Genomic DNA, 129735 nt, shown 5'->3' with positions numbered 1-129735 from the left:
TACTTTTAGGAGTCAATGTCTGACAAGCTGAACTGGCAATAAATTGTCTAAGCAAATCAGAAAAGGGACGAAGAAGTCTTAAGGTATAAAAGCCAAAGTACAAATTCAGCTGAATTTACCCTCAGAAAATCCAAGAACTGTTTCATGAGTTGTTTCTGCCCCCACCCAGCAGGAAATGAATACCTTCTTTCATCGAGTTAGATGCACTTCATTTCCTTCTAGTAACTTCTGTGCCTTTTGCCACATAATAAAAAGCCAAAACGTTGCTTTCCTGGCTGGAAAAGCAGCACATCATCCCCTGGGCACGGTGGGGTTCAAATTCCTTGTTCCCATCAGGAAGGCAGAAGCCCAGGGAGGGAGAAGGCAGGGGCTGTGTGCCTCCTCCACTGAGCAGCACAGCCACAAACAACCAGCCCTAGAAGACCTTTCACCATTTTCATCCCATCCCACTGACCTTTGGCCCAGAGCTGCATTGCATCTGCATCACAGGCAGCAAAGTCACACAACCCTGCCCGGCATCACCCACCACAGGAAGGCAAGGAAGGGGTCCCTCTGCCTGGCTAGAAACCCAGATACTGCTTAAAATGCCTGCAAAGAACAGCATTTCTCAGCAGCTGCTCTCACTGCTCTCTTCCCAGCAAGTGTCCCTAGCTAGGAACTGCTTCCCAGCAAAGTTTGCTTTCGGTTACCTCCCAGGAAGGAGCAGCCCTGGGAGCATTCTATCCATTTGCAGGGGGGTGCTGCGGGTTTTGAGGGGTGTCTGGTAACTTATTTTTAGCACAGAGCAGAGAGGTCATGAGCAAAGTGCTCTCCCCATACAGTCTCCCCCACACAGACCTTGTTTACAGAATTACAGAATGGTAAGGGTTGGAAAGGACATCTGAAGATCATTGAGTCCCAACCTCCTGCCAGAGCAGGACCACCTAAACCAGCTCACACAGGGACACATCCAAGCCAGCCTTGACAGTCTCCAGAGACAAAGACTCCGCTGGTTTAAACCATGCCCAGCAGCGCTGCAGGAGCCAGCTCCAGAGAGACATTAAATGCACCGATGCTGGAGTTTTGGGGGGAGCAGGGATTTGGGGGTTGGGGTATTTAGCTAAGTTTTTTCCTCACCTTTTGGCAAATCCATCCACGAGGGAGGTAACCACACTGCTCAATTCTCCTCAGGAAGCACTGAGCTCCAGGTCTGTTTGTGCCACAGTCGGTGTGCTCCTAACCACACCCATGCTGGCAAGCTGCCCACTGCCCTGGCACCAGCTTCCTTGTAGGCAGCCCTGGGCAAACATAGTGAGTGTGGTCTCTTCTCTCTGTTATCAAGTGATGGGACAAGAGGAAATGGTGCCAAGTTGTGCCAGGGGTGGTTTAGGTTGGAGATTAGGACAAATCTCTTTCCTGCAAGAGTGGTCAGGCGTTGGAACAGGCTGCCCAGAGAAGTGGTGGAGTTACCATCTCTGGAAGCATTCAAAAAAGTTGTGGAAATGGACTTCAGGAGATGGTTTAAAGGCCATGCTGCTGCTAGGTTGATGATGGGACTCAGTGATCTTAGAGGTTTCTTCCAACCAAAACAATTGTATGACTGCCCAAGGGAGCCAGCCCTTCCTGACTGCCTGCAATGTGCATGCAGGAAATACATGAAGGAACCCAGGCCACCCAGTTTCCACCACTGCCCTGTCTTGTGGGATGAGCTCACCAGTATGCAGAGCCCACACAACCTCCCCAGCCACCTCCACCAAACCATGCCAGCTGCAAGATTCAGCTCACACTTGAAATGGATCTGGGATCACACCAGTGAATTCACACCTGGCTGTCCAGGGGGGGTTGATACATGCACAAACTGGGCACCTGCTTATGTGCATGGAGACATGGCTGGGTGCAAATACAAGGGTGTGAATGCAGAGAAGCTCACCTGGGTATACATGCAAAACATGTGTACCCAAATCCTTACCTATGCCTGCATTGCTTACTGATGCCTGCATGCTAGCTTTCACAAAAGCTCTGTCTGTCCAGGAGTCACCTTTGTCTGTCCAGGAATCACCTTTGCACCTAACTGCCACAGTGAGCAACCTGCTTTCCACAACATGCAGCCCATCCATGAGGTCTGGATGGAGTTTCATATAATTTGTGTTGCCACAGGAGACTTTTGTTTTCCCTCAGTTATGGTTTAGGTTTGTACCCAGTGCACAGGAGGCTAAGAGCACACAGAGTGAAGATTCACCTTCTAACCTTTAAGGCAGTTCTGTGCAGAAAGAGGTGCCAGGCAATGGTTGGACCCAGCACTCCTTTTAGTAGCTAGTAACAGGATGAGAGGAAATGGCATCAAGTTCCATCAGGAGAGGTTTAGAATGGAGGATAGGATAGGATAGGATAGGATAGGATAGGATAGGATAGGATAGGATAGGATAGGATAGGATAGGATAGGATAGGATAGGATAGGATAGGATAGGATAGGATAGGATAGGATAGGATGGACCAGGTTGGAAGAGACCTTTGAGATCATTGTGCCCAACCTATCATCCAACACTATCTAATCAACTAAACCATGGTACCAAGCATCCCATGAAGTCTTTTCCTAAGAAAGCTTCTTCACAAAAAGGGTTCTCCAAGGCTGGAACAGGCTCCCCTTGGGGGTGGTTGAATGCCCATCCCTGGAGGTGTTTAAAAAAGGCAGAGATGTGGTGCTGAGGGACATAGTTTAGCACCAGACTTGGCAGAGTTAGATAACGGTTGGACTCAATGATCTTAAAGGTCTCTCCCAACCAAAATGATTCTATGATTCTCTGGCTCAGAGGGGCTGTAGGCTTTACAGAGATTACAACAAAGGAAGAGTTACACAGATTTGTTCACTGGTCACCTTTTGGTTACATAACAGGTGCCCTTCAGTGCATGCTCTGATTAGCAGCTACTTCATTACACAAAGGCAGTCTAACATTAGCATGCAGGGTTGTCCTCCCAGGGATGGGAATTTTTCCGTGCTACTTAGTTTTGGCTTACCTTAGGTTACCTTCAGGTGATCCCACTTCCCCTTCTCCCATCCCAGCAGGTGATCCATCTTTTGCTGGCATTAGCTTATCCCTGTGTGACTTTGTTGTTATTCTTTACTAGGAGTACCACACAGCCTTGACACAATCCTCCAGGGACACAGACTGTGAAAACTCAAGGAATGATTTGGAATGACTCTCAAGATCCCATTTTAATTCACAGAGATCCGTTGAACTCAACACCTTCAAGCCCCACTTTGACCAGAGCTGGGCTTTGGCTGCCAGTGTTTAACTATCCATTTGCAGGCTGGAAAAAGAGACAAACAGGTAGGGCAGGGGCACATCACAGGCTCAGAACCAGCAATAAAGTCATCCAAAAAAAGGAGGAAAGTCAGCATTACAATCCCATGTCACTCAGCCACCCAAGAGCAAAAACCTTCTTCAGCTTCCTGATTTAATTAAAGTGGTTCATTATCTTACAGTGAGAAGATGAAAAACCCTAGGATAGTAGGAACCCCAACCCTAGGAAGATAGGAACCCTTACTCTTGGATGATAGGACCCCCAGCCCTAGAATTGTAGGAACCCCAATCCTAGGATGTTAAGAATGAAGTGTTTGCAACAGGCAAGTTGAAGTGGTAGAAGTGCCCTGTGCCTGTACCTCAGCAAAGAATGATTTGCTGGTCCCCCATCTCTCATCCCTGATCAAAGTTGCTTTCCATAGAGTCATCAGTTAAATATCTCTAGTCCCTGTGACATGCAGTTTATGTGGGAATAGAAGAGCCTCAAGGGTTTTCTAGAGCATGGGAGTCACAGAGGTCTTCTCCACAACCATTCCTGTAGCCTCTGGGCTATATATTTCCTCCTGTATTTGTGGTTCTGCAGAGTCCTTATTTGCCTCCACACACACAGAGACTCAGGAGATGAGCTGCTGAGACGCAGTCAGCAGGGAAATCAAGGATACAATTAGGCAAATCTCCTTTTTCCTCTATCCTGATGGACCTACAACCATTTTGGAGCCCTTCCCCTGAGATAACATCTCTGAGCATCCATGCCCCGGCCACCAGCCACAAATAAACATGAGCTAAAACATGGCAACAAAATCTGCCTGCTGAAGTCAAAATCACTTTTAAAGCAGCTATGAATAGCAGGATGCCTTTTTCCCCTTCATGTTCCCTGCACTTGCTTCCCTATTATCTTTCCAAATGGGAATATCCCAGGGTTTATATGCTTGGCCATGCTGGTGTGACTTTGAGTGCTGGAACACAGCCCTGGAAAATACTCCCCAGAAGGATGTATTTAAACCCTGACAGGTGATGCTCTCCACGCAGGATCATCGCCCACGTTTCACTTCACCACCGAGTATTTTTGCATTTGCCATCTGCATTTGCTACCTTTTTAGACTGCTGCTCAACCCTCATCACCACCACCAAAAAAAAAATAAAATTCAAATAATTAAAATAATAAAGAGCAGCACATCTGCCAGCAGAAGGGGGCTGGGAAGGAGCAGGGAGGGCAACAGAAAGGCAGGCAAGGGAGAGACCCCACCAAGCAACGCGCTGCATCCCAATCTCTGGGCAGAGAGCAGAGCAGGTCCAGTGAAAACATCCTGGATCAGCTAAAAGAGGTCAAACGAGACCCAGATTGAAGACCTGGCTCCTAATGCATTTCCCAGGCAGCAGTGGCAGTGCACAGAATCACTATAGTGGGAAAAGACCTTTTAAGTTCATCAAGGTCAACCATTACCTAGCTCTGCCAGGGCCACTATCACACCATGTCCTTGAGCACCATATCTAGATGGTTTTTAGAATAGAACAGAACAGTACAGAATAGAATAGAATAAAATAGAATTAACCAGGTTGGAAGAGACCTTCGAGAACATTGAGTCCAAGCTATCACCCAACACTATCTAATCGACTAAACCATGGCACCAAGCACCCCATCCAGTCTCCTCCTAAGCACCTCCAGTGATGGTGACTCCACCACCTCCCTGGGCAGCACATTCCAATGGCCAATCACTCTTTCTGTGAAGAACTTCTTCCTAACATCCAGCCTAAACCTCCCCTGGTGCAGCTTTTAAATACACCTAGGGATGGGGATTCAAACCCTCCACTGGGCAGCCTGTTCCAATCTTTGATAACACTTTAGCTATAGGAGTTTTCCCTCATGTCCACCCTAAACCTCCCTCAACATAACTTGAGGCTATTTCCTCTTGTCCTATCAGTTGTGACTTGAGAAGAGATCAACAACACCAGCTGGCTCCAACTTCCTTTCAGGTAGTTGTAGAGAGCAAGAATGTTTCCCCTCAGCCTCCTTTTGTTCAGCTGGAACAATCCTCAGCTGCTTCCCATAAGACTTGTTCTCAAGGCCCAGCAGTATTTCTCCAGCTGTTTCTCATCCCCAGCCTCCTGGGGAGGCGGTTGCAGTAAGTCAGAGCTGCACTCCAGCACCAGCAGCCCAATCCTGGGGAGGCAGGACAGCTTCAGAGCCTGGCATTGCCCTCAGTGTCAGAAAGCATGAATATTAGCATTGTTTTTTCATCAGTTCCCAAGGCACCTTGAAAGTCAGAATCCCTGCACACAGATGGACTGGGCTGGCAGCTTTGGCATTGAGCTGCACTTACTGAAAGAGGGACATGAGCCCTGTGGACTCATAGAACAGAATCCCAGTTCTGACTTTCTGGTTGGAAAAGACCTCAAGATCATCGAGTCCAACCATAATCCAACACAACAGTCAGACCATGTCCCTGAACACCTCATCCAAACATCTTTTATACACCTCCAGAGATGGTGACTCCCCCACTTCCCTGGGCAGCCTGTTCCAGGGTCCAATGACCCTTTTGGTCAAAGACATTTTTCCTAATATCCAACCTAAATCCTGGTGCAACCTGAGGCCATTTCCTCTCTTCCAGTCACTTGTTAGTGGGGAGAAGATGCCAACCCCCACCTCACTTCAGCCTCCCTTCAGGGAGTTGCAGAGAGCGATGAGGTCTTCCCCTCAGCCTCCCCCACTTCACTCAGCCTCTCCTCACACAGCTTGTGTTCGAGACCCTTCACCAGCTTCTTTGCCCCTCTCTGGACACACTCCAGCACTTCAGTGTCCTTCTTGGAGTGAGTGGCCCAAAACTGAACCCAGTACTCGAGGTGCAGCCTCACCAGTGCAGGGCACAGTGAGACAATCATTGCCCTGGTCCTGGAAACACATCACATGTGATCTCTGGCCCTTTATTCAAGTGAAAGCCACAGAGCATGAAGCAGTGCCATACACCTGCGCTCTCCCCACCAGCTGGCACAGGGGCTGGCAGAACACTGGGTAAGGGGGTAGTGGTGTTTGAAATGGCTCAGTGTATCCCCTTTGCTGGGCAGCTTCCTTCAAAAACATATTTAAGCAACAGTTTATGGCATTTATTTGCAGTCTGGCTTTAAAAGAAGTAAGTCAAGGATATACACACACAGACATGGATTTGCTTGAATATGTGTGCTGATATCACAGGCTGGTTTGGGTTGGACCTTTAAAGCTCATCTAGTCCAACCACCCTGCAGCATCCACACACCTACACATGCACATCCATCTGCCCAAATATGTGTCTTTCTGGGCTCACTCATGCCCTAAGGCCACCCTAAATGCTGCTTGCTCCTGCCAGAGTGGGGACCTCTGGCCACAGGAGGAGATGGGACAGCTGAGCAATGATGCCACCCCACTGAGCCACTGCTGGGAACATGCCGAGTTCCAGGGCAGAGGGAAAGGGGTGAGGTTATCCATCAAATAAATCCATCCTCTGTCCTGGCTCATGGAAACCTGGCCCAGGAGCAAGTATGCCTGATGGCCAGGAAGGGGGGCAAGCAACAGCCCCCACATTTGCTCCCCGGAGCTCAACTCTCTGCTGCTTCCAAATTCACAGCCTCCTTCCTGGGAAACTTCGGTTGTGGTTTACTGGAGGCGACCACAGCTGGCCATGCCCAAGGGCAGTCATGGGAAGCTTCAGCTCCTGTCTCAACAAGGTTTTGTGGATTGGCTTCCCCTCTCCCCCAGCCTCCCCCTCCCAAAAAAAAAAGAAAGGCTTTAAAGGGTTTGTTCTGTTAGCACTGGGGTTTGCCAGCAATTGCAGAGGTTTTGATGACCGAGTGTTCTCTTTGTGAAGCATCTCAGACTTGGAGAGATGAAGCTACCCTGTGAATGGGACACTGGTCTCAGTGGTGAAGGCTGAGCACCACCAGCTGGAGAAGAGGAGGCTCAGGGCAGACCTTATTGCTGTCTACAACTACCTGAAGGGAGGTTGTAGCCAGGAAGTGGCTGGTCTCTTCCCCCAGGCAACCAGCACCAGAACAAGAGGACACAGTCTCAAGCTGTGCCAGGGGAGGTTTAGGCTGGAGGTTAGGAAGAAGTTCTTCCCAGAAAGAGAGATTGGCCATTGGAATGGGCTGCCCAGGGAGGTGGTGGAGTCACCATCCCTGGAGGTGTTCAAGAGGAGATTGGACGTGGCACTTGGTGCCATGGTCTAGTCATAAGGACTGTGGAGACAGGTTGGACTCAATGATCCTCGAGGTCTCTTCCAACCTTAGTGATACTGTGATGATAGGTTGGACTCAATGATCTCAAAGGTCTTTTCCAAGCTGGTCTATCCTATCCTATCCTATCCTATCCTATCCTATCCTATCCTATCCTATCCTATCCTATCCTATCCTATCCTATCCATGCATGATGCATCAAGAATGGAAACAGCCCCAAATTTCCATCTAAAGAATACTCAGCAACATTTTCAACCTAGCTTTCTTCTTCTTGTTGTTGTGGGCCAATTTAAGTATTTTTTTAATGGAGAATCAATTTTAAATCCATTTCAAGGCTTGCAAGACAAAGTATTAATTTTATTATTGCTTTTTTTCAGATAGAAGCTGCAGTCAAAAAAAAATTCAATCATGAGGATTTTTTTCCTAGCTGCTTCCAGACTGTTTCACTGCATCCACCCCAGAGTAGATGCCCTATGCCTGGAAACCTTCCAGGGCAGATTGCACAGGGCTCTGAGCTGGCTGATCCAGTTGAAGATGTTCCTGCTCATGGACTAGATGAGCTTTCAAGTCTTTCTTGTCAATCCCTTGTTCAAGAGGGGATTGGACGTGGCACTTGGTGCCATGGTCTAGTAGGCATGAGGTCTTGGGTGGCAGGTTGGACTTGATGATCTTTGAGGTCTTTTCCAACCTTGTTGATTCTATGATTCTATTCTATATCACAGAATTGTTCAGGCTGGAAAAGCCCTCCAAAAACCATCAAGTCCAACTGTCAATCCAACACCACCCTGCCCATTAAACCTTGTCCTGAAGTGCCACGTCTGCATCGGTTTTGAATGCTCTTGGGGACAGAGACTCCACCACCCCTCTGGGCAGCCTGTTCCAATGTCTGACCACTCTTGCAGGGAAGAATTTTTTTCCTAATATCCAAGCTAATCCTCCTCTGGCACAACTTGAGGCCATTTCCTGTTGTCCTGTCAGATGCCCTGGACGCCCTTCAGTTCATTCCTTCCCCCTGACACACACAAAGCTCAGGTGTGCACGCAGGCTGCTGAGATTCTGAACTGTTTTGTAAGACATGGCCACGCTTAATGAAATAGTGAATAAAAGATGAAGTGAGGTTTAAACTCCTTTCCTCCAGCTAGGTGGGTGGGAGGAATGTTTCACCTCTAGGGAACAGGGATGGAGCGAAGTGGGTGTATTTTACAATGAACAATGATCTTTGGATTCTGCACGGCTGTGTTAGAAGAGATGTAAGATGTTGTTATAGACACAGTTAGCTTCTAAAAGGCTTTTCAGTGGCAGAGGCTGGCTTGTGCTAGCCCCTGGGGAGCTGAGTGCTCCTGAGCTGCAGTCACCTCTGATGCTAACTCCTCCTCAGCAGTCCACTCACTCTCCTCTGCTGACGCAGGCCAGCTGGTTTTGTCTTCCAAAACATGTAATACACAGAAAGAAGACAACTTACAAACATGCTTTGTTTGGGTTTTATTCAGAGCATTGGCATCTCTGAGCTACCCTTGGCTGCTGGTGCTGCAGGCAACCCTCCTATGGGCCCTGGGGGTACACACACACCACACACCCTCCACCTACCCTCCCAGAGCATCCCACAGGGACACAGGGGACTGCCCAGCCCTTGAAGATAGCATGTGCTGCAGAAGAGGTGGAGTGTTTTCTAGCAACCCTTCTAATACCAGATGCTTTCCCCCTTGTAGAAGAATTCAATCATCAGCTGAGCTGTTGATAAAAATCAAATATTATTGATAGCAGTGACCCAAAAGCAATTTTGACAAATGGCAGCCCTCACAACAGTGGCTAACCAAATAGATATTGGGAACTGCAGTCTTGTGATGTCCTCAGGAAATGGCAGGTGATGCAAACACCAGCCACCCTGATAGTGTTATTAAAAACTCATATCATAGAATCACAGACTGGTTTGGGTTGGAAGGAACCTTTAGAGGTCATCTAGTCCAACCCCCATGCAGACAGCAGGGGCATCTTCAACTAGAGCAGGTTGCTCAGAGCCCCATCCAACTTGACCTGAAACGTTTCCAGGTTATAAAGTTATACATTCAGAACTTCTGCTTTCATTCCTGCTGTGAACTGTTGAGTTCTCTTCAACAAGCCAGATCCCATGAAGAAGCTCTTCCCCACCCTTCACCCTTCCCCGTTCCCGATGCTGCCACTTTCCAAGCAGATGCCCCTCAGGCCATCCACCACTACCGGTTTGCTTTAGTGTGCTTTGCAGGTGACCCAAGTTGGAATGCTACAATGAATTGAAAGCCCAGAGTCAGAGAAAGCATGCTGTCATGGGAGTTTGCTCTTTGCATTTTATTTGGTAATGACAATATTACATTAGCCATGACAATGGACCGTTGTGCGTCATTCACTTCAGGAGCACGGCGGAGATGGTTCCAGTTGTAAAAATAAATAAGAGATAAGAAAACAACTAAAATCTCCCTGTAAACACAGCCAGGGCCCACTGAGGCTCAGAGGTACAACCAGGATGGGGAAGGTGGAAGAGGACTCAACACAGCATCCCCAAACTGGTCCTTGGTCCCTTGCTCTGTTCCAACAGCCATGAAAAGTCCAAGAAATCCTGTGCTCCAGCTGATGTTCAGGGAGGCAAAAGGTAGTTTTCTCAGCAAGTGCCAGCAAGAGGAGGGCCTCCAGGTTTGGTATTTAGGGGTAAATGGAAGCACATGTGGCAGCCCCAGGCTGTCTCAGGAGGGACTGGTGCTGATGGCACATTCCCCGTGTCCCAGCGCAGGACACCTGTGGGGTCCCCAACACCCACCCACACAACTGCTGGCACCATTGCTGCCAACCAGGATCCACATCTTTCCAGAGTGAATGCAGGACCCAGGCATGCCTGCTTCTTTTCTGAAGAGCTCATCCCACAAGTATGAGCTGATGAACTGTCCTGCTGCCCCCCGAGATGCTGAATTCCCAGCACGCATCCCTGTTTCACTCAGCTCCCTGGGTTTCTGCTAAAGTGCTGTGGCTGCAGACTGGGTTCACTGTCCAAGAGAACACCAGGCCAAATTCAAAACCAGGGGAAAGCCTCAGTTTTTCTCTCTTAAGTGTAAAATAAAAAGGGTTTTCAACAGGATCACTCAGCAAAGTGCTTGGTTTACATCGCTATTCTGTCTAGGACAAGCTGCTAGGCTATGGGATGCCATCCACATCCTCAAGGGGAGAAAGGAACTAGCATGGACCACAAAGCATCTTCTTACCATCACCAACACTCCACCAGGCTCATGGGAAACCTGCTGCCTTTGACCCCACTGGCAGCCCTTGCCAGGCTTCCACTCTTGCTGCTGCTGCTCACATACCTTGCTCCACAGTCACAATCCAGGTCTGTCTGCTCATCTCTCTGAAGCTATCCTACAGGAAAGGTGGGCAGCATGCCAAGTGCTACAACATCTAGAATAATTTAATGTACCAGCTTGTATGCTTTCAGCAGTGCTCTTCCAATAAATATTACACAACAATGAGGATGACCAAATAAATAACCATAACAGTAATAAAAAGTGATGCAGGTGACCTAAGAACGTGTGCCAGCTGAAGGTCACGTCACTTAAGCGAGGGATGGAAATGTCACTGCTAGGGGTGCACTGTGGAGGAAGAAGGCATTGAGCTTTGATGCAGAGCATGCGTAGGAAGCAGCAGAAGAAGGATCTTGGGATCAGGGGGAGGCAAGCACAGGGTTCCTCCAGCTGAAAATGCCATGGAGTCTTTTGGACTTGTGTTCTGGCCGTTCCCTGTAGGAAGAGCCCTGCGGGCAGGTCTGGGGTGGTTGCCCTGGGCACGGTGGGAGTTGCAGGCTGGCTCTGCAGTTCAGAGGCAGAGTCCTGAGAGCAGGCAGGGGCTCTCTGGTTAGGGATGCTCAGGGGAATCCAGTCTCTTTTTCCTGGGCTTGGAACTCCAATCCAATTACTCGCTGTCCCTGTGGTGGTGCAGGTTTCCAGCCATGCTGCAAGGGAAGGCAATGGCTTCCTACCCGCTCTGCTCCTCCAGAGAGGGAGGACCTCTCTTCCCAGCAGCTTGGTGAGAAGCAGGAAGCGCTTGAGGTCCTGAGGATCCTACTAAAATGCCAGGACTTCATCTGAAACCCCACCACATGGACCTCAGCCTTTGTAAACTGTCTCTCAGCCTCTGCCTGGTCCCCTGGCTTGTTCTCCCATGGTGGATTTGAGCTCGGGTCAGGTATGCGACCGCTTGCTGATGCCACGGCTGGTGGCCTGCTTGGTCATGTCCTGGTAGGAAGCAGACTTCAGGAACCGGGGGTAGGAGTCCTTCTCCATCAAAGTGCGTGTCTTGGCTTGGGCTTCATTGAAGCAAGTGGAGGTGGCACCTGAAAGGTTCTTCCTCGTGATCTCCCTGGTTTCGTGGTCGATATTCACCTACAAGGAAGCAGCGGCCACAAACATTAACTCAGCATTAACTCCTCTCCCACAGGAGGACACAAACTGTCTCCTCCATCTTCAAATGAAGGTGAAGATGCTCACAAGCTTTTGTACTCCTTTGTCTTGGTAGACCATGCAATGTGAGAAATTAAAGCTCTCGTGAGCAAGAGCACATCTTCCCACTGAGCTGAGAGCACTTGAATAAAACCCACCAGGACATTTTAATCCTTTCTCACCCTATCAGTGCCACAGGACAGAGGTAGAAAATGCTCTCACCTCCCTGGGTGCCTCATTTTGGACAAACTCCTCGAAGATCCTGTTGGCCTTGGAGGCCAGCTTGGTTTTCGACCGGGTCTTTTTGAAGTCCTCACAGGCCAGCCAGAAGTCCAGGTTCTCCTCACTGAACTCTGTTTTCAGAAAGGTGTGGAAGGCTGTCACCCCACCTGGGCAGGGGAGAGAAGAACAGTTAGCAGAATGGAGGAGAGGGGAGGAAGAGGAGAATGGCTGCCAAAAGTGGTGCTGCCTGCAAGCATCCTGTAAGCATCCCGCAAGCATCGCCCTGGGAGCTCAGAGTATGACATCTGCAGATTTCCTTTCCCTCCGGGCAAATTCCACCCTCTGAGATGCTGCTAATTGGCCCCTGGGCTCCAATAAAATCCTTTTCCCACAGACAAGCAATTCTCTGGTTTTATTTATTTGCCCTTTCTGTTACGAGGCTTCAGAGTATTTTCTTTACAGCTTCGGAAAAGAGCTAATTCTACCTAAGCAGAAATGCACTGACGTCTCGGTTCCCTGCAGGAGCCGAGCAGTGATGGCTTTGGGTTTATTTCTCAGCTGAGATCTGGGAAAAATGAGATGCTGAGCAGTATGGAAGAGTAATTGCAGTGCGGATTTCAGAGCCAGCCTGGGGGCTTGTGTTAAGCCACAAAGCTGGAGATGTCTGTTAGCCACCACAGCACGTGAGGAGACTGGCAAAGAAAAATGTCTAGCCCCAAACTAGCACGACAGAAGGACTCTCTGTGGCTCTGGAATAACTTTTAAGTTAGACAGCTGCTTTTGTATTCAAATTGAGCACTTCTGCCACTGTGTGCCTGCTGCAAAGGCCAGCACAAAGGAAGGATTACATATGGACTCAAAAAGAGCGTCAGGAGGTACTATCTGCATGGAGAGGCAGAGAGCACCTTATGGAAGCCCTGCTCCTCACCATACTCTTAGCAATTATCAGAGAAGGAAACCTTAGTATATCTCTGTAAAGCAGCTAAATCCCTTCCTCCTGTGGAAGAACCATCCCTGGAGGCACAGGACAGACAGAGGGCAGCAATGCAGTGTTTTGAGCAACAAAACCTGTGGGGAGGTGGCCGCTTTGCTGCGCAAAGCTGAGCATGGAGAGCAGACACCAAGAGCCTTCTCCAGAGTGTGGAGACAGGGCTGGTCTGGACAGCACACCGATTCTCCATGGTGGAGTGCTGCACTAGGGATGCCCAAGCTGATGCTCCTCTCCTGAGGCAGCAGCCAGGTGTTGCAAGACAGCATTTATGCCCCCCCAGAAAGCACCCAGCCAGAAGAAAAGGGCACAGCATGCTATGAGCCCCGTGCATCAACACCGTCACAGCAGCAAAAAGGCCTCTTTCTAAATCCTAAACCATCTCATCTGAGGAGCAGACAAGATTTCCTCACATACTGGCTGCAGCATCACTGTCCCCCCCTTGCTCACTGGAAACATGCTTGTCCCACACACGTTCACCAAGAGAAGAAAACAAGATCCTACTCACTTTTACTCTTCAGGAGCTGGTCGAAGGACTCCCTCCATTCAAGTGCCTCTTGTGAGGAGTCTCTGGAAAAGACAAAGGGTTGTAAGTCTTGCTGTCCTGCCAACAGCATTTCTCCTGCCCCACAGCAAAGGATGCAGGCACTTCAGTCAAGCAGTCCCATTATGGGAAACAGAACAAGAAGGGAGGGAGCAGCACTCGGTAGGAAAACACTGAGACCTCCAGCATCCATTACCTGTGGGCTCTCTTTCCTTTCTCCCTTTCTTTTACCTTCCCTGATGGCTCACCAGACCTCAGCTCCATAATGCAGCTTTGGTTAGGTAGCTTCTGTAATTTAGCAGAACCTCTTTACAGCTGGTACAAGCCCAGCAGAGCCTCCTCTGTGAGAGGACACCCTGCCTTCAGCAGCAGTAGCTAGTATTCTGTTTTAAATGCTGCCTGCGTTCCCTACAGGTCCCAAGCACTGGGCTGAGACACCACTGGGACTGCAGAAGCCCTCTGGGTTTCTCGCCTGTTGCTGTCGCCCTGCTCTCTTGTGCCTAATGCCAGAGCATCGGTTCCCCCATCTGATTTTATAACTGGTGGAGCTCCAAGTGATCCGCCTTCTCTGCCTGCCGGGGTGGGACCTCGGGGAGGGCGAGCTGCACTCTGTTCTCTCTGCTTTGCAGATGGGTAGGAGCATCCCCCAGGACAGCCGGGTCCACGGGCACCTGTCCCAGGCTGAACCTGGGACACGGCACCGCTTGGCTTACCTCCACCTGGAGCCCAGCTGCAGCTTGCTAGAGGTCCTGATCCTGTGTCCCAGCTCTGGTTTGTGAAGCAGAATCCCTAAGCGGCTCTTCAGATCCTTGGCTCTGGAAGGGAGGAAGGGGAGAGGTGGGTTTGTTGGACTGCTGCTGCCACCACACCATCCCTCCTGCCTCCAGGGGCTGCACCCCACACACCCGACACAGTTTGGAGGGGCAGCCCTCTCTCCTCAGCATCAGCTCCTTCTTTGCCTTCTGATGTATGAAATAAATGCATCTCCAATTGCTGTTTCTGCTCCCTGGCAACCGCACTCAGCAGTGCATTAAGCCCAGGAGATGCTTCCCTCCTGCTCCCTCCCCAGGTAGCATCGCACGCATTTATACAGCACGGTGAGCTTTTTCCTCGGGGGCAGGTAGCAGAGCAGCTGCTGAGAGCCCAACTAGAGTCCCCAGAGCCCCCTCCCCCCCCCCCCAGCTCCTTGAAGCCAGCCTGGCTTCTTTCCCCATCCTCATCTCCCAGCAGTGCCAATGGAAAAACACTGATTGCTTTTCTGCTCGGCAGAGGAGCATCTCCTCGCTGCAAAGCTCCTGCAGCAGGGCTGGTGGTCCCCTACTTTGTTTTTTGGGGTGCCCCTGAATCACCAGGAGCTTGCCATGGAGATGGTCACACTCCCCAGTGGTATCACCCACCTACCCCATGCCTTCGAGACTCAGTGAGCCCAGCGTCAGCACACGATGCTCCTGTGCCAGAACCCCTCTGCGAGAGCCGGGGATGCTACTGCCTGTCACCACAGCTCTGCGGTGGTGGCACCTCCCTGCCGGGAGGGTTCTGCAGCAATTCAACAGGAGCTGCTGCTAAATGGGCTCCTTTCCCCAGGGTCCCCCCCGCAGGCAGCTCACGGCCCCGCTGCTATTTGTGTGCTGGAGCTCGTTCCATCATCCCAAGGCACTCATATGAAAAACATTTAAGTGTTTAAATGTCAAGCCAGCACCGTGTAGCCATGTTTGGCAGGAGGAGCAACGTGTCACTTAACGTTTCGACCGTGTTGACAAAAACAGTCCTGTTGCTGCCAACTTGAACCAAGTTCTGCGGAGCTGGAGGAGCAGCCCTCGTGTTTGTACACCCAGCCACACGCAAGGAAGCCCTCTCCAGCCTCCTCTTCCTCTGCGTGTGTCACCTCCCTGCTCCCCTGCTGGGGAGCAGAACAGGCGCCGCCAAAACAAATCACTCGGGCAGCCCTTCACTGCCTGTTTCCTTGTGGTCTGCATCCCAGTTCCTACTGAGACACCACGGCCACAGCAGCAGCGGAGGCTGACCCAGCTTTTCGGAAGTTAGGTGCATCTTTTCCAGAGAACCCTCTGCATCCCAGACCTGCGGCGTGGCGAAGCCCCTTACCTTTCCAGGCAAGTGATGGGGAGCGCGGCTAAGCCCTGGCACATGCTGAGGGCTGGGCACCCAGGTACCCAGCAACTCATCGGGTCCTTAACGGTGGTGGTTGGGGTGTGCAACAGGCAGCTGTGGCAGCACCTGCGCCCACGGTTGCGCGCTGTCGGCTGGAGAAGCGGCAAGGAGCTGCGCTTTATATGGGGTGGGAGGCGGGAGAGCTGGGAGGGGGACCCAGCTTCGCTCCAGCCAACCAAAAGCTACTTTGGCAGAGCCTGGTGAAGATAACAGCTTAGGTAGGGTGTTGTTTGTTTTTTCTTTTGTGCTGGAAAAGGAGGGGGGAGTAGGAGGCCCGAGCTTGTCCTTGGGCATCACAGTCATAGCTGCTTCCTCGCTAACAGGAAAAAACAGGCTCGTTTCCACCGACGTGCTGAGTAACCGCGGGCAACGCACATGGGGAGAGCGAGAGGGACAGGACAGACGCCGTACACACCATAATTTGTCAGCTCAGTCCTGCTGCCCGAGGACTTCTGACCCTCCTGGCACTGCATCGCAGCAGAGGGTGGTGAAATACTGGCACAGGTTGCCCAGAGAAGTTGTGGATGCCCTCTGCCTGGAATTGTTTAAGGCCAATTTGGATGAGGCTGCAAGCAACCTGGTCTAGTGGAAGGTAGGGGCAGGTGTTTGGAACTGAATGATCTTTGAGGTCCTTTTCAACTAAAACCATTCTGTGATTCCTCAGGTGGTTTCAGCAGGGTATGCCAGTCCCCAGCAGACTCAGGCTGATTTGAAGCATCCCAGGGGCAGATCCAAACTCTGGGGGAAGGGGCTGCACTCCCCAGGGCAACACAATGCCCCCTCCTTTCACTGCAGGCAGAGCAGAAGGGTGTCATGTCTCCTCATCCCCCAGATCTCACTGACAATCCACTGCTAGAGTAAATAAGGCTTGGTGTCTGACCTCATGTGCTGGCAGAGGCTATGCATCATCATAAATTCTCTGCTGGATCTGTAGTGGGAGAAGAGAGGGGAGGAGATGCACATCAAAGGAAGTCTGAGCAAAGTGTGGAAAAGTATCTGACAAAAGGGGATCCTAATGGGAACTGAAGATGAAAAGAAGAGACTAAAAGCACGGAAGGTGTTGGCAGCTGGAGGGGAATGACAGAAGTAGCAAAATCAAAGGGTGAAGAGAAAAAGTGAAACCAGTGTCAGACACTGCGCACCAGCAAAGCTCACAAAGCAAAGCTCCAGGAGAAGCAATAGGTCCCACATGCCAAGGTCAGGCTCATGGAGGGCCCCTCAGAGCTGCTGTCCCTGCAGCTCCCCAGGTTGTGGCTCTGGGAGCTCACCACAGTGGAGGGAGCAACCTTTCACCCCCATGCTGGTGGCTATGCCAGGGCAAAGGCAAGAGCTGCCATCTTTACTCCTCATCCTTTTCTTTCCTCCCCACTTAGGCTCCACAGCCAGCACAGACATTTTTCCAGAGCTCAGGATGTCTTCTGCCCTTGCTTCCTGCATTAATCACATGCAAGACGTAGCCAGAGTGTCTTGCTTGTGAGAGATGAGCCATGCCAGGGAAGGTGGTGGCACACAGCCACCAGGAGCTGAGGAGAAAGGCTCCTCTCAGGAAGCCTTTGGGAGCAAGAGCATAGCAGGATAGGAGACTTTCAGAGGAGCTTCAGGCATCTCAGCTCCCATGAACTGCAACTGGGACTCCTGCCTTTCACCCACCATATAGAAAAAGCCCCTGAATTGCCTTGCCCATGGCTAGCCAGAAAAGATGCATCAGGATTAATGACCAAACATGTTTTTAGCTCATGTCTTGGCTTTAGTGACAAGACCAGCCCTTTTCCTAGCACCTCTGAGATTTTTCACTCAAGTAAACAGGTTTAAGGCTTGGTTAGCAGATATTCAGGTGCAGATAAATATCTGGAGCTACAGAAAGCTCTTGTTCATGTCTTCCCTGTGCTTCAGAACCATGATTAGAACTGTGAATTTAGGGAAAGAAGGAGATGAGTAAGGGTGGGAGGGCTGTAAGGTTGCCTTTGCCTGTACAGATGCTAAGGAGGTCTGTGTGTACCCACAGTGTGGAGCTAACATAGCTTTTGGAAGTGCTTGGCCACATCAGCCTGATGCTCCACACCATATCACTGCCATGTTGGGAACACCAGTGTTGCAGCAGCAGTGCCATGCTGATGTGGGTGTGGGCTCCTGGTACCCACAGGAGAAAGTCACACACAGGTATTTTGGCACTGACCACACACACACACACCCCCTTCACACTCACCTCCCAGCTGCAGCAGTCGGCAGCTCAATGGGCCTGGAGTGGTGACACCCCTTCTCCTCTGCCACCTGTATCTCAACCTCCTTCCTGGGTTTCCACACACAAGCAGTGCTCAGCAATGCCCTGACATTGTTTTGTCTCATCCTTTTGGGACATGCCTGGTGTCAAGCAGGACTTCTCTGTGACCTTTTTCCCTTTAAAGCTGTAGCCCATTCGACCCACAGATCTGCAACCACAGGACACGCCAGCGACTTGGTGTTTGAACTGTTCCCTAAGCACATTGTGCCTAGAAGAAAGCCTCCAGGAGCCTGGGCACGTGTAACAGACACACAGGATAGATGACTTCTGGCAGCAAGTCCATGGTCCCTGTGACAGTCACTGTGCTAGGAGCCACGTGCTGCTTGAAGTAGCCAGGGAAGTGTAACTGTATGGCAAAAACACAGCTGGGATGACAGTAACAGCCGAGGCCCATGGTGGAGGAGCATGGGTGATGTGAGCCAGAACAGAACAACTCTGCACACCCCTGCCTTGGTATTACAGCCTGCTGAGTTCTCCACTTTGCTTCAGTACCTGTCTCCCTGCTGCTTCACCCCATCAAAATAAAATGAGTTGAGCAAGTGCGTGTGTGGCGTTACCTTGTCCCCTTTGTAGCAGCTTTTGAAGCACATGACTCAGGTGAGTCAAAGCTCAGGAAAAGATGAAGTGAGGAAATGCCTGCAGTGGGAGCTTGGTCCCTATGGGAGAGGGAGAGCCCATGGGAGAGACAGGTCCCTATAAACCTCAGTGTGAGGGAAAGAATCAATCAGTTAATGGCTGGACTTGATATTAAAGGTCACTTCCAACCCTGATGATTCTATGACTCTGAAAAAGCTGTGTCTTCTTGGGTACCATATAGAATCATAGCATTGTTAGGGTTGGAAGAGACCTCAAGGGTCATCTAGTTCCAGTCCCCTGCCATGGGCAGGGACCCCTCACACTAGATTAGGTTGCTCAGAGCCACATCCAGCCTGGCCTTAAAAACCTCCAGGGATGAGGCTTCCACCACCTCCCTGGGCAACATGTCCCAGTGTCTCACCACCCTCATGGTGAAGAACTTCCTAACATCCAATCTGAATCTACCCATTTCTATTTTTGTTCCATTCCCCCTAGTCCTATCATTACCTGACACCCTAAAAAGTCCCTCCCCACCTTTCTTGTAGCCCCCTTAAGATACTGGAAGGCCACAATAAGGTCTCCTCAGAGTCTTCTCTTCTCCAGACCGAATAGCTCCAACTCCCTCAGTCTGTCCTTATAGGAGAGGTGCTCCAGCCCCTCAACCAGAAGTGGCATAAAGCTATAGGAAATGCCACACTCACATCAAAGTCCCACACTTGGGTGTTCAGACTGGTGCCCAGCTCTGGTAACACAGTGCAGTGCCAGTAGCACAGGTATGGGTCTGAGCTCAGGTGCAGGAATGGGTGTCAGGCTGCCCTGGCAGCATCCTCCCTTACCAAGTCCAGGACAGACCTTCTGCTCATTTTATCATAGCCTCCCTGTATAAACAACCAGCTGACAGCTCTACTCCCTTGGGGCAGCTCCTTTAACTCTCCCTTTTGATGACAGATCCTCACCCCGGGGAGATGCTGTCCGGGGGTGGGCAGCCAGCCAGCCTGGGATGTGGTAGATGCAATATTTCCTAACGCAGGGCTCTTCGGTAGGGTTATGCAATAGCCTCTGAGCCCAACGACAACTGTGTACTCAGATGTCTTCATGCTGCTCTATATCTAATTTAATTACGTGCTTCCTGTCTCATTTAGCTTAGCAGCCTCCCGCGGCTCCAGCTCGCTCGCCTGCATTATCAGCCCTTGTTTTGGAACACAAAAAGCTCATCTGTGTTGCAACGCCTGGGGCTGGGCTCCCTTCCCGTAATGGTGCTGCGGCTTTGCCGGCACAAAACCCATCTCCCATCCACGGGGACCGGCCCTCTTGGGGCTTTGTTTCCACCAGGGAGGTCCCAGAAACCTAGGCAGGGTGCATGGTGGGGGGTCTGCGTGCTTAGGCTGGGAGATGCCTGGACTGTGGAGGCACCTGTGGTGGAAGAGCTGCACCTGCATTTGGAGGGGTACAGCTACTGGCTTCCCCATCACAAGCAAACCAGAAAACCTCTCACCCCCAGGTATTGCTGCTGTTGTCGTTTCTGGCACTTCTGAAGTGCCAGAAAGCCTGGGAAATAGGAAAATAAAGTTTGCAGCCCCAGTACTACACAAATGAGGCAGGTAACATGGAATAAGAAAGGACTGGTGCTCTCTACAACTACCTGAATGGAGGCTGTCCTGAGGTGGACAGGTGGTCTCTAGAGATAGAAGAGGGAGTGGCCTCAAGCTGCACCAGAGGGGGGTTAGGCTAGACATTAGGAAAAGTTTTTTCACTGAAAGGATTGTCAGGCACTAGAATAGGCTGATGGAGTCACCATCCCTGGATGTGTTTAAAAGCCATATATAGATTGGGTGCTTGGGGATGTGGCTTAGTGGTGGACTCGGTAGAGCAAGGTCGATGGTCAGATTCGATGATCTTGAAGGTCTTTTCCAGCCTAAATGATTCTATGTGCCCCAAAGCACAACCAGGCTCTGAGAAGAGTTTCTGGTGCCAGGCATTTTTGCATTTTCATATGGTTTGAGTGGAAGGGGACAGCAGAGAGGAGGAGGAGAGGAAGAGTGTGAGGAGGGTGAGCTATGCTGCTGGGGTCTCACTGCATTGCAGATGTGGGCCAGGCAGGCTCACTGAGGAGCCTGACATCCGGTTTCTCTTAAACTGATGGAGGCTTACAGAGGTGGCAATGAGGAATGGTTAAACCCAAAGACAGCACCATGCACTCCCTGCATTGCTTCGGCAGAGACTGACAAAGTGCTAGGCATGAAATCAGGGAGATGTTGAATGCAAAGGAGTAGAAGAGAGAGACTTCAAGATACTGCTCACGTTGCACAGCCCTTTCCTCAAACAGCAAGCTCATCTGATTGTGTTTAAGGACAGATGTAGGCAAAGGAGACAGAGAAAGGGTGCTGGCAGCACATTGTCTGAGCCAAGAGGTTGCTACTGTGCAGGCAGGAGTGTGGCATCACTCAGAAGTGGCAATGGTACCCAGGAGGAATGGAGATGCCAGTGTGGCTGCAACAGCAATGGAGTGTTTGCAAGGGGTCTCCAAGAGTCCCATTGCAGCTGCAGAGGAGGAGCAGGGAGTCCTGCTACACAAGTTAACCACAAGCCAGCATGTAGCAAACAATGTTTCTAGCAGGTTGAGAGAGGTTCTACTACCCTTCTTCTCTGCCCTAGTGAGGCCACATCTGCAGTATTATGTCCAGCTCTGAGCTCTTCAGTTCAAGAGAAACAAGGAACTGCTTGAGAGAATGCAGCAGAGGCTATGAAGATGCTGAGGGAACTGGAGCATCTCTCCAATGAGGAAAAGCAAAGAGATATGGGGCTGTTTATCCTGGAGAAGACTGAAAGGGGATCTTATCAATGTTTATCAATATCTAAAGGGTAGAGGTCATGAGAATGGGGCAAGACCCTATTCAATGCTGCCCAGCAACAGGACAAGGGGAAAGAAACACAAGCTAGAACCCAGGAGGTTCCATGTGAAGATGAAATAAACCTTTCTTTCCTGTGAGGGTGCTGGAGCCCTGGATCAGACTGCCTGGAGAGGCTGGGGAGCCTCTTTCTCTATAGAGTTTTAAAACCCACCTGGATAAGAGCTTGGATGACCTGTTCTGGGTGACCCTGCTTTAGACTAGATGATCTCCAGAGGTCCTCTTCCAGCCCCCCACCATTCTGGAATAGTGTGGCCAGCAGGAGTAGGGAGGTCATTCTGCCCCTGTACGCTGCACTGGTTAGGCCACACCTGGAGATCTGTGTCCAGTTCTGGGCCCCTCAGTTTAGGAAAGATGTTGACTTGCTGGAAGGTCTCCAGAGAAGGGCAACAAAGCCGAGGAGGGGTTTGGAGCACAAGCCCTATGAGGAGAGACTGAGGGAGCTGGGGTTGCTTAGCCTGGAGAAGAGGAGGCTCAGGGGAGACCTTCTTGCTCTCTACAACTACTAGAAGGGAGGTTGTAGACAGGCAGGGGCTGGTCTCTTCTGCCAGGCAACCAGCACCAGAACAAGAGGTCACAGTCTCAAGCTGTGCCAGGGAAGGTTTAGGCTGGATGTTAGTTCTTCATAGAAAGAGTGATTGGCCATTGGAATGTGCTGCCCAGGGAGGTGGTGGAGTCACCATCCCTGGAGGTGTTTAGGAAGAGACCGGATGGGGTGCTCAGTGCCATGGTTTAGTTGATTAGGTAGTGTTGGATGATAGGTTGGACTCAATCATCTCAAAGGTCTTTTCCAGCCTATTCTATTCTACGGGTGCAGGTGAGCCTAGCTTCATCCATGCCCCCTTGCCCAGGATGACCCCCCCCTCACACACACACACACACTGCCTTGCAGGGGGCACAGCTGCCCACTCAGGCAGCAGCACTCATCCCTTCGCAGCTTCTGTGCACCACCAGGTCCTCACCCTAACCCATGGGGCATTTAATTGACTTCCCAAGCAAAGCCCACTCAGCGTTCCCCCGGAGCACGAGCGGAAATAGCTGCTCTGGAAACTCGCAGCAGTGCGGAAAGAGATCATGGAAATAAAATAATGAAATAATAATCACATTGAAAAATTCCCATAAAATAAAACTAAATTAGAATTCCAAATGAGCTCTTCAAGGGGCAGCTGTTACCCACTCTGCTCATGTGCTCGCTCTTGCACAGCACTGGAGCACATCTGCGTAGGGAGAGGTATCTGACAGCAGGTATTTTTAAACCTTAGCTTTCTGTTCCTGGCACCTGCTCTTTAAAGCCACTGAACAGCAAAATAATAAAAAGAAAGAAAGTAGGGGGAAAAAAAAAAATCCAACAAAAAAACCACCCAACAAAGATGAGGGCTAAATATATCCTAACTAAGAGGAGAGACAGAGCAGCACTAATGGCAGATCCTTCCCTGGATGCATGCAAATTGCTTTGGCTCAGCGACAGGCTTAGAGAGAAGAAGCAGCAGATGAAAAGGAGAAAAAAATATTAAAAGGGAAGGGAATTAGGGTTAAAAAAGGGGGATGGGAGAAAAAAAATTTCCACTGCAGCAATTTTGAGAGGAAAAACAACTTTGTTCCATTTTTGTCTTTAAATTCAACCCTGTGCTTACCGTGTAGCAAACACCTTCTGGCTGTGCATCAGGTGGGGAGCACCCTCGATGTGCCCAGGACCGAGAAGAATCCAGGTCACTGCCCTCCCTCACTTGCCAGACCTTCTCAGGAGGTGCTCTGCTTGGCCTCATCCCTTCCTCACTGAAGCTCTTTCTCCTCCCTCCCTTCCTCCCTTCTCCACACTCTGAGATCTCCCACCATGCAATTTCCCAATAATGCCTAAACAACCTCCCCACAGCTGCCCTCACTCTGGTCTCTCTCTCTGCCCCACTGATCCTTCCCTCTCCCCTTCCCCCTTTAGTACTCAGGATTGCCTTCAGCTGCTGCCCAACCCTTGCCTAACAAGCCTAGGCTCTTCCAGATTCCCTAAAATGGTCCCTGGGACTCACTGAGTCACGCTGACTCCTCCAGCTCTCACTGCTCATCTCTAGCTCATACATGCCCTGGTCCCAGAGGTGCTTTCTCTGCCTGCTGAGCCAGCCCTTGCCTTTCCTTCTCTTACTAGTTCACCCCCATCCCCACTGTCAGCCCTCACCCTGGGCTTTGCTGGTGAACTCCCCAGCTTGTTTCTCCCCAGGATGGGTCAAGGCCAGACCTCAATGCAAGATGCCTGATAGAGCCTGGGTTTGCATTTTGCAGATTGGAGAAAGCATCTATTTGCTTCTCACAGACTGATCATGTTTGATCCATCCACACTGCTGCCTTTGCTGGGGGACCCTGCTCATACCTCCTCCACTCCACTGCTGGTCTGGCTGCAGAGAGCAGACCTGGCACTTGCTTTCACACCTGGCATAATGGAAACGCTGCCAGAAGGGCAGGTGGGAGCTGTGCCACCTGCAGCACTGATGCGTGGGAAAGGCTGGAGCCCCAGCTGTGCCACCTTCATCGCAGCCACTTCTGGCTGCATTTCAGTGGGTTTAATGGGCTGGTAAAGAGCATTTTGTATGGAACCATCACTACTTCTCCCACAGGATGCATATGGAGGCAGCAAGGCTGGAGAGAGCCAAATGGCTGTCTCTGCAGCCCTGTGTCCCCACACCACACTGACAGGCAGTGAAGGGCTTGGTTTTCCACTTTTCCCCTGGAGCATGGCTGAACAAGCATTTACCTGCTACTGGCCTCTCCTCCAGGAAGGTGCTGCAGGTTTATGTGTGCTTCCACAAGGTACCTGGTTCAGCAGAGGAGATAATTTTTCTGCTCACATCACCCTTCTGCACTGACTGTCACCATTCTCAGTGCTGCCTGCCTACCTGGACTGAAGCCAGTTCTCCTGCTCTGCTCCAACTGCAGCTACTCCCTGGGCAGACACCATCAGCCCCTTGCCGTGAAGAAGCTTTGCTGTACTCTTTTACCCAGAACAACAGCTTCTGACATTGCTTGCACTCAGGTCCTTGGTTTTGGGATTTGAGGTGGGTAATCCACCACAGGCAGCAGCGGGGGGGTAGCCAGAAAAGGACAGCAATGCACTGGTGGTAAACTCTTCAGATTTACCTTCCTTGTAATCTCCTAGATACCAGCTGACAGTATTTCTGACTCATCTCCCCAAACTGTACCTCTAGGTAGAACAGATCTAAATTCCCTCAAGAGAGGAGACTGCTCAGAGTTAACACATCCCTTCATTGTCCCATCCAGCCTATTCGCACCAGTGAAACCAGCACGCAGAAGGATGAGGGCAGGATCCAAGAAGGTGCAAGCTTCTCCCATCCTTTTCCTCCTTAGTAATTCTCCTAGGAGATACCCCTCCATCCCCAGATCCACAGTTCTCACTTTCCACGTGGGAAAACACACTCAGCCCACCCTTTTTCAGACACTCAGGCAGAGAGCAAGTAGTCTCAGGCTGTTTATTACGTCCTTACGGTCTCTATACGGTACAGGTGAGTAGCACTTTACAATGGGGTGACACAGCTTGGGGGATATCATCACCAGTCGGACATCTGGTATGGCTGAGGAGCTTCTCCAGCCTCAGAAGGAAAGCAAACAAGCAGTTAATGTAGAGAGAAAGTCAAGCCAAACCCGAGCCCATGCCTTCCCCTGAATGGGAAGCAATCAGACCGAACAGCCCCTGCGGCACCAGCGGCACCCAGACCCTGCAGAGGCAGTCACAGCATCAGGATGTAATTTTAAAAAGAGCATGTCACAGAGAAGCTCTTAAAAGAGCTTCCCAGGTATCTGGTGGCTCGCTTCTGAGTTCATTCCATACATTAAAGCTCTCCTAAATCTCTTCTGAGCCACCCACAAGCATGTTCCCCAAGGGACAAGCCTTTTCCATGATTTAAGACAGCCTTATTCAGTGCTGGGGTTTGGAGCTGGATCCTCAAAGCCCCTTTCTGCAGCTGGGGCACTGCCATCCCACCAAAGATGGGGCTGCCAGAGAGCTTAACAGAAAATCTGCCTCTCTGATTTGGATTGCTTGTAGAGGAGGGGCAAAAGGATGAGAGGCTTTGACTGTGGTTTTTAAAGAAGGGGTCTCTACTCCAGGGAGCACTTGTACCCCGCTTTCTTCATTACCAGTAATCCCACAGGGGGCCACACCAATCAATACAAAGTCCCTCCTTCCCCTCACTGCTTTTTAGCTGGTGGCTGCAGGCACTGATAGAGCAGCATGAAGACATTTCTCTCAGGATAGTGCTGTTATCTGTAAATGCAAAGCTGAGCAGGTCCTCACCAGTCATGTTTTAGATCCAGCCTGGGGCACGCAGCACATGATGCAAACTGGGAGCTGTGGGGCTACAGGAGACAAGTGATTCACAGCGTGGCTGGTGCCCACAGCTCTCTTGTATGCCAGAAGCAGGCACTCCAGAAGCAGGCACTGCCTATTAGTGTGTGCCTTTTGGCCAGACATTTTGATTTGTTTATTTTTTTTTTCAGTAACAAGCTCATCCCCTTTTGCCACCTCCCTCCCATGGAGCTCCCTGAACTCCACTTGTGTTTACTGCGGTCTCACATTAGAGAGACATCCCTCCCGTTAAAACCAAGAGGAGGCACAGAGCAGAACAACTGACTTTACTGAGCAAATACACCACACACACACCCTTTATTTACACTCTATTTTTTTTTTCTTCTTTTTTATGTATCAGAAAGCCAGGAGGAAGCAGAGCTATGACCCTGCTGAAGCAGACACTGCCTCCGGCTAGCACGGCTGCCTTCTCAACTAGCCAGCCCCTGCCACAAGCGCAGCGCGTGGAGTGTGGATGGAAGACAACACAAGGCTGGGGACAAGATGAGCTTCTGCAAGCCCAAGGGCTGCATGGTAGAGAAAAGCTTTCTGGTCTAGCAGCAGAAGGTACTTGAATTCCAGTTCTGTGATATAATGCTTTGATGCCAGAGAAAACACAGTACCAAGGAAGTGGACAACCACAGCAGGCCAGGGAATGAAAGACAGCAGGAATTCTGTGAAGTGTTTTGTTCTTACATAACGGGCAAGGGAATAGCTGCTAGGAGTTTTATAGTGGCAGTAGGCAGTACATAAGAGATGGCAAGACCAGAAACAAGTGTCTGGGGAAGTAAAAGGCAAAGAAGAGGAGGAACAGATGAGAACGGGGATGCATCTGCAAACAGGAGGAGGTTATGTGACAGCCAGGCTTAGATATATGGGGACAAACAGTGATGGTGGAGAGGAGGGTTGGCATGGACAGGAGTGCTCCAGAGAGGAACCATAAGGAGGAGGAGGAAGACCACAAAGACAGGACTAAGGAGGAGAGAGGGGTTTGGAGGGAGAAGCAAGAGGCCCCCAGGGAGGGGAAAGCTTACACTGATGAGAGGCACTGCAGGACTGGCATGAGGTATGCTTTGCTATTGCTCTGAATGCTGTAAACATTTTGGTTTTGTGTCTATCAGTGAACATTCAGTTCAGTTTGATACATGTGCTCTTATGGGTAACTGGAAGCCTAGCAGAGTTGTACATCTCTTATTACTAGTCAAACAGTACACACGAGGCAAACACGACACTGGCTAAAAATCTCATTTTTATGTCATTTATGCCTAATTCTCCTATTTTAACATGCACATCTAGGTCTCAGGAAAGCTTCTCTAGTAGGAGACACTAAATAACATACACATGAAGTCTCATGCACGCTCAACCCACCCACACCCTCAGGCACACACACACACACCTATTCCCCTCCCCTGCTTAGCCCAGTGGGACTTTGCCCACCACGGCTTCCCAGCGCGGAGGACACGAACCCATCGGTACATCGGCAAGTCCAGTGAAAGTGATGGAAATCATCCCACAGCCAAGGCAGGAGAAAGAAACCCAAAGTAGCATCTGCTTCTGGAGTTCACAACATCTGAAGCTTACCCAAAAAAAAAAGGCAATTTGCAAACTCTTCCTCCTTTTCGCTGTCACAGGACTTGGGAGCTGACTGGATACTTGCCAGCAAACACACAGAATAGAAAGAGCTGAGCAAAACGGTTTCTTTTTCTTTGCCCTCTCTTCATGTGACAGCACACTCTGACGTTGCTTGAATTGGGAGGGAAGTTTTGGAGGTGTGTGCTTGTGGAGAGGGGAAATGGGGTTTGTAAGTTATGAATATCCTTTTCACATCAGTAAGAGATGAATCAAAGATAGGATATTTGTCCTTGACGGGGATTAGTCATCACTCAGTGCTTTCCGAAGCTTTGGCTCAGTCATTATTTCCTTCATCAGCCCCTGGTTTAAGGGGAAGAGCTATAAGCTGCCTATTTTAATTCACTTCAGACTGACATTTGGCATAAAAGAAGCAGCTGGTGCCAATTTCTTGTTTAAAAAGGAAAAAAAAAAAGAAAGAAAAAAAGAATTGCTTTAAATAACTGGTCTGCTTTCCTTCGAGACAAACTGTAAGAGCAGCAACAAAAATAACCATGAGAGACTCGTACGCCTCAGACAATGCTTTTGCTCCACTCTGTGCTCTAGGATGCTCCCCGTGGAGGATATTACCTGGCACCACTTGAACAGGCAAAACACTTCTCCTACATCAGCTGATGAGAAAACAGTTGCTGTCACCATCGCAGCAACGGCATCTCTGGAGGCGCCTGCACAGCACAATTCCCCAGGTCGATGGTGGAGAGAGGGGAGCTTAGTTGTAACAGGGTGTTGACTACTTGGAAGTTTTCTCCACGAGTTCTGATGCAAACTGAAAGGTTTGACAGCACCAATGCTGGAGGAGCTTGCCTAGACACGTTACCTCCCGGGCTTTCCACAGCCACATTCCGAACAGCCTTTGCAGCCATCAGGGAAGCCTGGGAATTGTCCTTGCTTCTGAGTTCCTGTCCATCATTCCTCAATACAAATGTCTTGTTTCTGCTGTTCCCTCATTGCCTGGTTGTCCCTGTGACCCTCACCACCACAGGTGACTGCAGGGCACTTGCTGAAGAGCCATGTTTGGCATGCATCAGAGGGTACTAGAGGGCAGCAGCATCCAAGCCCACCCAGACCGTTTATCGGTGGCTTTAAGAGAAGTGCTACAAGGCAGTTAACACAATATTTTGCCTTCTCCTTGAAAGCAATGCTGCATAAGCCTGCTGCTGCCATCTCTCACATCCAGAGCAGCACTGGGATGCTTTTCATATGAGCAGTCGAGAGGAAGCTGGAAGGAAGGCAGGCAGGGCCAGGCAAGGTGGCCTCCCTCCATCCCTCACAACACAGTGTGTTTGACACCGAAGCCCTAGGGAACTGAGCTGCCGCCTTGCTGCGGTTGGGTCACCAGCTGCTGTACCATTTGGTGGTCTCAGTGCCACTGGGTACACCTGGCATTGAACAGGTCCAACCATTTCAGCCAAAGAAACCTATGTCCTTGAGAGACCCCAGTCAAATCTGTAGGTGTAGTAGACATAGTGTTTCTTAAAGAGTTCTTCCAGCTCCTCCTCACAGTCAGTAGCTTTGCATTCTGCTTTGTGGGTCAAGCATTGAAGGTCTTTCACCACAGCATGGGGTGCTTTGCTGTCCTCCTTCCCTTTCACCTCTAACAGGAAGGGCTGTATAGGTGGTGTGACTCTGTTCCACATCCTATAGCCCAGCTACCTCCAGGGACAGCCACTGGATGCATGCATCTTTCACTTTGTCTTTGACTCCTCCCAAAGCATTGCACATTTCCCCAGACACCTGTCCCACTAGATCTTCTTTGCCAGGTGCCTTGCTTGCCATAAAGCTATGGGCCCATGAACAGCCCAAATCATGGCTGGTTGAGCCATTGTATGATGCAGACCCCTTGGATGAAGCTGGGGCACTTTCCAGAGCCCACCTGTCACCGATCTTTTCCTACAAACCAACTGGAGAATGCTAGACCTGACCAACCAGGTACTGAAAAACAGCTTTCCCTACTGGACATAAATTTTGCACTTGCACCATATTTAGACTTTGGTGTCTTAGAGACACCTCCCAAAGGAAACAAACATGCTGACCATCCCTATCTTGATTCTAAACTTATTTGTCCTAATGTTCAGCACGGCATCCTCACAAAAAGCCTCCAAACTTTCTTCCTACCTAATGGACAGTAACTTCATAGCATCCAAGCAGGCTTTTTGTATCTCGTTCCAAACACATTGTGCTTAGCTAATTTAGAAGTCAATTCTACCTAGTTTACACCACTTTATCACCAGCTTTCTGATGTATCAAACCTACCCACCACCCTCAACTAGAGCAGAGGTTTACAGCCTCCGATCTGTGGGTGTTAGAGAGAAGGAGAAGAATGTAGAATCATCATAGAATCATAGATTGGTTTGTGTTGGAAGGGATCTTAAAGATCATTTAGTTCCAACCCCCCCCCCCCCCCCCCCCAAGATTCATGGGGTCACTTTCCAGGCCTTCATAAATCTAAGAAAACAGACCTCTGGTCTGTAGGCTCAAATCCACAGACAGGCTGTCTGCTTCTCCACTAGAAAATATTGCTGGAATCTGAAACCCAATATCTGGAAGAGCAACACCATAGAAACAGGGCCTGCAGCTGGCAAGCGCTGTTGCAGGGCGCAGAGGAGGTGCTACAAGAAGACACCTGTGGAGAGTCCTCCTGCAGCTGGCTAGCCAGCTATGGGCACAGGGCCAGAGTACACTTCACACACCACTTCACACCCAGATGCTCGTCCTGCTCGCTGCACTCTTCCCTGTGTCCTGTTTTTGAGCATGCAGCAGGGTCTGTGTCTTCAGTAGTTCTTTGCATGGCATTGAACCCACGGTGGGCAATCAGTAGGTAACAGCAACAGTCAAAAATCAGGAAATAACCAAACTATGTGTGATGGGTTTTTTTCATATTACCTCTCCCTGCTGTGTGCTGGTCAGGTACTGTGTGAAAATTGCTATCTGCCATAGCAGGCAGGTCTTGTGCTCTTCTTATATCTCAGCATGGGGCAGATGGGACATTCCTTCTCTCAACTCTTTCCCATCAGCTAGCAGGCTTCCCAAGAAGCCACCAAGCCTGTTCATGTTTCTGGCAAGCCAGAAGCCTCTTTGTGTTAGGTTTTGGTGTGATGCCTAACACAACGAAGCCTGAACGACGGCTGGGATCCTGAGGCTGAGCCACCACACAAATAAATAAGAGTAATGCAAAACAATCATTGGCACTAGAAGGCTTGCCTGACAAGGTCTAGCAAGGGTTTCTGTGACTACCTTCCACATGAGAAAAACTCAGCTCCCTGATGGTCACACAGAAAATAACTCTTAGTCTCCAGCCCTGGAAGATAAGGGGCTGTGACAGGGTAGCAGCTGATGTCATAAGGTGTGCAACCAAAATGGAAAGGTGAGCTGAGGTTATTGATGGTTCCTGCTGCAGCAAACAGCATGAACTCTGTGCTTTTGCCTCCTTCCTTCCCTACCATCCCTGGATCCAGCTCCCAAGGGAGGGGAGACAATATTTGGACTAGACTTGGCTTCAGAAGCTTCAGAACCCCTCTTAGGGCCCTTCCACACAAGGGAGAGGTGAGAGCCAGAGAGATATCTGGAAGGATGGAAAGGTGCAGTGGTGTTATTTACACACAAACCAACACAATCAACCTTAAAGGAAACCTTCCCTCCCAAGAGATGCCCCCATGACTAGAGAGGGTTATGGGTTTGTGCTAGAGAGGCAACAATTACAGGTTTGTGCTAGAGAGAGGCAACAACTGCAAGATGCTACTGCTAACTGAAAAAAAGCACAGAAACTCAGAGAGTCCTAACACCACATCTGGATCATGCTCTGGAAGCCTCCCCTTCCCCTTCTTCCTCTTTTCTCATTCCCCACCGCTTTTAACACCAAGAAAGTTTCACATTTATGCATGGGTTTTGGCTGTTGTGGGAAGCACATGGTTTCTGAGGGCTGCAATGCTGCTCTAGCTGAGCCTCCTCTGAGTTTGAGACAGCAGATCTGTGTAAATTTTGGATCTCAGGAACCTGGGGTAAGAGTCTTTCTCCATCAGGCTGTGCACCTTCCCCTGAGCTTGGTCAAAGCAAGAGAGGGAAGGCTCCTGCATATTTCTTCTTGTCAGCTCCCGTGTCTGGAAGTCTATGTTCACCTGGGAAAAGTAGCAGAAGAGAGTTTGGTACTGAGTGACCAGTTTTGCTGCTTCAAATGGCACATTTCATCTCAGCCATGGCTGCAAAAGCAACAGCAGAACAAAGGTCCTACCCTCATCCATGCCTAAATAGCCCCCAAAGCACCACAGGGTTTAATAGTGCAGATCTTGGCCCAAATATGGAAAAGATGAGCTGGATTCACAGTGATCTGAGCACTTCTGAAATCAAATGACTTTTATTCAGGCTCTTAAGCATGGGTTTACGATGACCCAGCCTAACATCTCCCTTATGCTCCAAGATCTCTCTAGCCCTTTTGCTCCTCACTACATACCCAGTATAAGGCTGAATGAACTTCTAGCTGGGTTTAAACTATAAGCACACTCTTATTAAATGGTTTTAAAACTCCTCTCTTACAAAATAAATTGTTTGACTTTTCCCATAACAGCTTTGTGTTGGGGCATCTGGAGCAGCAGCTTGACAAAATAAACCCTCCTTGTGTTCTGGCTGCTGTTTGTTTGCAAAGCCAACACCAGTTGTCCTGTTTTCATTCCCTGGCAAAGCAGTCAGCAGTTTGTTAGGGTTCCTCTTTCAAACCCCGCCTAAAGAGATGTTCTTTGTTGTTACTAACCCAACATCCAAACTTAAAGGAGTCTAGAAAGCAAAACTGTCTGCCTCGACTCAGCTGACTGCCACACAGATTAGTTCTCTGTGTCATTAAAGGGACATTTCACATCCTACCATACCAAAATCACAGCAGCAGGACCAAATTTTAGGAGAGACCCTATATGACCTATGCTCACATTTCTAATGCAGATTCAGCTCTGCAGTCCTGAAGACCTCGCTCAGGTTCATGAAGATGCTCACTGAGATGATGGGGATTGAAGCGTGCCCCAAGACACCCACACCCCTTAGAGGAAATCTGGCTGCTTCTCAGTGGCACTGCAATACCCTCCCCAGATGGAAGGTGAAGTAAAGAGACCCCTTTTAAAGGGATCCCCTTGCAGGCACCTCTATCATGACAAGCAGCTGTGCAATGCAGCAGGAGGATTGCTGTGGGAGGGCAAACACAGTAAGCACCCTCCTGGTTGCTTTATGAATACAATAACACAACCCAGCGTCACGACAGTCACATCAGCCTGTCACTGCTTGAAAGAGGACTTAACAATTCCAGGCTTTAGGTTGTGACTGCACTTTTTGTTCAGCTCTGAGTTGCTGCTTGCATCCTTTATGAGGTCTAATTGGGTTGGGAGTTAGTCAGCAGATAAACACTCCTCCCTGGAGAGTCAACAAGTTAGTCATTCGTGGGATGCTTCTATGCAAAATGTCCTGAGAGAACTGAGCCCAATACCCTGCCAGAGGATTGATAGTAAATGAGAGGAGCAAGGTGAAATACTCGTAGGGAGCTCAGAGGGGTTAGGAAATGCAGGTTGTGGTTGCCAGCAAACTCACTGGCTGTGACTAATTTAGCATCATCAAAGTAGTTGCCCTCACCAGGGGACGATGAGTCACCACAAGCAGAGGCAGCTGTAGCAGGCAGGATGGCACTCCCATCCTCCTTATCCACTCCTCACTATCACTTCTGGGTGAGAGGGTTCCTGGAGCCCCCAGCACCCAGCAGAATAGAATAGAATAGAATAGAATAGAATAGAATAGAATAGAATAGAATAGAATAGAATAGACCAGGTTGGAAGAGACCTTTGAGATCATCGTGTCCAACCTATCATCCAACACTATCTAATCAACTGAACCATGGCACCAAGCGCCCCTTAAACACCTCCAGCAGATGGTGACTCCACCACCTCCCTGGGCAGCACATTCCAATGGCCAATGACTCTTTCTGTTATGTGAAGAACTTCTTCCTAATATCCAGCCTAAACCTCCCCTGGTGCAGCTTGAGACTGTGTCCTCTTGTTCTGATGCTGGTTGCCTGGGAGAAGAGACCAGCCCCCACCTGGCTACAAGCTCCCTTCGGGGAGTTGTCGACAGCAATAAGGTCTCCCCTGAGCCTCCTCTTCTCCAAGCTAAGCAACCCCAGCTCCCTCAGCCTCTCCTCACAGGGCTGTGCTCCAAACCCCTCCCCAGCTTTGTTGCCCTTCTCTGGACACGTTCCAGCAAGTCAACATCTTTCCTAAACTGAGGGGCCCAGAGCTGGACACAGTACGAAGGACCCGGCCCGTGGAGATGGACCTGCAGCCTGTGCCCCCGGGCTCTGTCATACCAACCTCTCGCGGGGCCTGCACGTCAATGAACTCCTCGAAGATCCGCTGCGCCTTGGCCGCCAGCTTGGCTGCCGAGCGCGTCTTCTTGAAGTCCTCGCAGGCCAGCCAGAACTCCAGGTTTTCCTCACTGAACTCTGTCTTCAGGAAAGCACGGAAAGCAGCCAGCCCATCTGCAAGAGAAATGTGGGGAGTCACAAGGGGAGGAGAAAGGGGGCGAGGAGACGTTACTCCATCCACCTTGCCTACAAAAGACTGCTTGATTTTTCTCCCAAGGTCTGTGGCCCCAGGACTCGTCCATCACCCCACCATTGCGCCAGCTGGACTGTTGTGAGCTGCCACAAAGCCAAGCACCATTTGCTGCTGCTCTGAAAAAGTGTTTCACCAGTTACCATGTCAAAGGGTTTCTTTGAGATCCATGAGCCAGCACTGTGTCCAGGTGGCCAAGAAGGCCAATGGCATCCTGGCCTGGATCAGGAACAGTGTGGCCAGCAGGAGCAGGGAGGTCGTTCTGCCCTGTACTCAGCACTGCTTAGGCCACATCTTGAGTCCTCTGTCCAGTTCTGGGCCCCTCAGTTTAGGAAAGATGTTGACTTGCTGGAACGTAGCTGGAACGTCCGGAGAAGGGCAACAAAGCTGGTGAAGGGTTTGGAGCACAGCCCTGTGAGGAGAGGCTGAGGGAGCTGGGGTTGCTTAGCCTGGGGAAGAGGAGGCTCAGGGGAGACCTTATTGCTGTCTACATCTGCCTGAAAGGAGCTTGTAGCCAGGTGGGGGTTGGTCTCTTCTCCCAGGCAACCAGCACCAGAACAAGAGGACACAGTCTCAAGCTGCTCCATGGAAGGTTTAGACTGGATGTTAGGAAGAAGTTCTTCGTAGAAAGAGTGATTTGTGCTGCTCAGGGAGGTGGTGGAGTCACCATCACTGGAGGTGTTTAGGAATAGACTGGATGGGGCGCATGGTTTAGTTGATTAGATGGTGTTGGATGATCAGTTGGACTCAATGTTCTCAAAGGTCTCTTCCAACCTGGTTAATTCTATTCTGTTCTACTCTGTTCTGTTCTACTCTATTCTACTCTGTTCTACTCTATTCTATTCTACTCCTATTCTATTCTATTCTACTCTATTCTATTCTATTCAGAAGCTCTTCTTGAAGCCACCAGGCTTCCACAACAGGGTCTGTCTGCCGCAGACTTTTGTATGTGTGGATGCAACAGGTTGTAACGTCCTATCTGTCATTAAGAGAGACCTTGAATAAAACACAGCATCTGTGGACTTGTGTCCTATGCTTTCTGTCACTTTGCTTTATTGCCTAGCATTGTATTTTTAGTTCTCATTTACACAGAGGAGGGATCTTGGAGGGGAGAAGGAAAGGACGTGGCCTAATTACTGCTTGTCTAGTCGGTGGTAAAAGTGTTCTTATCACTTGTTAATGCTTAGCAATTGTGACATTTCAGTAATGTAATCTGAGTCAGCCAGGGCAGATTAGAAATATGGAGAGATTTATTAGGCAATCTGTGTCCTCTTCAACCCCTGCCTGGGTGTATTTTTGGACACAGCTATTGCTTTTTATTTCCTTTCTCTGAATGGTACCGGCAGAGTTGAAGTAGCTGAAGGTTTCACACATGCTCTTTCTCCTTCCTTTAGCCTTGGGATAAATCTGGTTCCTAATTCCATTTATTTCTTTTTTATTTCCAGTAACATGTTGCTAACTTTTTTCTGGTCTTTTCCTGTAGGGTCTGAGCATTTGTAGCTCATGACTGGAAACCTCCTGAGTCACTGCTGGCTGCTTCCAAGCAAGTGTTTAAAAATATTTAGGGAATTGGGAATGCACTTGGCAAGGTCAGACTCCCTGAGAGGACGAGAGGAACAAGTGCATGTGTGCCCGGCAGGGATAGACAAAGGCTGACAAAGGTTTGGAGGAACCTGAACTCCTGCAATGCTTGCGGCTCCACCTGCTCCCCTTCTGCTGTGCAAGGTCTTGGCAATGCTGCCTGTCCTCCTTCCTCCAGTGGCAGGGAGCATGGGAGCTCAGTCAGAACTCGAGGGGTGGTGCCTGATGTGGGTCATTCTCATACGTTCTCAGCACACCCAGTTTCACAAGGGACAGGGGCTGGCCATGTCGTGGGATCCATCACAAACTCCCTTTTGTCCTTTCCTGTACCTGGTATGTGAGGAGAACCAGCAATGGAACACTGCCCTTTCCCCCCTTGTGTGTCTTAATCTTATTCCTGCTTCTCTTGTTTCTGGTAACAGCTCTGGGCATGGAGACTTTTTTAGTCCTAGGTCCTGAGCCTCAAGTCCTAAGAAACAGAGCCAAATATTGAGCAGCAACTGACAACTCTATATCTGGCTGCATGTAAGGCAACGGAGATGTTTGACTGTCCAGATATTCCAAGGGAAAGGCAGACAAGATATTAAGAGCAGACAGACTGAATTACAGGCTGAACCTCTCCACTCTGTGCTTCTCAAAGCTCCTTCATTACTGGACTCTGCACTAAGTGCTCCACCAGCAGCCTGCCTTGCAAAAAGCACGGCAATCGGCAGCTGAACTATGTCCTACCCCAGCCATGCTTGCTTCTGTCAGCCCCAGCAGGGTGAGAAATAGCTGTATCATATCAACATGTCCTGCCACTTCTTAATTAATGCCCTTCTAGCAGATGATCAAGGTTCAAACTACTATTGCAAGCAAAGTGAGGGCTCTTGTCCGTGAGCACTGCAGAGCAATTAGTGCAAATTGTGGGTTCAGAGCTGAGACAATGATGTGACTTTAGCCCTGGAGAAGCCTGCAGAGCAGAGAGTGCCTAGGGCATCTCCAGGAGCAGGCTACTCATCAGGATCGTGCTACCCACGGCTGCTTTGAGCCTCTCTCAAGAGGATAAGTGTGGTGAACGAGAGAGCTGCTTTAGGGCTGGTTCTCTCCCTGAAATCTAGGGGACAGAAAAAACATTTCAAAACCTGCACCCCCCCTTAATGCTTATAAAATTCACAGAGCCTGTGTGGGAGCAAGTGGAGGACTTAAGTAAACAGCAGGGATGCTTTGCAGGAGGAAATTGAAAGGACACAACAGCAGGCTGACAGGTCTCAGAGAGAAGAAAGTACCAAATGGGGATAGCAGCAGTTCCCTGAGCTGTATGTCATTCTGTACACCATCCTGTCTGACATTAAATATTCCAGCACTCAAGCACACTGCTAGGACTATACAGCCTCTGCTGTGTGCCCCCCCCAGAGGTCTTGCTCCCCTTTCTCTGTCCCGGTCTTTTTTCCATCCCCTTTTTCCTCTGCAGCAGCCCCAGGGCCCCAGCACTGACAGAGGATCACTTGCAGAAGCAGCAGCTTTGCCTGGCAAACGGAGTATCTGCAGGATGTAATATCTGCTAGGAGAAGAGGACGTCATGATTGATGAGGTGAGAAAGGCGTTGGCTTCAGCCCTGCCCTGGAGAGCAGCTGCAGCAGGTCCCTCTTGAGACCAGGAGGTTTCCATATGCTCTGCCTCCTGCTCTTACGTCAATCAGCTCCTTTTTATCTCAAAATAAGTTTAGACAGCAAGAGAGATAAATAATAATGCCTGGCTGTTCTCCACTTTTATGTGTTGCTGTTGTGCCCTCCTCACAGGAGCTGGGAATGACGAGGCTGGACCTGGGAGGACCTTGCAGAGAAGGCTTTGGACACAGAAGAGGTCATCCTTGACTTGAGGCTGCTTGGCTCTCCACAGATTTAATCTTTAGCCTTTGACTGCCTGCCAGGATTTACAGCTGTGCCTGGCAGACAGAGTTTAGAGATGGGAGCCCACAGGACAGCACAATAGTATACCACTGCTCACAGGGTTTCCATGGAACAATGACAAATCTGATTGAAGGGGCAGAAGGGCAGTTAGGTGTGGGGGCTGGCCTGGAATTTGGCCTGCATGCTGACTTTCATCTCCTCCTGCACATCTCCTTGATGGCTATCAAGGAAGCATCACTCGTGAAGGATCAAGGTTTCCAAGTTCATCCCACCCAACTGGACGGCTCTTTTGCTGGGGCAGCCAGCACTGGGTCGCAGTGTGATATGAGCAAGAGAGCATCACCTCTTGGGTGAGCCTCCAGAAATATTCTGGAAGATGGTAGGAGCATCTGAGAAGTTCAGTTCCAAAGGGATGCTTTACCCAAAAAAGCATGGAAACTGAAAGCACAATTAGAAGTCTTCAGATGCAGCAGCAGCAGATCTGCTAAAGACACAGCTATCCAAGAAGACAGAGATGTGCTGGTACAGATGCACGGCCCTTCACAAAGACAACTGTTGGACACTTACACAGGAATTTGACCCAAGAGTAGTGAGACCTGTTTGAAGCCAAAGAAGGAAATCAGTGCTGATGGAGCAGATAGGGTTAAGGCAAAGAAATTGAGGTCTGCTGTCAAGAGCACAGTGTCAAGTGTCTGAAAGAGGAGCAGAAGACATTTGCTTTTTACTTCTGCATTATAAATGTCAGCTTCAAAATGTTCTGCTCTCCACTCAAATAGTCCAAGGGAATGCACAAGAGGATTGTCAGGAAGGATTGTGCAAGTATTTGTGCATCACCCCATCCCAAGACCTTGCAGCTATGACCCTGCAGGTCACCTGAGGCAGATCAATGGCTATGTGAGGACAGGGACCCAGATGCTCCTGATATCCTAGTCAAATATTGTTCTTCAGGCCATGGAGAGTGGACACAAGCTGGAACACAGGAAGTTCCATCTCAAGATGAGGAAAAACTTCTTTACTGTGAGAGTGTGGGACCACTGGACCAGGCTGCCCTGAGAGTTTGTGGAGTCTCCTTCTCTAGAGAATTTCAGGACCTGCCTGGATGCATTCCTGTGTGACGTGCCCTAGGTGATCCTGCTTTGGCAGGGGGATTTGACTCGATGGTGTCTAGAGGTTCCTTCCCACCCCTACCATTCCATGGTTCTATGAGTGAGTCCTTTCCAGCAAGGAGGGCTGTAGAGGAAAGGACTAAACTGGCTAGCACAAAACACAACAGGTCTTAACTCCAGCAGCATGGGGAAGAGTAGAGATTAGTGGCTTAAATCATTCAGGCAGACAGCATAATAACCAGGCATTAGCCACTGTCAGAGCGAAAAAGCAATCAACAGTCATTTCTTTAATGCATGCATTTCACACCACCAGGGCAATCAGCACTTCATGTAGGCAATAAAGGTAGAGCCCTTATGGCTGGTAGATGAATGGATTAGCTCTGTGGAGCATGTTGGGTCCAGGGTTAAAGAGACAAGGCCACAATGCTCTGTACAGCGTTTGTGCATGCTCTCACTGCTGCTTAGCACTGCTGCATGAGTGTGAGCTGCCTGTCACCAGCACAATGCTAATGGTAATGCTATTCTGGCTTAGAAAGAACTAGGAGTAGGCTGGGATATTCCTGTGCTGTGTAGGAAGAGGAGCAATGTGTAGACAACAGTAGGAGGAGGGCAACAACAAAGTTTGGGCAGAAGAGCACAGAGATCACAAAACATGGGTGGAGGAGGGGAAACAAAACAAAACAAAACAAACCACACAAAAATAAAAGAATTACCCTCGATGCAAAAATGGAAACTCAGCACAAAGGTTTGTTGCCTGGGATGCTTCGTTGAAAAGTGACTAAGGGCTGAGGACAGACTGTCCTGCTGGATTCTGGACAAATGACAAGCCATGTGTCCAGCCCCGCCAGGGATGCAGAATGAGACATGCCATTGCTTGTGTTTCCCTCCAGCAGCCTGTCAAAAGAAATCTCCGTCTGGCTGACCAGTCTGTACCTCCTGGGCATGGGTACAGAGCAGGGATTGCTCCTCAGTTACTCTCATGTGTGCACACACTCTGTGGACCACGCTGAGCTCCACTTCCCTGGGAGTCATTGCTGCCACGAAATGGGGAAAGATGTCGAAATCTAGCATGCTCAAACCACTGGTTTTGCTCCCTGAGCACCCAGGGGAGCATCCTACATATGATCCATCTCTTCCTCTCTCATCTCCCTACTGAAAGCAAGATCATACTCCTCTCTCCTGTTTCTTGCCCCTCTCAGAAGCTGTGCCCCAAGGGAGCACTGCTACTCCATGCTTGCGTCTCTGACAGTGAGCTCAGACAAGGCTGCTGCTGTAAAAAAGGCGACTGACTGGCTGACCCTGTGGTTTCAAGCTGACTTGCTTCACCCATTAGCAAAACCAAGCAGGGTATTGCATTGACCTATTCACCTGGGGCTGTCAATGAAAGAGAGCTGAGCCGCAGCCTACTAGTCAGCACCAGTTTCTCTACAAGAGCTAGGCTGAGGGATGCTGAACTCCCAATGCCAGTGCAAATGGAAAGTGTGGCAGAAACCAGCTTTCTGCCTTTCCTACTCACAGGCTCTTGCTAATGGCAACACAAGTTATTCTTTAAATGACCAGGGAATTAATTCAAATCAGGCCACTCTATACAGGACTGTGTCCCAGCCTGGGAATCTCTGGAAAAATGCAACTGCTTCAAAATCCCGAGGTTTTCAATCCTCCACTCAAGATACTGTCAGACAGCAGCATGTCAGGATCTAACACTGCCTACAGAGGTCAATCATTATAACAATCAGGGGAGAGGGAAGGGCGGGCTCCACAGGGCCAGCACACTTCAAATGATGTTTGACCAAAATGAGCATAATGACACCCTCCACAGAGCCTATCTAATGCTTGACACCTGCTCAGGACACTGCCATTTGGACACTCATGAAAACAGGAAGTGGAAGAGTACAAGTTGTTTGCTTTTCCCATGAAGAGTAGCAGTTCTGAGCATACAGGGGCAGGCTGCTCGCCTCGGCACATCGCTGAGTCTTTTAGGCAGATATGGTCCACTTCCTTGCTCCTTCAAACTGTTTCTGCCCCTGTCCAACCCCTTGCAATACTACCCTCTGCCCCATTTTCAGCTGCTACATCCAGCTCCTGAGTCCTACTTGAGGCTTATTCCCCAAAGGACACATTGGCTGGAAGCTATCAAAACCCACCATCACACCTGGCTTAACAGAAAGCCCCACTCAAGCCCCTGCAATCAGCATCACAGTCTCCTTTGAAAACAGAGGAACTGTCCATCTAGGGAAGAAAGAGTTTATGACAGATGTGTCAAGCAGAAGTGCTCTACCTGCTGATGCTGTGAGCCCCAGGGGAAATTCTCCCTGGGCCCAGCTGGTGCTTAGCCCATGCCCCCGAGCATGAATTCTTTTTTTCCCTGGCTAATGCTGTTCACCTGAGCAGTCACAGGGGGATTAGACTGAAAGTGTTCTGTCCTTCTTTTGGCACTAAAGGTAGCATATTGGCTGGCAGCTTCACTGCAGACAGATGCAGGCCAGGCACTGCTTTTATTACTCTCCAATTTTGGTCAGATAAAGCACAAGATTCCCTTTACCTGTCTATCATCAGCACATCTCTAACAGCAAAAGTGCCACTCTTTTGTTCTGCTTTCAGAGCAGACATTTGGCAGTCCTTCTGTGGTTTGGACACAGGTACACATAAGCAAAAGCACAGCACAATTCCTTTTATGGATATACACACTTCTCTCCTTCAAACCAGTGGAACTAAAATAACACTTTTGTTTCAACAGAGCTTTGTGGTATTTGCATCATTCCAAGGCTTGACTGCCAGGCTAGCAATTCCAGAAACTTCAGGTGCAGAGCAGTTGTAATATATTCCTTTAGAAAGCAATTTATCAAACAACAAATATATAGAATAGAATAGAATAGAATAGAATAGAATAGAATAGAATAGAATAGAATAGAATAGAATAGAATAGACAGGGTGGAAGAGACCTTTGAGATCATCGAGTCCAACCTATCATCCAACACTATCTAATCAACTAAACCATGGCACCAAGCACCCCATCCAGTCTCTTCCTAAACACCTCCAGGGATGGCAACTCCACCACCTCCTTGGGCAGCACATTCCAATGGCAAATCTCTCTTTCTATGAAGAACTTCTTCCTAGCATCCAGCCTAAACCTCCCCTGGTGCAGCTTGAGACTGTGTCCTCTTGTTCTGGTGCTGGTTGCCTGGGAGAAGAGACCAACCCCCACCTGGCTACAACCTCCCTTCAGGGAGTTGTAGACAGCAATAAGGTCTCCTCTGAGCCTCCTCTTCTCCAGGCTAAGCAACCCCAGCTCCCTCAGCCTCTCCTCATACAGGGCTTGTGCTCCAAACCCCTCCCCAGCTTTGTTGCCCTTCTCTGGACACCTTCCAGCAAGTCAACATCTTTCCTAAACTGAGGGGCCCAGAACTGGACACAGGACTCAAGGTGTGGCCTAACCAGTGCTGAGTACAGGGGCAGAATGACCTCCCTATTCCTTCATTTAGCATAGATCTATTTTGTCACCAACCACCAGGCAATGTCACTGTGACTGCTGATAAAAAAAAAAAAAAGAGAAAAAGATTAATTTACATTTTAAAGATCACCTTCTGTTGCTATTAGGAACTGAATATTTTTCATGAGGTGCCAGGGAGTTATCAGAATTACTTTCCCTTCTAGAGACAGGGGATCAGGAATAAAAAAATCCTGCTAATTTATTTATCACTCTGTAAGGCTGATTTATTAATAAAAAGAGCCCCTCTCGTGGAGGCTGACGGACGAAATAATTGAGCTAAGGTTTGATTCAGCATTGGCAGCAGTCAGCCGAAGAGGGGACAGTCTGTGTAAGGTCAGCACACAGCTGAGTGAAAATCCACTGCCTTTTGTAACCAAAGCACTTTCGCTGCAGTCTGCATCTAATAAGGGAAATTTCAGCTTTTAAACTGATGAAGGAAGAGCAAGGGCTGGAGTGCAGAGCTGTAGCACTGATGTGAATATCCTGCTCTCCCTCCTCCCCACCCCCAGGCACTTCATAGTCTCTTCGGTGCATTTTCCCCTTCCTGTTTGGACTTTGCACAAAAGAAACGTTCTCCCTTAGCCATACCCAGCTACACCATAGGGTTGGGAGGTTTTTTTTCATTTATTATTTTTTTTCCCCCCCTTACTGGCTGCAAGAGCAATGATCTCAACGAGATACTGCTGCTAAAATTACACACTGCTTTTTTCTGCCTTGGACAGCCGGCTTGTTTAAAGTTGTCACTTAATTCCCTGCCAAAACTGTTGTCATCTCAGTAGAAACCCAGCAAAATTACACTTAATTTAATGTAATAATATAACTCCTAGATGTATGTTTTGAAATACAAGGGCTGAAAAGCCTGATTCTCTAAGAAAGCCAGACAGGGCCTTATTGCAACGAAACAGTTCGCCGCCCACATTGACTTTTCCGCAGCCCTGACTCGCTCTTGGTTTATTCCCCAACAGAAACACATCAGTGAACCTGTGCTGCTGTGAACTTGGCAGCCTCATTTATGATCTCTCAGCGTGGCAAACGTTGGTGAGGCAGAAGGATGTCTTCTGAGCAGACCTGATACCATTGATCTCTTGAAGGGAGCGAGGTGCACCCATTAGATGTTTGCATAAGGTGGCTGGACGTGAAATCTCCAGGTCTGCTTTGGTAACTGTAAATTAGATTCTGCTACGGGCTACCACGCATGATTTCTCTGTCACAGAGCAAGTTGTTCAAGGTTACTGAACCATGCACACTGTTGTGTTGTAGCATTCCCAGCAAAAGCCACGCTTTGGCACAGCGTAGCCGCACAGAAGAGCAGCTGGAGGGAGAGAAGTCACCGTTGTGGATCTCAGGGGGCTTCAGTGAGCTGAGAACCTGCCATTTGCTTGTGCAGAATGGACCCAGGGGCACATGCTGAAGGGTGTTACACACTGCTACAGCCTTGGGCTCCTGGCTCCATTGTATGTCCAGGAGCTGGACAAGGCTAGATCTTGGGGTGATGGCTTTGGCAGTTGTCGTGACCCAGTCAGGAGCAATGCCAGGAAAGGAACCCACAGAAACTCACTCTCTTGCCTTATAACAATAGGACAAGTCTTGCCTGTAAATAAGTGTGGCTGTTGCCTAATGGATATCAAGCAGCTACCCAAGGGACAATTCCTGTGTCCAAGAGACCACTCCAGTGCAGACTTTGCCTTACTTACAACCAATATTAAGCACACAAGGGGAAAAAAAAGAAAGTAGAATTTGATCTCTACTCACATTTATGGGACAAGAGGACATCAAAAGAATCTGCCCATCTCGTTGCTTCTTCTGTTGACAGTCTTCTGGAATGAAAGGAAGAGGCAAGTTACAGACAGCCCATGGCTACTGATCCCCTCTGGGGCTGTTTGACAGGGACACCGAGGGAGGCTGGAGTTCTCGCTTAGCTTTGGAGGTCTGCAATGTAGAGGTCTCCATGTGAGTACGTCACCCTGGACTCCCTTTAGAAACAGTGAGGTGACACCAGGGGACTTCAGGAACTTGACTCTCTTCATCTCAAATCCCCAGGTAGGTGGGTAAAATGGGCCAGATGAATCACATCTGAAAAGGGACCAATTTTTCCTCATTGCCTCTAAGCAGAAGCCCAGGGAACGAGTTCAGATGTAGACATTTACATTGCAAAAGCCAAAAGTCAAGCGAGATGAAACCCACCTCTGCAGAAGTGTTTATTTCTCTCTCCTGGCTTTCAGGGGAAGGTTAAAGTCTTAGCTCAGACGTAAGCAGTGTGATTTGTAATCAGATGAATCCCATCCAGCTCATCTCAAATCAGGACTCTGAAGCATCTACCTTAAGCATTGTGCAAACTAACCCAAGACTTTTTGGTCGTGTCTAATAGCAAGACTTAGCTGAAGAGGACTGTGACCTGAAACTGCTGATCACTTCTTAAACTGAGTCAAGAGCTCAGACTGTGATTTACAATGACAGAGGGGTAAATTATGTCCTCAGACACATGCTGACAGGTCCCACATACAGCAGTGGGGACCACACACATGTTCTGTCTCACGAGAGAACTCATATCAACCATCCAGGCATTCTCTGAGGCTGCTCCAGGTGGACCAGTGCTGTTTTGGTTTCCTCCTTCCTTGTGGCTAGAAGAACTGGTCAAAGTTTATTACAAAGGACAATAAAAGGAAGACAATACTAGAAGGGGGTGGTAGGGCAGGGAAGGGAAGGACAGAAATGGGGTTGGGGCGGGATGCTGCAGCTATACTCACTTCAAAGCCCGGTTGGGCTTGTCCGGAAGAATAGCTGTGAAATCATTATATGAGTCTGATTTGTGAGACAGGCAGCCCAGGCGAGTCCTCATCCCTCTGTTCCTGTGGTCGATGTGAGGGAGCAGGGGTGTGAGCAAGGGAAAACCAAAGAAGATGCTGATTATAAGTCTGGCCGGAGTGGCCAAAAAAAAAACCCACCAAAACCACCAAAACCAAAACACAACCACAACCAAAAAAACCTCAGTGGCTCTGTGTCCTTGGTTCCCTCATGTGTGGGAGGGACCCTGAACTGTCTCCAGGAAGATGTCAAGCAGACTCTAAGGATGGAGCAGCTGAAGGCTCACCCACACCAGTCATTCAGCTGCTCCGACTGGCAAAAAGACAGTTCAAGGTTGTGCTTTGGGATGGTTTCTTGGAAAGACCTGCTCTCCTCAGGTGTGGGAGGACAGCAAAGGGCAGCAATACCAGAAATCAGTCAGCATGATCCACCAGCACCAGAAACAGCAGAAATACCAGGTCTTGAGGGCAAGGTGGCACTGGAGGGAGAAGAGAGGGAGTAAGGCACTTGCAAGGTGAGCCTGTGCTGCAGAGCCATAAGACCCTGGCCAGGATCGATCCCACAGAGCTTCTTTAGATCAGGGTTACATAAGCAGGCTAAAACTGCCTCTTTCCTGACAAGCTTACCCAGGCAGAAAATAGCTTTATTGCTTTTTTTCCTCTAAATTTCAAACCAGCCTCAGAGCCTTTGCTCCTCTGCCAGCCCCTCACGTCCTTGCCAGCCCCTTCCCGGGGTAGCTGGCACATCCGCAGCATCCTCCGTTACATAACCCCAGGATGGGGAGGGATACAAAGGGAGAGGGTCACACAACACACACATGCACTGCTCAGGACCGGCACCATCTCCTCCTAAAAACCATGCAGGCACTGGGTAATGGGTTTCTATCACCTCTAGGAGGACAGAGCCTTTGATTTGCCTCTCCAGCCCAAGGGCATCTCTTCCACCAGATTCCCTGGACACCATACCAGGTTATCCTTTCTTCCAGACCATGGGAGGAGGTTTTAGCAACCCAGTCTCCACCTGTCAGCTGGTTGGACCCACCTCCAAGCTAGAGCAAGCCCTGCTGTCAAGCAGATGTCAAAGACTTTCTGTGACTGCAGAAGGAAGTACAGCACTTTTCCCCCCCCCCCCCTTCCATATGTAATCTTGCAAAATACTTCAGCACCAGCAACCGAGCCAATCTGTAGCACACCCATTTCCTTCTCCTCCTGCCCTTCAGAGAATTTCTATTATTGCACATTTTAATGTAATCTTAAAGCAAATTAAATGTTAATTAAATGCAACGAGTGTCTCCCTGGCACAGCACAGGCAGCTCGCAGCACTTAACCAGCACACACACACACACACACAAAAAAAACCCTGGAGCTCTTCAATCACAAGAACAGTTGAGCCTCAAACTCTGGCCCCGTGGCTGGTGGTCTCAGGATGCAGTGCTACATAAGCCTCAGATATCTGCGCAGAAAGACGGTGTGCAAAGAGCCGTGCTCCTGGCTGAGCATGCTGGATGGACTCAAACGGACACTGAGTTCCATTATAGGAGCTTTCTGGTACCTTTCCTGATGCCTCCTACCATCAACCTTTATCTTCCCTGAACTGTTTGTTCTAGCAAGCTCACGAATTTCTCAGCAAGAGGTGTGACATGCATTACCGCAATGCTGCTCGGATTTCTCTCTGATGCCTGAGATCAAGGGACTGCAGCAGAAAAATCAGAGCATACAGGGGACGGGGATGCTGCACTACGAGCAAGGAGCTTGTCTCTCATGGAACAGCAGTCTCTAGGTGAGGGCTTCCAAGACAGGACACAGGAGAAAGTGAGGGATAGAAACAGGGTCTGCAGGATGCGGAGAGGCGAGGGAAGGGCAGGAGGGAAGAGGGGTCACTGCAGCAAGCTGAAAGGCTTGCTGGACGAGGTAGACAGCAACAGGATGGGCAGGGGTAAGAGATGCATCATGTCTTTTCAGTTACCTCCACGGGATCAGTAAGGCAGCCATTCAGGCATCCAGTTACAGTTAACCCTTTAACTGGCTGGCTTGGACAGCAGTCAGGGCTGTTTGCAGGAGGGATTTACTGTTTCGTGTCCTGGCATTTAAAAATATACCAAAGAATCCTCTGCAAGGAAAAGGAGGGCCCGTTGTTCTCAACCCATTTGATCCTTTGACCCTTAGTGCAGAAGGTCAGTTTTTCAAAGGAAGACGTTCAGAGTTGAGGGATGATCACAGAAGAGAGAGACAGCATTTCCTTCTAAGACCAGGACCGCAGGTTAAGTCCAGCTTCAGGTCTAAAGTGTTTTGAGTTTGGCGTCACAGCTCACCAGGGAGCGGCAGGAGATGGCATTATCGTACTCATCATTCAACACCTCTGAAGGTCTCTCCTCAACAGGCAGAGCTCCGGGCTGACCTCGCTAAGATGACCAAACTACCTCTTGTCCCTGTCCCTCCAGGTCATGGCCAGGCATCATGGAAAAGCTGGCACTGCAAATAGAATAACAGGAGGACTTCACGCGTCTGCAGAGGTTGCTCCTATCATCAGTACAGGCTCAAGCACTCACACAAAAATAACTCCAGGAAAGCATCTCCTCTTCTGGGTGGTGGGAGCCTGTGGGAAACCACCAAGGAGATGCACAGTTTGCAAAGGGGAGGGAAAGAGGGAGGGAAATAGAGAAGGGCTGGCCAGGTCCCCAGGAACTTGGCACACAGGCAGCTGGCTGAACAAGTCTCACATCAGAGTGAGGGCAAGGTCCACCAGCCAGGAGACCAATAGGACAGATGGCAGGACTGGACAAGGAGCAAAGGGCAAATGTCTCTTATTTGCCAGGACAGGGGCAAGCTCCATATAACCTCTGTGTTCTCTTGTCCAGAGGGAGCAACTGAGAAGGAGATAAAGGAGCTGATGAGAGCAGAGACTGGAGGCAAAGAAGCCAGGATCCTGCTCTGCTGGGGCCTGGGGAGATCCCAGAGCCTGAGCTGCCCAACACAACATCCCTTTTAAAACCTGATTACATTAAAAACGCACAAAGCCTCTTCCCAGCTAAATTAATGGGACTGGGATTGCACTCTATGCCAGTGAGTGCATTGCCTTAATCCCTACCCTGACCGGCTGCTTCGATGTGCTTTAACTGAAATCAATCCTTGTAATTCCTTAAGCCCCTTTAAATTTCCTCATTAACAGGCTCCCCCCCCCCCCCCATGTGGGGCCACATCACATAATTTCCTAGGGTCCAGCAGTCCCTACTCTTCTTTCCTACTGCTGCTCCAAAGTGACAGCTGGAAGCAGAGCTGGGTGCCCTCTCCCTTGCAGCCTCCCCTAGCAGCTTGCTTTTTGGGGGTACTGTTATGAAACAGCCTTCTGCTTGCCCCTGTTCCCACTTGCTTGGCAGCCCCCACAATGACAACCTGCACGGCTGAGCAGCACCCAACTTCCCTGTCCTCCCAAAGTCTGACTACACGGACGCCAAGACCGACATCTCCCAGGAAGGTAATTCCACTGCTAGGCTGGGATCCCCCATGGACATTTCCTCTGATTGCAAAGAAATCCAATCAGGTATGACTTCAGAAATATAATCTGTGGTGTCTGGTAAAGGCATCCCAGTAGGGTTCCATGGTGAGGTTCTTTTGCCTTCCACTCCATCATTCACCCTATCTCCCCCTGCCATGAAAGGACCCCCAGTCAAGGAGAATTGCCAGTCTCGTCATGGATCTGTTTGGGGGGTTTCTCCTTGGGATACATTCAGCTTATCAAACCACCCCAGGAGAGATCACCTGAGCAAAGATAAAGAGGCCATCCCAGCAACGAAAAAATAAATAAATAAATGACTGAATTGGCAGCACAGAGGTTAAAAAAACCCAAACAAACAACACAAAACCATGAAAACAACACAAACCATGAGACCTGAAGGGCTTCAAGAGATTAAGACCATTCATTGACATGCAGAGAAAGCCAGAAAAAAACCTGAACACAGAAACGCTGCAGACAGACAGACACGGAGAAAAAGATACTCACTGCCTTTGACCTGTCCTCTCTGCCGGTGCGTCTGAGCCGGCAGCGTGGTCAGAGAGGCTCTGGGGAGAGAGCAGAGCGATCTTCTTCAGTGACAACCTCCTGCACGGGGTGGAAGTCACACTTGGACACCCCTCGCCTCCCCACCTCTCTCCGGGCAGCAGCAGAGCAGCTCACAGCAGCTCTCTCGCATCCACCAAAACCCTACAGCAGGCTCAACCCAGCAGGCTGGGGCTCAGCTACGCAGCCGTCTCCCATCACCGCTCGTCAGTGGCACTGCCAATGAGCCCGGCAGAGCAGCACGTTCCGCTGCACCCCCTCCTCACCCACCTGGCAGCAGAAGCTCAGCTTGTCCCTCCTTGGAGATGGGGGACCGTTCCGCACGGGCGGTGGATGCCAGAGGCTGGCAGGGAGCATCTGGGGGCGGGGAAGGGGGGATGCCTGCGAAAGCGCTCGCTGTTGTCACCCTCGGTGTGTTAGAATAAAGCACACGCCTGCATCGCTTTAGTCGGCTCCTCTGAGGGCTTAGGGAAGGTTTCTCCCCTCAGAGCACAGGCCATCAGGAGTTGCCACCGACAGAAGGGATGGGAGAGTTTTAATTAAAGAGCCCAAATGTTCAACATGACCAAAAGTCAGCATTAACAGGCAAAGGAGCATCTTATTGCAGGGCATGGGATGGCAGAAGGGAAAAAATCCACCTGGCAAGTCAGTGGTGTGACCAGCCCTTTGCATCTATCTCTCTTTCCCTCACCTGAGGCATGCAGTCCTGCTTGGTCCCTGCAATCTCCCTTGGTGCACTCCCCACAGGCTACAGGCTCCCTTTCTCTTTCCTCTCCTGTACCTACACTTCCATCCTCCACAGATTGTATGTGGGGTGCCCAGTGCACCCCACTGACTCTAAAATCAACCTAACCCATCACACTGATGCGGTGGGGCTGCAGCTCAGCCCAGCCATCAATAACAATATCTAGATGTCACACAGGCACTGGTATGGGTCACTAGCTCACTGAGGAGGGCTCAAGCCGTGGGCTTTCCACTGCTCTTCTAATCCTGACAAAGCTGACTAAAATTTAAAATATATTAATAATTTCAAAGTCTTTGCCTTTTTCTTAGAGGTTTACAATCCCCTGCCTCTCTTCTGCTAAAACACTGTTGGGCCTGACATCCTGGTGCTACCAGCAGGAGATACGTCTTGAGATAGCACATTACCACCAGGTAACATCCCTGGGGAGAGACAGAGTCCATCCTGCAAAACCACCAGGATTAGCAGCACTGCAGCAATGATCCCAGCTCTCCATCATTTTGGATCTCCTCCTTCACAACTCAGTGTGGCAAGGAAATATTTGCCTTGTTCTCACCCTCCCATTACAAAGCCCAGGTCATCCTAACTCAGATTAATCGTGTCTCTGGTTATCAGAAGACAAGCACTGAAAAAAATGCCACTGTTGATACAATCTCCTCTAAGCCAAGGTCGAAGGTTGAGGTTCATCTCATGCCTCTGGTACAACAGAATGGTTTGCTCATGTTAAATAACAGTCAGCTTCAGCCCTTGCCCCAAACCCGAGCCAAATTTAATTCAACATCACTGAGAGTGTAGCTTCTAAGATGTCATTTTTGTTTTAATGCAGCTCCACACTTTCAGGTTCTCTCTGGGCAACCACAGCATGTCACGAGTGACAGTGTTTTCATAATCCTTCCAGGACATCTCTCAGATCTCATTTATACCCACAGACATTATAGGGTGGGGGAGGTCAACCAAATTGTTCAATCAATAACACTCCAGATGATTCTGGTCCATTATTCAGGTAAATGGACTTTAGTACAGTCTCAAAAAGATCAACAACTCTGATCTGCTAACTCTGGATGAGATAGATCAGAGGACCACGCAAACAGCCCTGCTTTTCCTCCTTTTATACCACCTCATGGCCACCACCAATACAGAGAGAGAGAGACCCCAGTCCCTGTTTCTCCAGTGCATCACCTACCCCTTTTCATGACCTCACTGAGATTCTGGAGCAACCCACAAACAGCTCTGAGGATCAAGGAGTTTTTACATCTAGTTCCCTAGGCCAGGTGTGAGTTAATGAAGAACAAAACTAAGTGAACTGTGTTGACATAGGCACTATAGGAAATGTAATTAAATTGCAGATAAAGGGAATTATGTTTTTACAAGGTAATATTTTAGAAAGCTTCTGTGCAGTAGAAGAGGTTTAGAGTAAATTCCTTCTAAAATAGCCCTCCTGCTTCTGACTACTCTGTAGCTTCTATTTAAAAGCTTTTAATAAAATAACTCATTTTGATATTAGGCTTGAATCCCATCCAAAAAATTAAATCTCTTCAAGAAATACTTTAAAGCAATTTCCTCGTGACCTGCTACCAGCAAACACACAAGCAGCAAACACGTGCAGCATTGCAAGTGTTGGCTGTCACTGAGCAGAGTGGAAGGGAACTTTCCAGCCTGCCCCCAGGATGTTAATCATCTCTTCTCTGTCTCTGTCTCCAGGATGTTATTCACTCTCCCTATCACCTTAACTGCCTCCCCACCTATTCTGTGTGTTTTGTCCATTGATCATCATTCAAAGAGGTTTTTTTTTTAGCCAAAAAATTTCCACTGGACCAAGTTTCACTTGGTCCCAGTTTCTGCAATCACAGACCCACAGAGCTGTTGAGGTTGGAAGAGACCTTGAAGATCATCAAGTCCAGCTTCTCACCTAGAGCTTCCAATCCCACCACTACTGCTGCGCTGCTATCACTAACCATGTCCCTAAGCACCATGTCCCTAAGCACCATGTCTGCACATCTTTTAAATACCTCCAGGGATGGTGGCTACACCACTATGCTGGGCATCCTGTTCCAATGTTTCTTTCTGTGAAGAAATTTTTCCTAGTACCCAACCTGTACCTGGCACAACTTGAGACCATTTCCTCTTGTCCTGTTGGCTTGTTGCATGTGTGAAGAGCTCAAACAATCCAAATGCTAGATGCCTGAAGACATCTGTTCCTTCCAGTATGGCTGTCCTCACATACCCGTCTGGACCAGGAAGGCAGCACTGGCTGGTAGCTGTGTGACTTTTGCCTCTCCGGTTACAGGGATGGTCCTCCAGGGGCTGGCAGCTGACCACCCTTCTCACTTTGGTGCTTGAAGATCAGAGGATGCCTATACTGCCTAGCTCATTTGCTTGGCTGGCATCTCCAATGGCTTTGCCTTAAACTCCTTCACCTTGACATTTAAGCAGACTTCTCCCTGTCTTCTCACTCTTGCTCTTTTTCCTCGGGGGTCTGCTGCTGCTCTGGGATTCTGTTATTTTATGCTTAACGAGCTGTCACACTGAGCCTGCTGCTGTTACTTCCACTTCTCATTTCTGACTTGAGTGGCCTTGTCATATTTACAATGATCCCTGCCACAAAGGCTTTGAACTTCTCTGGGGTTGTGTTTGCTCTTACTTCACAACTTTTTCTGGGTCTGTGCCAGCACTTCGCTTTTCTAGTGGCGTGCTGCAAGGAGCTTGTTTGAGGGCATGCTTCACATCTTCATATTCCCAAAAGCTTTTCCCCAGCACCAACAGCGTGCTTCTTCAGACTGCTGTGATGTTTGGCAACCACATCTCCAACTTGGTAAGTTTTCATGAGATTCACAGAATCTCAGAAACATTAGGTGTTCAAGAGAGGATTGGATTTTAGTCATGAGGTCTGTGGTGACAGGTTGGAGTTGATGATCTTTGAGGTCTCTTCCAACCTTGGTGATTCTGTGATTCAGGTTGGAAAAGACCCTCAGGATCACCAGTTCTGTTGCTCGGTGATGTCTCTGTGGAAGATGCTCGGGGATGTAGGCTCTGTGGTTGCAAACTCTCAGTTACAGAAGGCCACAGCAGTCACTGCTTTGGGAGTTCAGGTGACCTTCATGCTGCATGGCTCAACCACAAACTTGTACCTATGGTCCACTTCAGCTGTGATCCCAGGGGGCTTTGGAGTTTTGCTGCAGGACTGGAAGGAACAACCACGCTTGATGTGGAATGACAATCCTAGGAAACTTCTCATGATACAAAGTGTCATTCAATTTCCTCCACCACATGGACGTTAAAAACTCAGCCAGAATCCAGACTGGCACCTATATTAGCCCAACCTTATGGCAAGTCAAATCAATAAAACATTTATCTTGAGAGCTTCCCATTCCCCACCACTGTTTGCAGTTACAGCTGGAAGAATATTGTTAGCAACTTACATCAGACATGCAGTGCTCTGCTCTGCTGCCTGTGCTCACTGTGCTGCCCTGCCTGCTTGATTCTTTGGTAGTCCATGGGAAAAGCACACTTGATCCAGCACGAGGTGGCTATTTTGGAAAGAAGCAATTATGGCTTATGTGGATAGCTTCCTAAACTTTACAATGAATCAGACTTCTTTTATTTGTGGAGAAAACCATGACAACAGCATAGAATAGAATAGAATAGAATAGAATAGAATAGAATAGAATAGAATAGAATAGAATAGAATAGAATAGAATAGAATAGAATAGAATAGAATAGAAGCAGACCAGACCAGACCAGGTTGGAAGAGACCTTTGAGATCATTGAGTCCAACCTATCATCCAACACTATCTAATCAACTAAACCATGCAACCAACCACCCTATCAAGTCTCCTCCTAAACACCTCCAATGATGGTGGCTCCACCACCTCCCCAGGCAGCCCATTCCAATGGCCAATCACTCTCTCTGTGTAGAATTTCTTTCTAACCTCCATCCTAAACCTCCCCTGGCACAGCCTGAGACTGTGTCCTCTTGTTCTGGTGCTGGTTGCCTGGGAGAAGAGAGCAACCTCCTCCTGCCTACAACCTCTTTCTACAAAGGAGCATCAGCAACTTCAGGAACTATCCACAGCTGTAGCTCAGAGTGTTTCTAAGGGGTTAATTTTTTAATACATCCTAACCCTCAAATATTGTCCACATCAGGCCAGGCAGGCAGGAAATCCTGAAAGGTGAAACAAGGAGAGCTTGAGTTTCAGGGGCAGGTGAGGAGACCAAGCTGCTGATATACCGGGTGGGGGAGAGGGGGGGTTTGTGACAAAAGAAGCCACCTCACATGTACAAACAAGGCAGGGCAGGAGATAGGACACCCACGGAGTTGAACTCCCTTCAAAAATAAAAGGCTATGTTTAAAAATAAAAATTAGTTACATAAAGCATGATGCATGGTTCTCTCTCCATCTCAGCTCAAGAGCATGGCAGCTATTTAAATTCTCCTGTGCCAATGATAAAAGCATCTCCTGGACATGTTTGTAGCTCTGGGGCACTGCGATTGCTGCAGCAGAACAGATGCCTCCACTGCGAGATGGCTCCTGGCCCCAGCCTGCACGCTCTCAACTCCCTCCCCAGTTCCCCCAAGCAGGTAGGATGCAAAACCAACAGCTAAGCAGTGTGGGAGGCTCCAGGCTGAGGGGCAGGAATCAAAGGGAAGAATTTCCCCTTTAAAACACTTTATTACAATTTCATAATTGTTCTCTGAGGAAACATGCTCCCATGCCCAGGAGCAGCTCCACGTAAAGCAGCACGTCAGTGCCTCTGCGCTGGGGAGGATGCTGTTAGCGTGGAGCAGGGAGGCAGAAAGGATTGGACTTGACACAGCTGCTCTGTGCAGCCTTGGAGTCCTCCCAGCTTTCAGCATTGCTGCTGCTGTCAATATGGCAGTGTCTGTAAGGCAGTTGGTGTGCATAGCTAGGAAGCTGAGGCAGATCCATCCCAGACAGTGCTCCAGGAGGATCCCCTACCACAGACACTTCGTCCCTTGTACATTTTGATCGAGATCGGATGCTCGACCCAGGCCAGGGAGTGAGGCTTGCTGACCAATGCAGTTAATTTCTTGCTGAGAGATCAGTCAAGGTGCTTGCAGGCAGCCTGCATTTTGTGAGCTGAACACTGCAAACTAGCAATTTATTGGATGTTACAAATCAGCCCCGAGATCTGAGGGTTACAGCCAAAAATCCATTTATGACGGACAAGGTCTGTGCTGCTTTGCTCTTATCACAGCAATTTCAAAGACCTGAGCTTGCAGGGCATCCAGGACCCACAGCAGGGATTTACTGGGGCTATTAACCTCTATACAGATGCACAACGTGGCTCGGGGAGGCCATTCCCGCTGCAGCAAAACACCTGAGCACGTGCTTGACTTTAAACAGGTGAGCAGCTGTGTGAGCGTTTGTAAGAGGAAGCACGGAGTTAACCGCACTGGTGAGCTGGGATTTCTCTTTCTTCTCTAGGGGCTGCTGCTCCAGTCTTAATTAAAACATAAATGAAGAGAGTTAGATGGGCTCCTCTTCTTTCTCCAGCAGACGGTGGTTCTTTCATAAAGCTGTCTGCTGCATCCAGCACCAATCCCTCCCCAGGAGACTGGCCTGCAATCTTCACCTGTGTCCTGCCGGCCTGGGTAGAGATATGCCCCAAGCTCTGCAAACATCTGCCCTAGTCAAACCCAAGGGACTGGGCAAAATCTCCAGAGCTACGTGGAAGGACTGCAGGGCAAGAGGCCAGGCTTGTCCTGCCAATGCAGACAGCACCACTTCAGAGAAGCCTGGGGTTGCAGGAACAAGTGAGTCTCAGAGAAAGGCAGCACAGCAGGACAGAGAAAGCACCACCATGCAACGTGTGTGCTTCACAGATGGAGGAATGCAACTGCATTCCTCTGGGACTGGATGCAGGGATAGCCAGACAGAGAGAGATGCTATCACAGCAGGTCCCTTGCATTTCTTAGCTGTGCCAAATTACCAATTTACTCCCTCCCCTGACCCCCCAGTCAAATGACAAAGAGATGGCCCTTGTCACTGCAGGGGTCCCCACAAGTGACAGCAGTCCCACAGTCAGGGCTGCAGGAAAATGAGCCCCCTCCGGCTGGCCCCCTGCTCCTCCTCCAAAGGGTGTGCATGCTCCTGCCATCTGCAAGTTTCCACCACAGTCCCTGCCCAGTGCAGTTCTCTCCCCTCCAACACGTCCTCCTTTCGCTCCAATTAGTCTTATTTTTAACTAGCTCAGCCCCAGCGTTCAGCCTGAGTGTTCGTCACAGCATCACAGACACCCAAATATTCCAAGGAAATGCAAGCCACCATTTAAAAATATCAACAAGAGTAGAGGGGTGGGGAAATGAGAGTGAAGGTCTCAGAGCTGCGGGCGCCAGCACAGACTGATGTTTTCTCCAAGCATCAAAGGCCTACTGCTAATCCCATTGAAACGGAGATCACCCCAGAACCAGTCCCGCTCCTGTATCAGCCCTGCCAGGACTGGGTTGGGCTTAACACAAGAAATATGCTGCTCTCCTTCCCTGCCTGCTAATTAGAAGTGGTGCCTGTGTCCCTCTGACCATTCATAAGACACCACGGGAAGATAACTGCGCTGGGAAAAGCGCTGCCATGACATCCGAGCAGCGCCCTTCCCCACCCGCTCTGCCTGCAGAACCGTCCCTCCCCTGAAAAAACACAGGGCAGCAGCAAGGAGAAAAATCTCTCTCCCTGGGAATCATAACCAAGCAAAGGACTACAGGGCCTTCCATCACCCACCAAGGCCCTCCTGGCTCTTACCTGTCTTGCAGTTGGCAGCGGGGTGGTGGCTACATGGCTGTGGGTGCTTGATGGACATAGCTGGTTGGGACCTTGAGGAACAGTGTCTGCAGATTCCCGGTGCATCAGGAAGGGCGAAGGACTCAGCTTGCCCACAGTTATCTCTGGAGAAGCAGCAGTAGTGTGCCACTTTGCCTGGCTCCCTAGCCCTGCATCTCATGAAAAGAACAAGAGCTGGTGGAAGGAGGGGGGGTTAGGAAAGAGAGGGAAGGGGGAGAAGGGAGAGCGAGAGCATGCTCTCACAGATGCACACAGAGAGAGCAGCCAGAGGCTTGTATAGGATGGCACTGCCTGACTTGCTCTCATTATTGCCGCAGGCTGGCCGCTGCCCATGGAGAACTCGCCAGCATCCGCTGCTGACCGGGGGCACGGTGCGGGAAAGGGACAGGGAAGTGATTAGGACCTCATGGACCATCGAAGCAAGGCAAAGTACTGCCTGGGCACTGGGGCTGTCTTTGTTTGCTTTTACCTGGGACGGGAAATGCTGTGCCAGAGGGCAGGAAGGAGCCACCGTGAAAGAGAGTTCAGCTTTTCCTTGATGACTCCTTTCCTCTGTTGAACATTAAAAAAGTCCCCAGCCCCAGGCCTCCTCAGCCACTCTGAGGGGTGGCATAGGGCTAGCCTGACCCAGAGCTTTTAAAGATGACATTGTACCAGGACAGGCAGAAAGCGGGTTGCACATACCCAAAGCACCAACATCATTCAAAGCTCAGCCTCCTCCTCTCATTCCCATTATCTGGGTCATGCCGATTGAGGTCCAAAGGCCTGGCAGGGCTGTTGGAGGGTGTGGAAAGGCATCCAGCTGCACTCCAGTGTGGCACAGAAAGCTGTGCACAGAGCTGTCTGCAGTCCCTGACACTGCTCATCTGCTGTCTACTGCAACAGACCACAAACGCCAGGGATTCAGAGATCCAGCTGCAGTCCTTCCTGAAGAGGCACCGGTTTCTCGCTCCACAGATTTTTGCAACGTGCTTCTCTGAAGCATGGGGTGCTTAGAAGCATGTGCCTCCTTGGCAGGAAGCCAGAGCCTTGTGCCTATTGCCCTTGCCAGCCTTTTGAAAGATCCCACACCTCCTCCTCTCTCCCACCCTAGTGGTTTACTGCTCACAGGGGCTGGGTCTCACCTGGGGTGCTCAGTTTGGTCAGAAGGATTAAAAAGAAAGCAAAGTCAGGTGCTGGAGGTATTAGACCTTCCCCTGAAAAAAACCTCTCACCTGCTTACTGCAGCTCCCTACCCTAAGGTTTCTCACCAGTGATTTCAGAGACACGGGGATCTCAAGCCCAGGGCTACTGTGGGTGCAATGCACTTCAGTGCATCTACTACAAGCAGGGCATAAACTACAAGTGTAGAAAGCCTATGAGTCAATACTCTGCTCAGCAGTTAACCTGAGAGCACACCATGTTGACAGGTCTATCTCCCAAAATACACCTTCAAGACTCACCTGAGCTCTCTCACACATCTACAGCAAAGCAAGATAGGACCCAGTCCTGCTGAGCCAAAAGACAGCAACCCAACCCCCTGCTTGTCCAGCTGGCCTCAGGATGATGGGGTCCAGCTCCAGGAAACATCTGCCTCACAGGTCACTCTGCCAGGAGCTGTCAGAATTTATTTCAAGTCACAGCATGCCACCAGCCCTGGAATAGAAAAGGTCTCACTGTAGGTCCATAGCTGCAGATGGCTTCTCTGTAGCAGGAGACACATCAGCCCAGAGGATGAATGTTTCAAGACCTACAACCAGGTACCCCTGTTCTCACCCAAGTAAAAGTAAGAAGCTGAGAAGTAAGATCCTGACAATTTGCCCACCACAAAGACACCCCAGCAGCACTGGGAAGCTGGATCCTTTTAGGCTGCTGAAGCAGGGAGTAGCATCACTGCGAGTAGTATCAAAGCAGGCATCTGCTTTACAGCCCTGTGCAGCTATAGTCTTTAGCATATAATCATAGAATGGTTTGGGCTGGAAGGGACCTTTAAGATGACTAGCAAAGCTGCCCCCAGCTTTACTCAGTGGATCTCAGTGGATGCCAGTCAGCTTCCTTACACCCTGGGGCTGGGAGATTTCTAAGTGACATCCATTCTCTATAGGGCTGCTTTTAATGCAGAGATGCTGCAGTGCAATCTCCCAGTGCATTCAGGGGGGTGGGTATGAACCGTCTTTGGAGACAAGAATACCCATACCAGTGTCTTGTGGGGAGTGAGGAGTCATCTGCTCTGTGCCCCAAAGCATCCTGCCAACCTTCCAGTCCCCAAGATGCCATGCCACCTGCCTGGGAGACAGACCCTCCAGCATCCTCAGTCACACAGCTGGGGCCCAACATTCCTGGGTGGAAAAAGGGCAAAAGACCTCAGCTGGTTTGTAATGTGGTGTCCAGGACTTTGCAGGGTCCTGCCACTCACAAGGGGCACGGCTGCCCATCACCACCTTGAAGGTTTTATAATGCAGGCAGGGATGACTTCACCCTGGGTGAGCCAGCATTTCCAGCTGTGTGTGAAAAAAAACAACCAACAACAACAATAAAAAAAGCCCTCAGAGGGTTTGTTTTGTACATGTGCAAAAGCCTAAACTTAGCAAGCAAGATGTTAATTTGTGAGGGGAAAATAGGCCATATTTATGTAACTGTGTAAAGCTGCAGCGAAGGCTACAGATCCACTGGGAGAGGAGAGTATGTTCAGGGCTAATGACAAACGCTGCTATTCACCAGGCTTTGTCAGGAGCTTCAGGAGCTGCATATTTATTGCCCAACACCCCAGAGCACCAGCTTTGAGGCTTTGCAGGCTAAGAATAGAGGTCTCGTTGTGTTTGTCTCTCCACAGCCCGGGTTTTGTCCGGGATTAGAGGCACCGGGGTGTGGAAGCCTGGCTGAAGGAGCACTGCAAATGGCAGCATCTCTGTTGGCCTGGGAGCAGCGCAGGGCCCTCAGCTCAGCAGGGGTGGGGAGTGCTGAATAAAGGGTGAATTCATTCACAGCCGTGCAGGATGGCATTAGTGCTGGCCCCCTGCTCACAGAGACATCCTCCGTGGTGGCCGGGGTGCTCACAAAACACAACTCCCTTGTGCATAAACAAAACCCAAACATCTTTCAAAGCAGGCAGCCCAGGCAGTGCCATTACTGAAATTAGCAGCTTGCCCTGGCTGTGAAGTCTGATGGCTTGGATCCACCTTGGGAGCCCTGGTCCCAGCAGGGGCAGGCGGCTTCCCCGGCAGCCCGTCTGCCCACAGCATTTCCCTCCCCTTCTCCTCACACACACACACACATTCTGCCCTGCTTGAACAAGGTCATGAATCCAGCAGTACTCAGCCTTGGGAACACAAACCCCAGAGCCAGTCAGTCACCCAGGTGTCTTTCAGACACTCCACACTGTGAGAGGTTTTTCAGCTCCAGCTCTCATGATGTGGCAGTGCAGGTGGGAAGCAGCACAGTACTTCTACTTGTCTGACTTTGAATTTGAGGCTCTGGGACACTGGCAAAGCCCCTCATCGGCTAAATTTGTCTTGCAAATGGTAGAAAAGCCTCTCAAAAATGTACTCCCAAAACAAAATCAAGAGAAAAACCTCCAAGTTGTGGATGCTTGTGCAGCCTCTGGTCCCACTAGTCCTTAATCCTGGAGCCAAGTTCTGGACACCTAACTGAAGAGAGTTGGAGATGATTTCTATAAAGGATGGTGACCCTGGGCTTTGGGTGTCTGTAAAGAGAGTCCAAGCCAGTGGCAGTACTGAACAAAGGCACTGATTACAGAAGGGTGCATTGTATCTTTTATGTGACTGAATCCCAGCCTGGGAGGTAAGGGAGACCATCCCATCACAGCAGAACAACTGGCCAAAGGCTACAACTGACCTTAAATGGTGTTCCCAAAGAAAGGGAGATAGAACTGAGTGCTTTGAAACTTACAAATAAAAGCTCTGCAAAGCAGGATCATCTCCTGAGGGAAAGCATCATCCCTGGAGAAGGCCTTTTTTGCTAAAACATCACGTAACAGAGAACTCTTCTGGGAAAGGACTCTTGAGGTAACCTCTCTCTCTCCTAAAGCAAATGCCCCTGGAGGCAACATTCATTGGTATAAAGAGTTTCTAGAGGGTAAAGAAAAGGAGGGGGGGAACAGTCTTTGAAAAGCCTGCTGTTAATTCTGCATTTACCCTTGCAGCAGCAGCAACACACAGAGCTCAGTGATGAACCATCCTCTTCCAGTGCTCCTTTCCTAATCACAACTGAGAAGGATCTAACAACGTTCCTGCTGCTCTCTCATTTGCTTCCGCTGCAGCTCACCTCTCGCTCAAACCAACCCGCTGTGAGCAGTGGCTCTGCAAAATGTGTCTTGGAGTCATGTTCTGGCTTTCTGGTGCACAACAACAAGGGACTTCCCATCTGTTGCTGTTTGTTTAGCCCTTGCATCGCTAAACTAACATCTGGGGAAACTGCTGAGCCTCTATTTAAAGAGTGGTGCACTGGAGAGGAGACGGGTGTGTCTTTACCCTCTGTGGAAGATAGTGTGACCCGAGTACCATTTGGCAAAGAACAAGAGGCCCAGGAACCAAATCATTCCTCTCTAGTGCCCAGGCTGTTGCATTCAGATATTTTCATGACACTGGCCAAGATACGTAAGTGTAGTCTGACCATTTCGACCCTGAGAACTGGCTTCAGTGCCTGGAAAACCACATGTCAGAATAGAATAGAATAGAATAGAATAGAATAGAATAGAATAGAATAGAATAGAATAGAATAGAATAGAATAGAATAGAATAGACCAGACCAGGTTGGAAAAGACCTTTGAAATCATTGAGTCCAACCTATCATCCAACACTATCAACTAAACCATGGCACCAAGCACCCCATCCAGTCTCTTCCTAAACACCTCCAGTGATGGTGACTCCACCACCTCCCTGGGCAGCCCATTCCAATGGCCAATCACTCTTTCTATGAAGAACTTCTTCCTAACATCCAGCCTAAATAAGCACCTGCAGTTTAATTTATCTTTTGTATTTCTATCACTGCAGCTCAACAAAACCCAGACCTGTGCTGTGAGGCAGCAGAAGGCCTCTCGTAAGTAACCATGATCTGGGAAGTTCTGCCCCCAGAAATTAAGTTGGTGTGGAGATGGGTCTGGCTCTGGTGCTTGAGGTTGGCTCCTATCCTGCTTCCTCCCTGCCAGCCAAACCCACCACTTGCCTGATGTCAACACTGCTCCTTGCTCAGCCTTCACCAGCACTGCCTCCAAGACTGGGGATAGTGCAATCCTCTCTTTGTAAACCTTCTGCCTCTTCTCCACAGAGTTCAGCAGTGCCCAAGGTCTCCACATCTAAATTCAGTGCCACCCAGCTCCCTGAAACAGGCAGAAGAAATTGCCACAAAGTGAAAAAATATGTCAAATAGAGCACTGCCAGATAAGACAGCTACAGGATTGTTGCAGCAGGGAAAGCCAGTAAGTGAAAGATTCAAGGGGAAAACCATCAATATTGCAAATTCTTTAGGAAATACTCATGGAGGTAGAAGACAGCAACTGAGCACCTGTGGGAGGGAACATTGGAGACCAACACTTTTGCTCCTGGCAATGCCTACAGGGCCAGTAAAGACTCTTTGGATGTCTCAGGGAGAGGAGGGTAGAAACATACTAAAGCCTGACCTAGCAGCTTGTACAAATGCTTGATCTAGCAGCTTGCAAAGCCTACCTATGCTCACTGTGTGTTCAAGCCACAAAGCTGATTTTGCTAGCCAAGTTGTGCACATCCTGCTTGTGCACATCCCTCATGCATGACTAAAGATGTCCAAAACAAAGGGACTCGCTGTTAATATTTAAGGATTTCTCATTATCTGCCTTCACAAAGACACTATTTGCTTGACAGCAGCCAGATGAGAGGTTCACAAGTTGTCTCAGCTGCACGGACAAGTCATGCAGCTCCAGACCACAATGATCCACAGCTGGACTTGATGATCTTAAAGGTCTTTCCCAACCTTAATGACTTTATGTTTCTATCATCAGAAAATGGCTTAGGTTAGAAGTGACCTTAGAGATCATCTACTTCAACCTCCCTGACGTGGGCAGGGATGCCTCTCAACTAGTCTTGGTTGCTCAAGCCTCAACGAGCCTATGATCCTGAGCTCATAATGACTACAAAAGGCAGTGTAGATGCAAATCCCAGGAGGCCTGTGGACTTCAGGCAGAACACAGAATCTGCAGCAAAGGTGCAATGTAAACAGTCCCTCTGCTCTTAAAGAAATCCAGTATTGGGAACACCATCATCCACTGGGTGGATGGAGGTTAATGGAGGTGATGGAGGTTAAATCTGAGAGATTAAGTAAAAAAGAGGGGAGGGGGGAAAGGAGCTTTCACAGCTCTCTGAATATCAGTATCTATTGCTCTTGGAAGGCACCAACATCTAAAGATGACAGTGTGGTCAAATGTAAAACAAATTGTCCAAGCACAACAACACAACAAGCCATCTCTGCACTGGCCAGGAATCAAATGCCACTCACAACACCAAAAAGAGAATCAGTTCTCTCACATCAGTCTCTGTATTCCCTGATCACAGGCAGGAGGGGAGAGTTTTTCTGTATCAAACAGAATCATTCAACACCCAAGTCACGAGGCAGCAAGCAAACAGCTCTGCTCCTTGCCAGTCCAGAAGCACAGACTGAGAATGACAGCAGCAAGCAGGTTCTGATCAAGGGCACAGCTCCAAAGCCCAAATCAGGCACTGCAGCTGAGACCACACCACGCTGAGCAGGACAAGGAGACAGCATCACAACGCTTAGCTGTCTGCATGACTGTTTACACCCCAGCATGGCATTTGCTTTTTCCCAACAGGACAAGTTTGTTGATTCCTGTTTAGCTTGTGACCCAGTACAAACACCAGCAGTTTCTGCTGTCAGAACAGCCGGTCATTGGCTGCTGCCTGCAGAGCTGGGGGGTTTCTCCTAAATACAGCAGCCTGCATTTATCTGCCTTGCATGGCACCCTAGTTTTCCCATGACCATGTCTCAGGGCTTGAATCCCAGCCACATCCCTCTCCCAAAAGCCTGCAGATTCTCCAACTTCATGCTAGTTTGTTAACAAACAGATGAAACTACAGTTCCTACTCTGCATCCAAGGCTGAAGTAAATGTTCCTGGGACAAGCACCTGAAAATACATAAATGTCATTATTTTGCCCCCATCCATGCAGCATCACCCAAACATTTTGTACCCAGGTTTATCTAGAATCCCATTAGGGATGACTATGCCAAAAAGAATCACAGAATGGTAAAAAGATTCAGTATTTGTCATGGACTGCCTCTTCCCTAGCAAAAAAAAAAAAAAAAGACCTTTTAATCTTGTTACAGAATGAAATACTCTGGATTAAGATTTATTTCCTCCCCAAACCCACATGGTTTACTTGCCCAGCATCTTTCAGACTGCTTTCATTTCAGATTATTTCTTTTTTTTTTTTCTTCTGTAAATGAAAATTAAACTGCTCTGTAATTACCTAGGTCCTGTTTTTCTTCCTTCTGTGGCCAGGTACTGCATGATTTTTACAGCAGTCAGATTCATCACCTGTTCCCCCTAATCTGTCCAAACTCACCACAACCTACCCTGAAACCACTTCAGCTATTTTTTTTTATTAGAATTACTGCTTCTCAGACAGCTTGAGCCCACCTGATTTCCCAAGAGCCCTCTTGAATGTCTTGTTTCCCTCTATCCTAAGCAGAGTTCTCACTGTCATTATCACCAGCAGTGCCAGTCAGCACTTCTTTCTCTCAAACATCAACAAGTATGGAAAAAATAAATCATAAAACACTTTGGCCTTCTTGACATTTTTTCAATAGGTCTTTCTATTCCCACAATTATCCCACAGGCAGATTAATAGCATGGGAAGGACCAAGGAAAGTGCTGACCTGCTCATTTGTCAGTGCTTACTAGGGCTACTGCAAAGAAGGGTTGCCACAGACATTAAATGTTTGTTACATTATGGGATTGTGATGAAACAAAAGGCATTTGTTCTGCAGGCTTAGAGACAGAAACTAACCACACAGTTACAAAGGGAGAATTGAAGTTGTTCTTTCAGGTCACTGTCACCAAAATCTCCCTCCCTTTGCTCAAGAGGTAAGCTCTCAGTCAGGCAACCTGGAGAGACCAAGCTGTAATATTGAGATAGAAACCTGGGAGGTGGGGCAAATGAAGTCTCATTTAGCTATGCAAGCTGTACAGTGCAGTCCAACAGACACTGCATGAAGCATTATAAATGGCAACAGTTAAGTGGCAACCATTTGTATAGGGTCAGAGTGCCCTGATGAAAGCCCATGGAGCTTCCAGGAGGCATTGCCTCCTGAAGTCTCTACCTGTGCCTGCAACAGGGACCATAGTGACTAAGGGAGTTGGACAAAGTAATCCACAGAAAGGGAAGAAATTTGAGACATTAGCATGGAATCACTCTGAAGGTCATCCAGTCCAACCCCCTCTGCAGTCAGCAGGGACATACTCAGGTTGCCCAGAGCCCTGTTGAGCCTCACTTTGAATATCTCCAGGCATGAGGCCCCAGCCACCTCCCTGGGCAACCTGTTCCAGTGTTGCACCACCCTCATGGTAAAGAACCTGTTCCTAACACCCAATCTAAATCTGCTGAAGCCATTGTTCTTGTCCTATCACCACAGGCCTTTGTAAATAGTCTCTCTCCATCCTTCTTGTAGGATCCCCTTCAGGTACTGGAAGGCTGCTATTGGGTCTCCCCAGAGCCTTGTCTTCTCCAAGCTGAACAGCCCCAGCTCCCTCAGCCTGTCCTCGTAGGAGAGGTGCTCTGACCCCCTGATCATTTTGCATGAGTAATCCTAGATCCAGGGAGGGGAAGACAAAACAAAACAAACCTGCAACAGTTCAAAAGCAAGGCCAAGTGAAACACAAGAGCTGCCAAAGAGGTCATACAAGTACTGAGCTCAGTTAGAAACATCCTACTGCTCAGTAGCCTCACGTTCAAGTCCAGACTGTTGAAAGCATCGTGAGTTAAGCAACTCAGCCTCCTGAGCACCCACATAATGTCTGCTTTTGTACCACTGGGGTGGGCACAGCCTTCAGCAGACTTTGATGAGACTTCTCCTCCTCAACTTTACTTATCCTCCAGGCACACTTCATACAATTCATAAACCTTGCTATAAAGGGACTTCCAGGTGAAAGGACATTTTCTGTTTAGGAATTTCTTTAAAAGCATGACATTTTTTTGTAACTGCACATTATATGATGTCTGTTCTCCACAACAAGGTGCACAGTGTCACAGGAGACACAAAAGAACCCACACTGTGCACCTCCAGCTTTCAGTTCACGCTGAGGAAAGATGAAGGAATAAAATGGCAGCTTAATGGATTTGAAGGGAACGCTATCCCCTAGGAAAACACACTGAAGTCTTCTGTCTGTCCCCAGCTGTTTAAAGAACATCCTCGGCATTTCCTACTGTTACATGATAAATTCTGATTATTTTGACACTTTTCAATATCTCAAAATCTTTTAAAGCAGGAGCCCCAAGGTGGCAGCATGAATTAACTGCAGTTATTTCATTTCGGAGCCAGCTCATGCCTATATTTGCCATATCTCAGTCTCTCACTCCTATTCCTCACCTGAGTTGCAGTAGCTGTTTGGATGAGGCCAGGCAAGGTGCTGGATCCAAAAACTGGTTCCAGTGGAAGCAATGAAAGGCTGCTCACCAGACATCCCTCAAACCCTTTGATCAGTGCCGCCAACGAGCAGAAAATACGGATGGGACTGACCTTGACATGAAGAAAGAAAGGCCTGCAGGCTCCCAACTTAGATTTAAACAGAAAGGTTTTCAGGCAGCATTAACAAAATTATAAACTTGCAGAAATTGCCTTTCAGAAAGTCTAATTCCAGCTGAATGTCATCCTGACTACAAAGTACCTCTTTGTATATTAATGCGCTCAGCCTAGCAATTTAACTACTGAGTCTACATTTAATGGTTGTTTATATTCATTAATATTTATCTCATCTTCCACAAATGAAATTAGTAACAGCATGCCAGATACTTTCTTCCTTCATGTGGCTCCTGCAAAAGCATCAAAACCAGCAAGCTATCTCCAAAGGCAACTGCAGGCAGAGCTGGGTTCTGTGTATTTCTGAGGCAGCTGGGCTAAAACTATGTTCTTTCCATTAAAATTAGCTTCCTTTTTTTTCCCTTTCCTGGCTCTGTCTTTACTTACACAACATAAACAGTGAATAATGTGGAATGAGAATTTATGGCTCTATACAGTCTCCCTTTAAATTCCATTTAAAGCATTCCTGGGATTTTTACATGACATCACAGAATCACCAAGGTTGGAAGAGACCTCCAAAGATCATCGAGTCCAACCTGTTGCCACAGACCTCATGACTAGACCATGGCACCAAGTGCCACATCTAATCCCCTCTTGAACACCTCCAGGGATGGAGACTCCACCATCTCCCTGGGCAGCACATTCCAATGGCGAACGACTCTCTCAGTGAAGAACTTCCTCCTCACCTCCAGCCTAAACTTCCCCTGGCACAGCTTGAGACTGCGTCCTCTTGTTCTGGTTGCTTGGGAGAAGAGACCAACCCCCTCCTGGCTACAACCTCCCTTCAGGTAGTTGTAGAGAGCAATAAGGTCTCCCCTGAGCCTCCTCCAGGCTAAACAATCTCAGCTCCTTCAGCCCCTCCTAAAGCTCCATCCCAAGCTCTTGCCTTCCATAACTGTTTTTCTTTAAACTTTTACTAGGGATATGACAAAGTACTTTTTATTTGAACTCCAGCAATTTTTTTCCTTGTAAAGAAGCATGGGAGGTTAGAGATGAGCTGGCTTTCTCTGTGAGCTGTTCGAGTATTCCTGGGCTGCTCCCTCTGGGACAATACCACCCTGTGTGACCTTGAGCTAGTCAGCTCATCATCCACCCACCTCCTATTTGTTCTCTGCTCTGCTTGCACAGAGCCACCAAAAAACAGCATTCCATTTACCACAGGGAGAAATATCATATCCATTCTGCTCTGGACACTGTTGTTTTGCCACTCAAAGTGAAGTGATGCTGTTTGAAAGGATTTGAGTTGCTCAGTAGCACCCAACTCAGAGCCCTGGCGCTGTAATTGCTGTCAAATTAGGTCTGTTCATGCAACAAGAAAACAACATTTAAGGCTTTTATTTTGCAGAACCATACTGGATGTCTTTTACTCTGTACACAAAGATTTAGTGACAAGAAAAATTGAAGAGATGACAAATGAGGAGCCTGCATTTCAAGGAACACCATCAAAGAGCTGAAGCCTTCAACTACAATTCCCTGCAAGTGGCTATGAAAGCAAGTGAAATTCTCAGGACTGGGAGTGGTTTTAAATCTCTCCAAATAGAGGATAGTATTAAAAATACAAAAAGAAGAAGAAGAAATCCAATAATATACAATGATTTTTGTTCCAGAGAAAACTGCCTCTGTGCATGCCCCTTGTACTAACTGTTCTCAGAAATGTTTTTGTGTCGTTCCCTTTGCTATATCCCTGCTCCTTGGGAAAGGGCAGTGCTGCCAAAGCTTGCTGCCTCTGTTTTCAGGTGCTTGGTGATCTTTCTGGTAATGTATGTCTTTTAGAAACATGAACAGAACTACATGGTTGGCACTAGGTTTTGCAACCCCAAAAAAAAGAAGAGATCCCTTTGCAGGGTACAGAGCAGAAAGGGAAGGTCGATAAATACAAATGGTAACAAACATCTGGGGAGAAGAAAGACTTTAAACAGCCTTTAGCAGCATCAACTTTTTGGCCACTTCAGGTGTTGATGGGTGGACAGAAAGTCACTGCTGGTACCAGGGGAGGTATGCAGTGAGCTCCACAGGGCAGCAGGTGACATTGCCTGAAACTGTACAGCTTAAAACTGATGTGATATTCATTCATAGAATCATACAATCAATCAGGTTGGAAAAGACCTCAGAGATCATCAAGTCCAACCTATTACCTGATGCCTAACACCTCATGATAACTAACCCATGGTTTCAAGTGCCACATCCAATCCCCTCTTGAACACCTCCAGGGATGGAGACTCCACCATCTCCCTGGGCAGCACATTCCAATGGCCAATGACTCTTTCTGTGAAGAACTTTCTCCACACCTCCAGCCTAAACTTCCCCTGGTGCAGCTTGAGACTGTGTCCTCTTGTTCTGGTGCTGGTTGCCTGGGAGAAGAGACCAACCCCACCTGGCTACAACCTCCCTTTGGGTAGTTGTAGACAGTAATAAGGTCTCCCCTGAGCCTCCTCTTCTCCAGGCTAAACAGTCCCAGCTCCCTCAGCCTCTCCTCGTAGGGCTTGTGCTTGAGGCCTCTCCCCAGCCTCGTTGCCCTTCTCTGGACATGTCCAAGTGTCTCAATGTCCTTCTTAAATTGAGGAGCCTAGAACTGGACACAGTACTCAAGGTGTGGCCTAACCAGTGCTGAGTAGAGGGGCACAATGACTTCCCTGCTCCTGAAACCAGAAATTTGAGTCTTCATTCCTCCTGATACCCTACATGGGAAGATAGAACAGAATAGAACAGACCTTTGAGATCATCAAGTCCAACCTATCATCCAACACTATCTAATCAACTTAAGCATGGCACCAAGCACCCCATCAAGGTACCTTGTAAAAGGATCAAAGGATTCAAATTAGGCAAGAGGAAATACTTTTCAGAATAACACAATTTAACAGAGCTCATGGCTACAGAAATATGAATGCATTTAGATAGGAATAATTACATATATGAATAATTGCATTTAAATGTATTGTGCTGTATGTTTACATATAAATGAATCTATTTGAATATATTATGCCCAAATTCATGGGAGAACTGTCCATAATGCTTTTCTTAAACTCTGCTTCAGCATTACAGCAGACACGAAGGCTAACCAAAACATAACAAGGAAGCTGGAGCTTGATGGATTATTAGAGGCAAATGTGACCAATCCATCTGAACAGATCTGTCACGGAGCTCTGTTTGCTGTAAAATCGTGGCTGGCACAGCTGGTGACTGCATGTAATCAACATTTTTTAATTACATAAAACAATGCTTGGGAAAAAGACAACAAACTAGAACACAAGCCTAAATCAAGAGCCCAAATATTTAGAGGTGAAGTCATGTGAAGCGTACACAGGGGACTTCCATCTGGTGCCATTTAGGTGGCTATCAGTCATTCCAGGCCTTCTGTGCTGCTGCTAGCACATGGGCCAAAGAATGCACCAAGCATCTTCACGAGAAGGCTGGTTGCACACTGACAACAGCAAGTGTGGCCAAAACAAATCACTGTGCAAGCAACTGAAGATACAAAGTAAGTGAAGGGAAGATAGAAGCCCTTTAGATTTGAGGGCAAACTCTCCTTATCCTTCCTCCCTAACCATTGCAGATTTTTCCTCTCAGGCTGCCTGTGCTCATCAGATGCTGGCCATCAGTGAAGCATCACCCACTGCCATACCTGTTCCATTCCTCCCAGAGGGAGAGATGCCAGAGCAGTGGAGTCGTGCCTTCCCGGGGCCACACGAATGTACAACACACCCCCTCCTGCTCACAGGCAGCAACACGGGGTCTAGCATGCAACCCAGCTCCAGGGGCAGCTTTGTACACCAAAGCAATGTCCTCTGGCTCCCACCACACTGAGTGTCCTTGCACCAGGGCTGAGCTAAGGCCTGCATGCTCTACAAGACAGAAGAAAAGTATACAGAAATGTCCTTCTGTGCAACCCAGGCTATAGAGGAGTGATGGCACAGAGCAGTAGTTCCTCCCTACTCCCCACAGGGTAAAAGAGTGGGTACCAATCCAGCTGCAAATAGCTGAAACCATTCTTTGAATACTTCTACTCACTTGTTACAAAGGATAATGTTTTAATACAGCAGTAGTCTGTTTTCAGCAGAACTGGGAATTAATCAGCACCCTGAACCTCTGGGTTTCTGCAGCATGGGATTACACAAAGCTGCTGTGAAGTTAATATTGTAGTTTAGCTAATAAGAGAGAGCCCAGCACAATATAGGATTAAATCCCATCCTGAGTTCTGAAAACAGTTCTTGTGCAAAACCCTTGCAGCCAAATCCACCCAAACCATCTAAGGGTGGCTGAAATCAAATGCTGCAATCTCTTCCTTCATGGAAATAGACTGGATAGGCTTAGAAACTTTAGGAAAAACAAACACACACGCACACAAGAAAATGAGAAAAACAACTTAAACAAACAAAACACACACACACAAACCCCCACAAAAAAGCCCCCAAACACAAAGCCAAAACAAACAAAAAATAAACCCCAAGCAAGCAACCAACATCCCCAAACAAAACCCAAACCCGAGACAAAACAAAGCCAATACAAGACCCCACACTTGGGCTGCTGAGCATTCCACCAGCATGCTACATTTCTGTTCTGGAAGGCAAAACCCCCACTGAAGCACCTCTCTGATGTTATAAAAAGATAGTATCAACTTACCAGAGGGTTTTTCCAGTGAAACCTCTTGAAACATCTACACAGTCAGTTGCCCTATAGGTGAGCAGTAATCTGTCTCCTTTTTCACCAGTGTTTGGTTCAGCTCTAACAGAAGAAAGCCAACAAACTGCTGGGGCTAAATTAGGGATGCAGAGGCCCTACATACAGCCCTGTCTCCTGCAAGATCATTTGTACAATCCTATCACCCACCCAAATGTTCACTTGCCATATATACTAGTCATTAAGTTCTCTGGAGTTGAGAAGAGCATGTCAGGGTCAGGGTCACATGCTGGTCCAAACTGGCAAGAACTCAAAACAAGCCTCAGGTAGCACCTGTGTCCAGCACACACCCAACACACACTCAGTCACAGGCAGCATAAACCAGCTGTATTATTCCTTGCTCTTTGGACAAAAAGGAAGAGTATAAAGGCATCCTCAAGAACTTTGGGCTCTCCTTAAATTGCTGAACAGATTTATGCTGCTAGTCTGGATTAGATCTGGAGATTTGTGCTGCATGAGGAATTGTATTGAAAGCCACCTTCATTCCTAGGGGTTGGAAGGGATCACTGAAGCTCATTGACTCCAACCCTGCTGCCAAAGCAGGATCACCTAGGGCAGGTCACACAGGAATGCATCCAGATGGGTTTGGAAACTCTCTGACGAAGGAAACTCCACAACCTCTCTGGGCAGTCTGATCCAGTGCTATGTCACCCTCACAGTAAAGAAGGTTTCTGTCATGTTGAGATGGAACTTCCTGTGTTCCAGTTTGTGTCCATTGCCCCTTGTCCTATCACAGGGCACCACTGAAAAGAGACTGACCCCTTTTTCTTGACACCCACCCTTCAGATATCTGTAAACATTAGCAAGATCCCCTCTCAGTCTTCTCTTCTTCAGACTAAACAGGCCCAGGTTGTGGGGGACTGTGTCCCCCGGACTGGATGATAAAAGATGAGAAACTGCAAGGAGAGTTGAAATGGGAACCACCTGCAGTGGCTTAATAAGCAACTCCTGTAGATGAGATAAGAGTCACCTGTGCTACCTTAATAAGTATTGCCAGCCAGTAAGAAGAAGAAGAGGTTAACCAATCCCCTGGAACCACACTCAGAGGAGGGCTACGAATGCGAGCTGCATGAAGGCAGTAGTCAGTCTTGTGGGCTTGCTGCCACAGGCAGGAGCTCTTGACCTGGGCACTCCCTACCCCCCTGCTTGAATTCCACCCTCGTCGCTGTGGGTGCTGTGCTGAACCCCACAGCGACACCAGGTCTCTCAGCCTTTCCTCATCAGATGTTCTGATCCCTTAATCATGCTCATAGCCCTCTGATGAACACTCGATTTCATCCCTGTCCCAGATAGCTCAGAGGAATTTGGGATGCATCTTTTCTGCTGACCTAATTGTGGCAGGAGAGCAGCAGCTCAGGTGACACATTTTGTTGCAGATTTTTCACTGTAGCTAATCGTGGCTGTGTCACACAATTAAAGAGTTTCGGGGAGTCCTTAATCCAGCAGTGGCTAAACAAACCTCACACACAGCAGCTTGCACGTGAGGGGTGTGCACACATTAGATAGCTTGCTCACCTTTTAACAGGTGCTCTCAAGCATGTTCCAGGCACACAGTGTGACATCTCTGCCTAAGCCTCTTAGAGCATCAGTTGCCCTTTGAGCACTTATTCATAGATTCATAGAAAGGTTTGGGTTGGAAGAGACCTCAAAGATCACCTAGTTCCACCTTCCATAAGATCAGGCTTCTCAAGGCCTTGAACACCTCCAGGGAAGGGGTATCCACAGCTTCCTTGGGCAACCTTTGCAGTGTGCCCAGGGAGCCAGGAGGGCCAATGGCATCCTGGCCTGCATCAGGAACAGTATGGCCAGCAGGAAGAGGGAGGTCATTAATAATAATAATAAACTAGGTTGGAAGAGACCTTCAAGATCATCGCATCCAACCCCTCTACCAATCCAACCCACCTAAACAACTAAACCATGGTACCAAGCACCCCAGCAAGTCTCCTCCTGAGCACCTCCAATGATGACGACTCCACCACCTCCCCAGGCAGCCCATTCCAATGGGCAATCACTCTCTCTGTATAGAACTTCTTCCTAATATCCAACCTAAACCTCCCCTGGTGCAGCCTGAAACTGTGTCCTCTTGTTCTGGTACTGGCTGCCTGGGAGAAGAGACCAACCTCTGCCTGTCTACAACATTCTGTCCCCTGTACACTGCACTGGTTAGGCCACACCTCGAGTACTGTGTCCAGTTCTGGGCCCCTCAGTTTAGGAAGGAGGTTGACTTGCTGGAGCGAGCACAGAGAAGGGCAATGAAGGTGGTGAGGAGCTTGGAACACAAGCCCTATGAGGAGAGACTGAGGGAGCTGGGGCTGCTTAGCCTGGAGGAGACTCAGGGGTGACCTTATTGCTCTCTACAACTACCTGAAGGGAGATTGTAGACAGGCAGAGGTTGGTCTCTTCTCCCAGGCAACCAGTACCAGAACAAGAGGACACAGTCTCAGGCTGCTCCAGGGGAGGTTTAGGATGGAGGTTAGGAGGAAGTTTTACACAGAGAGAGTGATTGCCCATTGGAATGGGCTGCCCAGGGAGGTGGTGGAGTCACCATCACTGGAGGTGTTCAGGAGGAGACTTGACAGGATGCTTGGTTGCATGGTTTAGTTGATTAGATGGTGTTGGATGATAGGTTGGACACGATGATCTTGAAGGTCTCTTCCAATCTGGTCTATTCTATTCTATTCTCTTCCAGTGTCTCACCACCCTCACGGTAAAGTCTGAATCTGCCCTCCTCAAACTTCAATCCATTCCTTCTCGTCCCATCAGAAGCCCTTGTAAAAAGTCCCCGCTTGATGACAATCCTAATTTAAAGAATAAATAAAGAATATAAAGAACTCAGCAACCATTTCCCTCTGCAAAACAAACGATGCAGCACCCCTTATTTAAGACAGTATTTTTCTAAATGCAGCACATTCTGTTTACAATGGCTACAAATAAGTCTGGAGGGAGCAAAGAACTTCTGAGAATAACTTGTTATTTGCAAGCAAGCCTCTGACATCCCTGCTTTAGGAGCACAGATGATCCTCAAGCCAATTCCATGCAAATCTTAATCTTACTACCAGTAAAGAAACTAAATACAAAATCCAGTATCCTCTAGAAAAGCAGTTTGTGTGTAACACAGCCTTGTAGTGGCTGAATTCCATATCACCACTTACAGGTTAAGGGGGGGGAACAGATATATTAATATAATGATTAATAATAGATATATAATTAATAATAGATATAATAATATGAGATATATAGTTATATAGACATAAATGTTATATATGTGTATAAAATATGTATTTTTATATGTATACATATAGAAATTGGTACAAATCCTCATCAGATGCCTCTCCTCCTCAAAAGAGCAGCCAAATGAAAACCTTGATTTGAATATGGGTCTGCTAAAGGGATCCAGTTTTCAGCTCAGCTTCCTAGGGTGCATCAAGGAAAGTGTGTCCAGCAGGTCTAAGGAGGTTCTCCTCCTCCTCTACTCTGCCCTGGTGACAGCACACCTGGAATGCTGTGTGTGGTTTTGGGCTCCCCAGTTCAAGAGAGAGAGGGATCTGCTGGAGAGAGTCCAACAGAGAGCTGAGGGCAATTGTGCAACTTGAACATCTCTCCTGTGAAGAAAGGGCTGAGAGACCTGAGGCTGTTTAGACTGGAGAAGGCTGCTGAGAGGGGGGTCTCATCAACATCTATAAATATCTGAAGGGTAGGTGTCAGGATGAAGATGCCAGGCTCCCTTCAGTGGTGCCCAGTAACAGGCCATGGAACAACAGGTACAAGGAGGCTCCACCTCAACACGAGGAGACACTTCTTTATGATGAGGGTGACAGCCCTGGAAGAGGCTGTCCAGAGAGGCTGTGGAGTATCCTTCTCTGGAGACTTTCCAAACTTGCCTGGATGCATTCCTGTGTGGCCTGCCCTAGGTGATGCTGCTTTGGCAAGGGGGCTTGGACTCAATCTCTGGAGGTCCCTTCCAACCCCTAATACTCTGTGATTCTCTCTGAACACTGATCCCTACTCTATTACCAACAACTTCTACTAGGGAAAAAAAAATAAAGCAATTAAAAAAGTAATGCAATAAAGGTTATTTCAAGATAAGAATGAATAGCTCATACAAGGGAAAAATCAAGGAATTTAGTGTTTGGCTGGAGTGAATGTGAATACAAATCCAAGATTGTGCTGGTTTTCTGTTTTAAACTTGTATTTAACTGTGCTCCAAGTCTGGTGATAACAATCACAACATAAGAAAAGATTTAAGCTTTTACACACAACTCCATCATAAAACCCACAAAGCAGAAGCAAAGCAGCTCTGTTGTTACTTGCTCTACAGAAGGTACTTTTAGCCCATATAAAGCACTCCAAAAACTCACCAATCTCAAGGAGAAGAGGCACCTCCCTTACATCAACAGGATAGTCCAGCATTGAAAAACAAGTGTGCACCACCATGTAATGTTACCCTCCAATGTGGAGACTGAACTAGCTGATAATCTTGGAGTCTGCCCAGAGTCTGGCAGAATCTACAGGACAGGATCTCCTGCAGAAGGGTGGAGCTCAGTGCCAGCCCAGACAAGCCATCCTACACTGTGGCTGTTCTGGTATGGGAAAGGGATGAACATTCACCCTGTGTATCACCATGATGCATCACTCACCTTGGCAGCAGCAGGTTTGCAAAACCAGGCAGAATTCAGAGACTGGCAACCCTGCTATGCTGTTACAACATTCTTGTCATCTCCTGGAGGGCTCGGAGGCCACAAAGAAGAACTGGCAGCTTGCTCTTGTAGATACAGCCCCAAACCAAGGTCAGTGTAAACCACCTTGCCAGGCAAGCTTTATTTACAAACATACACACTTCACAATTAGTATGCTGAAAAGCATCAGGACCACAGGCCCCAAAGACAGATCACCTCCTTCATGAGTGTTATGAGGACAACCGTTGCATGTGTTACGGACGCTTCTCTTTCCTCTTCTGAAGGGAGAGCACAGCTGGATGTGAACTGTGGCAAGTTCTGGGTGTTGTGGAGACAAGCTGCTGGCTGCACTGAAGTTGCGCTGTGAGGTGTCCAGAGATCTTGGTGGCCCAGCACAGCACTGTTCAATTGTAACAGTCTTCAGCTAACACATTCAGTGATCATCAGGAATACAAACCATCCTGCCAGGGAAGGTGACACCACCTCCTCCAGATAGGAGGGAAAATACTTTACATGGGACATATAAAAGTGGGGAGTGGAAAAACACAAACCAAACCTGATTCCATCTTCTCTCTAGTATGACACCCCAGAGCAAACAGTCTCAATATCCTATGCCAAAATTATGTTCTTTTCTTTTGCTCTCCTACTTCTTTCCAGTACCAATCCAAAAGTGAATTCTTATCAAGGAGCCCATTCAGTCCTGAAACTGCCAGAGTGCAGTGGACTTGTTCTGCTCTCCACCCTCCCATAATAGCTGATGCTTTCCAAACTGAATTCTAGTGGTTAGAAGCTGTAAGCACCTCTGATTAAACAGATCAGCTTACATCACTGGCTTTAAGTCAGCTTTTCTTTGCCTCTTTTTCTGCAAGAGGCCAGGAAACTTGGATGTGATACGGCTCCAGTTCTTCCGCAGTGACGTAGTCTGGAGCATTGCCCATCAGGTCTCGTCCCCTGAAGGATTTAGGGAAAGCAATGACATCTCTGATACTTGGAGCATCAACAATGAGAGAGATCAGCCTGTCAAGTCCTAAAAGCAGAAAAAAAAAAAAACCAACAAACTGGTGAGCCACTTGAGCTATGGCCCTGTGTTACTTCCTCTGATTCAGAAAAAGCAGGAAGATGGAGTAGATAATATTACTGAGCTTGAAGAATGAAAGCGAAGCAAGTAAGGGGGAAAAAATTAATCACAACCAGCAGCAGGGAAACAGACTTGCCCAAAGAGCAGAAATGTCCAGCAAAATAAAGCTTTTCAATATCACAAAGTTCTGCAACACACTAAGGTCTGCAAGAGAAAGAGACAAAACCAGCAAAACAGCCTGACAAAACCAGGACGGGAACGCTGTCAGGGCTCTGCCTCGCTGCTCAAACCATAATTCTGAAGGATTAAAACAACAAGGAGGAGTTAAAAACCAGCAAGAGCCTTTGGGTGACTGGAGAGAAGGAAATCACTTTGGAAGACCACAGGATTTTTTGGAGGTGGGGTATGTTTTGTTTCTTTCTGTGGTTTGTTAGTTGGGGCAGGGTGGGGGGGTGATCACTTGGGGTTGGGGTTTTTTTCCCCCCCCCTCTTTTTTGAAACTAAAAACTTGCAGTGTTCTAGGGGGGGGGGAAAAAGCCCATGTTATCTGAATTAGTGAGCAACACAGATAAGGAAGAAAGGGAGCAAGACTGAAGCAGAGGGCAAGGTTGTGGCAGAGACCCAAGGCATGAAACACAAAGTACCATGCTGTCCCAAGCCTCTAAGCATGCAGCATAGGGATCCTGCTCTGGCTGCAAAGGAATGAGAATAAAGATGACCTTATCTTACTGAATACACTGCAGAACAGCAGACAAGGAGCATCCTTAGAGCCACCACTATATGATTTATTTCTTGCCTAAAGAACTAAATCACACTATGGTGCTGGGGAGAACATGAAAACATTCTGCACTTGGCGGCAAGACTCGAGTTTCCTTCTGCAAAGCATGGAAGCAAAGATGGAAGCAGTATGTAAGCCCACAGTGTTGGTGTGCCAAGCAGCAGCACCAGGGCAGCCATCTGTCTCAAGGAGATGGGTGAAGCTTACAAGTTTAGGAAAGATGCTGAGTTGCTGGAACATGTCCAGAGAAGGGCAACAAAGCTGGGGAGGGGTTTGGAGCACAAGCCCTATGAGGAGAGGCTGAGGGAGCTGGGGTTGCTTAGCCTGGAGAAGAGAAGGCTCAGGGGAGACCTTATTGCTCTCTACAATTACCTGAAGAGTGGTTGCAGCCAGGAGGGGGTTGATCTCTTCTCCCAGGCAACCAGCACCAGAATAAGAGGACACAGTCTCAAGCTGTGCCAGGGGAGGTTTAGGCTGGATGTGAGGAAGAAGTTCTTCACAGAAAGAGCGATTGCCCATTGGAATGGGCTGCCCAGGAAGGTGGTGGAGTCACCATCACTGGAGGTGTTTAGGAAGAGACTGGATGGGGTGCTTGGTGCCATGGTTTAGTTGATTAGATGGTGTTGGATGATAGGTTGGACTCAATGATCTCAAAGGTCTTTTCCAACCTGGTTAATTCTATTCTATTCTTGTTCCTGGGATCTTATATACCAAACAAAATCCATAAGCCACCTCCATCTGCAGAGCTACAGAGCACTTACCTAATGCAATTCCTCCATGAGGTGGAGCTCCAGACTCCAGTGCCTCGAGCAGATGGGAAAGCACCTCAGAATCCTCCTGCAAAATGACAGAAGTGTCACTGCACAAGCAATGCTCTTCCTACCAGCAAGATGAAGGTATGATGAAGTCATCCATCACTCAGGGCTAGTTTCTTTATCTGAGAAGCACGAGCGTTTCTTTCAGCATTTGAAATGGATATTTAAATTAATTAGTCCTTTAAACCTCCAAGAGAATGTTGGAGACATCTGTAGGTGTTACCTTCAGCACTTTCTCCAGCACAAAACGCTGCTGCTCTGCACTGTGAATTCTGATGGAGCCACCTCCAACTTCACTTCCATTCAGCACAAGGTCATAGTGCTGGCTACGGACCTGCAGAAAGAACATGCACCTCAGCAAGGCTCTGCCACAGCTGCATCTAACAACACCCTGCATGAGATAAAGACACTAGGAATGAGCCATGGCATCCTACAACACTGCTCTCTCAATGGTACCTTGCAGCTGATAGATGAGGGAACAGTGCAAATGCTATTACAAAGTTGATCAAAACCCTGAAGCAACATGGGATGGGCCAGAATGATTCCTCACCTTAAGCAACTGTTTCCTATAAGCCCCTTTTGCCCGTGGTACACAGGGATATTTGCCACTAAGTAATCTGGAAGCCCTCTCTTCCAAACAGACATGCATCATATGCAATGAGCTCCATGAAACAATGTCTCTCTTTACACTTAAGCCAGCTGCTCCTTGCCTAACTTTCCATGACGCACAGCTGCAAGAGAGCTAGCATAGCAGGCATGAAGTTAGTTACCTTTGTGGGATCAGAATAGAGGAGGCTGGCATCTGAAGGATGAGGGGCAGTGAAGGGGTGATGAGCAGATTCCAGTTCAGTGGAATTCTCTTCCTTTGGGAGGAAAAGGGGGAAATCCACCACCCACAGAAAGTGAAACGCTGCAGGATCACGGAGTTGCAGCCCAGCTGCCTCAAGGAGGTCAGCACTCTTCAGCCGCAGGCTTCCTAACGCAGAGCACTGCAACAGTGAAGGCAGAGCAGAAGGCAGGGAAGGTTTACTTGCAGGAAGTTGCTCAAACACTGACCCAGAGATACTGCCTTTGTTTCATAAAGGCAGTATCATAGACAGCAGCAGCAGTGCTTTTTTGCCTTAACCACTTTTGTCTTGATCATCTTGAAAGACAAACTACCTTCCAGCTGAGGCAGGGTATGACAAAGGCCAGGTAAGGAGCGGGTAAGTCCATTTTCTTCCAACTGTTCCATACTCACAGAAGTTTCCTAGCTTAACCTCAAGATTTACACAAATGTGGACTAACTGGGGGAGCACAAGTAAAATCTGCTCTTCGCAGACAGTGAAATGAAGGCACAGAAAGAGAATATGACAAAATTTTGGCTATCAAGCCAAGCAGGACACCTTGTCCTAGACCAACACTTCAATTCACAGATTCACAGAATGGTTTGGGTTGGAAGGGACCTTGAAGATCATCTAGTTCTAACCCTCTTGACATGTGCATGGACACCTCTCACTAGACCACACTGCTCAAGACCTCATCCAACCTGGACTCTGAATAGCAATGTCTACTGGGAAGAATACAGAGGAGGGTAGGGACAGAATCTCCCATCGCTGCTGCTAATAAGCATCTGTGCTTCACTCTCATCATCTGCTTACAGTACACAAAATTACCTAGTTGACCTTGTTTTCCAATCTCTGATGCTTTTAAAATTAAGTTAAGGTGGGAGAAAAGGAGGCACTGATTTGTTCCTGTTTTATATTCCACCTCCATTTCAGCTACAAGCTCTTCCCAGAATGTGACTAGGGGATATAAAAACAGCAGGTACATTTAAGGCATTACTTGCTGTTACTACAGCCTCAGTTCCAGAGAAACCCAGAATCAGCTGATGACCTATTTCAGTAATAAGAAGAATTAGACTAAGGTCAGATAACATCTAAGCCATCAACTCAACAGCAACATCCAACCCACACAGAGCCACCCCCCAAAAAAAAAAATATTCCTACCACTTGTTTGTGTTCACCAGCTGTCAGCAGAACCACATCATCCACCTGTATGTTCAGCCCTTGGATAAGCTCTGACTGCTGCTTCTCACCAAGAAACTTTGTAAGCAGAGATTTCAAGCTTCCATCAGGCCTGCAGATAATTTCCATGATTTCCTAAAGCAAGATAAGAGTCTGCTCAGTCCAGTGCTGCCCTCTCTTGTCTTAAAGTATCACATGCCCAGGCACTGACTCAGCTATCAAAAGCTGCTCTTCTGCCTTCTCCTGCCTGCAAGTGCCTTCATACACACTTTGCCCTTCACCCTTTCCAATGCCTCAGCAGCATTTCTGTCTCACCTGGCTAAACTGGGATTTTGCAGATTCCTTTAATGACTCCAAGTCTTTGTTTTTAAGATATCTCTGGGGAAAGAGCAAGAGAAGACATATCCAACATCAGTAAAATCTATAGAAAGCCTGACCAGGATTTAAATCTACTAATCAACCTATTTATGAGCTTCCAAGTTCTTTTGTTTCTAGTGCAAGTTCTCACGAGGGCTGTGGAACAGGACAGGGCTCACAGCCTTAGGCTGCAGTTAAGCATCTTCTCCAAAGGTTCCTTGCAGGAATAGGCTCCTCTAGGTTGCAAGTGTGGCTGCAGATTTTCCTCCCTGCTCACAGGTCAGATATAGCTGGTCAGCAGAGTCAGATCACGCCAACTGCCTCCAGCATGCAGGAGCAAGTTTAAATCACCAGACTGATGATGGGAAAGGCATAGCTCAGTTTGGAGGAACAGAAGGAAAACCAAGCGAGCTGACTCTCGCAGGAAAAAAAGATGCAGCAAATGTGAGGATCTATATCAAGATCTTGGTTAGGGTTTTTTTATTATCCCCAGCTTCTCTGATGTTCAGAGGGCATCAAGATTCCACTTTTGCTTTGCTCAAACACACCCCTTGGTGCCCTCTCCTGGTAACACATAACTTACACTTTGTGCCAAAATGAAAGGAATCTCACCACTCAGAAAGATGTATTCCCTACATAAAACTCCCTATTCAATGGACACTTTTTTGCTTGCTGTCCAAGCTACAAGGATGCCCACAGCCAGAACTAAATCTGCTGCCCTGCCAGAACACGTGACTGCGTCAAATAGTTTTCTCTATCTATTGTCAACCTTGGAATTAGTCTGGGACACTCATAACACACTAGGAGTTGTGCCCTCAAATGCAGTAAAAGCAAACATGAAAAGGGAACATAATCACCTGATCTTTCCCTCACTGGCCCAGAGCTCTGCCATACCTGGCCCTGTTGCCACAGGCTACAATTTATTACTGAGATGCACATCAAAAGCCCAAAAGCAAACACAAAAGCAAGCCTGAAGAGACTTCTCTCCCCTCAAGGGATCTTGCAGCTCTGCTCTCTTCCTGCCTGTCCTGACAATATATTCTTCCTGTTGCCTGAGAGCCTCCATTTTAACACCACTCAGCCCAGCCTGACAGCAGTCACAACCAATCCTGAGTTCCCTGAAGTACACTTCTCCCCCAGTAATAGCAAGGAACATTTCCATACTAACCAAGGAATTCAATTTGGTATTTTGTTTACTTCACAGAAACCATAAGGAGTGTGTAAAAGCATCACTTACTGCTCCCTGAGGGATACAAATGGCTTTGACAGTGCCATGTGGGTAGCTGAGTGCATTCTGCACAAACTGGATGTCTGATCTTCGTAGAAACTCACTGATATCCACTATCTGAGAAAGCAGAGAGCACAGGAATGAGCAGCAGTGGTAACAACATGAAGCAAAATTTCTGCATCTGTCTTAAGGCCTTTAGCACCATTCCCTGGGACATCATTACTTTGCTCAGAGAAAAGAAATGGTTCACAGAAGGGAATGAATGGGGCCAAGCTGGAATGATTTAAGAGTGTTTGTGGATGCCATATGGGCTTCTGTTCCTGAGACAAATCAAGATGTATTTCTTCTTAACATTACATTACCTTTATAACAAAACTTTCTTAAACCCTACATTTTCCACAGCCAACTAATCACACCCTCTCCTCACCAAGAGGTTAGTACCCACCTAAAGCATCAGTGATGGGACAGACATTCCGGGTACCCCAAAGAACCCCATCCAATCACGTACACATGATCCAAACAATGATGATTTAAACACTAACAGAAAGGAAAAGCTCTTAAGATTCCCATGGGCAAGGCCTCACCTTCATCCCAAAGCGAGTGTCTGGTTTATCAGTCCCATAGTTATCCAGTGCCTCTTTGTATGTCATGGAAGGAAAAGGAGTTGCAATGGGGCCTCTTTCCTCAGGCCAGGAATACTGCAGGAGGCCCTCTATCAGTCCCTGGATGCCAGCTTGATCTACAAATGACATCTCTATATCTATCTTGAAACAGAAAAGAAAGAGGGGGAGGGGGATTCCACATGAGCTACACTGCTGCTTGCAGAAGCTCCTGGCTACAAAGCCACGCAACCAAGAGACAATCCACTACATGAACTCATGCATTACACTGAGAATGTGCTTGTGATGTATCTACAGCCTGATTACTCAGGCAACCATCTCCTCAGAGAACACAGTGAGGTAATGATGACAGAGGGAGAAACCTTGAATGAACCAGGGTAACTCTGCCTGGGATCTCAAGGCTGAAGAATGGGGTGCCTGACCCAGTAGGACAGGAGGAGATTGCATCATCAAGCACCATCACTGCTGCAACACAACTCCCACATATACTGCACCTGGGATCGTGCAGTCAACCAAGGACAGTAACCATTCCATGCACGTCCCACACCAACCTCAGAGAGCTCTCTGTACAACAAGCAGGCAACAGCTAGGAGAAACTAGGTCTTCAGAAGGGAAACCAGACACCATCTGGAGGGTAAGAGGCAGCATGGGCTGGTTACCTGGGTGAATTCAGGCTGCCTGTCAGGCCGTGAACCTTCATCTCGGTAGCAGCGAGCAACCTGGAAGTACCTGCAACAGCACTTTTACTTAGAGAACAGTTTAAAGAGATCTCAATGAAATTGTGCCTATAGAACTGACCATGAGAGAGGTCTGCTCTCTTTGCAGCAGATGATCCTACCCCTGGGTGTCCCCATCCCCGCAAAAGCATGAAATTTTGAGTGGAAACAACTGCATCTCCAGGGGCATGTGGAGGCTACCAGGCGGGGTGTGCCTGAACAGGGGCACACACAACCCTTTTCCCATCTTCCACTCCAAACCTGGACTCTACTGAGGGCCAAGCAAAATTCACTCATGGTCAAGACCTGACCTACAGCTATCCTGGCTGCATTCCCTCCTAGCCAAGGACAACTGGCTAGGACAATTTTGTGAACAATTGTCTCCCTCTGCAATTGGAAGCTTTCCACTCCTACACCCAGAGAACATATGCTCTTTGTCCCAGTCCTGCCTGGCCTCATCTCAATTAATTCTGTAGGTTACTCTTGAGGAGGCATTTCCCACACACCAGATGTTCAGCCCTTCAGGCAGACTGCTTCAGGTCAGGTCTCCATTTAAAACAACAGTGAAGATCTCAACCTTCAAACAAGACAAATTTCCACTTACTGGGAAGTATTGCTGTCAGGGGGCAAAGGGCCTGGCCTAGCTGAAAAATATTTAAAGATCCCTCTTCAAACCACAAAACCCTTGGCAGCAAGTTTTGGGGAAAGTATCACAGACCAAGGCAAGCAAATCCTGGATAGACATGCAAAGAACAAAAGTCCAACTCTTACCTATCCAGGCCTCCAACCATGAGGAGCTGCTTGAACTGCTGAGGACTCTGTGGCAGAGAGTAGAACTTGCCTGCTTCTCTTGAGGGCACGAGGAATTCTTTTGCTCCCTAGCATCAAAAAAGAAGATAAAAAGCTTACATAGTTCAGCAAATAAGTGACCTCAATTCCTAACAGAGAGCACAGGCTAGAAGCTCAAGAGGAAAGGATCCATTTTGCCCATTATGAAATACCACTTTTGAGGAAATGGCTGTTTGTGCATTACATTTAAGGCATCTATTAACCAACTTGATCCAAAATATCCCAAAGGAGGATTATTCTCCACCTCCTGCTCTGCATAACAATGCACTGTCCAAAACAGGGGTTTAAATCCAAGAACTCTGTGTAAACTGCAAGAACAATTCTTGGGCTACAGCTCTCTTCTCTGTGATTGTTTTTTAAATGAAATTAATATAAAGCTTAGAAATAAAAATTACTTGAGTAGTGCCAAAGCAGTAACCTACTAGTTAAGAGAGAAATGCTGAGGAAACAGTCCTTAGAGGAAGTTTTTGAGGTTTGTAAGCTGCCTGTCCCAGGACAGGAGTTGCATTGAACACGTGCCCTACAAGACAACAGCTTCAGGCATTTGAAGGTTAAAGAATGAAGATTCAAGGTGTCACCTCTCCCCTTTCGTCCCCTCTGCTTTTAAAAGGATCCATATACCTTATCAGAAATTTGCCTATGAGCAAATTCTATTGTATTCTATTCTAAATTAGTCAGGAAACTACAAGGAAGGCAGGGTGACAAGAGTAATCCAACCACGAACTGCCTATGCAGCTGCGGGAGGCTGAAATGTGCTGCTGGCAAAATACATACCCCGGGGGTTCTCTTAAAGAGCGTTGGAGTTTCTACATCCACGAACCCTGAGGAACAAACACATGCTTCAGACACAGAATATGCTGAGAGCAGGGAGAATAGTAGGACACAGAGCAGGCTAGAGTGTGGTTAGTCAGCAAAAGAGGTAATCTAGCACATCGTGCAGCCTTGCCAAAATCTCCAGATTTTTCTGCTCCCAAGAATAATTTGTGCAGTGACAGATTTAGAGCCTTTATGCTTTGAGCTGCCCTGATGTCCTGCCAGAACTGCTGATGACAGAGGACTCCACATAGGCTGAAACACTGTTCATGCTCTATCCATTTTGAGCTGGGCTCTGCTTTTCCAAAACTGCTTCCAGATTGTGAGATAAACAAAAGCCCTAAAAGAAATCCATCCCCTTTGATGTGTCTCAAGCTGGGTCATCAAAAGAGGGAAGGTACCTTGTGGTGGTTTGAGCCTTAACTGGGAGTTAAGAGCTCAGATGGGGGCAAGGCTGAGAATCTCTCCCCTGCTCCCCCCTCCTCCCTCCAAACAGAGAGGGAGAAAATAAAAGGAAAGGGAAGGAGCAAAGCCACCAAGCAATAATTTGGGAGTTGGCCTGGAAGAAGAGAGGTAAAGAGTTTTCTTTAAACACTATGTATATAACAACAACAGGTAAGGTTCACAAGGGCAAGGAACAAGGATGGATGGGAGGAGGGGAAAAAAAAACAAGAATACAAGACCAGACTCTCTCTCTGAAGAGGCACAGAGGCAGCAGGGAGAAGGATCAGGCCCAACCACGTGGCAGAAGAGCAGGAAGGCAGCTGCAGTAGCTCTTGTCCAGGAGAGGCAGGAGCCAAAAAGGAGAGCTAATGACTCCAATGCCCTCCCTTTTACACCCTAGCTGGGCAGGGAGTGGGGAGTGGAACAGACTCAGTTTCCCAGGGGGAAAACGCCCTGGAGGGAGGGCAAAGCACTCACAAGCCCTCCACCACGTTTTCAGAATGGATGTTAACCCACCCCATACCTGCAGAAGGCCTTATCTCACTGGATATCACAGCCCATTATAGAGCCCATTTGGAACAAGGGGTTGGTTGTATGCCATGAGATTTCAACACAGAGGTTCTTCAACACCATTCTAAGATCCCACTGCAACCAGACACATCCTTACTAAATGGGACCAGTTTAGAGGGGCAAGTTGATTGCTCATCTCTCCCAGCAACAGAAAATAGAAAGGGGATGGGGGGGGGATAAAATGTTGTACTCTGTATACACTGCTTTTCAAGCACTTTCCTTACCATGGAGGTTACAGAGATACTCCCTCATCCTCATCACTATCTGTGACCTCAGCCGCAGGTTATACTGCAGCTGGAAGCTGCGCAAGTCCAAGTAGCGATACTGCATCCGTAAGGCCTCTGATTTCTGGGGAGAAGAGGGAATTCAGATTAAAGAGACAAAAATTCCAATTGCACATCGACTGAAGCTGCTCCTAAAGCCACAGGAACAAAGGGGTAAGCTAAGAAAAGGATGCTGCTCTATTGCCATAACCCACCCCATTACTTACAACCTACACAGATAAACGTCGGCCACGTTGAGAGTTTCCATGCATCATCACTTAAACTCATTAAAAAAAACACAGGCATTCACTGTGGCAAAAGCTGCCTCAACACTGGATACTAGGAGAAATTTCTTTACTGGAAGAGTGGTCAGGCATTGGAATAGGCTGCCCAGGGAGGTGGTGGAATCACCATTCAAAAAAACACAGGGACATGGCACTTCGGGACATGGTTGAATGGCCACGGTGTGTTGGGTTGATGGTTGGACTCTATCTTAGAGGTCTCTTTCCAACCTAAACAATTCCATGATAACAAAGCTCAGGATTTCAGCCCTTCCTTTGCCCAGTGCACCACAACATCTCGTAGCAATCCTCCCTGTGATTTTTAGGCAGAGAAGCAGTATCAAACACAGATCTAAAGAAACAATCAAATGGTGACACATCCTTACTACAGACAGGAAAACTAAAGTAGCGCAGATGATGGGAACTGTCTAGAACTCATAATACAGAAGGCACAGGACTCAGCTCTCCCACTGCCAACATCCATGTATCAGTCACACCTTGTGGCACAAAGAATATCTTTTATTAACAGTGATGCCACTCCTACACCATGGAGCTTGCACCAAAACTAACCTTTTAGAAGACTGTGTATTTAGAGAAGACAATCCTCAGGCTGACTAACTACACATCCAGGTAAGGCTAAGCACCCTTGCCTTAAAACACAGCAGTGCATTGGCAGGTTCTGTTTCACATTCCCAAAAAAGCTCACACAGCCTGACTTTTCTGCACTCTTCCCTTCACCACCTGTTCTTACAATGATATTTGAAAACCCTGTGCACTGGAATCATTTAAGTCCTGTTTCACACTTCAGCTCCTAACTAAAAACATATCCTCACAGCAGCACCCCTATTTTAAATACCATCTTTCCCCCAAAGCAGAGCTGGGAGAAGCAGATGAAGCTCTCAGATCTTTAGTCCATCACCCTGAGCAAATCCCCCAATTTACAGAAAACTCACAAGTTCAGTTTAAAAAAAAAGGAAAAGCAGGCACCTTGATAAAATCCTTGATTTCAAAAGGTAGCTTCTTGCAGGAGTTTAAGATCTCTGCAGTCTCTGCCTTCACCTCAATAGCCCCTGTTGGCATTTTCTGGAGGTAAAAAAGTAAGCAGAAAAAAAAATCAGACTCAAAACTTAGGGAAAGAATAGGACAAAGGTATGGTTGGGAAAACAACAACAACCACCAACCCATGTGATTATCCTCCTTGCCTCCTAACAGTATAACTCAGTGAACTTCTCTCAAGGACATGTTTCCCCTAGGTCTCCCTTCTGTGCAGAAAAACATGAGCCATGTCACCCAAGGTGGCATGTTCTTTCCCAGTCACATCCTGATCTCTACAAGAAGTAATTACTTTTCATTTGCCTTCTCCTTGAAGGACATGCTGAGCAGAGAGGAACAGTCAGGCACAGGCCCTTCTAGGCCACGTGCACTTTACTAGGTTCCATTAGCTTCAATGAAGCCAGGCAGGATACTTTTTTAGCGTGCCTTAGTGGCAGCACCACCATCAGCCCTTAACACGAGTCAGACAAGGCAACTGGTGAGGAGCTTCTCAGAATTTCTCGTGCAGAACACCAGTTCTCAGAACTAGTTTTCTTAGATCCTGAGGGAGAAGAGACAGCTTTCCCCACTTAGCACTGTGGCACATCAAAATTCATTTGATCCTACAGGACTCTCTCTGTTTACCAGGGGAAAGTATCCACAACTTGCCATCAAAATGGTACATGGTTAAAAGAAACAAAAGCATGGCTCAAAGCCTGCATTGTTTATGGACATCTATAACTGGGCAGGGCAAGAAAAAGTTGCAGTCATAAATCTAGGTTGTCTTTTTAGATCTGCCAGTGACAGGATACATATAATCCTGACAGATTAATCTATGGCTGATTACACTGGGAGCTGAGGAACACTTCACATTAACATATTATTCAGTCTCTGTTTCCTATACAATGAGAACAGCAAGATTTATTCTGAGAAATGGGTCATCACATGCTGTGGATCTGGTGATGACAACACTTATTTTCATGAAGAAGCAATCCTCTCAGCCCCACTTTGAGAGGCTGAAAGGGCAGCTAGCTATCCTTTTAGGGGGCTGGAATACTATTTAACTCATGGGTATTTTGAGGTTCAAACGGGCTTTGAGGCTCTCTTAAATTATACATCATAGCAGCTATTGCACCTCACATTATCTGAGGATACACTCCCATACATCCAGAACCCATGGCTAAGATATGACATAAACACCACCATAATCCAGCTATCCAGTGCTCTTTTCCACTGGAGAAGGATCACTAGGAATAAAATCCCCGAGAGACCTCAACATCCTCACCGGATTCTCCTGCCCTGGAGGTCGAGGCAACACAGTTCCAGACACTCGAACAACAGACTCCACTGGGGCATTAGACAAGAGCTCCTTCAGGTGGGAATGTGCCTGCAAGAAGATGACAACATCCCTCAGAAGTTCAAAGAACAGGAAGAACATGCCACACTCAAGGGCCTCATTTCTTAATGGCCTGTTTGAATTCCAGATCATTCCTAAAAAGCCAGAGGAAACAGCATTCATGTTTCTGTGGCAGCGCTAGATCAGAGCTCCTCATAACACTGGTTTCCACTTTTAAGTCAGAGTATTCACAGAGTCACACAATATATCTGGTTGGAAGAGACTTCTAAGATCATCCAGTCCAACCTTTGACCCAGCACTTAAGGGTCAACACTAAACCATGTCCCTAAAGCACCAGGTCCACTGCTTGAACACCCCCAGAGATGGTGACTCCACCACTCTCCTGAGCAAAACATTCCAATGGTTGATAACACTTCCAGTGAAGAAATATTTCCTAACATCCAGCCTCAGCCTCCCTCAGTGCAGCTTGAAACCATTTTCTCTAGTCCTGCCACTTGTCATCAAGGAGAAGAGGCTGGCCCACTCCTGGCTCTAACCTCTTTTCAAGTAGCTGTAGAGAGCAATGAGGTCTCCCCTCAGCCTCCTCTTCTCCAGACTGAACACCCCCAGCTCCCTCAAATGTTCCTCACAGGCCATGTGCACCAGGCCCTTCACAAACCATGTTGCCCTTCTCTGGACATGCTCCAGCACCTCAATGTCCTTCCTATAGTGAGGAGAACAGAACTGAACACAGTACTCAAGGTGTGGCCTCATCAGCACTCAGTACAGGGGGATGATCACCTCCCTGTTCCTGCTGGCCAAGCCAGGATGCCAATGGCTTTCTTGACCACCTGGACACAGTGCTAACTCATGTCTGACAAAGTACTTAATCCTCCTCCCCATGTCTGCTGGACCCAAACTACCAAAGGGGGGAAAACAAAAACAGGCAAACAACAGACACTCATAACTTCATAGCACTTACCTCATCCTGTGGAATGATGATCTGGGTCAGTCCCTGGAAATCCCTCAAAACCAGAAACAGGCCTTGTCTGATCCAGGAAAAACACAAAAGGAAAAAGTGTCTTCAAGAACAGTCTTCTGCTTTCTAAGCCAAAGCACATGGCAGCCAGCTACTTTCTGTACCTTGTGACGTATGTCAAAGCCCTTCCAAGCAACCTATGTGCTGATATTTTCCCCAGGTCTGAATCTACTCTGAACTATTTGTTTTGGATTGGTCCGGCCACAACGTGCAAATAACCAGGAGAGGCAGGATTTTAAGATGAATATTAATCCAGATACAGCAGGAATGCTGAACATGTGTAATTTCCTGCTGGGAAACAGCAGTCAGGTAAACACATGTAGATGAGCAGTAAAACTAAGGTTCACATAGATACAAAAAAAACCCCCAGTAAATCCAATCACAAGCCAAGAAGGAGAGCATTTGTCCCATGAAGTTTCACACGAACAATCAACATTCCTGCACCTAGCCTCATGAATCTTGATCTCTCCAGCTGTAGTAGAGATAGCTACCACTGTACCCAAGTCATGACTAATCATAGAATCAATAAGGTTGGAAAGGACCTCAAAGATCATCAAGTCCAACCTGTCACCACAGACCTCATGCCTACCAGACCATGGCACCAAGTGCCACATCCAATCCCCTCTTGAACACCTCCAGGGATGGGGACTCCACCACCTCCCTGGGCAGCACATTCCAATGGCTAACAACTCTCTCTGGGAAGAAATTTCTCCTCACCTCAAGCCTAAACCTCCCCTGACACAGCTTGAGACTGTGTCCTCTTGTTCTGGTGCTGGTTGCCTGGGAGAAGAGACCAACCCCCTCCTGGCTACAACCACCCTTCAGGTAGTTGTAGACAGCAAGAAGGTCTCCCCTGAGCCTCCTCTTCTCCAGGCTAAACAACCCCAGCTCCCTCAGTCTCTCCTCACAGGGCTTGTGCTCAAGGCCTCTCCCCAGCCTCATTGCCCTTCTCTGGACACGTCCAAGAAGCTGTCAAATGGAACACACTCTGGCTGTCTTTAAAAGCAGCAGCTCTGCAATAATCCCAACTGTTCCCTGGAACTCCACCCTTGACTGTTTATCACAGTATCACCAAGGTTGGAAGAGACCTCGAGGATCATCAAGTCCAACCTGTCACCACAGACCTCAAGACTAGACCATGGCACCAAGTGCCATGTCCAATCCCCTCTTGAACACCTCCAGGGAGGTTTAGATTTGAGATCCTCAGGACCCCCTAAAAGAAAAAAATAAAATAATTAAAAAAAAAAAAATCTATGCAGAGCATCACTGCAGAATAATGCTGGATAAAAAAAACAGCCTCTCTAGGCTGTAAATAAAAAAAAGAAGGCCCTTTTTGATGCCAATTAATTTCAAAGCCACAGCACCAATCTCTAGTTTACAAGCACACAGCCAGGAGCAGAACATTCTGGAGCACTGTCCACGCTGCCTGCAGCCACACATTTCACCCTACACTAACAAAATGGTCAACTCTTTTAGAAATGATTGTATTATGCCACCTACAGCCAACTGTTGGAGTTCACATTTCATCCTCTGCTTACTACCTTCCCTCACTGTTTCTTGTTTAAATAAAGCTTGCATAGCTCAGCATTGCATCACTGAAAAGACAAACAACATCATCTGCTTAAAAAGTAAGGACCATACATAAAAGAAATTACTTCCTCACAGCTGCTGGAATTGCTGTAAATATGCTATCACTTGTTTTCTCCCCTACACAACAAGGGAAATAATACTTAACTGCTTTACAATGCTGCAATGAAGATCAATTAGCACTTGTATGAAACTCTTGAAATCCTAAATACTCATCTGGCACAGATCTGAACCATTTTGCTCATTCAGAAGGGACTACTGAAGGACATGAAAAGATAACCTGATCTGTAAAAAAAAAAGCTTGAATGCAGGCCTAGGACATACATGGGATCTGGCAAATAAGTATCTTCATTTTCACTTTGTTTTGCATTTACCTCTGATACTGAATCCACCCATACAGTGTGACCTCTTGTCCCACGTGAGCAGAGCGCAGCTCTCCACACGTGTTGGTCCGAGTGACAAAGCTGTTGAAGTCTTGAATAAAAAAATTAGAGAATCATTAAGGTTGGAAAAGACCTCAAAGATCATTAGGTCCAACCTGTCACCCAACACCTCATGGCTACTAGACCATGGCTTCGAGTGCCATGTCCAATCCCCTCTTGAACACCTCCAGGGATGAGGACTCCACCACCTCCCTGGGCAGCACATTCCAATGGCTAACAACTCTCTCTGGGAAGAACTTTCTCCTCACCTCGAGCCTAAACTTCTCCTGGTGCAGCTTGAGACTGTGTCCTCTTGTTCTGGTGCTGACTGCCTGGGAGAAGAGACCAACCCCCTCTTGGCTGCAACCTCTCTTCAGGTAGTTGTAGAGTGCAATAAGGTCTCCCCTGAGCCTCCTCTTCTCCAGGCTAAACAACCCCAGCTCCCTCAGCCTTAGGGAACATAAGCATAGGGCTTATGCTCGAGGCCTCTCCCCTCTCCTTGTTGCCCTTCTCTGGGCACGTTCAAGAGTCTCAATGTCCTTCTTAAGCAGAGGGGCATGGAACTTTCTGTTTGGCAGCTCTCCAGCCACTCAGACCCCAGCCTGTAGCACATTACTTTGTAGCACTTGCGGAGAAGCAAGACAGAGTTACCAACACAGAAACAAATTACTCCATGTTATCCCAAATACAACTGCTTTAATACACTGGAACCTAAATATGGCATTAAATTATTCTAAACACGGTTTTAAGAGGAATTATTTCTATGCCTTAGTCAAACTTTCAGACAGAAAGCTGAACACAATCTTGTTGCAAGCTGCTGCCCTGTAAATTTAATGGGAAAGAAAAGGGAAAGCTCCAGAACTGAGGCACACTGACAACTCCACACTTGAATCTAGAAAGCACAGCAGAAAGGGAGCTTGACAAGCCAGGACTAAAATACACTGACAGCCACCTTTGTGGGCATAATTGAGCAGTTTCCTGCTGGCAACTACTAGTAAAAGGCTTAAAACCAATTACAGAAGACTTTCCACAGACCTGAGTGTGCCTGACACCATGACTTAGTTTAAAAAGCCAACCAGACCATTTACAGAATTTGCTAGAGATTTGAGTCTGCAAGGAGAAATTTGCAGGATGCTATTACCTAGGCATATATGCAATTAGATGAACTAACCTTCATTTCTACCTTCATCACAGCCTTTATAATTGAATGAGTAAAGTAGAGGACACTAAGGTTTGTTTTCCATTATGTTAAGCATTCAGCAACCTGATGTTTACAGATTGCACGTTACAGAAGGCCAAAAGCAAGCAAAGTAAAAGGGGTGGGGGGGGTGGGGGGGGTGGAATAAAACCAGACAACTCGGTTTCAATATACTTTGAATCACAAGAGGCTGAAAGTCAAATGAAACCATGACTTAGGGAAGACATTTAAAAGTGACCCAGGGAAAACAACTTCTCATGAGTGAGCCCTTAATCACCTCCACGGACTACCCTGGCCTGGGTGCCTGGAGGAATAAGCAACCAACATTCACGGGGCGGCAGGGATAAGACAAACGCTTCTCTCTCACCTGGAGTCGCTGGTGCTAAGGCAGAGGCCGCCCGGTGCAGAGCCCGCCAGCAGCCCGGCCAGGCCAGTGAGCGTAGCGCTCTGGGCAGCAGGCGGGGAAGCGACATCCTACAGCCTACACCTGAACCAGAAACAAGAGAGGATCGTCACAAGCCCGCGAACATCCTAAGAAGACACAGGAGGGCAGGCGCCAGCGCCTCAGCCTCTCCCTTTAGGCGCAGCCCTGACCCAGAAGCCTTATAGCCAAGGCGGGAAGGCCCCAGCTGCAGCAGACAGGTCACCTCACACTACGACCCGCATCCCTGGGTTTATGAGGGAAAGGTCTCCTCACCCCGGGCCGCAGCCGGGTGACCAAGCCTAGACGACTCCGCAGGCAGCGTCCGGCTGTGACTTCCGCCCGGCACAGGCATGGCGGCGGGGGTGACGCCGCCCCGGCGCGCCGCGCCGCGCTGGCTAACGGGAAGGCAGTTCAAACGTCGCCCGGCGGGAGCGGCGCCGGGGCTGTCTCTGGCTATGGAGTCGGTGGACGTGGCGGTGCGGACGCTGCCCAGCATCGGGCGCCTGTCGCGGGGGCCGCCGTTCGGGCGGGCTCACGGGCGATTCGGGTTCAGCCCCAGCGGCAGGCCGCTCCCGCCGGCGCCGCGCTCCGAGGTACGATCACGGCCGTGGTGATGATGATGGAGCCGGGGCCTATCTGTCTCTTCAGCCGGGCCGCCCCACCGGCTCTCGACCCTCGGACGAGTCCGCTCCCCTTCCCTTTCCCGTGTCTGCGGGATTCATGACTGCCGCCTCCCGCCCTCCCATCGCTCTTACAGCAGGAAAATCGCCCCAGCTCGGGCGTGCACCCCGCCTGCAGCGGCCCGGGATGTGCGTCCCTCTGGAAGCCCTGACGGGTGAAGCTAGCAACGTTTGTTCGGGTCAGTATTTCTTAACGTATTTATTTTTTAGGAAAACGTAGATCTCCAGAGTACAGCGTTTCTGCTGCACAAACGCTGGACCCTCTACAGCGTGACTCCTCTGTACAAGTTCTCCGACGCCCACCTGAGGAATTATGCCAGGCTGCTGAGTGCCTTCATTGCTGCCGAGAAGCAGAAAGGGCTGGCTGTGGAAATAGGAATTGAGCTGGACATCAAAGTGGCTGTTTCTAGCCTGCCAGACTTGAAAGGTAGTGATCAAGACCACGCTGCAATTCTCGTGCAGGTAAGGAGCCTTCCTCGCAGTTTTGGTATTTGTGACTTGCATTTAGCAAGCTGCTTTTGTTGTCATAAAATGCTCTCTTAAAACAAAACTAAACCCTAGCTGTATGGAATAACTACTACACTATCTCTTGAGATTTAATTTAAGTAAACCCTTTCTATTCTTAACTGGAACAGAACATCTCATAAGCAATGAGTGCCTTGAGAAACCTGGTCTAGTGGAAGGTGTTCTTGCCCATGGTGAGGGGGTTGAAACTAGCTGATTGTTGAGGAATGGCTTGAATTGCAGGGGCATAGTCCTATGGAACAGCTGCTTGAACAAAGCGTGTAGGCTGGACTCCATCTAGATGTTTGCTGCTCACAGTGAGCAGGTGTGCTGATGTAGGGGGATCATTGTGGCCTTGAAGCTGTGCTTGCAGCTGTGAGTATAGATAAAGTATAAGTAAAACAAAGAACTAATTACAGAGGAGCTTGCACGTAGATCTAGCTGTAAGTAGGCTGGATATTATAATGTAACCCTGGACTAATGGCCAATGGAATAATGACATGTGTGCATATTTAGCTGAGATGCTTTATAAGCCATGCTTTCTAACAATAAAGTTGAAGCTTGCTTATCAATCATATTGATTGCTGCGAGTCTTTCCTCATCATGCCTCGCCGTTTGGATCTATTCAGCGACAGCTGATAATGAAGGTCTCTTCCAACTCAAACCTTTCTATGATGATGGGTATGATTAATTGCAATTTTGAGCCCAAGTCTTTGAGGAGATCAAAGTAAAGACCACACATACCAATCTTTGTCTCGTTTTTCAGTTCAGCTGTCAATTTCCTGTAAGACTTTGGAACAGGTTATTTAGCTCACAGGAGAAAGTTGGTATAATCCTACCTCCTGGCCATGGCCATAGCTCAGGTCCCATATGGCTTTGAAATGCTTTGCCTCAAGTGCTGCTGAAACACCAAGTTCAGTATGACAATGGCTCCGCTGAATTAAGCAGCATTAACTAAGGTCTTAGGACTGTTCTTAATGAAGTGAAAAATGCTTTTCCTACTGTTTCAACAGAACTGCACAAGTCTCTTAGGGATGCAACATGTACAACTGTATGAGCTTTACAGAAAAGAATGTTGCAGGAGAGGTCCTGACTAAAAACCTTCCACCAACACTTGAAATTATGTAACATATACATTTTCTTTTAGAAAAAAATGTCCAATTTGCTCTGTATCATTCAATTGTTGTGGTTTTTTTCCCCCAATCCCAGCTTTTGTCAAGATCACCAGCTTCCTCCAAAAGCTCTGAAGACAAATTGATATGGTCAGGATGGTTCTGCTGTGTGTCTGGAGATGGTTTTCCTGAGAACTTGCCTGAGGATTTCACTTGTTTACCTCTGTTTCTCGCTAATGGGGCAGAGAGTTACACATCCATTGTTGGAAGTTGGTTTCAGAAGACTTTTGACTGCTACTTCCGCCGTTTAGCTATCAGCCCTCTCAGTCTCAGCTGGATGGCAGCGATGTGGACAGGATGCAAAATGGGCAAAACTGCATCTGCCATCGAACTCATTTTTTCTGTCCCCTCTTTACCCCAGCCTCTGGACATTTCATATGCTATTCATCCTGAGGATGCAAAAGCTCTCTGGGACACAGTCCAAAAAACTCCAGGAGAGATCACTCAAGAAGAAGTGGATATCTTTATGGATTGCCTTTACTCCCACTTCCACAGACACTTTAAGATCCACTTGTCAGCAACAAAACTGGTGAAAGTTTCTACATCAATTGCCTCAGCACACTGTGAGGGGACTATAAAGGTGAGGATTTAAGTAGTGTGTTGTCCTAACTAATGCTGGACAAATCCAATAGCTCTACTTGTCTAGAAATAACTTTTTTAAATGGAGGGTTTATGTTTCTTGAGCCTCATTTCCTACAAGAAGCTGTTAAACCCTCTGCTCTTATTACTCATACTTGGTTCTGGTGGTGAGACAGCTATCAATACAGTATTTTGCTAATATGTTACAGCAGAAGCTACTAACCCCAGTCAAGGGGCAGAAGTAGGTGTTAGGTGTGGTATGAACAAGACAGTTTCTTTGCCTGTTGTCCAAGACTTAGGCTTTAAAAGATCCCAAACGTAATGATTTTTTTTAAGTTCTTTTATTACCTTTCCAGTATTTCAGTTATTAAGATACAGGTGGAAGTCAAATGTAAATGCTCTATAAAAGTAACTGATGTGTAGGTGAGCCAAGTGACAAAAGATGACCTTAAGAGTCAAAACATCCTCCATGAAACTACTTCACTTACAACTTGTTTCATAAAGTTGCTACTTGTAGAGGGATCTGTAATATCCTCTCAAATCATGGGAGGATTAATCCTTCTTGAAGTTTCTTCAAGCAATACCAAATAGTCTTCTGAGATAGAATGCAGTTTGTGTGATTGCTTAATTCTACTCTGTCTTGCTTAGATCTATTCTGGGCAGAGAAGGAATGTTACAGGCTGTAAGTGGGACCTCACACATACAGTTTTCTTGGCACATGACTTTATCAAATGAAAGAAAGTCAGCTTTGCTGGGAGCATCTCTTCATTTCAGTCCTTGTGATCGTTTGAGGCTGTGCCTTTAAGACAAACAGTGCTGGGACACTCTGGCTAAATGTTTTCAGTACTAGAACAAAAACATTCTGATATTCTAAACGAATTTCATTGGTGGATAGACAAAATGCAACTTTAAATTGTTGAGCAGTTGGAATTTTATTTTTTTTTCTCAGTTCAGTTTGGTTTGGGAGTTGGGGGAGTTAGGGTTTCAGCCTGTTCTCCCTGCCTGCTTCTTCACGAACTGCTGGGGTTGGCCTTCAGATAAGCAAAAACTAATCCTGCATGGACTTTTGAAGCTTACTAACAACTCTTTCCCTTAATAACTTGCCTTTCTTTCTCTCTAACCCCTTTTTGGGAAAAAAAGGGAGGTAGGGGGGGAGAGAGGGGGTTACAGGGAGGGGATCCCTCCAGGGGGAGGGATTTTTGTTGTGTTATTTCTCTTTGCTGTATATTTCTGTGTATATATTGTAAACACCTGTATATATTGTGTTATATATAACCCGCTTTCCATATATGCTTGTATATATATAGCTTTGCTCCTCCAACTGGGTTTAGCTGTGGTTTTCTTACTCTGTGGAGGAGAGAGAGTTAGGCCCTCTCTCAACCTACCAGAGTCTTCAACAGGGCAATTGCAAACCACTACATGTGAGTGTTGTATTGCTGGCTTTTACCTGTAGCAGTTTAGAAGTGGCTGAAATGACTTCATATTGCAGGTTAGTAAACACAAGAGCTGCTCAGCTGAGCAAGCTTTCAGATGAAGGCTGAAAAGTCAGTCACAGCTCTTCCATAATGGGGATCTTGAGTCTGAGTCAGGCATATACTCAGTATGGGAAAGGAGGGATATTCAAGGAAGCTAGCTTGGTCTCTCTGGCCTTTCTAGAGGAGAGAGGTAGCCAAAGTGCTAGGATTCTCACCTTCCAAAAAGGTGGAGCAGAACATTTCTTTCTACCCTACTTCATATGGGACAGGAGCAGAAGTCAGAGGAATCTGAAAGGAGGGTGCAGGCACTTGTGTTTTCTTCCTCTCCAGAGTCAAAATAGAAACACAGGCCCCTTGCAAAGAACAACAGGGAAGCTGACTAACCACATGGAATACTTGGCAGTTGGTTTCCAACCACTTAAGGGTATGGAAAGCTGGGAACTGAAACTTTTGTTTTGACCTGTGCTTTTCTTCTCTTGCAGTTTCTCCAAAGCCAATACCTAACTGGGGTGCTGATGCTACTGACAGAACTAGCAATCTCCCAGATACAGTGAGAGTCATTTCTGCAACTCTTCACTGGGGAAAGGCTTCCTGGCAGAAGGGGTCTGCTGAAAAGCTGACTGGAACCTCACTCCTGCAGCCTTTTTCTTGCCTTTCATGCTGGTTGTTCAAAACTGGACTAACTCCTGCACTGAACTCTGTAACTAGCTGCAATCCAACATCACGCACAGCAAAGACAAGCGGAAGTTTTGCCCTGAGGCAAGGCTACAGTACAAACTTTTGTTTCTTAAGCACCTCTTGTGTTGTCATAGTCACTGTCCATTTATCTGTAGTTATCAGCCAAGGGCTAGGAGACTTTACAACTTAGCAAGAGCTATTTCTGTTGTTTCAAATAGGAGGTTGGTTGGTTCTTAACCAGAAAGCTGAGTCCAGTGTCTGTGTAGCTCAGGCTAAGGTGTGACTGGTCCTGGGCCAGACCAAAGGCAAAAATCAAGCACACCTGGGAAGAGGTGCATGCTTGACATCTAGTTTCCTCTCTAGCTTCCAAAGGCTATGAAATCCCAGCTAGGCTAAAGCAAATCCTGTAACAAGTGCCTGCTTGGTCCTCCCAGCCAAGTTAATGCATAGAAAATTGTGGTCTGTATAGGAGAAATTATTTACTGTTCTTTGCCTGATCTTTGCTGTCTTGGATGTAATCTTGTAGGCCAGAGCTCAAGGTGCTGAGATTTTATACTATAGCTCTCCCTTCTACAGCAGGAGAACCCTAGCCCACAGTGCCTGGCTCTATTAAAGATTTTTATATTACACTACTAAGTAAACTGTTTGCCATCTTTTGCCAACAGAGCAACCACCACCTATGCTTAATTATATGTTTATATGATGCTTACTTCCAACCACTAAATAATTCTGTGAGCAGCAGAATTTAAAGCCTAGTTTCCTTCACCCTTGTACAGACTTCTTTGCCCAGCCCCATGGTTTTAGGATTTGTCAGCTGTGACTGAAAGCATTCTTCATTCTTGTCCCTGGCAATGGTGAGATGAACCAGCCACAAAAAACATGTAACTGCCTCACATGACATCATTGCATGCCCAATTCCTAATCTACTTTTAATTATTTACTTCCAAAATTAGCCAGAGAAAGAGGCACTTGTTTTCAGCTTTCTTACTTGAAGATGGATTATTTCTGCATGCAAAGGCTGCAGTTTCTAAAGTGATAACTCTTACCCTTGTAGAAGCAGCTAATCAGTCCTCTGAAGGTCTTGGCAGCTCAGCAGATATTTAAACTATCACTTCTGGTGCTTCAGTTTCATTTTATGAAACAAAGTTTGCTATCTCAATTCAGTGATCACTGAGTAAAGGAGGAGTAGGAGATCTAACCTAACTGGTGGCTGCCTGTACTTGATTTGAAAACAGGACTGTTGCACCTAGAGATTACATTTCAGGCTCAGCTCCTTCCAGCAAATTTGCATAAATCTTTAAAACAAAATCAAGTTCCATATAGCATCTTCCTTAAGGACACAGACTAGCATGTTAAACCAGTGAGACATCTACAGGACCTGCAACCAGACTCAGCTTCCAAGAGCAAGGTGTTGCTATGTCCATGTCATAGCTACTGTAACAGATTGCTGAAGTTAAAAACTATTTTCTTTTCTTTACTTACATGTGTATTTGCAAATTGGGATATGGGCCACATGGATAAGTGCAGTTAGGTGAACAGCTAGATTTAGCCCCAAAAATGATTAAGGGAGTGGAACATCTTCCTTAGGAGGAGAGAGTGAGGGAGCTGGGGCTCTTCAGCTTGGAGAAGACTAAGGGGGTGATCTCACTAATGTTTGTAAATACATAAAGGATGAGTGCCAAGAGAATGGAGTTAGGCTTCTCTTGGTGATGTCCTATGACAGGACAAGGGGTGGAAGCTGAGGCAAAGGAAGTTCCATGGAAACATGAGGAAAAACCTTTTTCTCTGTGAGGGTGATGGAACACTGGAACAGGCTGCCCAGGGGGGTTGTGAAGTTTCCCTCTCTGGAGATAATTCAAAACCTGCCTGGATGCATTCCTGTGTCGTCTGCTCAAGGTGATCCAGCTCTGGGAGGAAGGTTGGACTAGATGATCTTTCAAGGTTCCTTCCAGCCCCTAACTTTCTGTGATTCTGCTGAAGCTTTCTTCCAGAAAAAGATGGTTCTGAATGATGTGCTTCAAACACTCAGCCATAAGCATTTAAGCCAGTTTTACTTGGACTACTATCTAAAAAACCCCAGCATCTGTGTCCACACAAACTATACAAGAGCAGAGTCCACTGCTTTCACCCAAAGGAACAAACAAAGAACAGCATAAAAGAAATTTATTAAGACAGCACTATTTATACAAGTTACTCATGCTAGAAAAAAGCATAAATGATACATGTAAACATTTGTTTACAGAATACTTGTTTTCCTTTTAAAGGTGCAAATGATCTTCATATGTAAACACAAGAATACCAACCTTTAGGGGAAAAGGGGCTTTTAAAAAAGTCTGAATGACCCATTTTTACTATATTCAAGCACATGAAAATCTGAGTCACATGAATCAAACTATGGAGTTAAAGAATTTAAGATGTCAGTACTGTCTCATCTCAAGAATTTACAGTCCTCCTACTCTCTTAAATTCAGATTTAGTAAGGTCCAAAAGTGGTATCAGGTGCAAAAGGTCATTCTTTCATACCAGATAGAAATTACAGTACAAACACATTGGAACCTTGGAGTTCCTCTTTCCTCCCCCCCCCACCTCTGGGTGCCCCTGCAGTCACTGAAACATGACAGTTACTCACAGTGCCAGCAAACAATCCTTTCCCTCCAAACCCTTTAATGAGCCTCACAACTTTCCCTGATCTAAAACACAGGAAAAGTGCATTAAAAAAACATCACTAAAAGGGAGGGCACCATCTCATCACAGTCACTTGTACAACAGGAGTTCTAAAGACACAGACAAGAGGTAGGGGGGCAGCTAGGATGATGCTGGTCTAAGCTTTTTCAGCAGGAGCTGACTGCGGGTCTGCTGTTTGCTGCTCTAGCAAGAACCTGAGAAGTGCACGTTGATCTAGGCTACTTGGAATTAACAGATACCTGCATCCCAGCTTCAGACAGGACCTGGTATCTAGCAGGCAGCATGAGAAAAAGGTTTTAGTGAGTAAGCAACAACTGGTTGTTTCTAGGTTCATAGGCAGCAGAAGGGAGAGACAAAAGCTGAACTTTTTTACCATACACTGTACAGTAAAAAGGCATCATTTGAAATCCTTTTCACTCTCACCCTTTTTTGGGCACTTCACTGATTCAGTTGATAGATGAGAGTTCCAGTTCTACTTCTTGCTCCCAGCAAGACTGAAAAGACATTCAGGCCACCCATCCTCACAGCTCTCCTGTACTCTAAGAGACCCTAGAACATACCACAAATGTTGGAACCACAACAGCTGACAGGATGCAGCCCTGCCCTAACCACCAGCTGGTCAAAACTCGAGTTGCACACACACATATACAAATACACACACACATATATATATATAAAATACATATATATATATGCACACATGTATAGAAAATGCTGGAATTATCACTGTGAGCAACACAAAGAAAACACATGATACAAATTAAACGAAAACAAAATAAATATACTCTGTGCACAGAAAAGCTTCTGCACAAAGGTGGCACCTTGCAGGTCAAGTACTTTGTTGAAGCTCTCTGTAAATAAGGCAAAAAGCAATGTTTGCTGTCTCTCTTTCCTTTGTCGCCCATCACACAGCTGCCACACGGCAGGAGGGGAGGCAGGAACACCCTTCCCTCCTTGCCAGACCCCCCCAGGGTGGCGCGCGGGCTCTACCTCTGCGCTGTTTGCGCTACGGCAGCTTTTAGGGTTTGGTTTATTCAAAAAATGTAGGCTATTTAGAAAAAAAAAAAAACCATGGACATAAGCAACACTTCTACTTTTGTCCAGCAGTTCCCTGGAGTATGACAAGGCCGTCTCCCAGTGGGCACACTCTCACAGAAGTCATTTGTATAGTGCTATAGAGTCACCGGCAAAGAGTTACAGTGGATCTAGACCGTGCATACCAGAGCTGCAAAGAGGTCCAGTGTCAACAAGGTCTCTTCAGTTTTTCTAGGAAGGAGAACCAAGGGGTCTCTCCCCATGTTGATGCTTACCATATATGGGATTCACAGTGTGTCATTTTGATAACACCTACTCCTCCTCCCAGCCGCCGATAGTTCATCCCACCATACAACCTGCAAAGACAAAGTTTCAGGTGGGCACGCTGGTGCAGACTCTTCATGGAGTTATCACAGCAAAGATGAACCAGCCCTTGCACCAGCACAATCACACTGTCGTTAACCTCAGGTTAACACAGGCAATGACAAGAAGCTGAGTGGCAGGCATAGAATCAGTCAAGGTTGAAAGGGACCACAAGGATCATCTAGTTCCAACCCCCCTGCCATGGGCAGGGACACCTCACAGCATCTTATTATGCTTCCAAGGTAAGCAGCTGTACCTGTTCATGTCCTCCCCTCTCAAAAACTGCTTCACATTTTGACACCAGAGTTTTCTGTAACTTGGGTAATCACTCATTTTCCCCCTGTCTGGTAATGAGGACAGGAAAGAATGCTGCAGGCTCTAGTCAACCCTGGGCTACCTTTAGGATAACGTGGGAGCAACAATAGGTTTGCTACTTACAATTCAAATAATTTCTATTATATTTCTAATACCCTAAATTCAGCTGATCCAACCAAGACATAGCACATCCCAAGCACCATCTGCTTCTCCACAATGCTACTGAAACAGGGCTTGCATTTCATATGGAAATCTGATCCCTGTAGACTCCAGCATCCTACTCACTTCAGCTGCATATTCCTCTCTGTGCCACTGAAGACGGCTGGCAGAAACAGGAGAGCCAAGTTCTTCAAACAACTCCTACCAATGCAATTTGTCAAACCCAAATTGTGTTGGAAGCATTTCTCAGTCAGGCTACACACAAAAAAAATATCCCTTCACAGAGCAGGAAGTCCAGCAAACAAAAGAAAAAGGTGACCACAGAAATTGATCAGCTGTATTGAATGCAGTGGGAGAAAAATCCCACATATTAATACCTTGAACAACCTCCTGAACACCTGTGAAAGCTGGCCCAGGCAGTAACCCTTAACTCCAGACATCTTATGACTGTCACTGGAGTAGCTGACACTATGCAGCTAAGGGATAGGCAATAGGTATTACATTCTGCCCAGCTGGGTTTCTCAGCAGTTCAAAAGGCTGAGAGATGTCCACATCTCAAACAATAGGAAATTCCTCCACTGCTTTTTGTAAGAGCTTATCTCATCAGGAAAGAGTTAATCTACTCATGTTTCTAGGCTAAAAGAAATAAGGACATTAAATTCTTTCTTTTCCCCACCCTTGTGAGATTACTAAAGCAGCAAGAATACAGATAGGAGCTTAAAATGTAATACTAATTAGATTTGGGAATAAATACACAGGCAATTGCTTTCAAGTGTACTTATGACTAGAAAAGAAATAAGAGAAACAGCCCCTCTGCTCAGCACATGGTTTTGATCAGCAGTTCCACATTATTTCCCTCAGCTTCTAAGTCAGAGGAAATTCTTCTAATGGCTGTCTTGCAGATTTAAAGGGGAAGAACATCATATGGTCAAAGAGGTCTGCTTCAGCTCCTCCAAAAGGATCTCAAAATCAGGACCTCAACTTGAAAGCAAGGAGAGGGGGGAGGGGGGAGAAAAAAGAGTAGACCATATTGTACATCATGACTGTGAGCTCTTTCTGCTGAAGGCAAGAGTAGTTCTATTGGGAAGCAGAAGAGATTCAGGGGTAGATCTCACTATGTTCCGTTCTTGTTATGTTCAAAAGCAGTACTTGAGTATCAAACTAGGTTTTGGTATGACCTTTTGCTTGCTACTCAACAAGCCTGCTAAATCCTTTCTTTGGATCTCAGTCACCTGCCTATGCACCATGTTCCTACCTGCATAAGATGCTATCAGACTTTACGCATTCAGTGTTGCTCAAATCTGTTGGAATACTCAGGGGGAAGAAACCATGGAAAACTCACTCCTGTTTTACTTGAAAAAGGAGTCAGTGGCTGTAATTCAAGCAGAAATCAAGCCTACTGTTCTCCCATACTCACAGACATGGGGATGCCACAATAAAAAGGCACACTGGGTTATTTTTCAAAATGGGATTCTCTTTCTTACTCCTTCCTGCAAGCCACCAAGCCAAAAGTGAGCATTATACTGGACACAACACCTATAATGCACATCACATTTCAAATTTGGCTGGGATAGCTCCTTTAAGGGGCAGCAGCTACAGCTGGAGATCACTACTGGATTGCTTCACAAACTTCAGAGTTACCTCCATGTGTTAGCATCTGGATCAAACACCTCAATGGTTTTCAAGTACGTTGTGCCATCAAAACCCCCTACTGCCATCAGCTGTCCATTCACCACTGCGAGGCCAACCTGCAAAACAGCCACCACAGACAGGAGCTATTTAGCTGGCATGTCCTGAAAAGAAGGGCTAACATTACAATATTAATCAACAGTTTTAATGAAATGTATTTTCTGTGAAATGAAAGCAATAATTATTTAATAACCATGTATGGTGACAGGTAGTCTGCAGTACAGTCTTTTGAAGGGAAAAAAGGACAATTAGAATAGCCTAATGAGACATGGAAAGTTGAATATTTCTCCAAACAGAGAATCTCTTAAAGAAAAAGCAGCAGGTTGCCCTTATTTCCAGCTACAAGAGCCAGAACTGCTTGAATGATAACAGATATGTAAGAATCTAAACCCTTGTCAGCCAAAACTAGTTACATCCTGGACTGAAATCTTCAAGTGTGACAGGCATGCACCAGAATATCTACCAGCCTACAGCCTGGAACACTTGCTTCAACTAACAGAACCTTATGTAAGCCCCTGGCCTGCTCCTCTGAGGCTGGAGCTTGGACTGTCTGTAAGCACCCCTGGCCTCCAGCTTATTTTGCCTTTCTGCCAAAGCACAATAATCACTGAAATTTCCAACAGTTCCGTGGTTTAGGAAAAATGTCTCCAGTGAAAACATCGTGCAGCATCACCAGAGAGATAAGGAGAACACAATGCAAAACTGTCCTTATTTTGACTTTGAGGAAGTCAGGAAACTCAGGAGGGCTGCAAATATAGAAGCACCTTTTAACCAGTTTCTACAGAAAACGAGAAGCAGCTCATGACAAGTCAGTGCCTGCTCAGTAACTAAAAAGGACAGTGTTGAACAGCATACTGTATAGTTTGAGGACAGCAATAAATACATATTCCCTGCCTCCAAAACCAGCAGTTGCTCAAATTATGATTCAGACCTGCCTCACCAGCCACTGAAATACCAGCATACAGACACAATTAATCCTCCATTTACTATATAATCCAGTGATAAATATTCATAGCATTTGCATTTGCCCAGGCAGGATGACTGCTTAAAAACCTATGCCAATCTTTTGTTCATGTCTACAGGAAACAGGAGGATCAGCAGTTGATGAGAACATGCTGTTGCTCCCCATACTCACGGGACTGGGTAAAGAGAAGCAACACACCAAGTGAAAGCCTAGAAACCTTGCTCCCACACACATCAAGACAATGCAAAGCCTTGGCTGGAAGTTTCTATCTAAAAGCTAACACTTGTCCAGTTTGCTCTTTCTTCTGGGAAAGTAGGTGGGTTCCTCTACTAATTCATCCAAAGAGACTCAGGTACTAATTTTGATGGTCTTCTCTAGCTGCATCTCACTACTAAGTGCAGCTACATCAAGTGAAAACCTAAAACACTCCCCTGTTTCAGGCCCAAATAGTTGACTCCATAAAAGGGACCAAAACTATTAAAGACCCTCAAATGACTCATTTCTCCATTCTCAGGTATGTCAAACAGCTGTCTGTGACATGGCATGACCACCACTTTATTCTCTAGCTTTGCCAAACAGCTTTGATATTTTGCAAACCTTGCCCCTCACAGAAGCAGCAAAGTTACAGAGGAAGCAAGAAAAAAACCTCACAAGATGACAGTCTCCCTTCTGCTCTCTCCACATGGTTATATATGGCATAGAGGAGCAAACCAAGCCAAACTCACTCCACTCCGGCGGGATGTCATGGCCACAACAGGAGACCACTGGTTGGTCCGAGGGTTGTATCTCTCAGCACTGCTGAGCTCTGTTGTATCATCTCTGCCTCCCACAGCATAGATCATGTCTTGGTACACAGCACAGCCCAGATGCTTCCTCCTCGTCCCCATGGGTGCAATCGTGTGCCAGCGGTTCTCCTGGGGGTTGTAGCGTTCCACTGCAGAGGAAAGGACACATCTTTGGACAAGAGGGCTGGCAGGCAGTGGAGGTGAGCACTTCTGAACCTGCATCCAAAGCACTGCTCAATCCTTAAAGATGCTACCATTTCCACACAAAAAAAATGTGAGGAACCAGTTTGTTACCTCTCACTCTGAAGCTTTTCTTCTCTAGAAGACTTGCTATTATCTCTCCTGCCTCCGTCCCTACACAATCAATCACATTCAGCACCTTCACTCAAGAGGGAGCTGGCAATGCTACAAACTGATCTGCATTACCATCTTGCAGTAGTTTTACCTTTGGCACCTTCCTTTCTACAGCAGAGAAGGGCTACTGCAGGGGGGGAAAAAAAAAAAAAAATGTGCTTGCAACTGTTATGCAAATAATCAAAATCCAGGATTCAGGACACTGGCAAATGCAGCATCAAGAATGAAAAACACCACCCCAACCAGGTCAAGAGGGGCTCAAGAGTCTGGAAAGTGAGTTACTGCATGGCAAAAAATCACATTTAAACAAGAAAAAACCATCACAAACCAATCACTAAGATATTCAGCAGCCAATCTGAGGACACTAAGGCCAAACAGGACCGTGACAAGTGCTGACTACCATTAAGGGACAGCAGAAGGCATACCAGTGTTGAGGGGAGACGTCCCATCAGAGCCGCCCACAGCGTAGAGGAAGCCCCCGAGCACGGCCACGGCAACTCCCAGCCGCCTGGTGCTCATGGAAGCCACTCGAGTCCATTTGTTTTCTTTGGGATCATACCTGGCAAAAAAGTGAAGGTCAAAGCTTACTGAAGTGTCAACACCTTTGCATTATTCTCTCCAAACAATAATCCCCTTAAGGTTTGTACAACACTTACCTCCTCCCCAGCTCATTTGCATCCGCTGCACCTTCTAAGAGAACCTTTCCTCCCTGCACCCCAAATTTTTTAATTTGTTTGTTTTTAATTAAAAAGTACCTTTCCACAATGTTGAGACAAGAGACACCATCCTGACCACCCACAGCATAGAGGTAGCCTCCAAGAACTGCTACTCCAACACTGGTCCTGCAGGTGCTGGTAGGGGCCACATCACTGCTCCACTGATTGGTCTTTGGATCATACCTAGAAAAACACAGCAAAGAAGACAAATTGCTTGTCTAGGTAGGCTTCAGACTCTCCCATGCTTGGGAGCTACTAAGGCAGCAAAACTTGCTTATCTTGAGCTTAAACAGCAACACAGCTATTTGTAAGTTGGATAAAACCCCTGAAGTGATACAACACATCCAATACACATTATTCCAGGGATGTTCAAACTGCAGCTTGAGATGATTCAAACTGATGATCAAAGGTTCAGGTTCATAAGAGGGCAGGTTACCAGGGACTGGCTGGTATGTGGCAGCTTACATCTATGCAAAGAGCAGTAGCCAGAGTTACTCTGCTGTGTGTGAACTCAGCCAGCACTGGGACCTGCAGTTCAAGACAAAAGATGAAGGAACCAGATGGACTTGGGAATCCAGAGACAAGGAAATACGGTGCATAGCAGAAAAGTGCAGGATACAGGAGGTGATAGGCCAGGGTCATGTTCTGGGAAGCTGGGAGCATGCAAGGAGATACTCTTGATGTCAGAGGGGAGGCTTGAAGGAGGAGGATATAGTTATATAGCTCACTGGATTTGTTACAGGGCCAAAATTTAGCTTGGACTGGTTGAGTCATGTGGTTTTTAAGCATGAGGGTTGCCATATGCAGCTCCCAGAAACAGGAAGCTTGGTAAAGCTTGTTTGAACTCTTTTACAGGTCTATAACTGACCTATTTTCCTTCTGCATAAGTGGCAAGGTTCCTTAATTTTCCAGTTACCACTCCACAATAAAATTCCAGGATCTCTCCCTCAACATGTAAGAAATGCTCACTGTAGCCTCACCTTCCTCTACGATGCTAAAAACAAACCAGCAACTGCAAAGAAGGTTAACCAGGATCATCACTCCTCGCATCAATTAGACCCAGACCCCTTCCTTGTACCAAAGGCTACATCTTGTCTCATTAAGCTGGGGATAACATAACAAAAGCATGAAGTCCTAGTTCAGCAGTAAACCACCACAATGCTGGGGGGTATGCAAGGGAGGGGGAAAATGTAAGCAACATGTAACATCAAGTCAGGTTTCTGCCATAACAAGAACGCAGCTAGCCAAATGAACTCATTTTTAAGAGGCTCCCCCCAGATTTAAACATTCAGAGTTAACATTCTGCACATCAGCCTTATGGAGACCTACCTCTCTACACTGTTAAGATAAGAGGAACCATCATGGCCTCCCACAGCATAGAGGAGATCATCCAGAACACTGACTCCAACGCCACAACGCCTTTTGCTCATGGAAGCCACCATCCGCCACTCGTTGGTCTGAGGGTCATAGCGCTCGACGCTGGAAATGGCATCTCCACTACACCAGCCCCCCACTGCAGGAACCAAACACAAGAAATAACGTCACAGCTACACACTCAGCTCACCTCTTCCATGTGAGTCTGGCACAAATAATCCCTTCAGACTTGGTCAGCCTTAACCCAGTAGCCCCATCTCTAAGTGACTCACTCTGAGGATTATAATTAAAAGTCAGAATGTGATTTGCAAGAGGATTAATCTAAATTTGGAAGTACTGTGGAGTTCACAGCACTGAAGAAATCACACAAGTAAGACATTCAAACCTCTGCATATTACTATGCTGTGAAGCCTGGCCTATCAGGAACACTACCACCAGAAAACCCAGAGTTGAGCCTCCTGACCTGAGCCAGCAGGAGCTCTACATACCTGCAAAGAGTACTTCTCCACAGCGGATGGGTTTACGTGGTCTCGTTCTTGGTCCTTGCATCAGTGGCCGCTCTTGGGGCAACAGCAGATAGTTTTTAGCTTCATCCACTAAATCCCTGTGCAAGACAGGAAAATATTAATTCCCACAGTTCACCTGATACCAGCCTCAGAAGGGGGGAAAAAAAAAATAAATCAAAACTGATGGCAAGAGCAGCCAGCACTAGTCATGCACTTCAGGTATTCACAAATAATTAAGTGCATGAATAGCTCTAGTTAAAAACTTAAGACTGTCACCTAAATACTTAGTTATTTATAAGTCACTTACACAGTGACAGCAGCAGACCAGGATCAATGTTTGGCCAGAGTTACTAACAGGTATTGCTTGCTCTAAAGACTGATAAAAACTATGACAAGAGTTTTGTCAGGCTTACCATGCAGAGAAGAAAAACACAGTTTGCCTCAAGCTAAAACTTAACAATCAGTTGTTTTATCTAGGACCTAAGCAGGAGTTGAAAAGCACACAAATACATAACACACACGACCAATAGATGGAGATAGTACCCTTCTGATGAGTATTTTCTCCATCAGCTCTGGCCAGATCACACTGTCCATCCATTCATGACTTGCCACCTGGACTAATCCTAACATTCCAAACCCCTGAATAAAACAAAAAAAGAATAAAGATCTCCTGCCCTCTACAAATGTGGAATTCCCCCAGTGTGAATCTCATTCAGGAAGAGAACAGTTCAGCCTAGCCCCTTAATTTTTTCCACACAAAGCACAAGAAAAATGTGGGGCTTTATAGATGATACAGAACTCAGAAGCAGGAAGGTGAGACTCATATTATAACAGGAGGAAATGAGAGTTTTCCTGCGCTACCATAGTGGTAGTTGATGAGACTCCAGGCAGCCTGATCTGGTTGGTGTTGTCCCTGCTCACTGCAGGTGGTTTGGACAAGATGACCTTTGAGAGTCCCTTCCAACCCAATGCAACCTATGAATCTGTGAAATAGAAGACTCTAATCCCAGAGTCCAATGACCAAAGCGCAGTCTTTTTGCACAGAAAAACCACTTTAAGCCCTAATGCCATTCAAGAGGTAAGCTGTAATGAAAGGCCATGACTAGGGAAACAAAACTAGGTGAGAGAATACACTGAAGGGGATTTTACCAGCAGTCAAATTGTGCACTCAAGGTTTGCTGTCTCACCAAGAACTTGAAAGAACAACCCCCCTCTGAGGGCACAGCACTATTATGCAAATAAAAACCCCACACTTTCTTGCATCTGTTCTCCTCCCAGTTGCAAGAGGACACAGAGGTACCACTAGTTTGCCACTGACAGATCATCAGGGTTTCAAAGAACAGATGCAAATACCACACAATCCAATTCTGTACATCAGGGAGGGGATTTACCGGCATTCCTCATCGCTCTTGATGAGCGGATCAGAGCCCACTGTTCCCACAAGAAACTTGGGACTAAGCAGCGGTAGACGGACATGCTGCAGGACCTGAAACACAGAACAGAACATACATGGTAAACCACACATAACCAACCAAGAAGCAAAAAGCCAGCTGGAAAACAGCAGCAGCTAAATTTTGACACCGAGTTAGTAATTCCTCTGGCAAACATGCAGAGTCACGTCATAGATTCACAGAATGGGTTGGGTTGGAAGGGACCTTAAAGATCATCTAGTTCCGACCCCCTGCCATGGGCAGAGACACCTTCCACTAGACCAGGTTGCTCAAGACCTCATCCAATATAGCCTTGAACACCTCCAGGGAGGGGGTACCCATGACTTCCCTGGCTATCCTTTTGCATTGTTTCGCCCCCCTCACTGTGAAGAGCTTCCACATCCGAACCCTGGCATTGTAGTTGAATGCAGCTCATCTTACACTGCTTTTTCAATACAGCCATTTAGAGATCCAGCAGAACTTCTGGTTTTGGAACAGGACAATCCACTGAATCTATTAACAGCTGAAAACAAAGTCACAATTGAAAATCTTTACAAAATTGTTAATACACCTGCCTGAAATACTTCCAGTTTAGCTGGAAGTTTTATCAGCCATTTAGCTCTCTTTAAAGAGAGTGGTAGTGAGCAGTAAATGAACAGTGAGAAATAATATGCCTTTCACAATGGTTTAGAATTGAGAGACACAAGCAAGTATAGGCAGAAGGACCTAAAAAGGCAAACAGCTATAAAAGCATTAAGAGCAACCTTGAAAACATCAAGTTTTTCTGGTTTGCTTTGTCTATTTAAAACAACTTTCAAAAGCCTCCTGCTAAATAAAGTTTGTATTTAATGTCCGTTTCCAAAGCAGAAACACTGAGGCAGGCAGACTCTCACTTCTTTTGATCAGAAAGCCAGAGACTTCAGAGGCTTTCCGGCTGACAGCTCTGTCAGAATGGGTACTTCTCTGTGAAATGGCTTGGCTTAGATGAAGCATCACATTTCAGCAAAACCATTCTGACAAGCTCCAGCCTAAGATTGTGAGGGCTGAGGCATAAATCAAACAGCAAAGCTTAAAGATACACTGCAAATGAAGACACCATGGTTTTTATACAGCACCCAAAGCAATGCAGGCAGGTTTGTCTGGACAGACTGCTGGAGTGATCTAGTTTGGCAAGTCCTACCTGGAAACAATTCAACAAAGTCCCTATTGAAGGTTCTAAACAGGGCACCTTCCAGCCTAGGTGAAGGGAAAAGTGCAAGCCACCTAACACAGGCAGAAGTCAGAGAGAATTACCGTGGCTTTGCATGCACTCAGAACCGTGCCACTCCTGTGGCACCACCGTATCAGCCCTCATTACTTCTCCTCTGGATAAAGCTGTCTCAAATGTTACTGTGGCTCAAGATTACCTGTGGCAGCTGAGGTCTTCTCTCCTGAATGCTGTATTTCACCCAGGCCATTACTGCATTGAACACCTGCTCTTCACTGCGCACATTTAACTCGTCACTGGATATAATGTCTATGAGCTGATTGGCAGGAAGCAGCATGAACTCCTCACTCTCCATTACCTGGTTAAATGGAAAGGAAAAAAGAAAGTAAGGACAGCAGCCAAAGCACCAGAGCCAGTCAGCACTCCAGCACAATTCAAAAGGGGATACAGTCCACTTGAATTAAGAGTCTGATCCAGTTAAGTGCCAAATACCCATCAGTTTTGACATCAACACATGAAGGGGTTGCTGCACAGAGCAGAATGTAGTCCCTAACAACACAACTGAAACACTTTTAGATGAAGGCACAAGCAAAAAGGAATTTTACACTACTTTCTTTTGTAGGACACTTAGAGTTAAACCACAACACCCTGATCAGGTCTCAAAATTAGGGAAAAAAAAAATCCCTTCTTTAAAAAAATCAGTCTCTTTGTTTGCCATGCCTAATATATAGAACAGAAATAAACATGTTGCACAGGTGATAAATACCTGACTGAAAAATGGCATCAGAATTAGAGAGGCTCTGTTTGCAAGAAATCCAAAACAGAGCACAAGAAGTCTCAGAAACAAGTTAGCAGAAGCATTGTAAAGAACATCAAGTCTTCCTAATGCCAGTTTGTGGCAGAACAGAAAATACTTCAGGAGAGGGAGATGGCCTCATTTGATCCTGCCTCTTTCACTCACTCTAAATATACACAGAGTACATACAAGTGCAGATGCACTTAAGAGGGAATCAGGCCTCCTAAGGCCCTTAAGGACAGATCTCTTGTGAAATTCAAGCCACTGACAATCTGCAAACACACTAATTCCTTTAGTACCCAAGATAGTGACCGAGTTTCTCGGGAGGCTTTAGCTGCCACAGGAAGGCTGCTCACACTACAGAATACATGTGAAGCAGCTTGTGACGGCCTTCAGAGGTTACAGAGCTCACACACAACCAGGCCTTCTGCACAGCTACCAGGTAGGTGGGAAAGATGCCAAGAACCAAAGAGAACCGCAGAAATAGTTTGATTGACAACCGCCAGCTTGGCTTCCCTACAAGCAGTTTGTTGCCTGAAATTTGAGAGGTTCAGTGACAGAAAATAACTGAATATTGGCTTGCCCTTATAATTTGTGACCACATTAAAATCCCATGACTATTTATGATTTGCAGCATAAAGAAAAATGCACTCTGATAGGATCACCTCTACAGTGGTCAGCTGTGCAGTCCTTTTAAGTACCTAAAGCAATTACTTAAGAGTATTAAATGAATATGCAAAAATTGCCAAATTACTGATAACAGGAAATATTGTTAGAAAAGAACACAACAGAATGAGATCAGTTACCAGACTCTGCTCTTCAATCCTGCGAGCTTTCAGAGGCAGAAAGGGCTACAACAAGGTTAGCTCGCACACTTCAGCCTTTGAGCAAGAACTGGGTTGGTCACTAAAGATCTTTATCAGCATTTTTCCATAGTCTCCCTCCCTTCTACAGAGCCTAGCTTATGGCTAAACTTTACCTGACAGTTTGCAAATGCAGCCTTGGACTCTGAAAACAGAGGCTCTGGAAATTTATACCCTAAGGAGGGTGGTCATCCAGACCTTCCCTTCTACCCTGGGGAAACCTGGCTGCATCCATGGGCTCACAAACCTCAGAGCACTGGAAGCACTTCTGCAAACCAAGTTATTACAACTATGCAACTTGTTCACTTACACAGTAAACCAACTATTTGAAATGCTTTGGCTTATTTTGACTTCACTATCAGGACACTAATAATTACCTGACTAATATTAATGACCTGTTTGACAGACCTACTAAACAAAACTTGGATGGGCTTCATTCCTCCACAGCATTCATGTGCACTATTGCTTTTACAAACAGACAGAGGGTCAGAGTATACAATATGGAGAGCAATTTCTGTCCATACAAAGGGTAAGCTGTTCATTCCTAAGTATATTTTTTTTCCCCTTCATACAGCTGTCAGAACACAAACAAAGAAACAGGAAAGCTGTTCCTGTACAGCAGAGATGTTAATAGAACCGTTTCACATTACATGCACAAGATTCACCAGGGGTTTTAGGCAACAAATTAAATTGAAGGGAATGGAAAACTTGGAAAAACACATTTTACCAAGTTAATGATGTAATGCAGCAAAACACATAAAAATTAATAGAACTAGAGGTTAGCACAGCAGAGGACATGGAACAGTTCAAACTGCATTCAAAGTGACTGCATGAGTTGGCTGGGTGCCTAATGCTTTATATTTCACATTGCCGTTCAGGAAATTCACATTTCACTTCACGAGCTTGGAAAGACAACGCAGAGGAATGCACATGTTTTTTTATCACCTCACAGCCTCCACAGTAGAGCATGATTAAGTAGCCAAGGCACTGGCCTCCATCAGGGATTACCAATCCACTCTCCAGATGGAAAACAATGACAGAACAGAATACAATCCCGACAAGCAGCACCACTAGATGGTCCGCAGAGTAACAGTGAAAACAAAAGCAGCGATCGTTAAGGATCAAGAGCTGCAAAACTCCTGGGGCACTGAAAGGGACAACAAAACCTGACCAGGCCAAAGAAATAATGTTCTAATCTAAGCAATTGCTTTCCAGAGGCCATAATTCGGTTAAGTCAATTATCATTTGCATCATCTTTAAATAGAAGGAGGCTTTCTTGAGTACAAAACTTTTGCCTTTGTGTGCTTTAACAGCAATGAGGAAAACCGGGAAGCTGTCTTCAGGAGACTGCAGAAGAAAAGAAATCCACAGCGAGCAGCTCTTAACAGCCAGCTCCACATATTAATGCTAAACCATTTAAAAATGAAATTGTTATGCTGTTAAAAAGTTATTTAGAGGTTTGCAAGCATGTCCTACTCATGTAATAACGAGAAAGAGCACAGATCTAACCATTAAAATGACCAAGCATTGAAAAGAAACGACCATCTGGTTACCATACTGCTCCTCCCCAAAAACATGCAGAAGAAATGCAGAGCAAACAAAGAGCACATGAAATGGCCAGCTAAGATACAAGGCTTCTGAGAAGACATCAAAACACAAGCTCTCAAGCAGCAGATTCTGTTTTCTACTCTTTATGGCTAGGAAAGATGTATTTAATTGCAAGTTCCAGAGTAAACTGATGCTGTGTCTACAGTTAAGATGCCAAACGTTGTCTTTAATATGTCCAACAGTCAAGCTGAATTGCGTTTGCTTCTGCTCTTATTTTCTTTGAATACTGCCTGACTAAAATTAATAGAATTCCTACCTGTTCCCTGCAGGGAAAAAAAAATGTCAGTAAGCTGCAATCAATCACAGCACTTATAAATACTGCTGTTCCTCTGGGGAAACTAAATTAGCATCAGGAGCCAATTCTGGAGTTACTCCCTGGAAAGGATCTACCTGGGAGGGGGGTGGAAAGAGGAGACTGCTCCACAGCAGGGCTACGTGTTCCAAGGGATGGAAGAGAGTGTTTCTGGAAGAGGAAGAGACATCTCTTTAGGAGGGGCACAGACTTTCACAGCAAGCGCACTCCTAAAGAGCAGCTGCTTCCAAAACACACACAAATTCTGGCCCTTCCCACAAGGGCTCAGGAAAAGACACCACTTAAGCACTGGCCTCCTTTCCGCACCTGGGTGTTAACAGTTAAGACCTATTCTTCTCAGACTATTGCTCTCAGAATCCTTAATTATTATGCTGATCCTTCCCTGAACCAGTTGCCAGCAATTTTTCTACCCCCCTCTCCCTGCCATCATCTAAGCAGAATTCACAAGAAAGGAAGAAAGACTTGAGTTTATAAAGGTCATCTACAAAATTATACATTTCAAACAACTGCTGCTGAATAATAGATGCAAATCCTAGTACTGCTACAGCAAGGGAGTTGAAGATACCACAGCAGCAGCTTTATGCTCCTCCAAACACTCATTCTTAATTCTCAATCCTTAAACTCAACATCAATGTTTTTGGTTCTACTGATGTATTGTCCTTATTTTAACACCTGCCTCCCCTCCAACCATGTAGAATCTACCACATTTCTGAAAGGGAAGTGGAATGCCACACCACCATGCAGTCAGGTCAGATTCAATGCCAAACTCCAACCACACCTGTGGCCTTGCTTCAAGGTAGCACTCACCACACGACTATGCTATGGAACATAATAACACAAACCAACAATACAACACAGTCCTACAAGGACCTCTTCCCTCCCCACCTGACAGCTGGCACCCATCACTGTTAGGCACACTTCAAATACAAAGGCAGGATTTGGAAAGAAGCTCAAAATGAGCGCTGCTCAAAGCACGTTTAGACCATGACTCTGGCACATTAGCTTCCTACCTCCTGGAAGTTATGCTGCGTGAACTTGTCAGCAATCCTCAGCAGTTCACGGCACGAGTGAGTGTCAGCAAAAGCTCGGATTCCCAGGCAATTGGAAGGGTCCAACTGTCTCTTAAGGAACTCACAGCAGGCCTCCTGGATCTCAGCCAGCTGGAGAAGGCAAGCAGCTGGCAACAAGGTCTGGACATTTCCCTCTTCCACAGTGATCTGAGAGGTGTAGGCAAAGTCAATCAGCAGTTCCATGGCCCTTTCGTCGATGTCTCTGATCACTACTTCTGTCTGCCGAGACTCTGCCAGCTCCCCTGTGAACATGGCTCGGAAGTAAGGGCTGCAGGCCGACAGAATCACCCTGTGGGCGTAGATCTTCTTGGCGCCCACTACCAGCACCACATCGCACAACTCCCGGTGCTTCCGCAGGAGATTGATGACCTCCAGAGTTTGTCGAGGGTGCTTGTCAGAGATGTAGGGCATGCGAGCAGGCTGCGGCACCCCTTCTGGCAGCTTGTTAGGATCTCCCAGTGTGCAGCGGCTGGTCACGTCCATTCCGGTCTCTCCTGGTCGAGTGCTGGTACACCTGCAGCGGAGGAAGCCATAGGATAGGATCATCATCAACTTATCTACCAGCAGCAGTCAGCCAGAGCTCTGGGGCTCGCACCGGTCACGAGCGTAAAACCAGCAGTGCCCGCAGCTCCGTGCTGGTAGGTGGAAACCAGTACAGGATCACATGCAAGAGGAATCTGCCTCAAACCAGTGTACTCAGAAGTAAACAAATGTTAACCTGCAGCAGGCTTGTATTTGTACCTATTTTTATATGCTTTCTGTGACACACCACTCTAATACCCAACTGCATATACACATTTATTAGCTGAACATCATAATAGCCTTGTGAGATCGAGAAGCATTATCCCCATTTCACAGAGAGTGACTCAAAAGCAGAGAAGTTGTGCTGACCTGCCCCTTGCCACTTGAGTTTTCTTTGATGAAGCTAGAGGTGGATTTATGCTGCACAGAATTCCAGCTTCTCTGTTCTTTTACCTACATTTCTGATAGGGTTGCTCATCACTGTGATATCTGAACACATGAAACTGTCACACAGAGCCCAGTAACTTCAAATAGCCTGCAGCATACCATGAGTATCTTTCAGGTTCACAAAATACACTTTTCAGCAGCACCTCCTCCGTTATTTGAATTATGGAGGCTTCTGACTCAATCTACCTTCCCTGACATGTTTCAGAAGAAGGTTAATCTTTCCCAAGAACAGCAGACTAAGAACTGCAGGGGACAGGTGGGGTTATCAGAGCAAATCAGGAACAAGTCAGAACAATCCAAGTATCCATGACTATCAGACTACTAAAAAAGGAAGAAAATAAGATTATAGATTTAGTGATGAGGAACAACCTGAGAATATATAAGACAAGTTTCTGGCACTGAGTAGGAAAAACATACTAACTTCCCAGCTCCACATGTAATGTTCTAGCTGTCTACTGTCTTGCTTTACAACCATCAGGTACCTTTCCTTGATCCCCCACATCCCTGAGCAGATGTCAGCTCTGTCACAGCTTAAGTGCAATATGCCTCTGCAGAGCTGCTGGACAAAGCCAACAGACAACACTTCACCCCATGTATGCTACTAACTGAGAACAGGAACACAGAATTGCCCCAAGCCCTCCTGCAGGGGCAAACCAAGATCTTGTACCTTACTACAGACACATCTGCCTACACCCCAAGCTTCAGGATCACATTATGACTGGAATTAGTGCTAAACAAGAATTGATCTTAACTCCTTTTTCAACAATCAGACCAAATAAGCAGATGAGAACATGCAAAACTGAGGCATCACTTTGCATGCCACCAGCATACATGGATTTCTGCCACATCTCATGTGCATGATTATTAGTAAAGAACTATCAGCACCAGAGACCTATCAACTACCATGAAAATAAAGAAAGCAGAGGAAACGATTGCCTCTTCCCAATTCAAAGGAAAACCATCTCTTGGAGCAATGAAAGTGTACTGAGCAAAATGTGTACCAATGGTTGCAAATTACCCAGGGAGTGCACTGGGTGCTGGAGATGCACTGAAAGACTCAACACAAAAATCACAGGATCATTTTGGTTAGCAAAAAAAAATTAAGACCATCAAGTCTAACCTTTCTCTAACTCTACCAAGTCTGGCGCTAAACCATGTCCATCAGCACCACATCGCTGCAGCTTTTAAACACCTCCTGGGATAAGAACTCAACCAGCTCCCTGGAGAGCCTGTTCCAGTGTTTGAGAATCCTTTCAGTGAAGATGTTTCTTCTGATATCCAACCTAAACCTCCCATGGTACAAATTGAGGCCATTTCTTCTCATCCTATCACTTGTTAGCTGGGAGAAGAGACCAGCTCCCACCTCACTACAAGCTCCTTTCAGGGCATTGTAAACACCCAGGTGGTCTCCCTCAGCTTCCTTTTCTCCAGACTAAACAACTCCAGTTCCTTCAGCTACTCCTCACTATACTTGTTCTGTAGACCCTTCACCAGCTTCATTGCCCTTCTCTGGACCCACTCCAACACCTCAATGTCTTTCTTGCAGCGAGAGGCCCAAAACTGAACCCAATACTCAAGGCCTCGCCAGTGCCGAGTACAGGGGCACAATCACCGCCCTGGTGGTGCTGGTCACACTGTTGCTGATAGAGGCCAGGATGCTGTTGGCCTTCTTGGCCAACTGGGCACACTTCTGGCTCACCTTCAGCCAGCTGTTGATCAACACTCTCAGGTCTCTCTCTTCTGGGCAGCTTTCCAGCCACTCTTTCCCAAGCCTGAAGTGTTCATGGGGTTGGTGTGACCCAAGTGCGGCACCTGACACTTGGTCTTGTTCAATCTCATACAACAGGCCTCAGCCCATTAATTTGATCTACTCAGGTCCCTTTGTAAAGCCTCCCTACTCTCAAACTTACTGAGGGTACACTCAATCCCCTTGTCCACATCACTGATAAAAACCCATTACCAGCTTCCCTGGTACACTAGCATTTGTGACCTGCCACTAACTCCTAATATGCACAAAATCAGGTAAAAATAAATCTAACTTTGTTATGCCACTGCTCGAAGTATTTTGCATCACATTTGAAGGGAAGAATTAAACAAGCCAAACCAAAACCAGCTCCCATCTTCTCTTCTCATTATTCTGTCAAATGCACTTTCTAACCACAGGGAAACCAGTCTCCTTGCAGCACTCGGAATCATTCACTTGCATCTTAGGCTGTTTTCCCATTCTTTCCACACCCTCTCCTTGATCATTATATTCAGATGTTTCAGACCATTACTTCTTCTTATCTTAGTTACACAGATCCAGCTGAGTCTCCCTTCTGGGTTCTGGCACTTGCTCCTGTTCAGCCTCTGCACCGTCAGTACCTTCTTTTTTCCATTTCTTATCCCTACTCCATCTTTCTTACATCCATCACCGTTCTCCTTTTCTGACACCTCTGACAAATCCTTCTGCAGTTACACTGCCTCTTGCTCTCCTCCACCCACTCTTGTCCCTCACAACCCAAATTCACCCTGTGGGGTTTGACAGCCATTTTCAAAGCTCTGCCAAGTTCCTCCTGAACAATGCTCCAAGTTCCTCCTGAGCTTATCTAGCTCCCCTCACAGAAGCATACACAAGCTGGGTTTAATGGTACCCCTACAAAAACCCCCAAAAACCTTGACTGAAGATTAATTTACCTAATTGGCTTACTTCCATAGTCCTTAGCAACTAAGGCCAGAGGGTAGGTAATTTAATCCCTCTACCAAGAGATGGAGAAAGGTGGTGACAAAAATCCCCCTGTAGAGTTTAGCTCTTTCTGAGCAAGCCAAATGGATTTTATTATGCATTAGGGATTTCAAGCTATGTCAAACCAACCTCAGGAATAAAAAAGGGAAAAATAAAAGCCCTATTAAGACACATGCTACTGTAATAACTTTGGACAGTTTGTCTTGACTGGGCTGTCAGTCAAAGCTTTTAAGCAGAGAAGTACTCCTCTTTATTTAAAGACAAACCCCACATTTTACATAACTACAGCTCACAAGGGATGGTCTAGGTCCAGGACAGGGCCTCCTTTTGGAAAGCAGAACCCCCCCCCCCCCATTACACCTATAGGCTTTCCTCAAAGAGAACCCACACTAAAAACAGACCTAAATCAGATCTCAGAGAGCTTTTTAGACTGGCACAGATTCCAAGTACAAAAACACTAGAGTAAGGAATACAGGGCACCTTGTCAATCCCACCAGCCACAGAGCGATGGGATTGACCATTTTATGCTACGTGATTAGGTTTAGGCAATAGTCCTCTTCCTTCCCACCCAGGACAGAACAGGAGTTTTCTGCCCAAAGGAGACTCTGTTGAACATGTCTTTAAAAGGAGACTGGTTAGTACAAACTGGAGGCATTCCTGCCTTGTTTGCATCAGCATACCGCCGAGTGCCTGCGTTGCATTGTCTCCTTCCTCCTGCAGAGAAAGTGCTGGTTAATGATTAAGGAGAACTGAATGAATGGGGAAAAGAGTGATAATCAAATTAGTACTCTTGATTCATCCATAACTTATCTTTGGGTAACCCAGGAGGTAGTGATCTATGGGCTCAGGAATTTCCCAAGTGGATTAAACCAGCTGCTTGATGCACCCTGGGTTGCTGCTATACACTGGCACAGAACGGTGAATAAAAAGGACACTGTCTGATGGCATGTGTCTCCACAAGGAGAATAGTTTAACTGCATTGTGTGTGCATCATGCATATATATGCATAAAGAACAAAATGATGAGTCAGTAGCTTAGAGGTGTGAAAGACAGAAGGCAGCACTTGATTCTCATATGGCAGGCTAGCTGCCTCCCCCCAAAGCTAAGAGCTGCTCCTGAATACTTGGGGTGATTAAGAAGGGTTGAGGATCAGAGAGGAAATGTGTATGCAAGGATAAAAGATTCACACTCAGCTATGCAGATATTCTGGGATTAGCTTCCATCAAAATGCAGGGCTGGGGAAATCAGCAAATACAATGGGATTAAGAAAGGGCTGACAAAGGATCAGTTTTTATAGCACACTGCTGAAAAGTACAAAGGGGAACACAGGCAGGCAGGCTGCAACACCAACAGTCAGCTAAATAAATAGGCTGCTCTGCCTCCATTTTAGTCAGCTATGCCAGTTCCCGAAACTTCATTCATTAACACAGGCATCTATGAGACACCCATCTTTAGATCTTGTAGCAGCTTCTTCCAACATCAAAATCTAACACTGTCATAGAGGCTCCACAGCTTTCAAGGCAGAGTGGTTTGCCTTTAAGATAATGTATGTTTTAACATGAGATTACATGCAAGCTTTAACACCATTCAACAGAACACAATAGGCTGGCCTAAGGACTATGAAACAGAACCAGACTGAGATTAAAACACCAACTGAAATCCAAAATCATATATGGATCTCACGGATTTCAGTAGCAAATGAAATATCAAACCAAAGAGGCAGAGATTTCTGTCAATGACTATCTTGGAATGTAACACAAAAAATATTTCCAATACTCCTCAAAAAAACTTTTGGAACAAGTATCTTGGCACCTTCAGCAACAGAAGTGACACCACAACACTGCCAACTAAGTGAATGGAAATGCTTTCTTGTAGCAACCAATGCTCTTGGAATTAGTTAGCTAAAAGTCTGATTATTAGTAAAAATACCACTGACACCTTTCCTTACCTAGACTGTAAAGCTTAGTTATGTCTTGTCATTGTGGTCAAGTTATTCAAACAAGCAGATAAATCCGACTGCAGTAACTCAAAAGAACAAGAAGAATCTGGTGTCTGGGTCACTATTCACACTGTTTAGTTTGACTTTCACTGACCAGTCAAGCCCAGAAAACTGTTTCATCAAGAATGAGGATATCCATGCTCTACAAGATGAGGTCATTACTGAAGTATTCCAAACCTTCCTAAGCCTTTTGCAGTTTGTTTAGGGCAAGAGCTATGTCCAGACAATTGGTTAACGTCGCACACGCATGCAAGTGGCCCAGGCACATCCCCTTCAGAATCCACTGCATCTCCTCCTCAGTGGGGTTCAGCTGCCTGCGCTTGAAGCCAGCTCTGATATGACACTGCTGTAACCTGGGATCAGGCTGCCAGGAAAAAGAGGTGGGTGAAAAAGAGCTGGGAGCACCTCCCTACCTTGCCTGGCAGCTGCTCTAGCCCTCATGCCTGGCCTGAAATATGTTAAAAGGCACTTCTGCACCTGACCTTGTATCCCACGGATACTGACCTTCTGAGTTGGCTTCCCGGCTTGACCCTAGCCCTTCATCACTACACACTTGCCTGATGAGTATCAGACTCCTGACTGACCCTGATCATCACATCTGCTCTGCTCTCCTTGCTCAGGTACTGTGGGACTCCAGGAAACTGGAAAGGTTCCCTCTGCCTCGCTTTTACCTTCAACAAAACAATGTTCTCTTGCTGCTCCCTGACAGTGAGAAAGAACAGGCTGACCCAAACAATCTGCATTTCTGAGTTAAATCCTGTTTGAACATCAATGACTTTTCTCTACTTCTCTACTATAATCTTGACAGAAATAGCAGCAATGCCTTTTCTGTTCAAACTGTACTTCCAAATCCTGAATGCTGCACACATTTGATACCAACTCACCATGTTTACTGGTTCAGTACAGACCAAGTCTCTCTCCTCTCTTCTCCCAATACCTAACAGAACGCTTATGGGTGGTGTTAGCCCTGAGGAAAAGGATAAAAGGGAGTGCCCTGCCATCTGCTTAGCTGGACTTCAGGAAGATCTGAGACTGAAATCCAATCAGGAACCTCTCATCATTCTCTGCTAAAACATGCAGTAGGAATAATGTTTAACAATCCACGCAGAAGCCCTTAAAACATGAAACCATATTCAAGAACTGAACTCCACAGCTCAAAACAGAGCCATGCTCATCAGGCTAGACTGCAGCAATACAGTACATCCAGGTGCAGACATCAGTTGAACAGTTAGTCCAGAAGTAAAGCCATGAAAATATGTCAGATACATTACCCATGCTCTATCACAGAATCACCAAGGTTGGAAGAGACCTCAAAGATCATCAAGTCCAACCTGTCACCACAGACCTCATGACTAAACCATGGCACCAAGTGCCATGTCCAATCCCCTCTTGAACACCTCCAGGGATGACGACTCCACCACCTCCCTGGGCAGCACATTCCAATGGCTAGCGACTCTCTCGGTGAAGAACTTTCTCCTCACCTCCAACCTAAACTTCCCCTGGTGCAGCTTGAGACTGTGTCCTCTTGTTCTGGTGCTGGTTGCCTGGGAGAAGAGACCAACCCCCTCCTGGCTACAACCAGAGAGGGAGGGAGGTACTGAAAGGTCTGCTCTGTACCCATTATCCAAATAAAGTTACAAAAGAATAAAAGCCTCAAGTGCCAGGATCAGCACCACAACAGAAAAATCTATACATCTTGAGGCCCGTGCTGTTGCCCACCAGCCTGAGTGGCAGACAGAACTTCAGTGACAGTGAGACCAAGGCCACAAGCCCACAAAAGAACTTCAGCACTTTCATTCTCTGCCTCAATGCAATACGCAGAGAGCAGCAGACAAATTTACAGCCTCAATTTTTCTATTAGGAACACCAAAAAATGGAAAACAAGAAGGGATGCCAAGCTAGTCACCACTTTCACATCATTCTGTAAAACCATTTTGGTAAGTGCGGTACATCATAAGAACTGCAAAAGCTGCTAAGTTTTGCCATGGGATTACCATCAGATAGTGAAAAGCAACCACAACTTGCAGACAATCCTGTTTGCTAACCTGTCAAAATGCTGAATTACTGGGACAATTTTTTCCTCCACATAATAGATGTTTCTGGCAGAACTACAGCAAGAACTCCCCTGAATTAAACTTCAGCTGCATTGTCAGCTCATTAGAGCTGAGACAGCTGGCACCCATAATTAGAAAAAGAAACCTCCTTTTCACCCAGGACCTCATTGCATCCACGGGACTAAACTCCTTTAGTTAAGGGAAAAAGAATGCCCCTTAGAAATTAAGCTTAAATTTATTCCCTGGCAGTTGGTTACACACAATTTGAATACCTAAGCAATTAAATAGTGGATTTTAAACATGCTAGTAAATGGGGGAAGCAGGGAGAGCGGATGGAGAATTTTAACTTCTCTTCTGTAGTCTTCCTAACAGCATATTCACGTAAAAACATCTGGTCTTGCAAATACTGAAAACTAAATCCATTTCAGTAATGGCTAAAGATTAATGCTTTACATTCTAATTCTCCTAGCCAGAAAAACAAACCCAACATTTTATGGTCTAGGCACTTATGAAACCATGGTTTATCACATTTGTAGCAGAGAAGGACTATTCTTTTCCGTATCTTACCTGCGCATTGGCTTTCCGTCCATGCACCGTGAAGAGAAACCTTCACCCTTTGATTCAAGACCTGATCCAGAAGAGAAAACAAAAAAAGAACACCCTGTGATATTCTGAACCGAGAGAACCTCTCTTCAGACCAGCTCTAGGACAACAGAACTGACCACATCTACATACTAATAGGCCTTCAGGCTCGAATGCAGCTATAAAATTCACAGCCTAGGTTAACAGAGTCTGGACTGCAAAGAACAAAACAGAAGAAAATATAATCATCATTAAAAGTCATTTCACCACAGCTGCATAATGGTTCTTCAGGTAAATGGAGCACATGCATCAAAAAGGCAGTAAACTGCCTCCCTCAATCCTTAAAATTGTTCTACCAAAGGAAAAATACCTCAAGTAATTCCCGCTCCTTTCTCTGAGCTGGCAGGCATCTCTCCCTCATACATTTACTAGAAGTTTAAGGCAGGCTGGCACCCAATAAACAGCACAGCACTGCTCAACAGCCACACTGCAGAACCAGGATTTGAGAGAAGATAAAATTTGTGTCTGGAAATTGAAGATAGCTGTGTGCCTCAGAGGTAAGAGGCATGCTAGTAATGGTACGACATCTGCAGAGATTAATGATGCTGCCCGATGCTCACGACAATTCCACTCCAAATACTCATTTTCTGAGACAAGTAACAGCTGAAAACTGCACAGGCCTTCAATATTCAACCTCGGACTTCTAACTCTAATGTAGAGTAAGCCTTTTTACAAGGGCATCACTCAATTCCTTTTTTTAAATGGCTGCTCAGTAAGGATATATTTCATTCAATCATTTAAAGCAGTAAGCCTAACTTTTGGTCATGCTTTAAAAGAACAGAAGGATGTTGTTTCCATATTGATAGGCACAGACTTCTTCCCATCCAGAAATGGGAGTGTGAACAGAGAAACCAGTGAAACCCTAGGAAAGGCACTGACAGAGTGAGACTGAGTAACTCTTAAAATAAACAGAAGGAGCATTTTAAATAGAAAAACTTGAATTTGGGAATTTTGGAAAACTGAGATTGCCAGACTGGAGCCTGGCATCCACTATTAACAAAGTATTTCTGGCACAAGTCAAGTTAAATTACAAACTGGTTGCAGCTTTATTTAGCAGCATGAAGAAGCACTTTATTTTATATGCAACATTCTCTAGGTACATTACCACGTAAACACAAAGGGAGCAGTTTGCCAGTTAATGAAGAATAAGCTCAGACTTGCTGTCTTCCACAACTGCAAATTACTCAGGTTCATACTTTCCTGCAACTGAAGAAAGCCAGTTCCTCCCGGTTAGGGCATTGCATACCAGTTTCAATCGGAGCTACCACTGCCCAGACTGTCCCAAATCACACTCGGCTATCTCCTGGCATCAGCATCGAGGGGGTTCCCGCAAAAGCCAGCTTCGCCGCATGCAGCCGCGGGGAACACCCGTTGCCCACCCTGGAAAGTAGCACCTCTACATCCGCCCGTGTGCAGCGTCCATGCAAAAGCCGTTCTGAGCATTCGGCACATGCTAGAAAACGTGGACGATGCTATTCTTGGAGCCTTGATTGCATCAGATATTATCCCCTTAAACCCACATTAAGTCACAGGGGGAGGGAAAACAAAAAAGAAAGAAAGAAACAAAATAAATTTAAAAAAAAAAAAAATAATGTTCCGAGTCCTCTATTTGGTGTTCTCCGCGGGGCAGCAACCGGGCAAAATAAGGGCTTTGCAAGCAAAACGTGGCCCTCGCTGCCGGGCACCGGCAGGTACAAGCAGGTTCTCCGAGGCGTGCGGCTGCACCCCTACGGACGAAGAGCTCTCCCGTCCTGTCCGCTCCGCCCCAAACACCCCATGCCGGCAGCCCGCGGAGCACAAGACACGGGAGGCAGGGGTAGGGGCACGGACCCCGGCCCACAGGAGCACACGGAGCCGAGCCAAACAGGGCGACACGCTCCCCCAGGCCACCGCCGCTTACCCGCCGGCCCCGGGACCGGAGTGCCAAGGCCGCGGTGGGCGCCGCGCCCCGGCGGCCGCCCGCGAAGGCACGACACATGCCGCTACCGGCCCTGTCCCGCCAGCACGGCAGCACCCGGGCAAGGCAGCGCGCCGACACCGCAGCAGATGGGGAGCAAAGGGGCACCTCCGCGAAGCGGTGAGGGGGCGGGCGGCTGACCCCAGCCCCGGGAAGCCGCCCCCTTGCCTGACGCCGCACTCCATCGCTCGCTCGCTCGCTCACTCACGCCGGGCGAGGGCTCCGTCACCGTCGCCAAGCCACCGTCCCGCAGCAGACCCAGCCGAACCCGGAGAAACCCAGCCCAGCCCGCCGGGCCCCTCCTCAGCGGCAGGAAGCACTCCGGCCCCGCTCAATATCCCCACCAACCACCGCCGCCGCCACCTACGGGAACGCGCCCGCCCCTTCCGCCCCCGCCCACCCCGCGCTGTGCCACTCTCCGGTGGTAACGGCCGCAGCCGACAGCTCCCGGCCCGCAGCTGCCCGGATACGGGCAGGGCCTGCCGTCGCCCCGGCCTGCTCCAAAAGACCGCCCGGATTCCGTAATGCCCATGGCAGCCTGGCACTCCGGCATGACCGTGGGCACGTTAGGCGGAAGGCACTGTAGGATGCGCAGAACTGCCGAGAACAGACGGCAGAGTCCCAGTCCGGCGGGGCGGACCTGGTCCGCTATGGCTCTCCAAAGGAGACGTCTCTGGGGAGACGTTAGAGCTACATTTCAATATCTAAAAAGGACCTCCAGGAAGGATGGGGACAGACTGTAGTGAAGGGCTTGTAGCAATAGGATGAGGCGCAAGAGTTTGAAACTGCAACTGGGTAGATTCAGGTTGGATAGAAGGAGGAAGTTCTTCACAAGGACAGTGGAAGAATACTGCAACAGGTTGTCCACAGATGTGGTTGAGTCCCCATCCCTGGAGACATTCATGGTTAACCTTGATGTGGCCCTGGCCAACCCGATGGAGTTGCAGACGGCCCTGCTCACCGCAGGGGGGTTGAACAAAATGACCTTCGAGGTTCCCTTCCAACCCGGCCCATTTTGTGATTCTATACCCACAGAGCCTGGAGGGGATGTGACAGTTATTCCCCATGTCCCTCTAAAGTGTTTGAGGAGGAGAACTGCTCATCCTGGATGGACAAACGCTAGTACCCATCTCCCACTGACATTCCCAGTGGTGCCCATGTCACAGGGAGATGCCTGGTGGGTGCCCATGGCTGACAAAGTGGCAGTGGCTGCTGCATGCCCTAGGTCCCCCTGGGTCACGCCCTTCCACCAATAACTGTACACAAATCACACTCCTTGTCCTTCACATTGAAGATTTTTGTGAAAACAAGTGGAATTGTGCCATGGCTGCCCCACTGGGGCACAGCACTGGGTGCAGCTTGGAAGGAGCTCTGGGCACAGCCCCAATTCCATGGGGGACAGTCCATCCCTCTTGCTGGCCTCGGTGTTTGCTCAGGACATGGCAGTGGGAGCAGCAAGCTTCAAAATCCACCTACACAGGTCCTGCACACCTCCGTCTCAGACTTCATCCCCTGCCAGGTGGGCGGCAGAAGGCATTGTGACATCACAGTACTTTGTGACACGTCAGACCTCGACTTGGCTTCTAAGTAGAACCTCCAAGGACAGATGTGCAGACTTGCAAGAGGTGGCAGCCACTGGCTGAGCTCTGCTCAGGGTGACAGCCCAAGTCAGCTTGCATGTTGAGAGCTTTCCTTGGGAGACAGCATGATGTGGCTCAGCCCAGTTTTCTCCCTCACGATGGTTCTCTGTCTGCTGTGTCTGTTGACTGATGACCCTCGACTTGACATCTCCAACGGTCTTCCCGTGTCCAGGAGGCAAGTCCTGCCTGAAGAACTGAAGAAACAGCCCATTGGTGCTGAGAGCATGGCTTTCAAATGCCCCAACAGCTATGGCTTTTGCCAGCACCGCAGGTCCTGGATGGGCGTTCTTCCTGAAAAGGCAGAGCAACCTGATGCTGACCCCCAGAGCGCACTCTCAGAGTGGCCAGGATGCTACAGTCTGAGGCTACTCAAAAAATGGTGCAAGTTCTGGATGAGCTTTCTGCCTGAAAATGAGAAGCAACCAGACCCGGAGCTCAAGAAGACGTTCTCAGAATGGCCAGGAAGCTTTGCCCTTCGCATACTCCAAAAATGTTTCTGCTCCAGGACAGATGCTCTTTGTAAAAATGAGAAGCAATCGGGTGCTGACCCTGAAAGCCCACTCTCAGAATGGCCAGGAAGCTTTGGTCTTTGGAGATCCCAAAAATGGGTCAGGTTCAGGATTGGTGATCCTCATGAAACCCTGAAGAAACCAGATGCTGACTCCAAGGGCGCGTTCCCAAAACAGCCAAGAGGCTCTGGCTTTCGGAGACACAGGGACCCTGACCTGCCCTTCCTTCCAGGCCAGCTTTGGGAACACCTTGCCCCAGCAGACAT

At 47.4% G+C, this 129735-nt stretch overlaps 5 protein-coding genes across 16 annotated transcripts; 1 reads left to right on the top strand and 4 right to left on the bottom strand.

Annotated features, from left to right (window-relative positions):
- Positions 1-10058: 10058 nt before the first annotated feature.
- Positions 10059-15979, bottom strand: RGS16 (regulator of G protein signaling 16). Of its 3 annotated transcripts, none has more exons than XM_009901918.2 (5): positions 15802-15979; positions 14412-14513; positions 13663-13724; positions 12167-12333; positions 10059-11887 (listed from the first exon to the last, which is right to left on the bottom strand). In XM_009901918.2, the coding sequence occupies exons 1-5, from the start codon at positions 15879-15881 to the stop codon at positions 11687-11689; spliced, it is 612 nt and encodes a 203-aa protein (XP_009900220.1). In that variant the 5' UTR covers positions 15882-15979; the 3' UTR covers positions 10059-11686. The 3 variants fall into 3 exon arrangements, with proteins under 3 accessions (XP_009900220.1, XP_054021429.1, XP_054021430.1); XM_054165454.1 differs by lacking the exon at positions 15802-15979 and adding an exon at positions 15100-15213; XM_054165455.1 differs by lacking the exons at positions 14412-14513; positions 15802-15979 and adding an exon at positions 13895-14202.
- A 15170-nt stretch (positions 15980-31149) lies between these two features.
- Positions 31150-56833, bottom strand: RGS8 (regulator of G protein signaling 8). 5 transcript variants are annotated; one of them, XM_054165032.1, is made up of 7 exons: positions 56624-56666; positions 49068-49126; positions 47034-47539; positions 45011-45112; positions 44016-44080; positions 33952-34118; positions 31150-31728 (listed from the first exon to the last, which is right to left on the bottom strand). In XM_054165032.1, exons 3-7 carry the CDS (start codon positions 47057-47059, stop codon positions 31546-31548), a joined length of 543 nt encoding a protein of 180 aa, XP_054021007.1. In that variant the 5' UTR covers positions 47060-47539; positions 49068-49126; positions 56624-56666; the 3' UTR covers positions 31150-31545. The 5 variants fall into 5 exon arrangements, with proteins under 5 accessions (XP_054021007.1, XP_009900221.1, XP_054021005.1 ...); XM_009901919.2 differs by lacking the exon at positions 56624-56666 and adding an exon at positions 49395-49451; XM_054165030.1 differs by lacking the exon at positions 47034-47539 and having other exon boundaries at positions 56624-56833.
- A 19524-nt stretch (positions 56834-76357) lies between these two features.
- Positions 76358-93989, bottom strand: DARS2 (aspartyl-tRNA synthetase 2, mitochondrial). The gene is made up of 17 exons (XM_009902004.2): positions 93599-93989; positions 91986-92085; positions 89968-90034; positions 88935-89036; positions 87605-87700; positions 86298-86421; positions 85021-85067; positions 84169-84275; positions 83341-83410; positions 82646-82825; positions 82071-82178; positions 80792-80854; positions 80459-80611; positions 79241-79459; positions 78694-78804; positions 78417-78492; positions 76358-76826 (listed from the first exon to the last, which is right to left on the bottom strand). The coding sequence occupies exons 1-17, from the start codon at positions 93702-93704 to the stop codon at positions 76639-76641; spliced, it is 1917 nt and encodes a 638-aa protein (XP_009900306.2). The 5' UTR covers positions 93705-93989; the 3' UTR covers positions 76358-76638.
- On the bottom strand, positions 92008-127588 carry KLHL20 (kelch like family member 20). 6 transcript variants are annotated; one of them, XM_054165027.1, is made up of 14 exons: positions 127529-127588; positions 126469-126569; positions 125289-125349; positions 116915-117488; positions 112524-112682; positions 111079-111173; positions 109670-109785; positions 109137-109320; positions 107847-107990; positions 107517-107650; positions 106678-106886; positions 104941-105047; positions 102738-102818; positions 92008-92085 (listed from the first exon to the last, which is right to left on the bottom strand). In XM_054165027.1, coding segments are annotated over exons 3-14 (1827 nt in total). In that variant the 5' UTR covers positions 125312-125349; positions 126469-126569; positions 127529-127588; the 3' UTR covers positions 92008-92084. The 6 variants fall into 6 exon arrangements, with proteins under 6 accessions (XP_054021002.1, XP_054020997.1, XP_054021000.1 ...); XM_054165022.1 differs by lacking the exon at positions 92008-92085 and adding an exon at positions 100897-102652; XM_054165025.1 differs by lacking the exon at positions 92008-92085 and adding an exon at positions 100897-101976.
- Positions 94006-98619, top strand: CENPL (centromere protein L). Its single transcript, XM_054165101.1, has 4 exons — positions 94006-94248; positions 94546-94797; positions 96049-96591; positions 98548-98619. Exons 1-4 carry the CDS (start codon positions 94006-94008, stop codon positions 98617-98619), a joined length of 1110 nt encoding a protein of 369 aa, XP_054021076.1.
- Positions 127589-129735: the final 2147 nt, after the last annotated feature.

The sequence above is a fragment of the Dryobates pubescens genome, chromosome 11 (assembly GCF_014839835.1).
Source record: "Dryobates pubescens isolate bDryPub1 chromosome 11, bDryPub1.pri, whole genome shotgun sequence".
Classification (NCBI taxonomy): Eukaryota; Metazoa; Chordata; class Aves; order Piciformes; family Picidae; genus Dryobates; species Dryobates pubescens.
Note: the sequence above shows the minus strand (reverse complement) of the source record. Positions and strands in the feature narration are given on the sequence as shown.

Bases quoted from the DNA above. Each gene is read 5' to 3' on its own strand.
- CENPL (XM_054165101.1), top strand. From the start codon at position 94,006: ATGGCGGCGGGGGTGACGCCGCCCCGGCGCGCCGCGCCGCGCTGGCTA. The intron at 94,798-96,048 runs GTAAGGAGCCTT...CCCCAATCCCAG, and splicing joins ACGCTGCAATTCTCGTGCAG to CTTTTGTCAAGATCACCAGC. The intron at 96,592-98,547 runs GTGAGGATTTAA...CTTCTCTTGCAG, and splicing joins ACTGTGAGGGGACTATAAAG to TTTCTCCAAAGCCAATACCT.
- KLHL20 (XM_054165022.1), bottom strand. From the start codon at position 125,311: ATGGACGGAAAGCCAATGCGCAG. The intron at 107,991-109,136 runs GTAGGTCTCCAT...GTGTTTTTCTAG, and splicing joins TATCTTAACAGTGTAGAGAG to GTATGATCCAAAGACCAATC. The intron at 106,887-107,516 runs GTATGCCTTCTG...TTTCCTCTGCAG, and splicing joins GACGTCTCCCCTCAACACTG to TGGAACGCTACAACCCCCAG.
- RGS16 (XM_009901918.2), bottom strand. From the start codon at position 15,881: ATGAGTTGCTGGGTACCTGGGTGCCCAGCCCTCAGCATGTGCCAGGGC. The intron at 14,514-15,801 runs GTAAGGGGCTTC...CCTCCCTTCCAG, and splicing joins CCCATCACTTGCCTGGAAAG to AGCCAAGGATCTGAAGAGCC. The intron at 12,334-13,662 runs GTGAGTAGGATC...TCCCCTGCCCAG, and splicing joins CCAGCTCCTGAAGAGTAAAA to GTGGGGTGACAGCCTTCCAC.
- RGS8 (XM_054165030.1), bottom strand. From the start codon at position 56,728: ATGCACCGGGAATCTGCAGACACTGTTCCTCAAGGTCCCAACCAGCTA. The intron at 45,113-49,067 runs GTGAGTATCTTT...CATCGACCACAG, and splicing joins GAGAGGACAGGTCAAAGGCA to GAACAGAGGGATGAGGACTC. The intron at 44,081-45,010 runs GTGAGTATAGCT...CTTTCATTCCAG, and splicing joins AAGCCCAACCGGGCTTTGAA to AAGACTGTCAACAGAAGAAG.
- DARS2 (XM_009902004.2), bottom strand. From the start codon at position 93,704: ATGTCGCTTCCCCGCCTGCTGCCCAGAGCGCTACGCTCACTGGCCTGG. The intron at 87,701-88,934 runs GTGAGGATGTTG...TTTTACCTCCAG, and splicing joins CTCCAGGGCAGGAGAATCCG to AAAATGCCAACAGGGGCTAT. The intron at 86,422-87,604 runs GTGCCTGCTTTT...TCTTCTCCCCAG, and splicing joins AAATCAAGGATTTTATCAAG to AAATCAGAGGCCTTACGGAT.